The sequence below is a fragment of the Meles meles genome, chromosome 19 (assembly GCF_922984935.1).
Source record: "Meles meles chromosome 19, mMelMel3.1 paternal haplotype, whole genome shotgun sequence".
Lineage (NCBI taxonomy): Eukaryota > Metazoa > Chordata > Mammalia > Carnivora > Mustelidae > Meles > Meles meles.
The window spans coordinates 53378318-53491211 of record NC_060084.1 but is presented as its reverse complement, the minus strand read 5'-3'; the positions used below and the strand labels follow the sequence as shown (position 1 = coordinate 53491211).

General features: G+C 42.3%; 5 protein-coding genes and 2 long non-coding RNA genes across 15 annotated transcripts; 4 read left to right on the top strand and 3 right to left on the bottom strand.

The window, feature by feature from the left end:
• Window positions 1-10849: 10849 nt before the first annotated feature.
• On the bottom strand, window positions 10850-23903 carry ZNF613 (zinc finger protein 613). Of its 2 annotated transcripts, none has more exons than XM_045988233.1 (5): window positions 23847-23903; window positions 19230-19434; window positions 17437-17607; window positions 17062-17154; window positions 10850-13290 (listed from the first exon to the last, which is right to left on the bottom strand). In XM_045988233.1, the coding sequence occupies exons 3-5, from the start codon at window positions 17468-17470 to the stop codon at window positions 11561-11563; spliced, it is 1857 nt and encodes a 618-aa protein (XP_045844189.1). In that variant the 5' UTR covers window positions 17471-17607; window positions 19230-19434; window positions 23847-23903; the 3' UTR covers window positions 10850-11560. The 2 variants fall into 2 exon arrangements, with proteins under 2 accessions (XP_045844189.1, XP_045844188.1); XM_045988232.1 differs by having other exon boundaries at window positions 17437-17563.
• Window positions 23904-23939: 36 nt separating this feature from the next.
• LOC123931375 lies at window positions 23940-26382 on the bottom strand. The gene is made up of 3 exons (XR_006816258.1): window positions 26293-26382; window positions 25578-25684; window positions 23940-23998 (listed from the first exon to the last, which is right to left on the bottom strand). It is a non-coding gene; the product is annotated as an uncharacterized LOC123931375 (long non-coding RNA).
• A 3493-nt stretch (window positions 26383-29875) lies between these two features.
• LOC123931294 (zinc finger protein 84-like) lies at window positions 29876-39781 on the top strand. Its single transcript, XM_045988242.1, has 6 exons — window positions 29876-30073; window positions 31391-31422; window positions 32032-32213; window positions 36647-36773; window positions 37068-37163; window positions 38122-39781. Exons 3-6 carry the CDS (start codon window positions 32199-32201, stop codon window positions 39693-39695), a joined length of 1812 nt encoding a protein of 603 aa, XP_045844198.1. The 5' UTR covers window positions 29876-30073; window positions 31391-31422; window positions 32032-32198; the 3' UTR covers window positions 39696-39781.
• Window positions 39782-40710: 929 nt separating this feature from the next.
• LOC123930559 (zinc finger protein 649-like) lies at window positions 40711-52530 on the top strand. The gene is given in 8 exon segments (XM_045986776.1): window positions 40711-40741; window positions 46503-46581; window positions 46659-46719; window positions 46721-47015; window positions 47092-47397; window positions 47400-47953; window positions 51270-51515; window positions 52525-52530. Coding segments are annotated over 8 exon segments (1578 nt in total).
• Window positions 52531-53100: 570 nt separating this feature from the next.
• On the bottom strand, window positions 53101-55175 carry LOC123931373. The gene is made up of 3 exons (XR_006816255.1): window positions 55084-55175; window positions 54803-54938; window positions 53101-53499 (listed from the first exon to the last, which is right to left on the bottom strand). It is a non-coding gene; the product is annotated as an uncharacterized LOC123931373 (long non-coding RNA).
• A 67-nt stretch (window positions 55176-55242) lies between these two features.
• ZNF577 (zinc finger protein 577) lies at window positions 55243-85752 on the top strand. Of its 8 annotated transcripts, none has more exons than XM_045988258.1 (7): window positions 55243-55395; window positions 61598-61699; window positions 61789-61861; window positions 63465-63548; window positions 65990-66116; window positions 66385-66480; window positions 82797-85752. In XM_045988258.1, the coding sequence occupies exons 3-7, from the start codon at window positions 61853-61855 to the stop codon at window positions 84083-84085; spliced, it is 1605 nt and encodes a 534-aa protein (XP_045844214.1). In that variant the 5' UTR covers window positions 55243-55395; window positions 61598-61699; window positions 61789-61852; the 3' UTR covers window positions 84086-85752. The 8 variants fall into 8 exon arrangements, with proteins under 8 accessions (XP_045844214.1, XP_045844212.1, XP_045844216.1 ...); XM_045988256.1 differs by lacking the exon at window positions 82797-85752 and adding an exon at window positions 72397-76293; XM_045988260.1 differs by lacking the exon at window positions 82797-85752 and adding an exon at window positions 72397-76293 and having other exon boundaries at window positions 63348-63548.
• Window positions 85753-93326: 7574 nt separating this feature from the next.
• Window positions 93327-105538, top strand: LOC123931288 (zinc finger protein 260-like). The gene is made up of 5 exons (XM_045988231.1): window positions 93327-94390; window positions 98977-99102; window positions 101607-101733; window positions 102037-102126; window positions 102810-105538. The coding sequence occupies exons 2-5, from the start codon at window positions 99088-99090 to the stop codon at window positions 104624-104626; spliced, it is 2049 nt and encodes a 682-aa protein (XP_045844187.1). The 5' UTR covers window positions 93327-94390; window positions 98977-99087; the 3' UTR covers window positions 104627-105538.
• The last annotated feature ends 7356 nt before the right edge of the window (window positions 105539-112894 follow it).

Here is a 112894-nt window from a genome sequence, read left to right as displayed (position 1 = left end):
GAAGGAGCAAAGGAGATGAAGAGGGGTGGAGGAAATGAAGATACACTATGGGGTAAGACAAGTCTCAACCTGTGAGTTCAAAATGGGGAGTGGGGGGATAAGGAACGTGAGGAATTAAGGTTTACTCCTAAATATTTTGCTTCAGTCAAGATGTAAATGGAAACTGCCTTCAGGAGGGTGAATATTACTGAGGTTCAGAATGTGGGGGAAATAAGTGGACTTTTAGAAGCACATAAACAGGGGCACCTGGGTGACTCAGTGGGTTAAGCCTCTGCCTTCAGCTCAGGTCATGATCTCGGGGTCCTGGGATCAAGCTCTCTTAATTGGGCTCTCTGCTTGGCAGGGAGACTGCTTCCTCCTCTCTCTCTCTCTCTCTCTGCCTGCTTCTCTGCCCATTTGTGACCTCGTCTGTCAAATGAATAAATAAAATCTTTTAAAAAATAAAAAAAGTACATAAACATTTAGATTTTTATTAGACCATAAAGTGCCAGGATCCAGTTGGATATATAAATGTTGAGTATTGGCTTGTGTGGACAGAGCAGTGTGAAAAACATCAGTATATAAATATTTAAGGATAAAGGATGAGCTGAGGTCATGTTCAGAGAATGCACAGATTGAAAGAAAGCTGAGGACCAAGATGTTAATCACTCAAATATTTAGACTTCTGGTTGGCAAGATCCCACCAAAGGAAACAAACTGATTATGCTGGTCAAGGATAGAAGCAGACGCTTATTATGAACAAATAGCTCAGAAAGACAATTCAGAAGGTTGAATCCTCAGTGTTTGATTTCAGCATATCTATGATACTCCTAGGCAGTTGTCCTGTTTCTAAAATTTACTCTTTTCTTCATTCTGCATAGTACCATCACACTGGTCACATGTTTACAGAGTAACTTTTTTTTTTTTTTAAGATTTTATTCATTCATTTGACAGAGATCACAAGTAGGCAGAGAGGCAGGCAGAGAGAGAAAGAGGGGGAAGCAGGCTCCCCGCCGAGCAGAGAACCCGATGTGGGGCTCTATTCCAGGACCCCAGGATCATGACCCAAGCTGAAGGCAGAGGCTTTAACCCACTGAGCCACCCAGGTGCCCCTAGAAAGTAACTCTTACCTCAATACTCCAATTTTCAGTCTAGCTGAGGTATATTCCCGAATAAAGGGGCAAAGATAAGAGATGATGACCATCCAGGAATTTCCAACAGACTGGATGGACACACAGAGTTCTCCAAATGCAGATGTCCTTGTAAAGATTTATTTTATTTCTTTGAGAAAGAGTGCAAGCTAGAGAGAGCTCAAATGGTGGGGAGGGGCAGAGAAAGAGGGAGAAGCAGACTCGTCCCTGAGCAGGCTTGATCCCAGGATGCTGAGATCATGACCCAAGCCGAAGGCAGACACTTAACCACCTGAGCCACTCAGGTGCCCCGCACATGTGTTCCTAAACGTGATAAGAAAAACACACTCTGCATGCTGTACCTATACAGATGTCACAACTGACCTTCTCCCACTTTGAAATCCCTCATGCACTGATCCCTCATCCTGCAACGGACCGCATCTTCTTCCATAATCCTACATTTATGTCTCCATGCTCATATCAGTTAAGCAGCCGGAAGGACCACTTGCCTCCTTTGGAACCAAGATTCAAGCCAGCTATACATTGTTTTTCCTAACCCCTGGCTATTCCTTATTATTGCTATACAGTTACTACAAGGTAGAAATTAAGACTACCCAGAGCTAGAAAAAAAAACAAAGTAAAAGATGCTACAATCACGGGATCTCAAAGAATTCAATTACTAATACATAAAATCTAAACACTCAATGTGGCAATAAAAGTTAAAATTAACTTGACTACCCCATTTTCCCATTTCCATTCCACTACTTCCCCCACAAATAGCCTCTGACACTGGCCTTCAGATGGCTAGCTTCAGACCAATCTGGCCATGGCTTTGCACATTTCCTACTATTTGTGCCTCCATCCTTTGCCCTTCATTACATGTATTTTAAGATTTTATTTATTTATTTAGAGAAAGAACATGCACAAGCAAAGGAAGGGGCAGAGGGAGGAGAGAGAGAATCTCAATCAGGCTCTGTGCTGAGCATGAAGCCCAATGCAGGGCTCCACTGCACGACCCTGAGATCATGACCTGAGCTGAAATCAAGAGTTGGACGCTTAACTGACCGAGCCACCCAAGTGCCCCACATGATCTTTACTGAAGACCTAGATATGCTCCCACAAATCATGCCATCATTCCCCATGCTCTCTATATAACTACAGGTTCTATTTCCTCTAGATTTCCACAGGATCACATCTTTACTAATCATTTTGACACGTAACCTCAATCTTGAAATCTAGCAGAAATACCTTGTGTTCAAAATCTACATTGCAGGGGCGCCTGGGTGGCTCAGTTGGTTAAGGGTCTGCCTTCGGCTCAGGTCAGGATCTCAGGGTCCTGGGATCGAGCTCCACATCGGGCTCCCTGCTCAGTGGGGAGTCTGCTTCTCCCTTTCCCTCTGCCCCTCCCCCTGCTTGTGCTCTCTCTCTCTCAAATAAATAAATAAAATATTTAAAAGAAATAAGTGTAGGGGGAGCCTGGGTGGTTCAATTGTTAAGCGTCTGCCTTCAGCTGAGGTCATAATCCCAGGGTCCTGGGACGGAGCTCCACGTCAGCAACTCAGTGAGGAGTCTGCTTCTCCCTCTCCCACTGCCTGCCACTCCCCCATGCTTATGCATACATACTCTCTCTCTCTCTCTCAAGTAAATAAATAAAATCTTTTTTTTAAAAAAAAACCTATACTGCACACAGATTTTCATGTATCCATGTCATATATTCACCACAAAAATCTTTGCCTCTACAGAGTATTTTTTGCTTCCGTTGAAATTCAGCATTTCAGCTGTGAGTCACCAAGTAAACTGCCACAACAGCATCCTCTAGAGAACTTTAAATACTGACATCCCCAGACTTGCACCCAAAATCTAACCAACTGGACTGAGAGGAAGAGGCCTGGATACTCGCATTATGCACACAGTCTCCCAACAAGAGCCTAGGCTTTAAGAAATATTTGAAAAATAGATGGATACAGTGTTTTCAAGGCTGCATTTCAACGGTCTGGACACAAAGTACAATAAGAATTCGTAGAAGGAAGACACAAGGGAGTGGTCAAAGACCATATCATGAAAAGAGAATTTAAAGTGAAAAAAGTATACATATACACAACTGTACAAACGGGAAGACAACAGTAAGATCACCTTCCTGTCCCTTAGTTGATCTCTTACTTGATGAATCAGCAATTCCAGATAATGTTTATGGATTACTTCCTTTTTTTTTAAAGACTTTATTTATTTCAAAGAGACAAAACACGAGAGAGAGAGCACAAGCAGCAAGGAGGGGCAGAGGGAGAGGAAGAAGCAAGCCAACTCCCCAAGCCTGACACAGGGCTTGATCCCAGGATGCCAGGATCATGGCCCAAACTGAAGGCAAATGCCCAACCGACTAAGCCACCCAGATGCCCCAGCACTTACTTTCTTGAAAGACATTTTTGTTCTGCTTCTGGAAAATCAGCCTCTCTGAGATCTTCCAACCTCACCACCTCTTTCTTAACTCCCACCATTTTTTCTTTTTTTTTTTCTTTTAAGATTTTATTTATTTATTTGACAGAGAGAGAGATCACAAGTAGGCAGAGAGGCAGGCGGCGGGGTGGGGGGGAAGCAGGCTCCCCACTGAGCAGAGAGCCCGATGTGGGGCTTGATCCCAGGACCCTAAGACCATGACATGAGCCTAAGGCAGAGGTTTTAACCCACTGAGACACCCAGGCACCTCACCCCCCACTATTCTTTCTTAACTACTTTAGTAGATACTTGTTTTTCTAAACTTTTAGAGGACCCTAAACTTAAAAAGAAGATGAAGAAGAAGAAAAAGGTGGAAGAGAAAGTTATTTTAGTTCCCCAAGAAAATTTCTGAATTCACTCAGGAGTTTCTGTGAACTTAGGAGCCTTTATAGAGAATAAGAGCTTAACTCATCAAAATGAAGGCAAGCTTTAATGAAATCAGAACAGAGCAAGAGACAGAATATAGAACCTTTGGTCAATTTCAGAGTTGAGAAAGAGAAGTGTCTTAATTTACTCAGGTTGCTATAACAAAAAACAATAGAAATTTATTTCTCATATTTCTGGAGACTGAGAAGTCCCAGATCAGGGTACCAACAGATGTGGTGTCTGGAAGACCTCCTTTTTCATAGTCAGTGCCTCCCAGCTACAACCTCCTATGGCAGAAGAGGCAGGACCTTCATAACCTAATCACTTCTTAAAGGCCTCACCTCTTAACACCATCCCCTTGGGGAACAGGATTTCAACATCCCATCCTAACCTTGAGAAGACACATTTAGTCTAGAATAAGTTAAGAACCCATGGAAACACACAGATCAGATGACGCTGTGGGCACAGCATCCAAAATGAGGTTGAACGCGAGGAAGGAAAATCACTAGTTTGCAATGGAATGCGAAGATAAACTAGTTGGAAGACTATGTTGAATTCAAAAGTCTATGTTTGGAGTAATGCCTGGAAGGTGAGATTTCATAGTAAGGGAGGCAGGAGGTAGAAGAAGTAGGTGGAGACACTGTTATAATGAATTAAAAAAGGAGATTCGAGTTGGGGTGCTTGGGTGGCATGGTCAATTAAGCATCTGACTCTTGGTTTCAGATCAGGTCATGATCTTGGCGTCTTGAGACCAAGGCTGCACTGGTCTCCTCACTCAGCACAGAGTCTGTTTAAGATTCTCTCTCCCTCTGCCCCTCGCCACCACTCACACACACTCTTTCTCTAAAATAAATAAATCTAAAAAAGCAGGAGATCTTGGAAATGTAGGAAGAAGAGAACCAAACAACAACAACAACAAAAAATCAAGATGTACATAAAACAAACAGGGATATCCTCTCTGAAGAACAAACAGGGCATAGTTTCCTCGACTCCTACAAAGAAGCACTCGTGAGGGAAGAAGGATATGAGAGGCAGCTGTTTAGACATCCTCAGACACTGCAACAGCTCTGGAGCCTTCCCTGACTGATGCGAACGTGACTTCCTCAACCGTCCACCTTGCTATTCTCACCCACTCACCTGAATGGGTTCAACTGTGGACTTCCTCTTTTTTTTTTAAAGATTTTATTTATTTATTTATTATCTATTTATTTATTTATTTGTCAGAGAGAGAGAGCACATGCGCACAAGCAGGCAGAGTGGCAGGCAGAGGCAGAGAGAGAAGCAGGCTCCCTTCCAAGCAAGGAGCCCTATGTGGAACTTGATCCCAAAACCCTGGGATCATGACCCAAGCCAAAGGCAGGAGCTTAACCGACTGAGCCATCCAGGCGTCCCTGTGGACTTCCTCTTCTATGGCCCACAGTTCTTGCCCTCATTCCAGCTTGGAGAGCACATCTGGTTTGCTAGCTTGATAAACTGCTTGTGGGAAAGAGAAAACTTCGAAATGGGCTAGGGGTCTGTCAAGATGGAGGAATGCTACATTTGAAGGACGGAGACAGCTTTCACATCTGCAACCCAGAGGCTTTTCTCTCAGGAGACAAGGCATTATATACTCTTGTCTGAAACGAGAGAAGGATCTGCGAATCTACCACTTGGGAGCACTGCAGATACTCAAAAGCATTAAGAGGCTGACAGAGGAAAGACCACTGATGGGTCCCTCTGAGTGACACAGGGGAGCTGTCCTCACCCACTGACACCAGGTTCCTATAATTCTCCAACATCACGTCCCGGTGCAGGTCCTTCTGGGCGGGGGCCAGGAGCTGCCACTCCTCCCAGGGGAAGTCCACAGCCACGTCCTCCAGTGTCAGCAATTCCTGTAACAATAAATCCTCTTTTTTTAGTATATGTGCTGCCGAAGCGAGCACCAATAAATCCTCTTTAACGTGAGTGTTTCCCTTTTTTTTTAAGATTTTTTTTTTTAATGTAATCTCTACACCCAGTGCAGGCCTTGAACTCACAACCTCGAGATCAAGAGTCGCATGCTCTATACCCTGAACCAGCCAGGGACACCTCCCTTTTACTGATACAGAGGTTATGTAAAGGAAGTTATTCTGCTTATTTTCACCATATATGTTGCATTAATATAAGCAGTTAAAAAAAAAACCACTTTGTAGGGGCATCTGGGTGTCTCAGTTGGTTGAATGCCCAACTCTTGATTTCAGCTCAGGTCATGATCTCAGGTCCAACTGGCCCCATTCTAGGCTCTCTGCTCCCTCTCCCTCTTTTCCTCTCCCCACCCTCCGTCTTCCTCTTTTAAAAAATGTTGTAAGGAATAAAGTATTTTAAAACACCTAAAGAACAGGAACTATAAAGAGACAAGTAGGCAGATTTGAGGAAGAGTATTTCTGAAAACAGAAACACACATATTTTAAAAGCATATTAGAGGCATTGAAGGGGCAGTTAATGGATTAGAAATTACCCAAATTATAGCATGGAGCTACAGAAACTAGGGAGAATATTCTGTAAGGGCATGATAATTTGCTGAGAACTCACTGGAAGCTGTTATACTCACAGTTACCATTTATGATAGTTAAAGGATACAGATTAACATCAGCCGAGAAAAGTGGCACAAAAGGCAGAATACAGGAAAGTTCCAAACAAGGAGCTTCCAGCTGTCCTCCCACAATGGAGTTATGGGCAGTGTCACTTCCTCGGCACAAACTTGTGACCATAGGCAGGGGAAACTGCCAACAGAGAAAGCTCACCTGAGCCTTGATGTCCACTCCCTATCGGGGCTCCATCACGTCAACTGGGCAGGACACACACATAGCTGACTTTAGTCTCCAGCTTCTCCACAGGCCCAGACACTCCCTGACACACAGCCCCACCCCAAATCACACTGTGCCTTTTCCTTTGCTGTCGTAATCTCTAACCTTTCTATAATAAATATAACCTTGAGTATAACAAGTGTTCTGAGTTCTGAGTCTTCTTAGCAAATTATCAAATCTAAAGATGGTCTTGGGGACCCCCAACATAAAAAGGAACTTGTTTGCTAAATATATATATATAATATATGCACAAATATTAACCATTTAAATATATACATATTACCTTTACTTTTTAAAGCAAACTACCTACTTGAATCATGTATGCGTTTTAAAGATAAAAGTTTTAAATGATTATAGATAGATAGGAAGAAATAAAAGTAAGAAAGGAAAAGAAAAGAAGGAAGGAATGAGGGAACAAAGGAAGGAATGACTATTAACCTAATCTCTAAGAACTTCCCTGAAAGTTCCCAGCTTCTAGTCAAGGGTAAACAGTCCCGATCCAGCAGACATCCAGGAGCCCACCAAGAATCACTTTATTAGAACTAAAGATACTTCTATCACCAGAAGTTCCAAGGGATTTAACAGTTCTGTGTAAGATACTCCTATTGCCCCCATAGCTCAGGAAATTACAAGGGTTTTAGAAGCTCTGAGTCAGGAACTAGGAGCAGAGACCAAATATATATTTATTATTATGTCACACTAAGCCTTTGGAATCAAAGATCTCGCTCAGGAGCCACCTTAACCTTAACTACTTTCTACAGATTTCCTCATTTCCTTCAAATTCACAGGGGCCCTTATCCCCCAGCCTGCATCTCAGATATCAAGGCAATTTGGTTCAAGGCCCAGAAACTTCCTGACTCTCTAACATCATCAGAGGAAAAGGTACAAAGACCAAAGGCAGGGATACTGTGGGCAGAAATCAGTGAATGCAACTTCTAGAGACATTCAAGGCACATCCCTCCAAAATCAACTCTCCTTTTCACTTGAACCTCTATGGTCCTCCATGAGGAACAGCTGAAGAGCTTCACTTCATTTCCATCCTAAAGCACTTTCAATACAATGGAAACCGGGGAGCATGGGTGGCTCAGTCGGCTAAGCGTACAACTCTTGATTTTGGCTCAGGTTATGATCTCAGAACAGTGTCGGGCTCTGTGCTCGGCATGGAGTCGGTGGCTTGGGATTCTCCCTCCCCCCACTCACATGCTCTCTCAAATAAATAAAATCTTTTAAAAAATTAAAATGAAAAAAAAAATACAGTGAAATCTCTCCTGTTACCTATAGTGTCTATGTCTACCATTGTCCCCCAGGGACAAACTGCTTTTCCATAAAATGCATGTGTTTGTGTGTATCTGATGCATGTATGTGTGTATATACATATATAACACATATAATATGTGTATATACATATATAACAAAATCCTTGAAGAGGGATTTTGAAGGACTGAGGGGAAAGTAGCATTTGTCGGGTCTATACCACAGCCCAGAGTTCCTGGGATTCCAAAGCTTCAGCCTCTCAACCAGATACACAGGGACCTTACCAGATACTGATGTGTGGTCCTGTATTAATCCTCAAACCTGAAAAAGGCACCATCGTTTACTGATGGCTGCCAGCACCATCATTAGCCCAATATGAATTTCCAAATTTGAATGGCATTCACGGACAAATGCCAGCATCCCTCCCCTCTCCACATCAATCCTTATGTTCAAATAATAATCTCCAATACCTCAGAAAGTGACTGTATTTGGAGACAGGGTCTTTGAAGAGATAATTCAGTGGAAATAAGGTCACACAGGCTGGGCCCTAATCCAGTATAAGTGGTCTCCTTATGAGAAGAAATTCGGACACAGACACACACAAAGGGAAGACTATGTCTTGAAGGTGGTCATCAAGCCAAGGAGAGACTTCTGCAGGAACCAGCCCTGTGTACCTTGATCTCACACTTTAGCCTCCAGAACTGTGAGCAAGAAAAGTCTGCTGTTTCAACCACCCAGTCCGTACTTTGTTATGACAGCCCAAGCAGACTAACGTACCCACCCCCACTGGGCCAGACAAGGCAGAGTGAGCCCAGCAAACCCCGAACCCTGACCTCAGTACTCTCACTCATCATCATGTGCAAGAGTTGAGAACACGGTACTCAGACCCAGGACAAAGTGATGAGGCCTCAAATGTACAAGAGCATTTCCCTAAAATGCACCAAGATGGAAACGGAGGATTTCAGAATTCTAACAAAACAATGTGGTTATCATTTGGCAAACAGCGAGCTTAGTGCTAGTTAGAATTGATTTTTATGAAGGTGAGGGGGTCGAGAAGTAGAGGATGCAAGATGAGACGGCCTTCTTAAAGAGGATAACATGGACTCTATCCCACTAAAATATTTTATTTACCTGCGATGCCAACCTCGGAAAGGTTGAGTTCAGCACCTGGTCCTCAGGTTCGGGGTAGGCCAAGCAGCCCATTCAGGGACCCTAACTGCAGATTTAAGTAGGACGCCGACCACCATGATACCATGTGTAGATCCACAAGACAAGGAGCGGAGAAGACCTGAAGACTGAGTCAAAGAGGAATCCATTTCTGATTAAAGAGCTGCCCGGCATCCGTCTTGTAAGAGGCCATTAGTTTACATGTTTTGTTCACCAGAGTATCCCATGTCTACAACAGTGCCTGGCACAGAGCAGATGCTCAAAAAATGTTATTTGTAGTAGTGAATTGAGTAGTTGACTCGAGTTTGGAACACGCCAAATTTCCACTTTTTTCCCTTGTAAGCAGGACTCATGGTTTTTAAGCTGGATAGATCTTTATTGAACCAAGAGAAAGAACCCTGAGTACAGAAGAGATGACACGGGCCCCATTCTCCCGACGATGAGGTTGATGCCACGTCATGTCTCCATTCATCACGTCACAGAGGAGCTGGGATCCCTGAGATGCTGGCAACTCTTATGTTGCCATGGCAGTGGCAGACCATGGACCAGAGTCAGGGCTCTTCTCCATGACATGTGATGGAATTCTCACCTCCACCCATCTAACACACTATCAATATTTAAAGTGACATCTGTTTCTTCCATTAATTGGGCTTGTTCTGTGGATCCTATTCCTTTGCTGGTCTGCCCCTTCTATATTGCCAGAAGCCTCTATTCAGGATTCTTTTTTTTTTTTTTTAAATGTTCCTTGGATAGCACTGATCTTTGAAATTTCATTCCCATAGCTCCTTTATTTCAGTGACAAAAATATGTTTGATTGATTAGTCTGTTAGGTCATTCATTTAGGTCATGCATTCACTTTCAATCACCTTTCAAAGCTATGTAATTCTTTCCTATTTTTATATGTGCTGGGGAATATACAACTGTCTAAACTATCCAGAGAGGCATTTATAATCCAAGTGAAGAGGTAAGATACGAACCTTTTTAAAAAGTCTCCATATCCCATTTTACATGTGTAAAACTAAGTGAATCCTTTCCTGCTCCCTCTCCAAATAATATGCCCTTGAACAAGAAGTTACCAGGATACTTTGGACCTTCTACAGTATGTCCTTTTCAACTAATGTAGGTGTATACATCCTTTGACTACATTTGTTGGAGGGTCAAATTGCTACACACACATAATCCAGCCTAAAAAAAAAAAAAATGCCAGGTTAGGGGAACCTGAGTGGCTCAGTCGGTTAAGCATCTGCCTTCGGCTCAGGTCATGATCCCAGGGTCCTGGGATCGAGCCCTACATCAGGCTCCCTGCTTCTCCCTCTCCTTCTGCCTTCTACTTCCCGTTTGTGCTCTCAGCTAAATAAATAAAACCTTTTTTAAAAATGCCAGCTTGAAGGCAGCAGGGACTTTTGTTCAGTTCACTGACATCATATGTGGGTTCTAGAACAGCACTAGGTAAAGGAAACAGCTGATCAACGTTTTTCTGAGTGCTGTGTGTACCAGATTTCTAGGGAAAGAACCTGGCTGATAGGTTATTCGTGGATCCCAAGCAGTTGTTCCTTTGGGTGAGATTTACAAAGTTAAACACATCCAAACAGATGACAGTACGCTATTGAATCAAATGTATTCACTTTCCTTTTGAAGGCTGAAGGACGGACTTCAGTAGCCTAAAATAAACTGAATAAATTTAGAACCAGAGAAACACCAGAGCTAACCCTATAATGATGGTGGGTAGGAATGAAAGATTCATGCCCCCCCGAAAAGGAAGGGGGTGCACTGTTAGAGCTTTGATTGATTGATTTGATTTGATTGATGTGCAATATATACCACCTGCTTTGAATTAAAGAGTGACCATTGTAACAATGAGTTTGATTCAATGTATACGGTCCTAAAATATACACCACGTACACTATCTGAAGTAAAATGATGTTAGACTTGTGGCAGAAATCTCTAAAATATTCATCTTCACAGGGCTTATTTGCTTTATGTGTTTTCTGATACTTTGCCAAAGATGTTCTGGATGATTTCCTCTGCCAAGGGATAAGGCAGAATGCTCCACTGACAACCGTGCCACATGCACTGCCTTCAGGGTTCTTCCAACTGTTGTTCTCCTGTGTGAACTCTCTGATGCCTACTGAAGTCTTACTTCTGGGGAAGGCCTTTTCCAGGGTCATTCTATTTCTACCAGCTATGAGCTCACTGATGATACAGGACCTATGAAGCCCCGGTAAGGTCTACCTTTCCACAAAGGCTCTTCCGATCTTTATACTACGTCTTTGCACTATGCCTGGTCTTTATACTGTTTGTCACCGTACACACTTATCAGCCGCATAATGAACAAGGAGGTTTTAGTCAGGGGTTTTCCACCTTGATCGTATCACATTTTATTTCAGTGTGCTTTTCGTGACATAAAATATGACGCAACTGATCAGTGAGGGCACTATCGCATTCACTGCATTCAAAAGGTTTCTCTGTGCAAATTCTGTAATCTGCTGACGGTGCGCATCTGGCACCTGGATGTCCCACAGTGGCCATGTTCCCATCTGTTAGGAGCCCACGGAGATGAAAGGAAGTCTGAGCTGCTACAGGAGGCATTTGCACGGACACTGTGTTAACAGGGTCCTTCTGCCTGCTATCATTTGAAAGCAATGAGCTGTGGCTCTCTGCGAAAGGATTCTCCAATGAGACTGAACGTGTACCTTTCTCCCTCGCATGCAACATTCCCTTATGGTAAACCAGGCAGGACAGGTGAGAGAAAGCCTTCCCACAGTCAGCACATCCATAGGGCCTCTCTCCTGTATGAGTTCTCCGGTGTCGATTAAGGCACGACTTATCTCTAAAAGCCTTCCCACAGTCACTGCAGGTATAGGGTTTCTCTCCCGTGTGAATTCTCTGGTGGTTAATGAGACCAGACTTGTGTGAACAGGATTTTCCACACTCAGTACACACAAAGGGAGTCTTTCCAGTGTGAAACCGCTGATGTGATATGAGGCATGTCTTCTGGCTAAAGCCTTTCCCACATTCGGTGCACACGTAGGGTTTCTCTCCAGTGTGAGTTCGCTGATGTATAAGGAGATTGCCCTTCTGAATGAAACCTTTCCCACATTCACTGCATATATAAGGCTTCTCCCCAGTATGCGTTCGCTGATGCACAATGAGATTGCCCTTCTGAATGAAGCCTTTTCCGCAATCACTGCATATATACGATTTCTCTCCTGTATGAGTCTTCTGATGGGCATTGAGCTGTGACTTCCAGCGGAATGTTTTGTCACATTCAGTGCATTCATAAGGCTTTTCTCCCGTGTGAGTTCTCTGGTGTTCAATGAGCCTAGACTTTCTGGAGAATGCTTTGTCACACAGACTGCATCCGTGAGGCTTCTCTCCTGTGTGAACTCTTTGATGGTTTATGAGCCGAGACTTCTTGACGAAGCCTTTTCCACACTCACTGCACACATAGGGTTTCTCTCCTGTATGAATTTTCTGATGCATGATTAGCCGTGATTTCTTGGGGAAGGCTTTGTCACATTCAGAGCATTCATACCGCTTCTCACCTACGTGAGTCTTCTGATGTTCAGTGAGTCTGGACTTTCTGGAAAAGGCTTTCCCACATATGCTGCACCCATGAGGTTTCTCTCCCGTGTGAACTCTCTGATGATCCATGAGCCGAGACCTCTTGAAGAAGCCTTTTCCACATTCACTGCATACATGGTGTTTCTCTATCTTGTCAGTTCTTTGATGCTTGATGAACTGGGAATTTTTATTCATAGAATTCCCACATTCAGGAAATTTAACTTCAGTACAATACTGGTCATGCTTTGTATGGGAGAAGGATTGTGTATCTCCACTAACCTCAACGAGGTTCTTTACTTCATAGATTCTGTTCTGGTTGACTAAACTTACATTTGATTTCAGTGTTTTTCCATCTAAGTCAATGACATCATGATTTTGCCTTAAGGGAAAATTACTTTTACTCTGATGAATGATGTTTCCGAATGTATTATGTTCATGGCATTGTTTCATTCTCTTTGGACACCTTTGATTTTGCAAGTGCCCCTGTAGATGACCATCATCTTTCTTGATCTCTAAGAAAGAAAAGAAAGAGTAATTCTTTCCATGAGTTTGGTATACAATAAAACTATTTCACAAATGGCTTTTGTGACTTGAGCTGAAGGCAGAAGCTTAACCAACAGAGCCATCCAGGCGCCCCAGGCTTGGGCCTCTGAACTCACCATTTGGTCTACTTGGAGCTCAATTCGCCCAAGGCCTCACATTCCTCATGCAGCTGCTCAAAGGCATCTTACCAGAGTCACTCCCATTCTCCGAAGACCTATGATCAGAGGCCCTAGCCAGACTCCCAGGTGCTATAGCAGCTCCTGGGCTTCACACACTATCCCACTGCTGTCCCACTGATCTTCCCCGCACTTTTCACCGCAAGACATCATATTCGTTTATTTAGATTAGTTTTGTTTCTCCTCGTACAAACTCATCTCTGTAAAGAGTTTTGTTGTTGCTGCTGCTGTTGTTCACAGCTATTGGGCCCCATGTGTAACATGCTACACACACACACACACACACACCCCAATTAAAATAATCAAAAATAGGGGCGCCTGGGTGGCTTAGTGGTTAAAGCCTCTGCCTTCGGCTCAGGTCATGATCTCATGATCGAGCCCCGCATCAGGTTCTCTGCTCAGCGGGGAGCCTGCTTCCTCCTTTCTCTCTGCCTGCCTCTCTGCCTACTTGTGATCTCTGTCTGTCAAATAAATAAATAAAATGTTTAAAAAAAAATCAAAAATATTTAACACAATGAACCAAGGAAAGAGCCTCATGTATAGAACACATTAAAGAGACTCTTTCAAATATAGCTGACCTTGACTTTAGGAAAAGGGAAGCAAACTCTATATAAGCAAGAGCTCTATCATGGAGATTATTGATCAAAGAGACATTTCCTTCCTATTAGCCTGGCAATATGGGGAGCCTAGATGGCTCAGTTGGTTGAGCATCTGCCTTTGGCTCAGGTCATGATCTAGGGTCCTGGGATGGAGCCCCACATTGGGCTCCCTGTTCAGCGGGAAGAAGTCTGCTTCTCCTTCTGCCCCCCCCCCACCACTCATGTTCTCTCAAATAAATGAATAAAATCTTTTAAAAAAGACTGGTAATATGATTAGTTGGGACTTAATGTTACTGATTATCATAAGGAAAAGGAAAGATTCAAGAGAATGCATCCAGCAGTTTCATTTAAGATGGACTAAACTAATGATCAGAATGAATAATTATACAAGGAAATTAAAGCAAAGTAGGCATGGGGTTTAATGATGTGGTCTAGGCTGGGAACAAAGAATGACAAATTCTAAGAAATCAACAGGAATAGCCAAGACTTTACATAAGGGAGCTGAGACGGTAAGGAAGGGTCCAACACTTCATCACCCCTGGTTCCCACAAACAGCCCCTACAACTCTTACCATTTCTTAAGTGATAAAAGCACTCAGAGCAACTTTTGTTCTCATGTTTAGTTTCTGACCTTGGCGTGTTGTATGAAAGGTTAGTTTCTGACCTTGGCTCTTGACCCAGGGCTCATAAATCCCTTGGAATTTCCTGGGGGATAAGAGTGCCTTTTGGGGGCACCTGGGTGGCTCAGTGGGTTGAGCCTCTGCCTTCGGCTTAGGTCATGATCTCAGGGTCTGGGATCGAGCCCTGCATCGGGCTCTCTACTCAGTGAGGAGCCTGCTTCCCCCGGTCTCTCTGCCTGCCTGCCTCTCTGCCTACTTGTGATCTCTGTCTGTCAAATTAAAAAAAAAAAAAAAAAGAGTGCCTTTTGTTCTAATAAGATGACTCTGGGTGGGCTGCTGGATGGGGGCTGGTCAGCAGAAAGACCGAGCCACGATTAGAAGCTTGGAACGTTCAGCCCCACCCTCCATCCTCCAGAAAGGGGAGGGGGTTGGAGACAGAGTTAATGATTGATTTGGCCTACGTGAGGAAGCCTCCAGAAAATTCTAGGAGTATGGGGTTCGGGGAGCTTCCGGGTTACTGAACACATGGAGATGCTAGGAGACTGGGGCCTGGAGAAGGGATGGAAGCTCCCTGCCCTTTCCCACATATCTCACCTATGCGTCTCTTCCTCTGGATGTTCGTCCATGTCCTTTATCATATCCTTTTCTAATAAACTGGTAGACAACAAGTATTTCCCTGAGTTCTCTGAGTTGTTGTGGCAAGTAAGCAAATCTAAGGGGGAGGAGGTCATGAGAACCTCTGATTTATAGCCAAGAGACAAAATTTGAAACTGGGGACCTACTAAGTGTGACTGATATCTTTCCTCAATCAGTAAGTGTGATTATTCTTTCCAGAAAAATAAAAAAATATGGGTGCCTGGGTGGCTCAGTTGGTTGAGCACCTGCCTTCGGCTTGGATCATGATCCCAGGGTCCTGGGATCAAGCCCTGAGTCAGACTCTCTGCTCAGCTGGAAGTCTGCTTCTCCCTCTCCCTCTGCCTACCACTCCCCCTGCTTGTGCTATCTCTCTCTCTCTGATATATATACATATATACCATATATATACATATATATGTATATATATATGATATATATGTGTGTGTGTGTATATATACACACATATGTATATATGTGATATATATGTATATACATATCATACATGATATATATGCATATACATATATATATACATGTGTGTGTATATATATATATAAATTAAATGTGGAAGGAAGGAAGGAGGTGGGGGGCAGTCTCATGTGACAGAGCCCTTAACCTGCGGCATCTGACACTACCTCCAGATAGATAATGTCGGAATGGAGGTAAATTGTAGAAGATCTGGCTGGTGTCACAAAGAACTGCTTGGTGTGAGGAAAACTGCCAACATGTGGTGTGAGAAGTCCTGTGTGTGTGGTAGTGGTGTCAGAGTAAAGAAGTAAAGAAGATACGAGAGGTTTTCCTGCATGACCAGGCATTTAAGACATAAAGAACAGCAGCTACTGCGGAATGTTTATGTCCCCACTTGCCAAAGTCACACTGTTGAAATTCTAACTCCCAAAAATGGAGGCGAATGTTAAGAAGGAAAGCTGACATTGTCCAAAGGGGAGGGAAGTGCAGCAGCCAGCAGCCAATGCTCAAAGCAAACATTTCCCTTTGGAGAGAGGTGTGGAAGGCAGACTTCCGTAGCAAGAGAAGCAGAGGGAGCAGGCAGTGACACAGTCCTGGGAGATGAAGGGTGGTAAGATTTGGGAATTCTAAAAAGAAATCTAGAGAGAAAATTAATGGAGGGGCACCTAGGCGGCTCAATCATTAAGCGTCTGCCTTCAGCTCCGGTCACGATTCCAGGGTCCTGGGATCGAGCCCTGCATCCGGCTTCCTGCTCAGTGGGAAGCCTGCTTCTCCCTCTCCCACTCCCTAGGCCTATGTTCCCTCTCTTGCTGTGTCTCTCTCTGTCAAATAAATGAAATCTCTAAAAAAAAAATTAATGGAGGGGCGCCTGGGTGGCTCAGTGGGTTGGGGCCTCTGCCTTCGGCTCAGGTCATGATCCCAGCATTCTGGGATTGAGACCCGAGTCGGGCTCTCTGCTCGGCAGGGAGCCTGCTTCCTCCTCTCTCTCTCTTTGCCTACTTATGATCTCTGTTAAATAAATAAATAAAATCTTAAAAAAAAAATAATGGGAGACCTGTATGAAACAAATAGGGATTTAACTTAAGAAGTGGTAAGTGCTCTAAGCACCTCGAAGAAAAAGAGCCCTTCTCGGGGAGATTCCTGGAGCTCTGTTCATATGGCCTTAGACACCCTTGCAGCTGAGACAGGTCTGAGTGACTAAATACGACTTCCTCGCCATCTTCCTTGTTGGTTTTCTCTCACCTGGACAGATTCGACTACGGATTTCATCTTCTGTCGTCCACAGTTCCCCTTGTTCCCACCTGGAGAGTGCATTCGGCTTGCTGGCCACATACCCTGTGCGTGGGAAATGACAGAAGAGGTTGGCTCTGTGAACTGGGCTGGGATCTGCCAACACGGAACAAAGTCATTTTTTAGGAGCCACGCAATTTGCAGATTGGCAAAGTTAAAGGTCTTCTCTCAGGATGGGCATATTATACCCTCAAATCTGGGGCCAGAGAATCTGGGGACTGAGAACTTACACTGCTGAGCAGCACGGACACGCCAGAGCTCTCAGAAGCTGCGAGAGGAAAGACCACTGATGGGTTCCTCTGAGTGACACAGGGGAGCTGTCCTCACCTACTGACACCAGGTTCCTATAATTCTCCAACATCACGTCCCGATACAGGTTCTTCTGGGTGGGGGCCAGGAGCTGCCACTCCTCCCAGGTGAAGTCCACGGCCACGTCCTCCAGTGTCAGAGATTCCTGTAACAACACAGTCCTGTGTCATGGGAGTGTCCCTCTAGTTACTGAAATGGAAGGAATATAAAGGAAGTTGCTGTGCACGTGTTCACCACACAGGCTACATCTATACATTTAGGTGTTTTGATTTTTTGTTAAAGATTTATCTATTTATTTTAGAGGGAGAGCAAGCATGCAAGCGGGGGGTGTGGGCAGAGGGAGAGGAAGAGAATCTTGAGGAGACTCCAGGCTGAGTGCGGAGCCCTACAGAGGGCATGGTGCAGGAGGCCAAGATCATGACCTAAGCCAAAATCAAGCATTGGCCACTTAACTGACTGAGGCATCCCAGCGCCCCAGGTGTCTTGATTATTTTAAAAACTACATTGTTGGGACACCTGGGTGGCTCAGTCGGTTAAGCCGCTGCCTTCGGCTCAAGTCATGATCCCAGGATCCTGGGATCAAGTCCCGCATTGGGCTTCTTGCTCGGCAGGGAGCCTGCTTCTTTCTCCTCCTCTGCCTGCCACTCTGCCTGCGTGTTCACTCTCTCTCTGACAAATACATAAATAAATAAAATCTTAAAAAAAAAAAAACTACATTGTTATAGAAGCAAAAAATACATCCACAGTCAATCCTATATATAACAAAATATTCTCTAATCACTCAGTAGCAATCACAAGTTTCTGTAATAAGTAGCCATTAAATTCTCCTGCTAAATTAAAAACATTTCCAATGTATGTATTTGAAGCATTAGCTCTATATACATGAAGAGGAACCTTACTTCTGCTATAGGACTTTGTAATCACTGGAACTTTTTTTAATCTTTAAATATACTCAGGGACTTTTACAGGATTAAATTTTAGAAGGTAATAAAAGAGGAGGCAGTAGAAATTGGCTTTGAACATGAGCAAGGAGCATATACTAACTTACATAAAGGGAAGTTCAAAAGCAAACCCTCTGGATCCCAACAATCTTGCCAGACAATAGTACCTTCAACTCTGTACAGCTATATCTGAACTCAAACACCAACTTAGCCACCTGTTCATATAGGACCTTTGAAAGTCATGCAACTCTCCCATTTTCTTAGGTCACCTAGGTTTTATTTCTAGATTAACCCTGACAGCCACAAGGCTGGGTCCATGGGTCACCTTGTTATGATCCCAGGAAGAAATGCACCCACTGAGTTCTCCTGGTCTAGCCTCAAAGAGCTCTTCGAGAAACCTTCTTTCACATTTAGGAGAAAGCGGAAGCTTAGGACACTGTCTACCATATAATGTCTAGGAAGCACCATTAAACAAAAGTCCGGACACCTGAGTGCCACGAAATATATAGCAACATCCTTATGGAACCAGGCTGCTTTCTCCTCCGTCATTGCATATGCTGTGATCACCGTGATTCTCTAATTGTGCTGGCCGCCAGAGCGAGCAGACATAAGCTGACAGCTAGCGTAGCCTGTAGGACACCCAGTCACCTGTGATGTTCTTAGCACTGGTCCCTCAGTGTGGATCCTATGAATATATTCCTGATCCTATCTGCCTTGATATTGAGAGTTGGAATCTTAATCTATTTCTGCACAATCTGTTTCTGCGCAAGTCCTACTTTACCAATTTAGACTTTTCCATCTAATTCGACTGAGTTTGGAAGTTCTCCGGAAATCAATGATAGAATGAAGGAGGGAATAAAAGAAAGTCACCTGGTCCTTAATCATTTTCTTCTGTTACTGGAAAACAGTCAGTAAAGGGGACTTGTGTGTTTAGTTTCTTCTTGAATTCATTCCCCTCAATTTCTGAAATCCCGGTGTCTGGTCAGTGGTGTCCCCACAAACGACCACACACAGGTTCTGACCCCACCTCCTCGCTTTACTTGTTGGATCTTGCTCTTATAGTAGAACCTGTGGGCTGAAAAGTAAATTCACTTTGAGTACACAGTTCCTCTGGACCATGATGTTATCCCTGCTCCTACCCTTCACGGGATTTCAAGGCCATCTGTCCCTTTGTTTGGAATCCCAGAGTCTACTGCACTCTGGGGCGAGGAAACACCAGACTGTGAGTTTGTGAGGACCTTCTACTATGGACTGAAAGGGAGCCCGGAAAGGAGAACCAGTACACCAGACGCCCCACAGCACAGCGGCTTCTCACACAGGTCAGTTCTGGAAGAACCACAGCTCAAAAGGTGAGGATTTGGACCTCTATTCCTTTAAGACCGAGTGTGCTCATGTACAAAAGTTTTTGTACACACCTCAGTTTGAAGACAAACATGCTCAGCAAAGCACTACCCAACAAACCATTTTAACTAATCATCATGTGAAAGGAAACAAAGGCAAACCAACAGAAAAAAATTAAAGCCTATAGAACAAGACTATTCTTTCCAACTATATACACATTGAGTGAAGTATAGAAACATGTGTTATATAGAACAAGTTCAAAAAAGCCATTATGTCTGGGGAGAGAAGAGAGGGGGGGATCAGAGGTCATCACTGAAGTTGCATTCATAGTCAGCTTATGTCTTTCAAAAGTACCACGACCAAAAAAGACAAAACAAAATTAATCATCATCATGTACATCATGGAGGAAAATCCCACTGAATGAAAATGGCAGAGTGGGAAGTTCCAAGGCCATGTACCTCCACAGAAACACTGAAACGACAAGTAAGAAGTGCCAGAATAAAGAACAAAACAAAACCTTTATCCTAAGTCTTGAAAAACAGTCACAGGTTTATAGCCCCAGAGTGATCACTCAATCGAGAAAGAGGCAACTTAAAAATGATAGGAAAGCTCTGTGCCATTTTTATTTGCCCCTGCTTCACCCCCTCCCCAGTTGGGTAGTCGTCCTAGAGATGGGAGCCAGCATTCCCAGTTGGGGAGTCTGGTTCCTGGTCCTGGAATGAGTAGAGCAAACTGGATTTGCAAAGAATTGTGTTTACCTGTTCCAGCCTGCATGAGGTCTACCTGAAGGACTAATGCGATTCGCCTATCCCTCTAATTTGGACCTCACACAAGACAGAAAAGCTACAGATGTTTCTCAAAAACGACGTAGGGTGGGGGCGCCTGGGTGGGTCAGTTGGTTAAGCGACTGACTCTTGATTTCAGCTCAGGTCATGCATGACCTCAGGGTTGTGGGATCAAGCCTCAAGTCCGGCTCTGCACTTAGCATGCAATCTGCTTGAAATTCTCTCTCCCTCTTGCTCTGCCCCTCCTTTGACGCATGTGCAGTCTCTAAATAAATAAACAAATAAATAAAATCTAAAAAAGAAAAAACCAAACACACACAAAAAAAACAATATAAGGTGTACAAACAATCTATAGCTGCATGGGACAAAAGGTTACAGTCAAAGCACAGCTGAAAGGCTGGGAGAAAAAGCTGGGAAGAGTTTCTTAGGGAACTTAAGCCATTCAAAAGCCCCAATGCATAGTGGGGAGTTTATAAAGCCAAGTACAGGTGCAGGGCATTTTCCTTTCCCAAGCTTTACCTCTGGCTGATCTCTACCCGCAATACAAACAGGAAATGAAGGTTAAGGCAGGGCTATAAATGCAGTGGCCTGGCTAAGCACTGAAGGAACAGCCAGAACACAATACACAACCATGAAACATTATACTAAGTGAAAGAAGCCAGACACAAAACGTCCCGTATTATATGATTCCACTTGTATGAAATATCCAGAATGGGTAAATCCACAGGAACTGAAAGCAGACTGGTAGTTGTCAGGGTTTGGGGGAGGGGACAGTGGGGAGTGACTGCTTAATTGGGGCAGGGATTTCCCTCAAGAAGATAAAAATGTTATGGAACTAGATAGGGGTGATGGCTGCACAATGTTATATATTTACTAAAACCCGAATTGTTAGCTTTAAAATAGTTAATTTTGTTTTGTGAATTTCACCTCAGTAAAAAAATCCAATACATCCTACATATCTTCAGGAAAATAATACAGTATTTTCTCTAAAGTCAAGAATAAGACAAGGATGAACAGTAACACACCATTATCTATAACTATTCTAGAAATGTTACCTAGTTAATTCAACAAAGAATCAAGTAAGAATAATCAATTTCAGAGAAGAGGAAGGAAATTATTAAAAGTTCCCCAAATATTGGGGCACCTGGGTGGCTCAGTGGATTGGGCCTCTGCCTTCGGATCGGGTCATGGTCTCGGGGTCCTGGGATCAAGCCCCACATCGGGTTCTCTGCTCAGTGGAGAACCTGCTTCCCTCTCTCTCTGCCTGCCTCTCTGCCTACTTGTGATTTCTGTGTGTCAAATAAATAAATAAAATCTTCAAAAAAAAAAGTTCCCCCAATATGATTAAATAAGAGTCAGAACTTCAGAGATTTGAGTGAACATACATCAAAAATAAGTTTTACATCATACAGCCTATGTATTAAAAATATTATACTTCTGATATAAAAAAATCAAGTTTTTAGTCAGATGGCTGATTACAGAATTACATCTAAAAGTTGATCTCATTTTGGGGTGCCTGGTGGGCTGAGTGAGAACTTGTGACTCTTGATCTTGGGGTCATGAGTTCAAGCTGCACATTGGGTGTAGAAATTACTTAAATAAATAAGTCCAAAACACACATTTCTTTTTTTTTTTTTTTTTTTTCAAAACACACATTTCTTATAGCAGTGTTACATGACTGGCTATTTTAGGAGAAAGGTTTTAACAATTTGTATTGAATACTTTCAATAGAGATTTTGCTAGAATCCAAGAAATCCACTTCTAGGAATCTTTGCAAAGGGAATAATGGGACAAGCACCCAAAACTGATATACAAGTATTATAAGGTCTGCTAACAGAGAATTTATTGAATGAATACACATATCCAGTGAAATATTATGCAGCTACTAGAAATGCTAACAACCTATATTTAGTGAAAATATATATATCTCAATTTATGCATAGTATAAGCACATGAAAAAGATGCTCGGTATCATTCTTCAGAGAAATACAAATCAAAACCACAACTGAGATACCACTCCCTCTCACTAGGATGGATATAGTTAAAAAAAAAAGGGGGGGGCGCCTGGGTGGCTCAGTATGTTAAGCCTCTGCCTTCGGCTCAGTTCACGATCTCAGGGTCCTGGGATCGAGTCCCACATCGGGCTCTCTGCTCAGCAGGGAGACTACTTCCCCCTCTCTCTCTGCCTGCCTCTCTGCCTACTTGTGATCTCTCTCTGAGAGATCTTAAATAAATAAAATCTTAAAAAAAAAAAGGAAATAACAGTGTTGGTGAGTATCTGGAAGAAATGGAACCCACATAATTGCTAATGGAAATCCAAAATGATGCAGCCACTTTGGAGAATAATCTGGTAGTTCTTCCAACAGTCAAACATATTTACCATGTGACCCAGCAATTCAGCAATTTCACACCAGGTTTATATCCAGCAGAATTAAAAGCATGTCCACCCAAAAGTCTTTACACACAAAACCCAATGAGAAATCATGTCACACCTGTCAGGAAAATAAAAATCAAAAACACAAGAAACAAGTATTGGCGGGAACGTGGAAAAATAGGAACCTTCATGCAATGATGGAGGGAATGCAAATTGGTGTAGCCACCATGGAAAACATTATGGAGATTCCTTAAAAGGCTAAAAATAGAACCTTATGATCTAGTAATTACACTCCGGGGTACTTACCCAAAGAATATGAAAACACTAATTCAAAGGGATATATGCATCCCTAGGTTTACTGCAGCATGATTTACAATAGCCAAATTACAGAAGCAAACTAAATGTCCATTGACAGATGAATGGATAAAGAAAATGTGGTGTTATATATGTGTGTATGTGCATGTGTGTATAAAACACATATATTATAATATATATAATATATACAGATTATATATGTAATATATAATGCATAATGGAATATTATTGGTATGTATGGCAATATATTAGTATTATATGATATATATAACATATAAAATGGAATATTATTCAACCATAAAAAAGAATGAAATCTTGCCGTTTGCAACAATATGGATGGATCCACAGAGTATAATGCTAAGTGAAATAAGCCAGTCAGAGAAAGACAAATACCATATGATTTCATTCATCTGCGGAATTTAAGAAACAAAACAAATGAACAAAAAAACACAAAAGAGAGAGGCAAACAGGAGCACCTGGCTGACTCAGTCGAAAAAACTTGCAACTCTTGATCTTTGGGTCATGAGTTCAAGCCACACGCTGGGTGCAGAGATTACTTAAATAGAGAGAGAGAAACCAAAACTCTTAACCATTGAGAACAAACTGATAGCTACCAGAGGGGAGGTAGGGGGGACTGGTGAAATAGATGAAGGGGACTAAGAGTATACTTACCTTGGGGTGCCTGGGTGGCTCAGTAGATTAAAGCCTCTGCCTTCAGCTCAGGTCATGATCCCAGGGTCCTGTGATCCAGCCCCACATCGGGTTCTCTGCTCAGCAGGGAGCCTGTTTCCACATCTCTCTCTGCCTGCCTACTTGTGATCTGTCTGTCAAACAAATAAATAAGATCTTTTTTAAAAATCTTTTTAAAAAATAAAATCTTTTAAAAAATCTTTTTAAAAAATTTTTTTCAAAAAAAAAAACAAAAAAGAGTATACTTACCTTGATCAGCACTGAGTAATATATGGAACTGCTGATTACCATATTGTACAAATTAATTAACACTATGTTAATTACACTGTAATTTTTTAAAAAGTTTCTAAACAAATGTTTATAGGAGCATTATTTGTAACAGCCAAAATGCAGAAACAACCCAAAACAACCCAAATATTCTTCAGCTGATGAAAGGACAACCAAAATGTGCTATATCCACACAATGGGGTATTATTCAGAGGTTAAAAAAGGAATGAAGTACATATACCTGTTACCACATGGATAACCCTCTTACATTAAGTGAAAGAAACCAATCACAAAAGTGCACATAGCATATGACTGCATTTGCATTGTTTATATGAAATGTCCAGGACAGGCAAATCTATAGAGACAGAAGGATTAGTAGTTGCTACAGGTAGAACTCTTAATTATACACTTGCTGAAACATTCAGGGAGAAATAAATAAATGCCTGCTACTTACTTTGAAATACATGTTAAAAATTGTAAAAAGGTAGATTAATGATTGAGAAGTGATATATGGATATAGAATAAAGAAAACAAAATCATGATGACAATCTAAGTGTTAGGTATAAGAGGTGTTCAAATGTAAAACTCTTTAAACTATGTTTGAACATTCTAATAAAAATGATAGGAAATGGGGGGACGCCTGGGTGGCTCAGTTGGTTAAGCAGCTGCCTTCGGCTCAGGTCATGATCCTAGCGTCCTGGGATCGAGTCCCACATCCGGCTCCTTGCTTGGCAGGGAGCCTGCTTCTCCCTCTGCCTCTGCCTGTCAGTCTGTCTGCCTGTGCTCGCTTGCTCGCTCGCTCTCTCTCTCTCTCTGACAAATAAAAAAAAAAAAAAATGATAGGAAATGGGAAGCTCATAATACTAAGAATTCAGTGAAGTAAGCAGAAACAAAAGAAGTATTTTTGATGTAATTGCTCTTCTAAGAGATAGTAAATTGAAAGAGAACTAAAAGTTAAAAGACACCATTCACAATGGCAAAAAATTAAAGACCAAGATGGGCAGGTGGGACAGGAAACTACATGGATGGGTAAGTGGAGAATCATCATCTGCTTTCAGAGATAATAACTGAATATTGAAGTATTTAAATTCTATCTAGGGGCACCTGGCTGGCTTAGTCGGTGGGGCATGCTACTCTTGATATCAATGTTACGAGTTGAGCCCCACGAGGGGTGTAGAGATTACTTAAACATAAACATCTTTAATTCTACCTAGATGAATGGAGAGATTAAGTGATTCCAATCACAATGGCACAGATTTGCCTCCTGGCAGTATATACTGTAACAAAAGTTTTTAAAAAGGCAATTCTTAAGGAAAAAACTTATTATATCATATTTATGACATAAAATATTAAGGCAAATTATGCCAGCATTTCAACAGGTTATTGGAATTGTGAAACAGGAAAATAAAGACTGAAGGAGACATAAATGAAAAAAGTAAATATTACCCTTGGGGAACAGAACTGGGGTTAACAGCAATGTTAGTTTACTTGTGTTACCATGGCACCGAAAAGAAACATTTCCAAGTGGGTGTGCAAACACGTCCAGAGTAAACCTGCAGAAAGGGAAAAACCCTCATCTTTCGTAGAAACCACATGGGTTATCTTTAATCCTCTATCTCCAACAAAGCTCTCGTAACTGCGGGGTCGAGAGATGTGTAAAGTCAAAAGCAAACTAGGGGCTTGGATTGGAGGGAAAGAAACCTTGGGACCTCAACCCACCCACCAGCCGGCCTCAGCCATCACAAACCTCTCAAGAGCCGACGCACTGGACCTCTCCCACCCCCGGAATAATCCCGACACACCAGGGTTCGCTGACCGTGCGCCCCAGCTCCTCTTTGAGCCGCATGGTAAAACCCGAATCCGAAGTGGACACCACTTTCACTGACAAAACACACCCCTCCCTAGTCTTCAGTCACCGGGCGCTACAGACAGAAACTAAAGCCTGACCACGGACGCGGAAACGGGGATCTCCACACACCTGTAATCACTGACCCCCACAATCCTTCAGCACCGACTCCAAAGCCACCGCACCCACAGACAGCCCCTCACGGGCTCCCACTTGCTTCCTCTCCCCCAACGGACCCCACGCCTCCACCCACCCGGGAAGCCACAGACACCTCGGTCCTCTCATCCCGCTCCACAAACCGAAACATACACAGACCTGATTTTCTAGTGACCCCCCACCGCAACCTCCCACAGGCTGCACTTCCGCGAATACTCCCGCCGCGCCCCTGCCCGGCCTCCACGCCAGCGACGGCGGCTGACGAGGGCCAGAGACGTTTCTGCAGAGCCTGGACTTCCGGCTTTTCCTGGAGTCAGTATGTCTGCGCCCATCTGGCCACCCGACCCCTAGGCGGCCATCCTTCAGTAATCGACGTACACAAGGCGAAGTGGCCGTTTTGGCCGGAAGAGCTAGGTAAGGCTCGGAACAGTAAACACCTACCGAAAATACTCCCATTTCTCGCACCTAAAATCCTGCGAGGCAAACTGCATTGATTTTCAGAACCTCGAACTTACACAAGGTAAACATGACATGGCTAGTCCGCCTCAGCAAGCTGGCGAGAAAAGTAATCCCCTACGCACAGAGTACTTGGGAAAGCACACAGGGCGCAGCCATCTTAGATGTCAGTTATCCGTACAAACATTAAAAAGTCTTTCAGCGGAGGAAAAAGAGCAAACACAAAGACCAAAGGACAAATACTCTGGGAACGCTTCAGACTGGATATGGAGGCCAAGAGGAAGATTTTTTGAGGATAAAATGAGAAGCTCTCACGGTACAGGGAGAGTGATAATGCCATCCAGGGAAGTGAAAAACAAGGACTGGGAGAAACTAAGCTTCCCTTTGGAGAGGTGGCGGGGAGACACACCGTCCAGCAAGGTGAGGAGAGCAGTCCCAAGCCCATGTCCAGGTGGCAAGTTACTCACACGTGGTAGCGGGCTCCCATCTGGAGACAGTGCCAAGGGCAGGGCTTTCTGAGAACCAAGGGCCAGAATTTCTGGGAGGAATAAATAAGACAACTCCAGGAAGAAATAAAAATTGTACAAGAAATGACAATCATAGTACACTACATGGCTGAACTATAAACGGTGTTTACATAGTCGTCATAATGTAAACACCAAATCCAACCGAAATTAACATATAACTCCTGGAAGGTGAGGAAAAATAAATCCCTACATGTAGAGAACTGTATTTGCAGGAAAAGTTGTTCTGAAGTTTCCTTTATGATAAATGTATGGATAAAGCCCCCAAGTTAAAAATCCACTGTTAGTATACCCATGTTAAACTATCAAAATCTTTTAAAAAGTAACTCTTAAGCTTAAGAGAACTGCGAAATAAAACAGCCATGGGGGTGCCTGACTGGGTCAGTCAGAAGAGCGTGTGACTCCTGATCTCTGGGTTGTGTGTTCAATCCCCATGTTGGGTGTACAGATTATGCAAATAAATTAATTGCAACTGAGAACCCTATGGTTTACTCAAAAACACTGAGGGGTACCTGGGTGGCTCAGTTGGGTCCGGTCATGATCACAGGTGGGATCAAGCCCTGCATCAGACTCCTTGCTCAGCAGAGGGCCTGCTTCTAACTCTCCCTCTGCCTGCTTATGCTCTCTGTCAAATTAAGAAATAAAATCTTTAAAACAAAACAAACAAACAAAAAAACCCCCACTGAAATGATATGTCCTTAGGAAGACTAACACAAGAAAATTCATAGCACCTGTATTTAAAATAGCCCCAAACTCGGGTGTCTGTCAATATAGGAGAATGAGGGTAGAATAATAGTTATAAATACCCACAATGTGATTAAGAAAAAGATAACCAGGGGCCCCTGGGTGGCTCAGTGGGTTAAAGCCTCTGTCTTTGGCTCGGGTCCTGGTCCCAGGGTCCTGGGATCAAGCCCCATAACCAGCTCTCTGCTCAGCAGGGAGCCTGCTTCCTTTCTCTCTCTCTGCCTGCCTCTCTGCCTACTTGTGATCTCTCTCTCTCTGTTAAATTAAGTAAATAAATAAAATCTTTTAAAAAAGAAAAAGAAAAAGATAACCAACTTAAAATTGGGAGAGGGGGGAATGGAAGTAAACAAGCAACTTATAAAATTAAAGAAAAAGTGAAATAAGATATTTAGTTAAAGGTTTATTTATTTCAGGGACACCTGGGTGGCTTAGTCCATTGAGCATCCGCCTTCAGCTTGGGTCATGATCCCAGGGTCCTGGGATTGAGTCCCGCACGATTGAGCCTGCTTCTACCTCTCCCTCTGCCTGTTGCTGCCCATGCTTGTGCGTCCTCTCTCTGTCAAATAAATAAATAAAATCTTTTAAAAAACAAGATTTATTTATTTAAGAGGGGGGAGGGCCAGAGGGAGAGGGAGAGAGTGTCTCAAGCAGATCCCTCACTGAGCATGGGGCCTGACAGAGAGTTCAATCTCCCAACCCTGAGATCATGACCTGACCGAAACCAAGAGTTGGACATCCGACCAACTGTGCCACCCAGGTGCACATGAGATAAGATTTCTATTCACCCCTAAGATGGGCAAAGATTAAAATATTGATGAGATAGTGAAGAAATAGGCTTTCTGAAAGACCTGGTCTTTTTTGCCCCATGTGTGAAGTGAAGGTAATATTTAGGTTCATCATCAATTAACTTTTGATGTGGGTCACAAAGGCAAAAGAAAAAAATTTAATTTCCTTAAATCTTACATCCATTGACAAGTCCTTGAGGCAGGCAGAGTGACCTTCCTCTAGGAACTCAACTGCCTCAATGTTAATACGTTGGTAAGGGCAAAAGGCAATCTTAGCTCAACATTATCCCGACCTCCAGGACCCTGTAAGTCTCCTTTCACTTATAAAAACTTCTTTGGAAACTTCCTTTATCTCTACCCTCCAAGATGTGTATTAGCAATCATTTGCCAAGCATATGGCCTTCTGATGTACAACTGAAGGGCCTCACTGAAGCAGGAGAATGAAGTTCTTGTCTCACAGGGTCGAAGAATGAATCTCACAAAGGAGAGTGAGTAAAGTGATGAGTTTTATTAAGCATAGGGAAAGCTCTCAAGAGTGAGAGGGGTCCTGATTTGCCAATGTGGGCCTCCACCAACAATTTTTCTTTAGAATTGACCAGGAGCTTATGGTCTTATCATTCTTGTAATGCCTTGGTTTGAGTAAGAACTGGTGATAACATCTTTAATGGCTTACTTCTTCTTTGGCGTCTAGTTATTCTTTGTTGGTCACAATGTGACTATCATTAAAAAATGTCACCTAACCACCACCACCAAGCCTAGCAAGAAGACTTTTCCTTAAATTAAATTAGTTTACTCTGTGCCTACTGCCTTTGTCATACTACACTGGCTTCTCGAAACCCTATACCGTTCTCTACAAGCACTCCGTAAGGTTGCTCCAATGGTTTCCACTCCTTGAAGGACAACTCCCTTTCTTGTACGGACATGTCCACCTAGTTCAAGATGGCCACGCCCGCCGTAAAGCTTCGTTGCTTGGCACGCACCGCCCGCAAAGCGGAGGCGACGGGCCGTTGGGCTTAGCGCGCCTTCAGCATCCGTAGAAATGGGAGCATGCGCACCGCCCTTTGTGTCGCTCACAACTGACGTAAGCGGACTAGTACTGTTCTCTCGGGCAGAAAAACGAGTTGTACGACCGGTCTTCCAGTATGGCGGCTCCCTTATAAATTGGCCATCTGGGCGCCGCCATAATCTGTTTCTCAGGGTCTTTGTCTAAAAGACCGGAAGCGGAGCGGAATCTTTGTCTGGGGAAGGACGCCCCCCGGGGTGGTGGTTTGGCCGACTGTAGACTGGGATGCCGCAGATGTTAAACTTAACTTTGTGAGGTGCAACAATAGCTGAAGTGTTGGGCCGTGGCTCTTTCCACCCAACTGGTGTACGAAGGCTCTATTAAGAGGTCTCAGTTTCGCCTCTGGCAGCGGAATGAGGTTGAGCGAGGTTTGTGGAGATTTGGAGTTAACGGTAGGGGAGGCTTGGGTTGTCCGTGCGAGAAGCAAGCGGTTATGGGATGGGAGATGCATTCTGTGATTGAGGTAGCGGGGCTGTCGGAAATGGGGTAGGGCTGGGGATGGCCAGGGATTGGAGTGGCCTGGAGAAAGATATTAGGGCTTGGGATATTGCTTTATAGGGGAGTTCAGTGACTGGGACGGTCTTGGACGCTGAAGGCGCGCAAATGAGTTAGTGGCATTACCGAGACAGTGGGTCAGTGATTTGGATGCGCTTGGGAGAGGTCAGTGATAGGGGCATCCTTTAGATAAGGTCACTGATTGAGGACGAATGACGAGAGGTCAATGTTTGGGGTGTTCATGAAGGAACTCAGGAATGTGGGTGTCTTTGAAGGTGTGTCAGTGCCTGGAAAGGAATTATGGGGAAGATTAGTCCTTAGGACGGCCTTGAGGGGCATGTCAACAATTTGAGCATTCTTGGAGGTCAGTGACTGAAGAATCCTTGGAACATGTCACTTATCAGGACGTCCTTGGGAAGGTTTACTAATGCCAGTGTCCATGGTGAGAATATTCATGGTGTTGGGCGGCTGGGGTTCAGTGATTGAGACATCTTTGGTACATAGTTTAGTGTGTGGGTTTTTTTTTTTTTTTAAAGATTTTATTATTTTATTTATTTGACAGAGAGAGAGATCACAAGTAGGCAGAGGCAGGCAGAGAGAGAGGAGGAAGCAGGCTCCCCGCGGAGCAGAGAGCCCGATGCGGGGCTCGATCCCAGGACTCTGGGATCATGACCTGAGCCGAAGGCAGCGGCTTAATCCACTGAGCCACCCAGGCGCCCCTGGGGTTTTTTTTTTTTTAAGATTTTTATTTTATATTTATTTATTCGAGAGAGATTTGAGCACAATTAGAGAGATCACAGAGAGGTAGAAGCAGTTTTTTCGGTTGAGAGCCCAGCTTGGTGCTTGATTCCAGGACCCAGAGATCATGACCGCAGCCAAAAACAGGCACTTAACCCACTGAGCCACCCAGGCGCCCCTAGTTGCCTGCTTTTGATGTCCTTTGCTTAAGTTGGTGTTTGGGATATACTTGGAGTGAAGGATCAGTGATTGATCTTTGGGGGTGGTCAGTGAATGGGGTGGCTTCTAGGGAGTTCAGTGCTTGGGACAGCTTCCTTTCTTGTCTTTGAGGGTCTCCAATAATAGGTTATTTTATTTTCTATTTTCTGGCAGATATAAAAGCTAATTTTAAAAAACTTTTCCTTTCTTTACTGAACTCTTATTTCTAATGAATTACTAATTGATTCTTGTAGGTTTTCCAGGTAAGCAGTTAGAACACCTGCAGGTAAGTTTAACTCAAAGAACATGGACTTTGGATTTGGGCAGACCTACGGTTTTTATTCATATTCTGCCACTTTACCATGTGAACTTGAGCAAGTTTCTCAACCTGAGACTCTTTTCCCATCTGTTAAACAAAAACAAAAAATAAACTGTGCAAACTGCTTATACACTTAAGTATCACACAGTAGATACCCAAGACAGGTTAGCAAGCAGTATCCCAGTATTTATACCTGTTTCTCTGGATTTTTTAGGCTTTTAAGAATTTCTCACTGGACATTTCCCCCCCCCCCCCCATTTCTTTGTAATGGTCTTTCTCTAAGTGCAGATTTAGTTTTGAGTACAGTTTTGGTAAAATTACATAATTTAATGATGATAGCTTTGTTTCTTCATTATAAAATTATGTTTATTGAAAAATAAGTCATCAGGTAATACATATTACTTTTTTCCTTAAACTATCATATTAACCTACCACCTAAGGAAAACATAATTTTAGATATATATATGCATTTATTATATGCATTTTTGTGTATCTAAAATACACATACACATACAAATAAGGACTCAAACAACTCAGAAAAATCTGTTAGACTCACACAGTTTCTGTAATCTCCAGGTCCTGGCTTCCTGGGATAAAATAGTTCTATGAGGAAAAAAGTGAAGGTACGAAGATCAGCACTGCATCCTTATCCAGAGATCTTGAACCAGAACTTCAGAATAGAGCCCAGAATCAAGAACAGAGCAGATATTAGACTTTCTGATCGTATATAAGGACTCCAGAAAATGTCCAAGTCTCAAGTGAGTTTATTTATATTTATTTTCCACTAGGCCTTCACGTGGGTTTGAGAAGGCTTAATAATAAACATATTAAAAGAATATGGGTTATTCAATATTTATGAGGACTACTTTATACCAGATACAGCATGGAGAGATAGATGTCAGAATTAGGGGAAAAAATTGACAAAGGATCAACTTCACAGCCAAATTGCAATGAGAATATGAATATGTAAATTGTATGTTTATACAAATTATTTTAAGTAGAACATAGATTATAACCCAAAGGTTCTTTTTTTTTTTTTTTTTAAGATTTTATTTATTTGACAGAGAGATCACAGATAGGCAGAGAGGCAGGCAGAGAGGGAGGGAGAAGCAGGCTCCCTGCTGAGCAGAGAGCCCGATGTGGGGCTTGATCCCAGGACCCTGAGACCATGACCTGAGCCGAAGGCAGAGGCTTAACCCACAAGGTTCTAAATAGTTCATAAAATTGAGCAACAAACTTGTGTTTACTGTTCCACATCCCACTTACCTATTGCTGCCCATCAGGTCACCCTGAAACTGGTGGTATGCATTTATTTTAATTTTTTTAAAGATTTTATTAATTTTTTTTTTAAGATTTTATTTATTTATTTGACAGAGAGAGATCACAAGTAGGCAGAGAGGCAGGCAGAGAGAGTGAGAGGGAAGCAGGCTCCCTGCCGAGCAGAGAGCCCGATGCGGGACTCGATCCCAGGACCCTGAGATCATGACCTGAGCCGAAGGCAGCGGCTTAAACCACTGAGCCACCGAGGCGCCCCAGATTTTATTAATTTTTTTGACAGACACAGTGAGAGAGAACACAAGCAGGGGGAGTGGGAGAGGGCGAACAGGCTTCTTGCTGACTAGGGAGCCCTATGTGGGGCTCGATCCCAGGACCCTGGGATCACGACCCGAGCAGAAGGCAGACACTTAACAACTGAGCCGCCCAGGTACCCCTGCATTTATTTTTTGTCATTCTCATGGAGATTCAGTAGGTCAGGAAGTAAGACAGGGTCCCTTGGTGGTGTCTTACATGTTCGTGGGTTCCCAAGACCACCCTCAGGTTCAATGATTTGGAAGAAGAACTCAAGAGTACTCAGAAACATTGTTATACTCACAATTACAGTTTATTAAGCAAAAGCCAAAAGGCACATAAGGCCCAATCCAGGAGATACCAGGCAGAAACTTTCACTTGTTCCTTCTGGGTGGAGTCATTGTGAACAGTGTTGGATTTTCCCAGCAGTGACTTGTAACAACACATTTTGAGTATTGCTAATCAGGGAAGCTCACGCAAGTCTTTGTTTATAGGGTTTTTATTTGGGTTGGAGACACAGGCAACACTGACTATATGAATGGCTGACTTAAGTCACCAGCCCTTTCAGAAGTAAAGCTGCCATGGTGCGCCCTAAGTCTCCCACCATAAGCCACACTACAGTATGAATTATCTGGTGTAGCCCAAGGCTCTCAGGTAAAGCTAGTTCTAGGGCTTAGAGGTTAGTTCTATGAACAGGTAAGCACCAAACCTTTCTTTGGCACGTGCAGGGTGTGGACAATGCAGATTGCTGTGTTAATCTTTTCTTGCACAGTTTTTTCTCCTCACCCTGAGGTCTGAAACCTCAGCTGGGAAGACTCAAAGGTTGGGTTCATCTGAAGGCTTCTTTCTTCCTATTTCTGTTTTCCAAGATGACATGACTCAAAAACTAGACAGCTGAGGCCCCTGACGAGTATTTATGCATGGCTTCCCTTTGTGGCTTGGGCTTCTCAGCATGATGCTAGATTCTAAGAGAACCAGACTGAAATTACAGACCTTTTCTGCCTTAGCTTCAGACATTATTCTACCGCATCATTTTTGTTACAAGCAAGTCCCTAAGACATACTAGATTCAAGGGGAGGGGAACAGGCTTTACCTCTTGATGGGAGAGTGGCAAGATCACATTGCAGAAGGTTTTGGAATGGGACATACTATTGTGGTCATCCTTGGGAAATATAATCATCTCCCACCTGGCCATCAATAAAAAACCGTTGGCGATTTGCCTTAAGGAGAAAGCTCCTCAGAAAAATAGATTGTTCCTGTCATATAAGTAGGAAGAAATGTTTCTGGTAGGTTATTAGTGAGACTGTTCAATGCTCAGTTCCTTCTATAGCAAACCACCAATAAAGTGGTATGTTCCCTCTGGTTATTTCTCGGCCATCCTCAGAAAAGCCCATGGTGTTATATCAAAGCCAAACTCAGTGATCAGAGTGCTTCAGGATTTCAAAACAGTGTAGCTCAAGTCCATAGGCTTCTGGTGCTCTGACTTTATCCGGGGATAACACCCGGATTATCAAGAAAAATGGATGGATTCTAAGACCATCATTTGTTCGTCCACCAACAGCCCTCAAAATTTGTTTTTTTTCTTTAAATCAGTGGTTTTCCATTCGGGATGATTTTTATCTGCCCAGGGGACATTCGACAGTGTCCCTAAAAAAAATATTTTTTATTATCATAACTGCTAACAGTATCTAGTAAATAGAGGCCAGGGATGCTGCTAAACATCCCACAACACACAGTACAGGCCTCCACTGAAAAGTTATCCAGCCCAAATTATCAGTAGGGTTGAGGTTGAGAAACCCCAATTTATATTAATTAGTGAACATTTCCAAGTTACATCTATTAGCAACGTCTTAGAATATTTCCTTCATAATCTCAGTTCATAATCCATTTCTTCTATTTTAAAAAAATTCCCCCCCAAATTAAAAAATTTTAAATTCCAATTGCATTAGTAAAGCTTAAAGTATTCTGTGTCAAAATTTCAAGTAGTACAGAAGTTTCTAGAGCTAAGCACTTAAGTTCCCCATTAATCCTTTTTCACCATTCTCAGGATAACCTATACAAAAACTTAGGTGTAGCCTTTTGACTTCCTCTGTCAGCATTTACATATGTGTCTATGAATTTGTATATATTTGAGTTGTGGATCCTTGGGCCACCCTCAGTTTCAATGATTCTCTAAAAGAACTCAAAAAAAGCTTTTACAGTTACAGATGATTATACTGAAAAGATACATATTAAAATCAACAAAGGCAAAAGACACAGAGTAGAGTCAGGAGAGATCAGACACCAGTTTCTAGTTGTCCTCACCCCGCAGAGTGGCTCGAATAGCATTTCATTCTCCCAGAGATGGTGTGTAACAAGGTAGCAACACAGGTGGGAAGTGTTGCCATCCAGGGAAGTTCACGCGCACCTTGGTGTCCAGGGCTTTATTGGGAGTCAGACAACACAGGCATTCAGCATACATGACTGACCTCAGCCATTCAGTCTCCAAGATTCAAACTGGAAGAGCACGCAAGGCCTCGGGAATGTGAAACACCTGTAGCAGGCTGGATATTACAGTGCTTCAGAGGTTATCTCCAGGACCAAGTCAAGGGCCGGTTCTCCTGAAGACAGGCCTGTCCTTGGAGTGTGCAGAGCTTGGGCAACCCAGGCCTGCTGAGTAAACCCTATACCACACAGAACCTAATACTCACGGTCATAATTAAGGTTATAGTTTATGTACTTTTCTGTAACTTACTAAGTACACTTAACCCAGTACCTTGGAAGTCTATCCCTATCAACATTTAAGTAACAAAAATAATAAGTGAAAAAATTTTTGAGTGCTTATTAGTGCACTCTACCTGCTCTAAATTCAGTCATGATTTCACAACTTAGGAAGAAATGTATTTGCAGTGTTTTAAATGCTCATGGCTTTCATTGTGCTGTCATTCATGTTACTTCTTTCTTGAATTCCATTCCCCTCTCTCCTTCCCTCTCTGAAGTTCAGCTGTTGTGATTTTTCTCCTCCCCACTGGTGCTCACATGGTATATGTTTGTTTCCTGCCCTATGTTAATGTATTGTACTCTCATGTACTTACATTCTTCTCTCTGCAAGCTAGTATGCTCCTTCAAGGTAGGAGAGAATCTTATATAAAAAGGAGTATCTAGTCCAGTGTCTGACTATAGGTGCATTCACACAGATTGTAGATGGTTCCTAGATAGAGAAATTTGAGGATGTTCTGTTTCTCTTTTGTGAAAGAGTGAACATGTACAACAATGATTAGAAGCACAAAGGATGGGGCGCCTGGGTGGCTCAGTGGGTTAAAGCCTCTGCCTTCGGCTCAGGTCATGATCCCAGAGTCCTGGGATCAAACCCCACATCAGGCTCTGGGAGCCTGCTTCCTCCTCTCTCTCTGCCTGCCTCTCTGCCTAGTTGTGATTTCTCTCTATTAAATAAATAAAATATTTTAAAAAAAAGAAGCACAAAGGATGTTTTAAATTAAAAAATTAGTTTTTCCTACAAAGTATAATGCAACACTAGTTATACAGAAAGCAGTCAAATGACTGACCACAGGAAAAATTATTATATTTCAAGTATTAACCAATGATAATCCCTTTAGAAATGAATAGGAATGTTCTGTTTCAGGGATCACTGTCCTTCAAGGATTTGGCTGTGGTTTTCACGTGGGAGGAGTGGCAACTACTGGACCCTGTTCAGAAAAACCTGTATCAAGATGTGATGTTGGAAAATTATAGCAACCTAGTATCAGTGGGTAAGCAGAGCTTTCCCAGGGTAATGTAGGCAATCAATTGCCTTTCCTTTCTCAGTGATGAAATGTGTGCAGCCTTTTAATTACCTTACTTTTTTGAACTTGAGTTTCATACATCATAGATTTTAGTGCCTTTTGGCCTCCAACAGAGTGCTTTTCTTTCACTCCTAAAGTTAAAGGTCTTTATTTGGTTAAGATCCAAATTGTTCAGGCCCTTCAATATAACCTTGCCCATTTTTTCAGAGGTATTGTTGTCTAAGTATTTGGGTCCATGGATCCGCTATAATTTTCCTTCAGTAGGGTATCAAGTTACCAAAGCAGATGCATTCTACCAGTTGGAACGTGGAACGCCATGGATAACAGAAGAAGAAATCCAGAGTAAGATTCATCCAGGTGAGTGAAAAACCAACCCTGTGGCATAAATAGAAGTAAATTCCTGTTTGGTCAGAAACAGGGAGGCATCTACTGTTTGGAGAAATCTTGACATTTTTAAGCTCTGAGTGTGACAGCATGGGGGACATAAGTTCCCACATTAATACTGTTTCCACTTTTTTTTTCAATAGTAGGCTCCATGCCCAGGGTAGAACCCAACACAGGGCTTCCATTCACAACCCTGAGATCAAGACCTTGGCTGAGATCAAGAGTCGGACACTTAACCGACTGAGCCACCCAGGCTCTGCTTGACTCCACTTTTTAATCTCTCCATATTAGGATTCTTTTGCTTTGTCTTTAAAAGAACATATTTCTGGAGGTGTGTAGCTGGCTCATTTGGTAGATTGTGTTTAGGGCTGTGAGTTCAAGCCCCATGTTGGGCTTGGAGCCTACTTAAAAAAAAATTTTGGGGGGGCACCTGAGGGGCTCAGTGGGTTGCGGCTCAGGTCATGGGATCAAGCCCCGCATCGGGCTCTCTGCTCGGTGGGAAGCCTGCTTCCCCCTCTCTCTCTGCCTGCTTGTGATCTCTGTCTGTCAAATAAATAAAATTAAAAAAAAAATTTTTTTTTTCAAAAAAATAAAAGAATACTTTTCTTTTTTATGTATTTGGATCTGATCCCACTCTAGTTCATCTTGGAACTTGTTCTTCTAATCTTTCTCCCTGGCATCCTCAGTTTATCTGCCTTCTTCTATCCATCCCCCTAATGCATGGTTATAGATCTCTTTTCTAATATACTCAGCATTCATAAATTGTCCCTTGTCTACACATTCTATAGTTTCTTCCATTTTTTTCCTCCTTCCACTTAGAAATGTCTCAGACTTTGACTGTATCCCCAGCCTCATTTCCTCTTCAGCCTTTCCTATGGAATTCCATTCTTTCTATTTCTTGGTCATTGGGGCTCATTGATCTCCTTTATAGAAGACACCTGGCAAGTTGATTGTCATACAGACGGGCACCAAGAAAATCAAGGCAACCTTAGAACTATGGAGAGTCACCACAAAAATAATGCATTTAGAAAAATACTGTCTCTGAGCCTAAACTTTGATGTCCCTTTAGCACAAAGATCCCGTACATTTGACATACTTGGGAAACATTTGAAACCTAATGTAGAGTACATTATTCAGAATAAAAGCTATGCAAGAAATGAAGTTGAATTTAATGGATATGATGGCTATAATGAAATATTTCTTTATGCTAAGCACGAGGAAATTCATACTGGAGAAAAATACAATGAATATAATAAGCACTTAAGGGTTTTCAGCCATAAGCCACAGCTTATTAAACACTGGAAAACTCAAACAGGAAAGAAACAGTGTAACTGCTGTGACTGCGGGAAAGCCTTTTCCCAGAAGTCAGACCTCATTAAGCATCAGCGAACACACACCGGAGAGAAACCCTATGGTTGCAGCAGGTGTGAGAAAGCCTTCAGTCGGAAATCCCATCTCATTTTACACCAGAGAACCCATACAGGAGAGAAACCTTATGGATGCAATAAATGTGGGAAAGCTTTTACTGATAAGTCTTGCCTTAATAAACATCAGAGAACTCACACAGGAGACAAACGGTTTGAATGTCGTGTATGTCAGAAAAGCTTCAGCGATAAGTCACAACTCACTTCACATCAAGGAACTCATATAGGAGAGAAGCCCTACAGATGTGGTGAGTGTGAGAAAAGCTTCGGCAACAAGTCACAGCTCATTATTCATCAGAGATCTCACACGGGAGAGAAACCCTATGGCTGTGATGAATGTGGGAAAACATTCCCCCTTAAATTTAGCCTCATTTTACATCAAAAAACTCACACAGGGGAAAAACCTTATGGTTGCAATGAATGTGGAAAAGCCTTCATCCAGAGATCTGAGCTCATTAGGCATCAGAGAACTCACACAAGAGAGAAACCTTATTGCAGCGAATGTGGAAAAGGCTTTAGCGTAAAGTCACTCCTCAATACTCACCAGAGAACTCATACGGGAGAAAAACCCTATGGATGCAGTGAATGTGGAAAAACGTTCTCCATCAAGTTTAGCCTCATCCTGCACCAAAGAACACATACGGGTGAGAAACCTTATGAATGCAGTCAGTGTCAGAAAGCTTTCACCCAAAAGTCACACCTCACTATTCATCAGAGGTCTCACACCGGAGAGAAGCCTTATGAATGCAGTGAATGCCACAAAGCCTTCAGCCGGAAATCCTATCTCCTTATTCATCAGAGAATTCACTCGGGAGAGAAACCTTATGAATGCCTCCAGTGTGGGAAAACTTTCTCTCACAAGTTTAGCCTTATTATTCATCAGAGAATCCATACAGGAGAGAAACCCTATGGCTGCAGTGAATGTGGGAAAACATTTCCTATCAAGTTTAGCCTCGTTTTGCATCAGAAGACGCATACAGGAGAGAAACCCCACGAATGCAGTGAATGTCAGAAATCTTTTGCCCAGAAGTCACATCTTACTATACATCAGAGAATTCACACAGGAGAGAAACCTTATTGATGTAGTGAGTGTTGGAAAACTTTCTCCCACAAGTTCAGCCTCATTTTATATCAGAAAACTCACAGGGGAGAGAAATCATGAATGAAGGAAATATCCAGAAGTTGTCATTGAAAGTGAATAAATGATTATACCATAGTTTACATAGGAGTGAAACCGTAAGACTGCGGATGGGGACACACTCCCTCCCCCCCACCCCAGATTCACACCTCATTTTTGCTTATAAGGGAATGGTACTGGGGGGAGCGTGGGTGGCTCAGTCATTAAGTGTCTGCCTTTGGCTCAGGTCATGATCCCAGGGTCCTGGGATTGAGCCCCATATCAGGCAACCTGCTTAGTAGGAGGCCATGCTTCCCCCCTCCCACTTCCCCTGCTTGCATTCCCTCTCTCACTGCCTTTCTGTCAAATAAATTTAAAAAGAGAGAGAGAAAGAATGGTACTGGGTAGAATTCCAAACAGGAGAAAATACCTTCCTCCATACATGTCAACTGAATGTAGCCAGAGGGAATGAATAGGAGAGAACATCTGTGTGTGTCTGTATCGACTGTGAGGATGTTGGCATGAAATCCAACTATACTGGTATCAGAGACTTGACACTGAGGAAAAAATTCTATACTTGAATAAATCTGAGGTATCATCTTTTATGGTTATCATTTTATGAGGGATGTCATTTCCTGTAGTTGTGACATAGTAATCAGCATTATGAAAAAATTTAAGTATGTAAATATATTTGCAGAAAACAAAGCAAATATATCAGAACTATGTGATATTATGTGTTTTACATCTATTTTTATTATTAAAATGATTGTTCATAATTGGGAATTGCATGTGTTAGCATAGCAATTGTGACTCCCTAGTACACATACTTCAGTGTACCCAAAACTTGCCAATAGAATAATCTGCATTGAATCTTTATATCATTACAGTAACTGAACTACAAGGTTCATTATTTTAGCAAGAAATCTTAATAAAATACTGAATATCTCCTCCCCTGTCACCCATTTCCTGGTATTCGGAAATGGGCCTAGAAGATTTTGAACGTTCCTTGAGTAAAATGTTTTTCATCAATTCCAAGGTAGAATTTTCTTTCCCCACAGAATTAACAGTAAGTTAGAATGCAACACACAGTTGATGACTTGACAGGTTTAAGTGGAGAACTCAGTACATAAAGTAATGGTGCAGCACACTCAAAGGTATCTTGGGTTGGATGAAATACAGTAGAACTACCTGTAATAAAGAATTTTGTTTCTTTTAAATCGATCAGATACTTAGGGTTTGAAGAGAAAGAGTATTCACAAGTTTTATACCCTTTTGAATTCTTAACAGTTTGCGAGATTAGCTTTGGTCCTGGTACTGCTTGATTGGACAATGTAACTTGTCCCAATAGTCAAATAAAGTAGGCTTCTATTTCCCCTATACTGTACAAGGTATGCTTCCCTCTCAAAGAGCTTAGGTGAAACTTTAGAGCTGTTTTTATGAATCCCTCTCTAGAATGTGGCTGGAAAGTCTCAGAAATTATTTATCTTAAACAGGAATTAAACTCTAAGATACAATGAGCTTGGTTTTATTTTTGCAAAAGTGGGTTTCCTTTTCAAGCACATTGGTTTACATTAACATGGGGAAATTGCAACTATAGCATGCACCCAGTTTAAGGTGGTTCAATGTATTCATTGTAACATGAGACTCTGGTAAAGACAAAAGCTACAATATAGCCTGAGAAACAATAAACACAGGTAAACATTAAGGTGTTCTGCATCATGCAGGCACAAATTCCAGGGACCTTTTTTAGTCACAGAACACCATCTGTCTCCAAATCATAAGCCACCAACATATATGTGTAAAGTATCTCAGTTTCAGAGAAATCAATGCACGAGATTACTCAGGGGTTTTTTATACTTACTAGTCACATAGCCAAAACCAGGCTTTGTAATGAGGGGCAAATCATCCATCTCCATGTTTTCAATAAGCAATGTAGATTAGCTGGTACAGCCCCACATTAAGCAGTACAGTATAGCATGAGAGGGGAAAAACAAAATAAAACAAGAAGGGCTAAGATTATTCCCAGGGACACTGAGAGACTTCCTATCCCAAACCTAGGAACCAATAGTCTTACACATGGGAGAGTTTTGAAAGTCTTGGGGGTTTGAGGGGTGATAATGAAATGTCACCTACAGTATGATGAAATGGTTAGCAAAATGAATACTACTATTCTACTGTCTGCATTTTCAAAGGATTTGTTCAAGAATGACTGGAAACTCTCCATTGTCCTCAATGTAAAGCTCAGGAAGGTGACGAGAACACTGCTCTTTTGAAGACAAAGATTCTTACATATGAGCAGTAAAAGCATATTTTTGAATGAGGAATTTTCACTGACCTTGTCCCTCATGAGCTCCCACCCCAAACCATTTTCCAACAAGAAAGTCACTGTACCTGTAGGGGTTAAGTACTTCCCCCTCACTTCCCTTGCCATGTTCAAAACATTAAAGGGGATCTCCTTGGGGCACCTGACTGGTTCAGTCAGTGGAGCACGCAACTTGATCTTGGGGTTATAAATTTGAGTCCCATGCTGGGTGTGGAGATTACTTAAATATACAATTAAAAAAAAAAAAAAGGCATCTCCATAGAGGAAGAACCTCTCCACTTCAAAGGCAGGAAACGGGGGGTATAGCTCAGTGGTAGAGCATTTGACTGCAAAGGCAGGAAACGTGACTCATCTTTCCTCATCCTTGCCCACTGTCAGCCAAACCTTATTTGCAAGGAAGTAACTGCTATCCTGTAACAAGGGTTAGTAAAGCCTACTCTCTTCAGGTTAAATTTTAATTCTAAACCCAAACTTTCATTAATATATTAAATGTATCGGGGTGCCTGGGTGGCTCAGTGGGTTAAAGCCTCTGCCTTCGGCTCAGGTCATGATCCCAGGGTCCTAGGATCCAGCCCCGAATTGGGCTCTCTGCTCCGCGGAGAGCCTGCTTCCTCCTCTCTGCCTGCCTCTCTGCCTACTTGTGATCTCTGTCTGTCAAATAAATAAATAAATTCTTTAAAAAAAATATTAAAAGTATCTACATGATCCTGTGAAATTGAAGTTTATACTAACTCTTACTTGACAAACTCACTGGTAATCTGTTATTTGATGTAAGATTTCACTATGATGTAAGATGGTAGCTCGTGATCATGTTGCTGACCCCATCATTTCTCTCCTTACTTACTCTCCATGGCTTGCCTGGGGTGCAAGGGAAGAACAACAATGAGAAAAGACTACTGTGGAATCTTTATCTCTTTTTGCCTTGTGTGGAGTTGGTGCAAAAACGTCAAGACCATGTTAAAAAGAATCAAGTTTTCCATGATTTCTTCTCACTACATGGTACAGGCCCCTTTAAGTTCACTTCCCCATCCTATCATAACAGGTAACAACCCTAAAACTGGCAGTCAGTCTTCAGGAGATCTGGCATACTGAAGAAATACCTGTACAGGGCTTATCTGGTGGTGGTCTTGTGGACCCTTATTGAGTGGGTTCAGGTGCTCTTGGTATTTTGACTTCAAGACTTGTCCTACAATGAGCATCAGATTATATAAACCCAAGGATTACTGGTTTACTTTAAAAACCAGTAATCACAAAAATAATCTTGATGAGACGAAGCCATGTCATGATGCTGGATAGTGGGTACACAGGAATTAAGAATTTTTTAAAAAGATTTATTTATTCATTTTAGAGAGGGGGGAGGGGCAGAGGGAAAGAATCTTCAAGTAGACTTCCTGCTGAGCTTGGAGCCCAATGCAGAGCTTGATCTCAACCTACAAAATAATATGGTCATTTCTTTTTTTTTTTTTAAGATTTTATTTATTTATTTGTCAGAGAGAGAAAGGGAGAGAGAGCGAACAAGCACTGGCAGACAGAGTGGCAGGCAGAGGCAGAGGGAGAAGCAGGCTTCCTGCTGAGCAAGGAGCCTGTTGTGGGACTCCATCCCAGGATGCTGGGATCATGACCTGAGCCGAAGGCAGCAGCTTAACCAACTGAGCCACCCAGGCATCCCAATATAGTTATTTCTGTGCATATTTGTCTGTTTCCAAATCTCCCTTTCCTTGTAAAGATACCAGTCATTGGCCCAGCCTAATCTGGTATGACCTCATCTTAACTTGATTATATCTACAAAGGCTATTTCCAAAAAAGGTCACATTCACAGTTATGGGGGTTAGCAAAATTCATATCCCTAGGAAAAAAATTCAATCCATAACACAGAGTAAGAAAAAGAAATAGATGAATGATGATGCTAAGAGTTTTTGGCACAAGTGGAAATGTCATTCACTGTGACGGAACATAATGTGGAGATTTGGGCTGGAAAGTGAGGAGTTCTATAACGGAGATTCTAAGTTAGATGTGCTTGTTAGTGTCCAAGCAGAGCTCTCTGCTACAGTTTAATGTACCTGGAAAGTTCAGGGAGAGATTAGGTGTGGAGATAGAAATCTGGACCAGATGAGATCTTCTGGGGAATAGATCCAGATAAAGAAAACAAGAGCTTTGGACAATTAGGGATCAACAGATGAGTGTGTAACAAACTTGGTGGGGAGAAAGCACGTGATGAACAAGTGTTTCATTAAAGACAAAGCCATGGGGCACCTGGGTGGCTCAGTGGGTTAAAGCCTCTGCCTTCGGCTCAGGTCATGATCCCAGAGTCCTGGGATTGAGCCCCACATCAGATTCTCTGCTCAGCAGGGAGCCTTCTTCCCCCCTCACCCCTGCCTGCCTCTCTGCCTACTTGTGATCTCTGTCACATAAATAAAATCTTAAAAAAAAAAGACAAAGCCATAAACATTGTCTTGAGAGTTGCTGATACATCAAGTAAGATAAGAACTCAGGGGTAAGGATGTCATTTTTTGTTCTTCCCAAACAATAGATATTCTTTCACTTTTCTTTCCATGAGATGGTCTATGCTACACAAAAATAGAATATTACCTTCTTTCTCTGAATTCCCATTATACTTTGTGTGCTAGTTGCTCCTAAAGATACTCTTTATGATGTGGAGATAACTGGAGTCCCACTCTTGAGTCAAGGGCCTGTTTTTTCATTCCCCCTTGTGCAAGAAAATACAGCTTGGTCATCCATTTATTTCTTCATCAAACAACTGTAGAGCGAGGTTGGGGAGAGACCACACTTTTCCATCTTTATCTGCCAAGCTATTTCTTAAATGCCAGGTTTCTATTGAAGGGATTTTCAATATAATCTTACCAACGTTGCTTCCTTGGAAAGTCTGGTTTTATCAGAATTGGTTGAGGGCCTGGACATGTCTTTATGCAAAGCTCCCCAAGAGTGCTATTGTGACCCTAGCTGATGAACCAATGTCCTAACATACAGTAAAAGAGATTGAAGTTAGTGGGAAACACAGAAATGTTTTTCTACAGCCATTCTTCAAAACACATCCAGATTTCTTTGAATTTTCATTTCCTTTGCTTCCTCAAACCAGGGTTACATTTGCAACTGCCTACTTTATTCTTTTTATTGCATGTTTATTCTGTTTCTCTTTTCACCCCTAGAATATGACTTCAGTGAAAATAAAGAGTATTTTTATGTTTCTCTAACACTAGCACCATGCCTGGTGTACAGTAGTAGCCAGTTAAGAAGGATGTACTGAATGAGTGAATTGTGTCTGTCACCATTTGGAATCCAGGTATCCCTTCAGCCTCTGTGATCTGATGCTGCTAGTGACTTCCTTGTATTTTACTGTCTCCAGCGCCCTACTAATAAAGCAGACACATCTTGATTCATTGTGAATTCACCCTGTTTTACAGATAGCTGTCATCTTTTGATTTTATATTATTGTTTTCAAACATTTCCAACAGATAAGGAATTAGTGTTTAACAAGTACAATGTTTTTCGATTGGGGAAAATGAAAATGTTCTAGAGATGAATAGTGATGGCTGCACCACTGCAACACTGCACCAGTGTGAATGTACTTAATGACACAGAACTGTACACTTGAAAATGGTTAAAATGGTAAATTTTATCTTACATGTATTTAACTACAAATCTTTTTTTAACTATTTCTATTTATTTATTTAGAGAGGGAGAGAGAGGAGAGGTGGGTAAGGGAGAGAATCTTAAGCAGGCTCCATGTCCAGAGCGGATCCCAACATGGAGCTCAGTCTCAGTCTCACAACTCTGAGATCATGACCTGAGCCAAAATCAAGAGTTGGATGCTTAACCAACTGAGCCACCAAGGCATCCCCCAAATTTTTTGAAGAGATAAGGAATATACAGATATAGATACAGATATACTTGGCATTTCTTTTAGGTTGATATCATAGGTTTTCCACTGAAGAGCCAGCTATCCCACAATATTTTTTAAGATTTATTTTAGAGAGCACACAAGAGAGCAAGAGTGGGGGAGCAGGGACAGAAGGAGAGACAGTCTTTTTCTTTTTCAAAAGATTTATTTATTTTAGAGAGAAAGCATGTGTGCACGGGGGGAGGGGAGGAGAGGGACAGAGACACTGACTCTCCACTCAGTGCACAGCCCGATGAAGGGCTTGATCTCACAACCCTGAGATCATGACATGAGCCAAAATCAACAGACTCTTAACCAGCTGAGCCACCCAGGCACCCCAGGGAGAGAGGGTCTTAAACAAACTCCACACTCAGCATGGAGCCCAACATGGGGCTTAATCTCACAGCCCTGCGATCACTACCTGGGCTGAAACTGAGAGCTTGACGCTTAACCAACTGTGCCACCCAGGTGCCCCCCCCCAACATATTTTTGGAGCAGTTTTATTCCATATCATGGTCACAGAAGGATTCACTGTTCTCTTCCTTCCTAGAAATTCAGAAAGCTGGTGATCATCTGCCTCAGCACTTACAAAGCCCAAAAGTGACAAAGAGGATAGAACAGTGGTATGAATGGAACATATGTGGAAATATTGTTTATCATAGCAAAAGTCTTTTCCTTTCAGGCCAAGCCATGATGGGTTTCATTTACATGGAAAAACTCTGAAGCCACACTTAGATTTAATCAAGCAAAGTAGAAGCTGTTCTTATACCAGAGCCTGCTGGGTATAGTGGAGATGGGAGATCCTTTGTCTGTGCTAATCACAAGCAAACTCATACTGAAATTAAAGTCCACGAAAGGAGAAGACCCATCAGCACTAAGTCACAATTCATTAAACATCATCAAACACATAAAATAGAGAAAGCCCATGAATGTACTGAATGTGGGAAAGTCTTCCTCAAGAAGTCTCAGCTCAGAGAACATAAGAAAATTCATACAGAAAAGAAACCCCACATGTGTTGTGTATGTGGGAGAACCTTTTCCAAGAAGTTCAAGCTCACTGAACATCAGCGAACTCACAAAACCCTATGAGCGCTGTGAGTGTGGGAAAACCTTCCTCTGGAAATTTCAGCTTACTGAACATCAGAAGACTCATACAGGAAATAAACCACATGGATGCAGTGTATGTGGGAAGGCATTCTCCAGAAAGTTCAAGCTAACTGAACATCAGAGAACTCATACAGGAGAGAAAACTTATGAATGTACTGAATGTGGCAAAGCCTTCTGCAGGAAGGCAGAGCTCATTATACATCAGATAAATGAAAGAGGAGAAAGGCCCCATCAGTGCAATGAGTGTGGAAAAAGTTTCTCCAGAAAATCACAACTCATTCTACCTCAGAAAACCCACAAAGGAGAGAAATCTTATATATGCAGTGAATGTGGAAAAGGCACAATCTCCTTATACATCAGCAAACTCACACTGGAGAGAAACCCTATGGATGCACTGAATGTGGTGAGGCCTTCATCCAGAAGGCATGTCTCATAGCACATCAGCGATTTCATACAGGAAAGACTCCTTTTGTATGTACTGAATGTGAAAAATCTTGTTCGCTGAAGTCAGGACTCGGTAAACATCAGAGAATTCACACGGGAGAGAAACCCTTTAAATGCAGTGACTGTGGCAAAGCCTTCACTACAAAGACAATGCACACTGTCCATCCAAGAATTCACACAGGAGAGAGACCCTATGCATGCAATGAGTGTGGGAGAACTTTCTCCCGCATGTCATGCCTTGTTAAACATCAGAGGATACACACAAGAGAGAAATATGTAAATTCAGTGAAGTTTAAATATTCTTCCACAGAGGGCCACAGCTTATTAAATACTAGTGAATTCATGCAGGAGAAAAGCCCTGTTAATACAGTGACTGTGCAGATGCCTTCTATGATCCCTCAGACCTCATCAAACATCAGTTGGATCCTCACAGATAGGAATGCAGTCATAGTGGGACAACCAGTTGTCAGATATGCACCCTCAGGAAATAATGGAGAGTCTGGGGGCACCTGGGTGGCTCAGTGGGTTAAAGCCTCTGACTTCAGCTCAGGTCATGATCCCAGGGTCCTGGGATCGAGCCCCACATCGGGCTTTCTGCTCAACAGGGAGCCTGCTTCCTCCTCTCTCTCTCTGCCTGCCTCTCTGCCTACTTGTGATCTCTATCTGTCAAATAAATAAAATCTTAAAAAAGAAAATAATGGAGAGTCTGTACAGGAAAGAAGTCATGAATGCAGTGAAGGTGGTCGTGCCTTCAGTGGTCAATTACATCTTATTTTATGTCCCAAAAGACACACAGGAAAAAACTGGAACATTCTGTTGCATTTCTTTGGCTCTAGGCTTAAGTATTATTTCAGGCAACTGAAGTCCTTCAAAAATGAAATGAATATATTAAACTCATGAATAAAACTTAATGTCCTTGAATGAATTTAAATTGAATTTAAGGGGCACCTGGGTGGCTCAGTGGGTTAAGCCACTGCCTTCAGCTCAGGTCATGATCTCAGGGTCCTGGGATCAAGTCCCACATCAGGCTCTCTGCTCAGCAGGGAGCCTGCTTCCCATCTCTCTCTCTCTGCTACTTGTGATCTCTCCCTGTCAAACAAATAAATAAATAAAATCTTTTAAAAAAATAAACTGAATTTAAAAATAGGACTAAGCATTATACAATATCATAAAAGTGATTTTTTTAAATATTCTAGACTTGAAAAGGTAGAAAAAGCATGCTTGCAAATTGAACTAAAAGCCCAAGGACAATTAGTAATTTAAACCAATACAATAAATAACAAAATACATTCCAATAAGCTCTTGGTAATATTTTTTTAAAACATGAAAAAGGTAAGCAATTTGAATACAAATTAAGATGACTACTACCATCCTAGTTCTCCTCCTTCCTGGATTATTAAAATTATTACTCTCAGAATGCTGGGGATCTGAAGTTCTAAACTCATAGATAACTATCCAGTTGCAGTCTTCCCTTAGAGGTAGTACTCTGTATAGCCCTACCTTTTGTCTCACTGATGGAACCACCCAGACATTCTTCCCGGCATGTATTCTCATTTTCTCCCAAGTCCTGAGTCCTACCACATGAAGAGAAAAATAGGTCTTCTGTGTCCTACCACATGAAGAGAAAAATAGGTATTCACAGAATCCCTGGCCTGGCTCCAAGAAGCCAGACTTTGAACTGGACGTGGAGTAGGCTGAATCCAGTGCTGTACTGGGATATAGAGGCCTGCTGAAAAACTGCAATCTCAAAAAGGGCATTAGATTAGGTGTTAGGGAGGGTGCCTGGATGGCTCAGTTGGTTAAGCAACTACCTTTGACTCAGGTCATGATCCCAGAGTACCGGGATGGAGTCCCTCATTGGGCTCCCAGCTCCGCAGGGAGTCTGCTTCTCCCTTTGACCTTCTCCTCTCTCATGCTCTCTCTCTCAAATAAATAAAATCTTAAAAAAATATATATATTAGGTGTCGGGGGAAACTAAAGTAGAGGCCTCTCAGTAGGTGAGGTATTTTAATGGCAGACAGGTGATTTTTTTTTTAAGATTTTATTTATTTATTTGACAGAGATCACAAGTAGGCAGAGAGGCAGAGAGAGAGGAGGAAACAGTCTCCCTGTTGAGCAGAGAGCCCGATGCAGGGCTCAATCCCAGGACCCTGAGATCACCACCTGAGAGGAAGGCAGAGGCTTAACCCACTGAGCCACCCAGGCGCCCCCAGGTGATTTTTTTTTTTTAAATCAATGACAGAAGTACTGCTAGAATCACTTGGAGAGAACATCTTAATTGTTTTAAAGATTTTGATATGGAATATAAAGACTTTGGGTCATGTATAAACATTACTGTATCAATTTCAAAATAAAGCATATTACAGTATCAACTCTACATGTTTATGCTCAAGTATAAGGTCTTGAATGTAAGTTATATACAGTAAAAGTTAGACTCAACTTCCTGAGGGTAGGGAACTTGTTAACCGCTATATACGAGATGTCTAGAAGAATACGGAATACAGAGTAGGCACTTGATAAATATTAATTGAATCTCATTCAATAAGCTGTCTGGTCTTAACTAAGATTTAAAGCAGGGCCAGGAAAAAATTAACTAACTCAATAATTAAACAGGGCCAGAGAGAACCAAACTGTTTGCAAGTAACCTCTATGTATCCCAAAACAAGCTTTAAGAATACTGAAGGGCAAAAATATCCAAATCTCCCTGGCTCTCCTCACTCCCACATGATAAAGTTGACAGTGTTTGTCATCCAACCAAAACTTATCGGGCAGGAAAAGATGATCAGTGTTGAGAGAAACCAATGAGAAGTGACTAAAACTGGCATATATGCTAGACTGAGCAAACAAGGACATTTTAACTGTACAAATAGTTATAGCTGTATTTGATCATATCAAAAACATAGAGGAATGATTAATATGTTATTAAGAATGTACTGGGTGTATAAGATATGTTTTACTTCATATTTTATAAGCCCTCCCAGAATATTGTTGTTTATTCACTATCTTGATCAGAGAGTGGAGAGCAGTTAGCAGTTTCACTAGGCATTCCTCACAATGATACTTCTTACCCCCCTGGCCAAGAACTCAAGGTTTTTCTCTTTTGTTTAAGTTCGGGTTCTCTAAGAATTTTTTCTCTTTTTAATAAAAGCTTCTGTTCTCTTTGTAGTTGAATTTGTACTCGTTTCTTTTGCCTTGTCATAAAATTCACTGGCCTTTCCTTTTGCATACACAAGTAAGTTAAAATATGGTTCCTAGGTTTTAGACTCCTCACCCACCCCAACCTATTTTTCATTTTGGATTGTTTCTATTGCTGTGTCTTTTAAAGTTCACTGATTTTTTTTCTTATACAACATCTAATCTGCTATTAATCCCATCAAAGTATGTTTTATCTCAGAAGTTGTAGTTTTTTTCTCTAGAAACTTGGATTGGGCCTATCTTTTTATAGCTTTCATATCTCTAATATGGCTTAATTTTTTAAAAGTTTTTAAAGTAATTGTTAGGGTCCGTGATCAAAGGAACGAGACCGACACAAAGCGAAAATCAAGCAAAGCTTTATTTCGTGCCATGCATCAGAAATTAAACTGACCGGTAGATGCCCAAGCCCCGTGCATTAGAAACCAAACTAACCAGTAGGTTCCCGAGCCCGTGCATTAGAAACCAAACTGACAGGTAGGTGCCGGAGCCTTGCTGCGGGCCACTGCCTCCCTGCCCTGGGGTCCCTCCTGGAGGCTCCCTGCCCTGCCCTCACTGTACCACTGTACCACAGGCCGCTCCCCGCGATGTCAAAGCCGCTCCCAGCGAGGCCGCTGCAAATGCTGCTTCTGTCAAAGCCGCTCGCAGTGCTGCTGGTGAAGCTGCTCCCGCTCCCCGCCGCGCCGCTGCAGATGCCGCTCCTGTCAAAGCCGCTCGCTGCGGCACTGCTGGTGCCACTGGTGCTGCTCTCGCTGCCAACCGTGCTGCTGCAGATGCTGCTCCTGTCAAAGCCGCTTGCGGCGGCCACGCGGCCCTGCTGGTGCTGCTGACTCCTCCTGCCATATCCCCCTGCAGCCTCACAGACCAGCTTTTATAGAGGTGGTTGAGCCCGGCCCACACACAGGTGGCCAATGGGATTGCAATACACAGAGAAAACTGCACAGTCATGCTAGGTCTGCCACACACAGAAAAAAAAAAAAAACTGCTAGGTAACATAGATGTGGCCAACTGAATTTCAATTTGCCCTAGTAGATATATGTGCTCCCCACTGATTGGAGGATGTCTTCACCCGGCCTGACCTGCCCTTGTATCTAGGCTTTGCAAGTAAGATCCTCTGGGAGGGGTGGGGTCAATCTAAGTTCACTGCATAAACACAAAATGACTCCCTCTGGCCAACCAGGCCCTTACAGTACTATCTACATTCAAGGTGGAGCTTGAACTCACAACCCCAACTTAGCCAGGCAGGTGCCCCAACATGGTTTACTTTTAACCTAATATTTAACGTGAGTTTCTAGTGGTGCCTGCATGGCTGTCGGTTAAGCATCTGCTTTCTGCTCAAGTCCTGATCCTAGGGTCCTGGGACTAAGGCCCGCATTGGGCTCCTTGCTCAGTGGGGAGCCTACTTTTCCCCCTCCCTCTTCCTCTGTCTGCTGCTCCCACTACTTGTGCTGTCAAATAAAATCTTTTTAATAGTTTCTCGTAGGCAGCATGTAGTTGGACCTATTTTATCTTTTTACTGGGGTATTTAGATCATTCATAATTAATGTGGTGTTATTTATCTCCCTTTTTGTCATTTTCTACCTTCTTTTGGAGTAATTGGGGTTTTTTTTTTGTTTTTTTTGTTTTTTTTAAGATTTATTTATTTCGGGGGCGGGGGAAGAGTGAGACAAACTCCCCACTAAGTGGGGAGCCCAACACAGGGCTTGATCCCAGGATCCTGAAAACATGACTTGAGCTGAAATCGAGAGTCAGACGCTCAACTGACTGAACCACCCAGGTGCCCCTGGAGCAACTATGTTTTATGATTATCTCCATTGTTGGCTTTTTAGGCATAACTTTATTATAAGTGGTTCCTTTAGAGTTTATAGAGCACATCATTCATTTATCCGTGTATCTTCAAATTATTATACCTTCTCATGTATAGTACCTGAATCTTATATACCAATTTCCTATAGCCAAATCAGCTTCTTTGAAGAAATTACCTTCTGGATGCTCCTAGGATATATTTTTAGTGGATGGGTAAACTGGCTTTACATAGTAATTACACATTAACATTCCTAACTCCATATACTTTTGGAATCTTTACAAAATATAAAGAATTTTCTGCCATTTAAACTTCGGTGTAGGTCACCTTTTTTAGTCCATTTTCAGTCAACTGACCCAGCAAACTGTAGAGCCATTCTAACTGAGCTCAAATATTAACACCAGAAGTAATTCATGGATAGCCCATATTGTTAAATTTGCCTGATCCAAATTTTTATTCCTTCCACCATAATTCCACAAATGTTTCCCAAGATTCTTTTTTTTTTTTCTTAAAGGATTTTATTTATTTGACAGACAGAGATCACAAGCAGGCAGAGAGGCAGGCAGAGAGAGGAAGGGAAGCAGGCTCCCTGCTGAGCAGAGAGCCCAATGTTGGGCCCGATCCCAGGACCCTGAGATCATGACCAGAGCCGAAGGCAGAAGCTCCAACCCACTGAGCCACCCAGGCGCAAGATTCTTTTTATATAAAAAATAAATACTTCATGACTATACTGGGTTTACCAAAAGAATGCAAAGTAAGTTAAATTCTGTCCAATTTTTTAAGCAATGTAATTCACCACTGTACTAGACTGCTTTGCCTGTCATAAAAAATACTAGAGTGGGTGTTTGAAACAACAGAAATTCATTTTCTCACAGTTCCAGAGGCTAGAAGTCCACAATCAAGTTTCCAGCAGATTTGGTTTCTGGTCAGTACTATTCCTGGCTTGCAGACATCTGGTTGCCTTCTCACCATGTCCTCGCAAGGCATTTCTGTAGTTTGTCTGCACAAAGAAAGAACTTTCTGGTGTCTCTTCCCATAAGGACACTGAACTTACTGGGATCAGAGCCCCACACTTGGGACCTCATTTAACTTTAATTACTTCCTCCAAGGTCCCACCTCCAAATATAGCAGGGTGTTAAGGTGTTCTACATGTGAATCTGAGGAGACACAAACATTCAGTCCATAATATTCCACCCCTACCCCCCCATTCATGACCTTTTTGCATACAAAATACATTCCATTCCAACAACCCTCAAAGTCTTAACTCATTCCAGCATCAACTCTAAAGTCTATACAGTCCAAGTCTCATCTAAGTCATACATGGTTGAGACTTCAGATGCAATTTACCCTGAGGCAAAATTTCTCTCTAGCTGTGAACATGTAAAATTAGAGAAGTTACTCATTTCGAAAATACAATGGTAGAACAGGTGTATCATAGACACTCCCGTTCCAAGAGAGAAATTAGGAGGAAGAAAGGGGTATGGGTCCCTCAAAAACTCAAAACCTAGTAAAGCAAATTCCATTAGATCTTAAGACTTAAGAATAATTATCTTTGGTTACTTATCTTCGGTTATGTCAGGCTGCCAGGCATTGTAGGTCCTGTTGTAGGTGGGAATCATGACACTCTTGAAACTTTACATTCAAACCTGCAATTTTACATTCTGCATTCAAGCTCCACCAAGGGTATTTTTGCCTGCATTTACAATTTTTGTATCCCTAACATGCAGAACAGCGTTTGCCACATAGTAGGCATCTTATAAACATCCGGATGAAAGAATAAGCCCTTTAATTGGAAGGCGCTCTAAGCCCGGTTGTGTGGCTGTGGGGACGGAGTTCCGCACTGGAAGCTCATCAGTTTAATTCGTTGGGCTGCAATATTGAAGAGAACCACTTCCTTTACTCAGAGGGGTTTGTTTTTTGTTTTGTTTTTTAGGATTTAAAAATTTTAAGTGCAATCTACCCCCAGCCACCCCAAGGTCAAGAGTCAAAGGCTCTATGACTGAGCCAGCCAGGGACCCCTCAGAGCTTTTGATTCAAGGTATTTTTCATCGTTAGAGAGAAAAGCTGCGTCTTTGACTCCCGCCACCGTGGGAAAGGCCCGGGTTCTCTATGAGCTCTGCCCCCTGTCGACCCCCATCAACCCTGTACCCGTTTTCACCCACACGAATCAATCATACCAAGAGCTTTCTAACTCTGCCCACTCTGACGAATGCCCTTTCCCGCGGTTCTCTGAAACCTAGCCCGGCCGCAAATGCCGCTTTCTCCACAAAACCCCCTCCAGCCAGCATTCCCTGGATACTAACCCGTTCCCCTCCAACTGTTGCTCCGGCTCGGCTCGAACTCCCTCCCCTGTGCACTTCTACGCGGGCCGCGCGCACTTAGCTTCTCCCCGTCCTTTAACTGAAAGCGCCTTAAAGCCCGCGACCATCTCGGCGGGTCCTGAGGAGAGACGTGGACAGGCCTGAGTTTCTCAGGAGCTAAGGAGTATATGCACCGCCCCCGGGGAATGTTACAAATTCGGAGCCCAAAGGCTAAAAGTAGTCTGGAAATAAAGTGAAATAAGGCGTTTTCAATAGCTTCTCACCGTCTAGAGCCTTCCCGAGAAAGGTGCAAAGCGAGAACACACCGCCTCGGGGAACTCTGTGGGGAAACCGCAGGCTCTCCGCAAACAGCCTGGAGTCGGCGCTGCAATATGACGTCACAGAGGCCGAGCCTAGGGCCAGATTCAGGATCTTGGGAACAACGCGCGCTGGCCCTCGTCGGCCGCCATCTCGGTGCTTCTGAGGGTCTGTCAGTCGCTGAGGTGGGCCTCCGGGGCGGTAGACACGGAGGGAAAGTGTTTGGAGAAGTGGTACGGTGATTTGTGTCCAGCGGTGAAGATCGAGGTTATCGCCAGGTCAGTGTCGGTTCTGGGAGTGTTTCGGGGCCAGGGAGAGCGCGTCGGGTTTTGGGTTTTTGTTTTGTTTTGTTTGTTTTTGTTCCGGAGCGCGTGGGGGGTAGGTGTTGGGGGAAGCGAGTGGGAATTCTCGCTAGCGGGTTGTGTTGGAGGATCACTTGGGCGTTCCCTGGGGAGGGGGAGCTTGTGAGGTTCTGTGTGGGGACGAGAACTTGGGGAGAGTAGCGGTTTGGGGTGTCTGGTGGGGGGAAGCGGGGGTCGTGTCCGTGTTGGGGACGGCGTTTGGGGAGTTCCGTTGTTGATGCTGAGCACATCCTTACTTTTAAAGAGTGGGTGTCTGGCCTCTTGCGCCCATGTTTACTGTATATTCTTGCAGAAAATGTGTTTCATTTTTGTTTCCGACCAATGTAATGATTCCTAAGTAGTGCTCAAATTCCCAAATAGTTCAGAAAGTAACTCTTGTTAAATTTTAGTGTATTTCAGGGGTTTTTTGTTTTTGTTTTTAAAGATTTTATTTATTTATTTGACACAGAGAGAGAGCACAAGTAGGCAGAGAGGCAGGCAGAGAGAGAGGAGGAAGCAGGCTCCCTGCGGAGCCGAGAGCCGGATGTGGGGCTCGATCCCAGGACCCTGAGATCATGACCTGAGCCGAAGGCAGCAGCTTAATCCACTGAGCCACCCAGGCGCCCCTAGTGTATTTCAGTTTTAATGTTAGGATCAATTGTGTAGGTACTGGTATAATTTTATACATTTTGATTCTGATAGCCTGTCAGCTATTTCCATATTACTAACGCTTTTGTTTGTTTGTTTGTTTAACTATTGCAGTTGTGTTCTATCGCGTGGATGCGTTTATTTTTGGGTAAAACTGATGTGGGTATAGCTCCAACACTTTCAGGAACATGTGATGGATTTCCTTGAACACAAATGTTTTGTTTCCTTGATCAGCTGTGGTGGTGATTTTCCACATGTGTTTTAGACATATCTGTTTATGTTTATTCCTAGATAGTTTATACTGCTGTAAGTGTAAATGGTGTGGTTTTATTTTCCGTATGACCCCACGCCCTCTTTTTTTGTTTCTTCTTATTTTAGATAATGCACAAAAGCAAAAATTTGAAAGATGAACTTATTTTGTCCCTTCAGTCTGCTATGAATGTTACTGCCACTAGCTTATACATTGATTCCTTTATATTTTCTAGTTGAGCATTTTTGTTATAGAAGAATCTGCTTCTGCCTCTGCCTCTGGTTAATATCTGAGTCAGTTATTTTATTTGTGAGAAAAGCTACCATACTTAATAGAGTTGTCATGAAGATTAAACTAGCAAATGTTCTTTAAGTACAAAGTGTAATGCCTGACATCTAGTATAATCTAAATAAATGGTAACTATGATTTATCAAGTTTTCGTTCCTCTTTCTCGGAGATTTTCCCTCCCAGCTTTATTGAGATGTAATTGACATACAACATTATGTAAGTTTAAGGTGTACAGTGTGTTGATATAATACACTTATATATTGCAAAATAATTACTGCCATAGGTTAGGTAACACTTGCATGATGTCATATAGTTACCATTTCTTTTATGTGGTGAAAACATTGAAGATCCACTCTTTTAGCTTTTAGTTATATAAAGCAGTCTTTATAGGAATCACCATGCTGTACAATGCAGCCCCTCAAATAACTTTAAAATTACTTTCATTTATATTTTTTCCTCTCTCTTTATTTAATATTTGATTTATAGATTACTAGATTTCCTGGTGTCTTATATTCCTGGAAGAAACTATACTTGTCCATAGTGATTTGTTCTTTTAATATGTGGCTGTGTTCCATTTGCTGATATTTTATTTAATATTTTTGCATCTAAAAAGAAATTAAAAGCTGTCTTGGATTTCCTTCAGAATAATCAGTGTTGAAGGGAGCTGAGTGGTGGTGTAGATAATACAAAATACAAAATTATTACTATTTTTTAATTTTATTTATTTGACAGAGAGAGAGACAGCGAGAAAGGGAACACCAGCAGAGGGAGGGGGTGAGGGAGAAGTAGGCTTCCTACTGATCAGGGAGCCCCATACAGAACTGGATCCCAGGACCCTGGGATCATGACCTGAACCGAAGGCAGGCACTTAACCAACTGAGCCACCCAGGTGCTCTGATAATACAAAATTAGATTCGAGTTGATAATTATTGAAGGCACATAATGGATATGAGGTGTTTGATTATACTTTTCCTTCCTTCCTTCCTGAAAGTGCACACATGGGCAGGGGCAAAGGGAGAGAGAATCTCAAGCAGGCTCCACACCCAGCAAGGAGCCTGATGCAGGGCTCAATCCAGCCACCCTGACCCTGAGACTGTGACCTGAGGTGAAATCAGGAGTTGGATGCTTAATGGTCTGAGCCACCCACGTGCCCCTCCTCTTTCTTTGTACATAGGGTTTTATTATACTGTTTCTTCTTTGGCTTGAACTTTTTCATAATAAAATTAAAAAAAAAAATTTATTCTACATTTATAAGTGAAACTGATCTGTACTTTTCTTTAAGAGTATTTTTCATGTATAACACTTAAAATTTAAAAAAAGGAAATTGTAGCACCCTATAAGCCCCATTTCATCATAATCTTCTCCCCTTTCTCCAGAGGTAATTATTATCCTAAAAACATCATATCACGTTTGCCTGGCTGTTAACTTTAAACAAATGGAGGGGTGCCTGGGTGGCTTCAGTCGGTTAAGCGTCCAGCTCTTGATTTCATGATCTTGGTCCTGGGATTAAGCCCATTATCGTTGGGCTCCCTGGACAGTGGGGAGCCTGCTTCTCCCCCTCTCTCTCTGCTGCTCCCCCTGCTTGTGCTCACTCTCTGTCTGTCTCTCAAATAAATAAAATTAAAAAAAAAAACCAAACTTGATACAAATGGAATCATAGGGTATATATCCTTTGGTATCTGGCTTCTTTTGCTCAGCATTTTGTTGTGAAATTCATCTAAGTTGTTGCATATAGCAGTAGTTCATTTTTTCTCATTGCTGTATCGTATTCTTTGGTGTGATTATACCCCAGTTTATTTATGCATTCCACTACCTAGTATAGTCTGAATAAACGGTAACTATGATTAGACATTTTGGTTGATACTGGCTTGTGTCTATTATAAACAATGCTGATACAGACATTTTTGTGCATGCATTTTGATGCATGAAAGTTCTGTTGGGTATACTTAGTAGAATTCCTGAAGTGTAGGGTATACTAGATACAAGGAGAAATAACAAATGCCCAGTCATAATGGGAGTTTCATAGCATATCTCACTCAGTAACAGAGAATAAGGAGACAAAAAGCTAAAAGGCTGTAGTTTAACAGTGGTGGGCAAAGTTTCTGTAGAGAGCAATAAGAGAGAAAATATTTTAGGCTCTGCAGGCCAGGTAATCCTGGACCTGCTCAACTCCACCATTGTAAGATGAAAGTAGCCTAGAAAATACATAAACAATTGAGTATGGCTGTGTTCCAGGAAAATGTGTGTTTTTTTTTTTAAATTCCATTTATTTATTTGAGAGAGAGACAGTAAGAGAGAGCATGAGAGAGGAGAAGGTTTAGAGGGAGAAGTAGACTCCCCATGGAGCTGGGAGCCCGATGCAGGACTCAATCCCGGGACTCCAGGATCATGACCTGAGCCAAAGGCAGTTGCCCAACCAACTGAGCCACCCAGGTGCCCCAGGAAAATGTTATTTACAAAAAAGGTCACCAGCCCACTATACTGCCAACCCTGAACAATTAGAATAACATGATTAATAAACTTGACCAGTGTAAAACACTCCCCCCATGAGTTCTCTCAAGTACACATAAAACAGTTATAAAAATTTAGCATATGATGAGCCATAAAGCCAGTCTAAACAAATTTCAAAGGATTGAAATCATACAGAATACTCTCTCTGACTACAGTGGAATTAAGTTTATAATGCAATACCAAAATAATAACTAGAAAGTCTCCCATTTTTTGGTAAGCATACCATACATGTCTAAATAATCCATGATTCAAAAAAAGTTACAGTGGAAATGTTTTGAATTGCATTTTTAAAAAAATTTTTTAATTGTATTTTATAATCCTACATGTCAACTTTTGTTGAATTCAACTAAAGCAATCAATGGAGGGAATTTAGACACATACTAGAAATGCATATATTAGAGGGGTGCCTGAGTGGCTCAGGCATTTACACACACACACACACACACACACACACACACACACACAAACACACACACTCTGTAATTTTATTCAGCCAGAAGGAAAAAGGAAACCTTGCCACTTGCAACATGGATGGACCTTGAGTGCATTATGCTGCATGAGGTAAATCAGAGAAAGATAAATGCTGTATGATCTCACTTATGTATAGGGAATCTTAAAAAATGGAACAAAACGAAAAAAACAAGTTCATAGATAAAGTGAATAGATTGGTGGTTGCTAGAGGCTGGAGTGGGGAGGTGAAATGGATGAAAGGGGTCAAAAGACGTAAACTTCCAGTTACAGAATAAATAAGTCGTAGGGATATTATGCACAGAATGGTGACTATAATTAATAATACATATTGCATATTTGAGATTTTATAACTGTATGGTGACAGATGTTAACTAGACATATTACGGTGACCATTTCATAATGTATACAGATACTGAATTGCTACATTGTACACCTGAAACTAATATTTACCAGTTATACCAAAAGTAATAATACCAACAGATAGTAATTATGTATGGAAAGGAAGAGAGAGAATCTCAAGCAGACTCCCAGCTGAGTGCAGAGGCCAACTTGGGGCTCAATTTCACAACCCTGAGATCATGACCTGAGCCAAAATCAGGAGTCAGATGCCCAACTTACTGAGTCACCCAGGTGCCCCTGAAACCCAGATGCTCAGAAGTACAAGTGGCAACATGGGAATTGTGACTGGTATCTGAAATGTGGTCTTGCGAAACTGAGCCCTAAGCTGTGGGATCTGCATAAATTCCTGGTAGTTAGCATCAAAACTGAGTTGAATTTTAGGACACCCAGTTGGTGTCCAGGAGGTTGGGAGAATTGGCTGGTGTGGGAACGAACTCCCACACATTTGAAGTCAATAGTGTTGGGGGGAAAAGCTTGCTGATAAAACAAGAACAAAATAAAATCCTATAAACCTCTTGTAAAAGGGGGCGCCTGGGTGGCTCAGTGTGTTGGGCCTCTACCTTCGGCTCAGGTCATGATCTCAGGTTCCTGATCAAGCCCCGCATCGGGCTCTCTGCTCAGCGGCGAGCCTGCTTCTCCTTTTCTTCTGCCTACTTGTGATCTCTGTCTGTCAAATAAATAAATAAAATCTTAAAAAAAAAACCTCTTGTAAAAGGATATATCAGGTATAAAACCATTTGCATAAACTTCTTAATTGCACACAGAAATAGAATATATATTGTTACTTTACCCCCCAGTTTATTATAAGAGATACATATGAACAGCCAGATGAAGAGGTACATGGGGTGAGGTCCAGAAGGGTCCTGAGCACAGTAACTTCTGTCTGTATAGAGTTGGGGTGCCCCACCCTTTTGGTACCTCAGAGTGTTCAATTCAGAAGCTCTCCAAACTGTGTAATTTAGGAGATTTTGTTGATTATATTGGCATGATTATATAGCCGACTGATGATTAAACTCAGTCTCCAGCCCCTCTCCACTTTGCAGAGTTCCGGGGGTGAGGCTAAAAGTTCTAACCTTCTCATCATGCCTTGGTCTTTTGGGGGACCACTCCTTATCCTGAAGATGTCCGTGGACCCCCAGCCACCAATAATCTCATTGGCATATCAAAGCTACTCTTGTCACTCCAGAGATTCCAAGGATTTTAGGAGCTGTGTGCCAGAAACCTGGGACAAACACCAAATATCTGTCTCCCATTGTACCATAATCCATAATGAGTCTAAGGAAGTAGCCACTCCATTCCTAGGCTATTATAGGTTTGTAACAAAAGGAATACTGAATTTTATGAGCTACTTTTTCAATATTGCTTTAGGCTTTTCTCTTCTAACCTATTTATTTTGTTGGCTACTGTTGGCTGCCATCCTGACATCCATGCCCCTTTTGTTAAGAAAAATCCCTATTTAGACAGCCCTCCATCTAGGAACTTGACCTTAATCTCAGTTCACTATAAAATGCAGATTAGTCCTACCAATCAGGGTATTTCCATTGCCATTTTTGTTTCATTGCTTTGTTGCAGGCATGAACATTTGATGCAGCTCTGATCTGTTAAGTATGAAAGTCTGCCAAGCAGCTCCTGGGAAATGGTTGAGTCCTTGATCACCAATCCTGGAGATCTCAGGTGTAAATTCATCCATATCTAACCCCCTCTTCTACCTCCCTCCTGCCCCTGTGGAGTTCTGCATTTGAGTTGTATATCGTTCTTTTTAGGCTGGCACTGCAGGGAGACTAGACTGAAGGGCCAAGATGGGACAAAGCATTGTCCGGATGAGACATGGGGGTGGTAGGTATCTTTTTTTTTTTTTTTTTTTTTTGGTGGTAGGTATCTTTGTTCACTGTGTTTAGCAGTTGGCCAGAGAATGGGTCAGATGAGCTCTCTGGGTATGGAGGATTCAGGAGAGCAAGAGAGTCTTTGAGAATAATTTGCTGCCTTCCAGGGTGAAGCAAGATTCAAGTTGATTTCATGGTGTTGGTGTCCTCAGAGTATGAGTTTCTAGCATGGCTCCAGGGCTTGGCCCTTGGGGACACTGATCTCTGACATGCTGCTGCTGAGGCAGGGATGGCTCTGCCTTTGCACTCTGGCTTGTGTGGAAGTTGCTGGCTGGGTGTGCGTAGAAAATATTACAAGAACTGGTTCCAGGGATTCCATTTTTGCAGCTATGACCATATGGCCACGCCATAATATCATGCGCTAGGGAGTAAAGTTCTTTTTCTTTTCTTTTTTAAGATTTTATTTATTTGAGAGAGAGAGAACACAGCAGAGGGAGGAGCAGAGAGAGAGAAGCAGACTCTCCCCTGAGCAGGGAGCCTAGCAATGCTGGGCTCAAGCCCAAGACATTGAGATGACCTGAGCTGTAATCGAGAGTCAGACACTTAACCGACTGAGCCACCCAGGTGCCCCAGGGAGGAAAATTATTGAAGTGCACAAGAAAGAAAAAAAATTGTATTATGAGGCTGTTGGAAAAGGAATATGTCATAACAGAGAGAGGCAGATGGGGATTCAGATTCCCACATTGCTACTTAGGGAGGATGTTAACATGGCCAACACACTTCACCTGATCAAGCCTCAGCTTACTTATGTTTAAAATGGAGATCATGGTTACATTATAGAGTAGTATTGAGGATTAAATAAGATGATGCTCATGATTTTTATACTACCTTGGTCTTCAAATGGGATAATTGCTCCAGTGCAATAAACAGAAATTTTAGGAATGTGTGGGCACAGGGGTTTTGAGGCAGTTTCCGAGCCACCGCTTGTACCCATTATCGTTCCTAAAATTGATCTGTGTGAGAACTTGGCAACAGACAAGATGATCAGCTGGGTTTTTTCCCCATGTCTTTCACATCCATTCTAGTCCAACTTTCCCCCCCAAAAAGGGGCGGGGCATTCCTCTCACCCATCCCATGTCTTCCTATGGAGCATGGCCCCATGACCTAAAAGCTTTCCTGGTGTTAAAAGAGACAGAGGAGGGGCGCCTGGGTGGCTCAGTGGGTTAAGCCTCTGCCTTCAGCTCAGGTCATGATCTGAGGGTCCTGAGATCGGCCCTCATCAGGCTCTCTGCTCAGCGGGGGGCCTGCTACCCGCTGCCCCCCCCACCCCGGCTTGGCTCTCTGCCTACTTGTGATCTCTCTCTGTCAAATAAATAAATAAAATCTTTAAAAAAGAGGAAATGTTGGAGCCTTTTGTTAGAGTAAGTCTGCATGGCAAGAGAAAGCTGGGGTCCTAGGTGCATATCCTCTTACAGTTGAATTTGCTCTTGAATCCACAGATTCTAGTCTACAGGAATAAGATATTTTCAGTATTGAAAGAAGGTGGAGGTCCCAGTCTTGGGAGATCATCATCTCTGGCAGCATCCTGACCTGAGATATCTGACCATAACTTCCAGGCAGGCCCAGAGCAGACAGAAGACAGTGTACCCTGCAGTTGGCTAGCCCTTTCTTCAGAACAGGAGAACATGACCAAGGACCGGGTAAGGCTTATTTTGCCTATTTTTGTCCTATGTTTCCCAGTGGATTTGTGGAAGCTTCTAAAACAGTCTGGGGCACCTGGGTGGTTCAGTTGGTTAAGTGTCTGCCTTTGGCTCGGGTCATGATTCCAGAGCCCTGGGATCCAGCCCTGCATCAAGCTCCTTTCCCAGTGGGCACCCTGCTTCTCCCTCTACCTGCTCCTTCCCTTGCTTGTACTCTCTCTCTGTGGAACAAGTAAATAAAATCTTTTTAGAAATGTTAAAAAAAATAAAACAGTCTGATAAAATGAGACAGTATATGTTGATAAAAATCAGGATCTGTCAGAAAATGAGTTTAGGCTATAATCTTAAAATCTGGGCAAGTTAGGAAGCAAGATATATGGGTCACAGGATTCATACAAAGCCCTTAAGGATGGAACCGAGGTAAAAGTGTAAGATCTTGTGGGCTTCCTTACCTTTGAATTTGTGTCTCGTTCTTGGCAGCTGTAATAACAAGAAAAACATGAAAAGTTACATGATTTGTAGTGACCTTGAGGAGAAAACAAACCAGTTCTTCGGGGAAAATAATTTCATTGCCTTTAGTGCAATGAAAGATTGCACTTGATGGGACAACATTCTTCAAAAGCAGTGCACCTGGACAGTAGAACCTTCTGGCAGTCTACACTTTACTCAGGAATAAAGCCTAAGTTATTTAATAGAATGAATGGGCTGCTTGACCTTTGAGTGATCTTCCATTAAGAAGAATTCTGCCATTTGGGTGCCTGGGTGGCTCAGTGGGTTAAGCCTCTGCCTTCAGCTTAGGTCATGATCTCAGGGTCCTGAGATCGAGGCCTGCATCAGGCTCTCTGCTCAGTGGGGAGCCCGCTTCCCCCCACTTCTCTCTCCGCCTTCCTCTCTGCCTAATTGTGATCTCTCTCTCTCTGTCAAATAAATAAATAAAATCTTAAAAAAAAAAAAGACGAATTCTGTCATTTGGTAGAAGACAGCTGAAAGTTCCACTCTTCGATAATAGCTCAGACTACAGATAGTAGCAATGCTTCCTTTATACCTTCTTAACCATAGGTTTAGAGAATGAAGGCAGAGTCAATTATTCCTGGTCTAGGAATAATTTTGTGTTTTTAATTACTTAGCATGATGCATGGCTACATTTGCATGTAAAAGATTCAAACATAAAGAAGTGTTTATACCAAAAGAGAATATCCACTTTCTCCTCTTCCTGCTCAACCCTGAACCCAAGAGGTAACAGATGTTAATAGTTTGGGTCTGCAGTCAATCTTTTTGTATAATTGACATGTGATAGTATATATTTATACACATTTTTATATGCATAAATATGTGTAATATATAATTATACATGCATAATTATATATATTATTAAGATTTTTTCACACATCTGGGATCATATTATACATATAACTTGGGGACTTGACTGTTTTTCATTTAAGAGAGTGCCTTGAAAATCATTGGCATCAATAGGTTTACATCTACCACATTGTTTTTTTTTAAGATTTTATTTTTATGTAATCTCTATACACAACGTGGGGCTTGAACTTGTAACTGCAAGATCAAGAGTTGCATTCTCTACCCACTGAGCCAGGCAGGCGCCCCTTACCAAATTGATTTTAATGTTTGTGTAGTAATGTTACAGCATGGAGGTACTGCAGTATAGCCTCAACTGCTTTTTTTTTTTTTTTTTTTTTTTACGTTTTTCATTTTATTTTTTAGAGGGAGAGAGCACGCGCACAATGCATGCAGATGGTGGGGAGGGACAGAGGTAAAAGGAGAGAAAATCTTGAGCGGCCTCCATGCCCAGTGCAGAGCTGGACACAGGGCTGTGTCTCACAACCCTGAGATCATGACCTGAGCTGAAATCAAGAGTCAGACACTTAACCAACTAAGTCGCCCAGGCGCCCTCCCATCAGTTTTTGATGGACATGTAGCTATGGATAGTTTTTCCCTGTTACAAATAATGAGCATTCTTCCTTGATTGATTTGTCTCTGCAAATACTTTTTTTTTCAAATATTATTGTAATACTCTTTTAAGCTAAGAAGAACTAATTAATAGAATTCTGTGGTGGTGGTGTCTGAAGGTTTGTGTCCCCACAAAATCCATATGTTGGGATCTTAACCCCCAAAGATGTTGTGTAAGCAAGTGGGGCTTTTGCACCAGGGAGTGGGCCCTCACCAGAATGCGACCATGCTGGCTCCTTGATCGGGGACTTCCCAGCTTCCACAACTATGAGAAACAAATTTCTGTTTTTATAAGCTACATGGTCTCTGGTATTTTGGTACAGGAACCCAAATGAACTAAGACACAAGGTCCTGTGGTATGTGAAGTACTCACAGGCATAACTTATCATGGGAAAATAACTAGAATGTGTTCCTGTCCCTCTTTCCTGCACCATCTGTCCAACCTTAGATTGCGTTGGCATTTGTTGTTACAGGTACCGTTATCATTCGAGGATGTGGCTGTGGGCTTCTCCTGGGAGGAGTGGCAGTTACTGGCTCCGTCTCAGAAGGATCTGTACTGGGACGTGATGTTGGAAAACTATAGGAACCTGGTGTCAGTGGGTGAGGACAGCATTACAATCCTTTGTGCCCTCTCTTCCTCATTCGATAAAATCGGTATTGTCTGTGAAATATCTCCTGGTTTGGGCTAACGCACTGTAGGGAATAGACTTATTCTCCTCTTTGGTGCTAGGGTGTATATGCTCTCCCTTCCCCAGGAGAAGGATTTTGCTTTACTGAAGTATAAATGATATACAGACTTTCTCCAGTTTTCACAGATTCCCAAGCTTAAATACATGGTGCCAAGTTTTTAATGAGTTCCCATTTACAGGTTATCAAGCTAGCAAACCAGATTCACTTTTCAAGTCATTGCAAGGAGAACCACCATGGATGGTAGAGGGAGCAGCTCGGAGTCAAAGCTGTCCAGGTGAGTGAGTGAAAACCAAGAACATGGGGAGAAAGGACAATAAAACTCCAGTTGGCCAGTGAAAGGTCAACACTTTGGAAGTGTGTGGAGAACTTTTCTTATACCAGTTGGTGACACAGAAATCTGAGCAACTCCCTTCTGTATCTTATTTATTGGGCTTTTCTTTGCCTGCTATTAAAGGATGAGGTCTTCCTTTTTTTCCCTCATTTCTAGATCTGATTACAGTTTTGGCTCTTGTAGGATCCAGAGTTCGTACCTGGTTCCCTCCTACCCAGCTTGTGCAGGTCTTCTCCCTTTCCTTTTCTGCAGCGTTCCCGCCTCCTGTTCCTCACCGACTTGCTCCCTCATAGATGGCTTTGCATTTGGCACAGTTCTCATCTTCTGCCCATCCTCACCTCTTTAGAAAGGGCTAAAATCCCTCCCTGACAACCTGCCTCACCTGAGCTCATCTAAAAACTACACGTACCTTGTCCCTTAGGGCACCTGTGTTTACTTAATCAGCCTCTGCTTCCTTAACTTCTAGGCTCTTGGTTTTTGTGGGTTTTTTTTTTTAATGTTTTGCTTGATTCTCATATTAAAAATTTCATTCAGGGGTGCCTGGGTGGCTCAGTGGGTTAAAGCCTCTGCTTTTGGCTCAGGTCATGATTCCAGGGTCCTGGGATCGAGCCCTGCATGGGGCTCTCTGCTCAGCGGAGAGCCTGCTTCCTCTTCTCTCTGCCTGCCTCTCTGCCTACTTGTGATTTCTGTCTGTCAAAAAAAAAAAAAAAAAAAGTTTCATTCATTCTCAAGGCCTAAGCTCTTTGCTCTTTGCTGGAAAGTCCCAAATTGCCCTCTTCTACTAACGTCTATCTGCAGTGTAACCCCCTGTATGTTGCCAGCCACAGCACAGCTGCCCTTTGATGTCCTTCCTGTATGCAAAACAGAGTCCTCCTTCCTCTCAGATAATGTCTTCACTGCCATCGAGTGTATTTGAGTATATTTGAAGAGTTAAGCTCTCTGTATTCTGACAGTTATTCCCAGGTTGACATCTCCCCTTCTGTAGTCTGATCGGACCTCTAATTCTGTATTTTGCTGGCACCAAGGATAATGATCCTGGGAAGTCCTCTTTCCTTCAGTTTTAGTGTTGGAACCGGAGATCATTTCTCCTCCTGGTGAATCCTCTTTCTCCTAGTGCATTTTACTTAGGTTCTGCTGTGCTGCTGTACACGTGAGGTGCTTGGTCACTGAGTTGCCTTCAGTTTTCTGTATTATTTCTGACAGTCTCTGCTATGTTTATTAGATTTTATTGTTTTGAAAAGTCTTTGAGAACTGCATACCCTCAGTTCCCACCTCGGAGGAGGCTGTGATCATTTAGTCTTGCACTGCACCAGTTGCTGCACAGCATTGGCTGTTTTCACTTGTTCAGTTTAGGCCCTTTTAATGGTACGGCTGCATTCCTCGGTGCAGGGGGCATTAAAACAGCGGAATGTGATAAGAAAACAGGATGAATGAGAACTGGTTAAAAAAATAAGAGGTCTGCGTATATTTAGAGGCTGAGGAGTAGAGTGAGAAGTTTTGGGGCTGTGGTAGGAGGAAGGTCAGAAAATGTCCCAGAAACAAGTGACAACCTTATTCCAAAGAGAAGGAAGTGATACATTTTAGTGAATACCACAGGTCATATAATGTCCATTGAGCTGAGGAGTGACATCTGTGCCTTTGATTGTGTTGCATTTTTACAGCCAGATACTGCTGCCTTTCACCTTGAGCTCTTTTTATCTCCACAAGTTCCAGGGTACACTTGGAACTCCTGTCTTTTCTAATTTCTCTGTACTTTGTGTCTACACTACACTGACTCAGTCATGACCACACGTTTTATTGTGTTGTTTTACTGGTGGGTATGAGGCTTCTTTTTCCATATAAAGAAAAGGTCTCTGTCTTACTCTTCCTTCCTGCTTGTAGACTACATAATCATTCACTGACCCCATTGCTTGCATCCGTTCCTCACATTTTGAAAGTAGGTCTTGTTTTGTTTTGTTCTTAAATTTTGTTTTTAAATCAGGGATGTGCGTAAACTACACGGGAACTTTTTCAAACCACTGGCTTTGTCTCTTGAGATTTGGTTTCTAATCTAGTAGATATGGGGAGTGCCCTGAGTATATGAGGTTGGAAATAAGCTTGCTAGACCAGCTATGCTTGGATCCCTGTCATTGAAGAATGGCCACCCTACTGCACTCTGAAAGTTGGATCTAGTGAAGGACAGAAATACCTTCCGAGTTTCAAAGTCCCAGTTGCAAAGGGTTGACATTGGTGCCTAAAATTCTAAAAATTTTTAGCATTTGATTGTGAGGCATAGATAGGGACTATTTTTGCAAAATTAGAGGAAATTGAGCTTTGGTAAAATGTTACAGAGAGAATAAAATACTTTTTGGAAGAATGATAAAATAAGTTCTGTAAGAAAGATAGCTGAGTTTCAAATCAAAATGATGAGTCAGTAAAAAGATTTTGGAGATGGAAATGGGGAAGGCAATGTGGGAGATTCTTAACAGGTTGGCCGGTAGGAGACTATGTGAAAGGAAATGGCTGGTTCTTGTGGATTTTATATTAATAATTGGCTTAGAAAGTGTGAATTTGGGGCGCCTAGGTGGCTCAGTCATTAAGCGGACTGCCTTTGGCTCAGGTCATGGTGCTGGGGTTCTGGGATTGAGCCCCACATTGGGCTCCCTGCCCAGCGGGAAGCCTGCTTCTCCTTCTCCCACTCCCCCTGCTTCTGTTCCCTCTCCCGCTGTGTCTCTTCCTGTCAAATAAATAAATAAATCTTTTTTTAAAAAAGTGTGAATTTCGTTCTGTTTTAACTTTATAGAGCTATTTAGGATAGCCTTGCTTGATAGCTTGCTTGAGTCTTGCTTGGTAGCTGGGTAGTAGCATTGAAACATAGAATGCTACAGCTTAGAGTTCTAGGAAAAATGGTAGATAAGGCAGGTTGATGTTTTGTTCCTGGATGGAGAATGAATCTCTTAATTGGTGGATGACAGAGATGATGTAGGAACAGAATGAGAAAGAATGTGGCATTAGTTGAAAAAGAAAATTTGGGGATGAGTATGTCAAGTAGATTATAATGGCAAATATAGATATGGTTTATATGGATATAAATGACCTATATCTGTGCTATCCATTGTGTTGGCCACTGGCCACGTATGGCTATATAAATTTGACATTAAGTAAAATTAAAAATTCAGTTTCACTGCCACTCTGGTCACCCACATTCAAGTGCTCAATGCCACACATGACTGTTGGGTACCATATTAGAAAACACAGGTACAGAACATTCCCAAGATTGTAGATGTTATTGAACAGCACAGTACACAGTTATAGTATGACCAAACTAAGTAGAGAAGGTCATGTTTCCACCAGTCAGTACAACTGTACTCTTCTGTGGGACAAGGGCAGATGGTCCAAGGACCTTTTTTTTTTTTCTTTTTAGAGAAAGAATGTGCATGTGTATGAGCAGGGCGAGAAGGCAGGGAGGGAGAGAGAATCTTTTTTTTTTTTTTTTTTTATTTATTTCTTTGACAGAGAGAGAGATCACAAGTAGGCAGAGAGGCAGGCAGAGAGAGGGGGAAGCAGGCTCCCCGCCGAGCAGAGAGCCCGATGTGGGACTTGATCCCAGGACCCTGAGATCATGACCTGAGCTGAAGGCAGAGGCTTAACCTACTGAGCCACCCAGGCGTCCCGGGAGAGAGAATCTTAAGCAGCGTCCACATTGAGCATGGAGCCAGTTGCGGGACTCGTTCTTACAACCCTGAGATTATGACCTGAGTCAAAATCGAGAGTGGGATTCCTAACTGACTGAGCCACTCTGGTGCCCTAGAGGACCTATTTTTAAATTCTAGGTGGACATATATGTGTCGATATATTGGACTGAGGTTGTATCATTTTTACATAGGCTATTGAAGTATTCACTACAGTATTACTCTTTTTTTTTTTTTAAGATTTTATTTATTCATTTGACAGCACAAGCAGGGGGAGCAGCAGGCAGAGGGAGAGGGAGAAGCAGGCTCCCCGCTGAGCAGGGAGCCCGATGTAGGGCTTGATCCCAGGACCCCAGGATCACGACCTGAGCTGAAGGCAGACGCTTAACCGACTGAGCCACCCAGGCGCCCTACAGTATTACTCTTAATAGGTGATTGGTGTTTTATGTAAGTTTAGTTTTGGTGTGCAGGTGTAGTGAAAGGGGAAAGGTTTAGTAACAAGGCAGTTGTTGAATATTTTACCTCAGTAGTCTTGGGATGAGATGCTTTAGGTCCTGCATTCTGATTTTCCAATTCCACCCCTGTTTTGAAAATCCACATTGTTTTATGTTTGATTAGTGTTTGTTTGATGTCTCTGGATTTATTTTCAGATGCCTCTCCCAAAACTCTTAAGACTTGGAATCCATGAAATTCTTTCCCTGGGTCTTCCTCTTTCTCTCTCCATTCTTCCTGTAGTATCTCATTTGGTTCTGTGTAGTCCAAATATTTAAGTACTGTTTATGTACTCGTGACTTAAAACTAGTATCTGAAGGGGTGCCTGGGTGGCTCAGTTGGTTAAGTGTCTGGCTCTTGATCTCAGGGCCATGAGTTCAAGCCCTGCATTGAACTCCATGCCCACTTAAAAAAATGGTATCTGAAGTCTAGAACTTTCTCCACACACATAGATCTAACTAGAAACATCATATTTGTTCTTGAATGTGTATATTATCTCAGACCTGATGTGTCCCTCAAAATGGAGCACTTGATTCTTCACAAATGCCAAACCTCTCTCCCTGATCATCTTCAGCTTATTAAATGCCACCAGCAGCTATCCAGATGTGTAAACCACATACTGAGAAGCTATCCTGGATGATTCCCTTTTCTTCCTCTGCATTCATTCTTACAGTGAGGCTTATCTTTCCTCTTATCACTGTCTTTCCCTTCTCTGTACTGTGTCCTTGTTCTTGTACATTTCTCCATCTCTGTGGTGGTCAGTTATGCTGAAGCTGCTGTTACCTCTTGCCTGAACTCTGCAGTAGCCTCCCGTGTATCCTCTCAACAACTTCATACCTCCAGTTTATTCTTCATACAACAGCCATGGGATTATTGGTATTTTGGGAAATACCAATTCAAAGTGGGTTGTGTTCCTTCCAAAAAATATTCAGTAGCTTATGGCCATTGCTCTTAGCATAAAATCTAATTTGTAACAAGGTCTTACTAAATCTTCTATATGTTCTCAATTCTTCCTCCCTTTTCAAACTTAACTATTTCCACTTCACTTAAACTCAGGATAGTCCAGGCACACCAGCCTCTCTTGTATTTCTTGTTCATGCCTAAGTTTTTTGCCTCTGGGTTTTTGCATTGGTTGTTCCTTCTTGGAACAAGTAGGCAGAGAGGCAGGCAGAGAGAGTGCGGGGGGGGGGGGGGGGGGAAGCAGGCTCCCTGCCGAGCAGAGAGCGGGATGCGGGGCTTGATGGATGATGACCTGAGCTGAAGGCAGGCGCTTAACCAGTTGAGCCATGCAGGCGCCCCTTATTCTGATGTTTAAATATCATATGGTAATATATTCCCAAACACCAGCACATTCAATATTTGTCGGGTGAATGGATCCATCCCCTTCGTCTTCTTTTGTTTTATTCCAATCATAGTGTGGTTCTGTTTTTACTTTTGTCTCCATTTTGCAAGGTCCTATTTGGAAAGAAGAATCCCAAGTTATATTTATTCATTGTAGGCTATCCATTGTTGTTTCTAAAGTAGCTGTTCTTCCTTTTGCAGTTTTAAAATGTTGTCTTTTTTCATAGAACATAGGGCATATTTCTCTTAGACAGGGATCTTATAAAGAGCTAGCCCAAACCATGGCGCTTTTTTTTTTTTTTACATTTTCCCCCCTTAAAATTATCATGGATGTTTTCGTTGTTCTTTTTCCTAGAAGAGATATGGGAGATTGACCATATGCACTGGCACCCAGAAAACCAAAATGAGAGTAAAACTTTGGAAAGAGATCAGCAAAGATATGCACTTGGAAATAATTCCAATTTATGTGAAAGTCTTATTCCTTTAACACAAAGACACAATAAGTTTGGCTCACATTGTAAAAGTTTGAAACCACATTTGGGTTTTGTTATTCAGAATAGAAGATATGCAGGAGAGGACTCTGATGAGTTTAGTGGATGTGGGAAATCATCAGTCTACATCCAGCAGGATACAACTCTTAGTGGACTTAAATGCCATGGATGGGTGAAACCCAGTGGCACTAGATCACAGTTCAATGAACATCAAAAAATTTATACAGAAGAGAAACCACATGAATGCAGTAAGTGCGGGAAAGCCTTCTCCAGGAAGGCACAGCTCATTAGGCATCAGAGAACTGAAAGAGGAGAGAAGCCACACGGATGCAATGAATGTGGGAAAACATTCATGAGGAAGATTCAGCTCACTGAACACCAGAGAACTCATACTGGAGAGAAACCCCATGAATGTAATGAATGTGGAAAAGCCTTCTCCAGAAAGTCGCAGCTCATGGTACATCAGAGAACTCATACAGGAGAGAAACCCTATGGGTGCAGTGAATGTGGCAAAGCCTTCAGCCGGAAGTGCCGGCTCAGTAGACATCAGCGATCTCACACTGGAGAGAAACTCTATGGATGCAGTGTGTGTGGGAAAGCCTTCTCCCAGAAGGCATACCTCATTGCACATCAGAGACTTCACACGGGAGAGAAGCCTTATAAATGCAGTGAATGTGGAAGAACTTTCTTTTTCAAGTCGGACCTGACCAAGCATCAGAGAATTCATACGGGAGAGAAACCTTATGGATGCAACGAGTGTGAAAAAGCCTTCAGGAGCAAGTCAAAGCTCATTCAGCATCAGCGAACTCATACTGGAGAGAGACCGTATGAGTGCAGCGAATGTGACAAAGCCTTTGCCCACGTGTCAGTCCTCATTAAACATAAGAAAACTCATACAAGAGAGAAAGCTATAAATTCACTGAAGGCAGAGAAACCTTCCTCAGGAAGTCCTAGCTCTTTGTACATGAGTGAACTTGCACAGGAGCAAAGCAACATGAACACAGTGCCTGTGGAAATACCTTCTTTGGGAACTCAGCCCTCGTTAAATCTCCATGAGTTCCTCGGCGGTAGAAATGTAGTGTTTGTGGAACAGCCTTTTCTAAGAAGTCAGTCCTCAGTAGGTAATTGGGAATTTCCACAGGGAATAAGTCTTGCAAATACAGTGAATGTGACACCTTCTTTGATAAATTATGTCTTATATGTTATAGACATTGTGTAGGAAAGAAAATCGCTGGTACCAGAATATATCTGATATCAGAAAAGCCTGTAGCAAGAATCCTCGGCATATGTTAGAGTTCATTTTGGACATAAATGCTATGGGATGCAGTGGTGGTATAGAGGTATAGAGGTGGTATAGAGGATAAGTCTGTGAGAATTCAGACTTAATTAAATTTCTATGAAATTTCACTGGGCAGCAATGCAGATAATGTGAGAAAACCTTTTCCTGGAGGCGATACCTCCGTTGGTATCAGAGAATTCCCACAGGACCAGAACATTAGGAAAGAATGTAATGATGTTTTCAGTGATAAGTTCTACCTCATCCCATCAGAGAAGTGTAGAAACATACCTCTAGAGACACCGAATATGGACAACGTTTTCAGTAAAATGTGGAAGAACTCATAGGAAGGAGAAACCCCTGACCACAATAAAAGATGGAAATTCTAAGGTGGGGATTCTATTGCCAAACTAACGAATGTGTCACAATTTTGAATCTTGGGAATCTGGGAAGGACTTCTCTAATAAATGAAATCCTGTGTTATGTAGCAAAAACCTGTGAATGTGATGAACATGGAGCTACAACTTTATTAGTCTCTTATGGCTATTGTAACAAATTACCATGCATTTGGTGGCTTAAAACAACACAGTATTATCTTACAGCTCTGGAGGTCTAGAATCTGAAATGCGTCTTGCTGGACAAAAGGTTGACAGGGCTACATTTCTTTTTGGAGGCTCCAGGGAGAACCCGTTTTTCTTTGTCATTCCAGCTGCTAGAATTTGCCTGAATTTGTGGTTTGCAGACCTCTTCCACCTTCAAAGCCAGCAGTGGCTGATCAACTCTTCCATCACTCTGACACTGACTCCTGCCTCCCTCTCCTACATTTAAGGACCTGTGTGACTACACTGGGCCCACCCAAGTAATCTAGGATAACCTCCCTATCTTAAAATCAGCTAATTAGCAATGTAACTCCACCTACTACCTTGATTCCCCTTGCCTTATACTGTGACATACTCACAAGTCCTGGAGGTTAGGATGTAGACATCTTTGGGGGCCATTATTCTGCCTCCTTCAGACCACCCTCTGGCACCCAGTTATTTGTGTCCATTCCACATGAAAAATACATTCAGTCTCTCTCAGCACCTCAGATGTGTCAACCTATTACAGTACCGACTCAAAGTCTAAAATTCCATCTAACTCTTGAGTTTAAACGCTCTAAATCAAGAATTGGTTGAGGCTCTGGATATGATTTGTCCTGAGGTACAATTCCTCTCTGTGAGCCTGTGAAATTCTAGACACAACTCACATGGCCCTAAAATACCTAACTGCATCTTTAACTTTAAATGCCTTTTACCACATAATGTAACATATTTACAGGGTCTGGAGATTAGGACATGAACATCTTTGGGAGTCCATTCTGTCTACCACGAAAACATTAGATGTCAGAGTATTCATACTACAGGATATTCCTACCTAGCCATTAAATAAATCTAGAGAAGCATGTTCACAGAGAAGTAATTATCTTTGATAATTACAGTCCAAATACAGTAACTTTTTTCTACAATCAGGGATTCTTACACGTGTGTCATTAGATGTGACAGCAAGGAATACTATTAAGATATATAAATAAAAGGATCAGTATTGGAAAAGAACTCATAAATGCTCTAAAGGAATTGAGATTTATGTGCTGCAAATGCTGCCAAATGTAATTGTATGTATTCTGAAATTGTATAAATTAACATCTATTCTGAGTGTAGAATGCATATTCATAATGCATCTAAGTAGCAGAATTCATCACAGCCAATTCCAACAACCTTTCTTGTTTAACAGGAAATGTTTCATGTTTATTCACTCATTAAATAACAAAAAGTAATAGGTAAAATATATGAATGGCCTGTCTTCAGACATAGGGTAATAGGGAGATCAGCACAGCTAACTCGAAAGAAAGGAAACAAATGAAGGGAGTCTTAGGACTACCCCAGCCTGGACAGAGTTTCCATTCTGTCTGGGAGGGGGGAATCTCATCAGATCCTGGCAGTCTCTCTGAACTAAGGCAGAGTTTAGAGTTTGGAGAATTCAAGGTGGCTCAAATTTATGGTGCAGATTAAAGGAGAGGAGAGAGCTGCACCCAAAGCGAACCCAGTCCCCCACATGATTTGAAGTTGTAATCAGCACATATGTGTGAGGAAGCTCCCTGGGCTGGAGGAAGAACCACTGGAACGAACAGGCAGAACTGTCCTTGGAACTTACACACGTTGGGAGTAATTTGTTTCCACCAGTTGGAATGGAAACCCCTCCCAATATTTGGAAAGTTACAGTGGAACTTCAGAAAAATAGTGCCTCAGTGAATCACTCAGATTGGCTCTAGAGTAATGGCTGCTCTGAGCCCTCCTGACAAAGGATAGATGCAAGCTGCTACAAAACCAAACTGTATCCAAGCAGTTTAACTGCTTCCCAGACCCACGCCCAGTAGTATTTAAAGAAGAGAAAGCAGGGGCGCCTGGGTGGCTCAGTGGGTTAAGCCACTGCCTTCAGCTCAGGTCATGATATCAGGGTCCTGGGATCGAGCCCCTGCATCGGGCTCTCTGCTCAGCAGGGAGACTGCTTCCCGCCCCTCTCTCTCTCTCTCTGCTTGCCTCTCTGCCTACTTGTGATTTCTCTCTCTGTCCAATAAATAAAATCTTTAAAAAAGAGAGAGAGAGAAAGCAGTCCATCAGCTGAGAAAACCAACAATGTGGAAATCACAATGTCTGGCATCTAGTCAAATCTTACCAAGTTATGCAAAAAAACAAAACAAAATTAGGACCTATAAACATGACAAAAAGTCAGTAGAGACCCAGGATTGACCTGGGTGACAGAATTAACAGAAAATGATGTCAAAACGGCTATTATAAATATTCTGTCTGCTTAAGAATGTTGTAGTAAATGGATTATAAAAATTACTGTGGGGTTTCTTTCCACATGGGCAAAGGGGTAGATGAGGCCAGTCTACTCACTGGAGCCCCAAGCCTAGGTTGTTCAGCCTTCCAGGAAGAGGTCAGAAGGAGATGATTTCCATCAGTGAGGACCAGATCCCATGAGGAGGAGACCCAAGCCCAGCTGAAGTTGGGAAGTATAGTTTGGTCTCTTTCTAGTCCCTCTGGATTTTCTGGGAACTGAGGCACCTGTGCTGAGTCACAGTTTTCTGGAAGGTGCAGTTTGGGATATATTGTCTTCCTAGTTAGTGGCTAGTGCTTCTTGCCACAGGGGTCTGGGACATGCAATCCATCTGCCTTTGTTTTTCTTCACATGCGAATTCTGCCTGGGTTCAAATAGCTATTAAAGAGCGTGTCTGTCAGACCCTATTAAAGATGACTGGAGCTTCTATATGCAGCATGTGACGGAATTGGTTTTCTTTGGGTCGATTCCAAGCTCATCCTGTGGCTCAGCTTGGACAAGGTCATCTTGGTAGGTCTTTCCTGCTGTGTGGCTGCAGCAAGAGATGGCTCTAGAGAGCTCTCGTGTGGGAGGCATTTGCCCTCATTCCTCCTGCTCTGGGGGGTTAGATGGACCCCATATTAGGAGCTTGGGAGGGGAATTTGTGGGTCCTACTGAAACTTACTGTTCCCTTTATCCCATCCCTTCTGCTCCTGGTCCCCAGAAAAAACTTCAGTAGTCTGTGTTCTGTGGAGTGTTTTGTCCTCGCCTCCTCTTAACAGCTCTGTCGCCACGAACAGGAAACTTCTAGAACAATGTCTGCCATGTAGTGCCTTGAAGACTAAGCAAGCAATTTTGAAGTAGTATTGTTATGAATGGGATGATGATTTCAGCGGAAAGAAATTTGATTTACATACTTTAGAACCTCACAACACAGTCTATACAGATTTACAGATTCCACCTACTTTCGTCTTGATTTCCAGTCTAGAACTTGGGTCTCTAGATTTTAGAACCTGCCAGACCTCAGGGAAGAAGTCCAGAATCAGCTGTCCCACAACAAGTTGCCTAATGCTAGTTCTATATAGGGGAACAGTTACTCCAGGTTTAGCTTTCTCTATATTTGTGTTTTAGGGGTGAAGGTAGACTAGAAATTCCTAGCTGGTGTGTGGGCTGATTAGTCTGCTCTCTGAGGGCTCTATTTTCTAACCCCAGCTTTGTACTTTTAAGAATTCATCCTTCGTGGGGCACCTGGGTGGCTCAGTCAGTTGAGCATCCAACTCTTGATTTTGGCTTGGATCATGATATCGGTCATGGGACTGAACCCTGTGTTGGGCTCCACACTGAGTGTTGAGCCTGCTTGGGATTCTCTCTCTCCTCCCCACCCACCACCCCAAACCCCTGCACTCACATGCTCTCTCTAAAAAAAGGAATTCATCCTTCATGAAAAGAAGGGTGTTGAATAATTGTCAAAACTCTAAAAGCTGGGGTGCCTGGGTGGCTCAGTGGGTTAAGCCTCTGCCTTCGGCTCAGGTCATGATCTCAGGGTCTTGGGATTGAGCCCCCGCATCAGGCTCTTTGCTCAACGGGGAGCCAGCTTCCCCCTCTCTCTCTGCCTGCCTTTGTACCTACTTGTGATTTCTCTTTCTGTCAAATAAATAAATAAAATATTTTTTAAAAAAAGAATTACTAAAACTCTAAAAGCTTAGTCTGTCATTGAAATGCATCCTTTATTCTTTTTTTTTTTTTTAGATATTTATTTATTTGACAGAGAAACAGCGAGAGTGGCACAAGCAGGGGGAGTGGGAGAGGGAGAAACATACTTCCTGCTGAGCAGGATGCGATTTGGGGCTCCATGTAGCGTTCCATGTGGGGCTCAATGTGGGTCCTGGGATCTTGACCTGAGCCAAAGGCAGAGGCTTAACAACTGAGCCACCCAGGTGCCCCTTGTCTCCTTTACTCTTAATCAGAGCTTTCTTGTCAGATATTCAGAACCAGAAAAGACAGTAGACTAAAAATGCTGATGATTTCCAAAGAAGGAAAATATGACCAAGGCCCTGGTGGGTTTTTGTTTCTTGCCCTGTCATCATGGATTTGCATGGATTTATTTATAAAAATAACAAGTGGAAACACACAAGTATTCCTAAATTCAGAATTGAAGGAAGAACAAGCCATACAATCAGCATTAGGGAAAAGGTAGAATAATGAAATGTAGACCACTGAATTTGCTAAAGGAATGCAGGTGAATAGATATATAAGAATGTATGGGGGCGCCTGGGTGGCTCAGCGGGTTAAAGCCTCTGCCTTCAGCTCAGGTCGTGATCTCAGCGTCCTGGGATCGAGCCCCGCATCGGGCCCTCTGCTTGGCTGGGAGCCTGCTTCCTCCTCTCTCTCTCTCTGCCTGCCTCTCTGCCTACTTGTGGTTTCTATCTGTCAAATAAATAAATCTTTAAAAAAAAAAAAAAGAATGTATGATGTAGGGGGGCCAGGCTGACTTAATCGGTTAAGCAGCTGCCTTGAGAAGAGTGGCAGCTACTAGGTTCAGCTCAGAAGAATCTATATCTGTCTGGGTATGATGTTGGAGAATTCTAGAAATCTGTGACAAAAGTTAAAGATGATTGCTATGTGTCATGCACATAGTGTCACAGACAATAGCCTTTCCTTTTTCAGTTGCCCTGGCTTCCAAAGAGCTTCAAGATACTGGAGTTCAGGGGCACCTGGGTGGCTCAGCGGGTTAAAGCCTCTGCCTTCAGCTCAGGTCATGATCCCAGGGTCCTGGGGTCGAGCCCCGCGTCAGGCTCTCTGCTTAGCGGAGAGCCTGCTTCCTCCTCTCTCTCTCTCTGCCTGCCTCTCTGCCTACTTGTAATCTCTATCTGTCAAATAAATAAATCTTTAAAAAAAAAAAAAAGATACTGGAGTTCAGTTTATAGGCAATAGATTCTTAGTCTGTCTTCTGTTCCCAGATAGAATTTGTGTGCTCTCACCTTCGGTAGATACTTGATCTGTCAAGGTGAAACTGTGTCAATTCCTGACACTTTCATGCTTTTCCTTAGATAGTTCCCACCAAGTCCAATTATAAGTGTCCCAGTCTTTGTCATTTCCCATGAACAGGCTATCCAGCTACCAAGCCAGATATGGTCCTTAATTTTGAGCACAGAGAAGAGTCATGGAGCATAGAAAATGAAATGCAATGTCAGTACTTTTCAGGTAAGTGAGCAACTGAGAACAAGATGTGAGACTTTGAAAGTAACATAGTTGGCCATGAGGGGATGACCTCTTCCGAACACATTTTAACAAGGGTCAGACTTTAGGGGTCCTTACAGACACATTAATGAGGCTCTCTACCTGGTGTTTCGGGGAGATGTGCACCTCTTTTTCTCTCTTTGGATTGATTTATGTTGGGTAGAATATTTCCTGTACAGCTTCCAAACCTCCTCTTCTATTTCCTCTCTGGCAGTGCCCCTTCCTGTTTTCTCAGCAGCTCTTATTTTCACCCCTTTTACCTGAGCAAGGGATGTAACAATTCTAGTTAACACAGAAGTCTTTTATCCTACATTCAGGTTTTTGACTTCAGTGGGCCTTCTCTGAATGTATCAAAACAAGCTAAGAAGGTGGGAATGTTGACCACAGTGGTGGTGTCTTAATATATTAGAGCTTGTTGTCTGTTGCATAATGAATTAGAAATGAATCTGTAAGAGAGGCGCCTGGGTTGCTCAGTTGATTGGGCATCTGTCTTCGACTTGCGTCCTGATCCCAGCGTCCTGGGATCAAGCCCTGCATTGGGCTCCTTGCTTGGTGGGAGGCCTGCTTCTCCCTCTCCCACTCCCCCTGCTTGTGTTCCCTCTCTCGCTGTATCTCTCTCTGTCAAATAAATAAATCTTAAAAAAAAAAAAAAAGAATCAGTAAGAGGGGTTAACTATGCTTATCTTTAAATGAGAAGTCGAGATTCTTCATTCTAACCTGCCTCTACCAGATATTTGTTCAAGACTTATATTGGCATCTTTCTCTGGTCATTGTCTGCACTTGATGGATGGACCTTGTCCATTCTCTGGGCATCTTCAAAAGTCTCCAGAGTCAGAGATCATGAAGCTTTGTCCTTGCCTATTTCTATCATTTGTTCCTAGTGTGGTTTATTCATTTTCATGGCCTTAAGAATACTATTTATATGCTGATGAGCCCCAAATTTCTCTCTCCAACCTAGACTTCTTTTATTCATACACATTCGCCTATGTGTTTCATTTCTGCACTTGGAGATCTAGTAGCTACTTCAAATGTCATGTCACTCTTGGTTCCCCTTCTCACTCACACCACAAATCCAGTCCATCAGCGCGTGTAGTCTGTACTTCCTCCTCATTGTATCTGGAGGTCCTCTACTCCTTTCTGTAACTATTGTTTCACCCAAGCCCCAACGTCCATTGTCTCTTGCCAAAGTTATTATAGTTTTCTTGAGAATGCTCTCACTTCTTTATTCTTGCTTCTCTCTATTCTCCACGTAATAGCCAGATTTCTTGGTCTTTTTTTATTATTTATTTTTAAAAAGTAATAGAAGTCAATTGTTCCATCCTCTCACCCCCAAAATTCATGAAGACAAAAAGAAACTTTAGAAACATGCAGGCTTATAAAGACCTCAGTTTCTGACAATTATCTGTGTATGGAAGATAATTAAGCCATCATATGGAAATAACAGTCTTCTGAGTTGGAGAAAAGAAGGAAAGATCTAAAGTATAATCCAAAAAAAAAAAAAAAGTGATATGTGCCATAGCAGGTCTTTACCGATTGTCCCAAGCACAGTCCACAATCCTAAAAATAGTATTTATGTCACAATACTTAAGACCTCGTTAGTGTGATAACTGATATATATACACACAGGATGACATTCTTAAAGTGAAAATCAGGACATGTCATCTCTCTCCCACTATTACCTTGAATGGCATCCTGTTACTATTAGGAATATCCAAATTCCTCCCACATGTGAGCATTTCCTGACTCCTGCCTAAATTTTTGCTTGCTTTTTTATGTAAAAATTTTTTGAAGTATAACATACTCAAAAATATATAGCTATAAGGATACAGCTCAGTTAATTTTTATAGTCAGTATACTGTGTAACCAGCACTAGATCGGTGAGAGTACCAGAGTACTGTGCAGGGTGCCATTGTGTGAACATAAAACAAATTCCCTTCCACATTCAGGCTGTTATAAGTAATACTCCTACATATCTTTACATAAAGGTCCTTTATTTTATATTTTTCTCCTATTGAAAATGTTTATTTCTGAGCAATTTAGACTTAGTGAGAAATCCCAAAATTATACACGAATTTCTTACATACTCTTTTTTTAAAAGGTTTTATTCATTCATTTGAGAGAGAGGGAAAGAGAGAGAATGAGTGGGATGAGGGGCAGAGGGAGAAGCAGACTCCCTGTGGAGCAGGGAGCCTGACATGGGGCTCGATCCCAGGATCCTGAGATCATGACCTGAGCCAAAGACAGATGCTTAACTGACTGAATCACCCAGGTGTCCCTTACATATTCTTTTTTGTAGATTTCCCTAAGTGGTAATATTTTACCACATTTGCATTATCACATTCTATCCACCTATTATTCCATTCACACACATATACACATACTGTTTTTCTGAACTCTTTTTTTTTTTTAAAGATTTTATTTATTTATTTGTGTGACAGAGAGATCACAAGTAGGCAGAGAGGCAGGCAGAGAGAGAGGAAGGGAAGCAGGCTCTCTGCTGAGCAGAGAGCCCGATGTGGGGCTCGATCCCAGGACCCTGGGATCATGACCTGAGCTGAAGGCAGAGGCTTTAACCCACTGAGCCACCCAGGCGCCCCTTTCTGAACTCTATACAGAAATACTTGAATGTGTATTTCCTAAAAATAAGTTAATTTTTCCATGTAACCAAAATACTAAAAAAAGAAAAAAATCAGAATATTGGTATGGATATAGAACAATTATCCAATCTACAGAGCTTACTCAGATTTTACTGATTGTCTCATTACTATTTTTTATAGTAAATGGAAAAAATATTTTTCTGGACCTTTCCTTATTATCTTGCTCATTCTATTGTGGGTACATTGGCTTTCACTCAGAAGTCAGAGCTCACTAACTATGACCCAAATCCTTTAGGTAAGAAACCATATGAATGGAATAAATGTGCAGTGAATTCTTATGAACCACTCGTGACCATGCTTCAGAGAACTTGTGCAGGAAAGAAATCTCACGAATGCTGTGATTGTAGGAAAGCCTTTCCCAGTAAGTTAAAGCTAATTACTCATCAACAAACTCACACAGAAGACAGACCATTTGGGTGCAATCAATGTCAAAAAGCCTTCATTACAAAGTCAGCACTCATCTGTCATCAGAAAACTCATCATAGAGAAGGGAAATCCTATGTATGCAGTAAATGCGGGAAAGCTTTTCCTTGGAAGTCAAAACTCACTTTACATCAGAGAACTCATTCAGGAGAGAGACCTTTCAGATGCAGAGTATGTGATAAAGCCTTCATGGTTCGGACACATCTCACTGCACATCAGAGAACTCACACAGGAGAGAAACCATACGAATGCTCAGATTGTGAGAAAGCCTTCTCAAAAAAGGCTCAGCTCGTGATTCATCAACGAATTCACACAGGAGAGAGACCGTATGGATGTAGTCAATGTCAACAAGCCTTCATCCAGAAGTCAGATCTCACTAATCATAAGAAAACTCAGCATGCAGTCAGGAAATCTCATGGATGCAGTGAATGTGGGAAGGTTTTGTCCTCTAAGTCAACTCCTATTATACATCAGAGAACCCATACAGGTGAGAAGCCCTTCAAATGCAGTGTATGTGATAAAGCTTTCACATCGAATGCACATCTTATTGTCCATCAGAGAATTCATACGGGAGAGAAGCCATATGAATGTTCAGATTGTGAGAAAGCCTTCTCCACTAAGGCACATCTTATGATTCATCAGCGAATTCACACAGGAGAAAGACCATATGGCTGCAGTGAATGTCAGCAGGCTTTCTTCCAGAAGTCAGGTCTCACTAACCATCTGCAAAATTGTCATGCAAGAGTGAAATCTCATGGATGCAGTGAATGTGGAAAGGTTTTGTCCTGTAAGTCAACTCTCCTTATACATCAGAGAACCCATACAGGTGAGAAGCCTTTCAAATGTGATGTCTGTAATAAAGCCTTTACAGCTAAATCCTATCTCACTGTACATCAGAGAATTCATACAGGAGAGAAACCATATGAATGCTGTGATTGTAAGAAAGCATTTGCTACTTTGTCAACTCTCATTGGGCATCGGAGAACTCAAACAGGAGAGAGGCCCTATGGGTGCAACAAATGTCCAAAAGCCTTCTTCCGGAAATCAGCTCTTATTAATCATCAGCGAACTCAGCATAGGAGAAAATTCTCTATGCAATGACTATAGGAACGTGAGAAATAGTTTTTGATTAGTCCTGTCTGTTCAGAGAATTCATATAAAATGGAAATGTCATGAACACTTTGATTATAGTAGACCATTCTGGAACTTCTATAGGAAATAAACCTTCTAGATGCAATGAAAGCTGTAAGCCTTTCATCTGAAGACTCCTCTCAGTATACCGCAGGGATGGCACCGAAAGAGAGAAACATTGTAAATGCAGAGATTGTCAAAAATTTCATTTGAAACTCACAGGCTATGTGTTTAGGAGGAAACACCTGTGGATGCAGTGAAAGTGGGAAATCATTCTTTTCAAATCACATTTGTTATACATTAGGATATTCATTCAGGGGAGGGACCCTGCTGTTGTAGTGAGTGCAGAAAAGCCAAGAAAAATCACATCTCATTGTACATCGTATTTGACTTTATTATTTTTTGGGATTACGTGTAGGAACATAATTTTTAGGAGTTAATAAAATTTATTAAATATTATGCTTGTAATATAAATTTTATTAGACATAAAATATTAAGTAATAAAATCTCATGGAAATAGAAATGTTCTATTTCCTCATAAATCAGAATACCTTATAATATATAATTTGACTTAGTAAGAATTCTAAAGCATTAGACTGCATAAATTTGCTGTCCTTATTTTTACTGTCTTTTGAAGTGTTTCTGCCAAGTGTGATGAACTATCACTACTTGAAACCGCCATTGTTCTAGAGCCTTATTTCTTAGATATGCAAAAGTGATAAAAGATTTACATGGAATACTAAAAAATAAGCAACATATGAGACAAAGGGGGAGAAAAGACTTGTGTTCACATGTGTGTTCATGTATATTTATTGCAAGTGCTGTATAATGCAGGAAGTTTGGATTTGTTATGAAAACATGTCCTTGGGCACTAGAAACATTTTCTCTCTTAGCATTTCCTAAAATGCCCAGTATTTAGTAATATTAAGGATAACACTGCAGAAGTTGGAATTCTTGAACATAGCTGGATTGGAAACTGGTTCACTTGCTGTGGAAAACAATTTGGCAATTCCTCTAAAAAGTTAAATATAGAATTACCACATGACCCTGGAGTGCCACCGCAGCTATATATTGAACAAAATTGAAAGCAGGTACTTCAGTACTTCTACGTGAATGTTCACAGCAGCACTGTTCACAATAACCAAAAGGTGGAAGTAATCCAAGTGTCCATCAGTGGATGAATGGATCAGCAAAATGTGGTACGTGTGTGTATATACATGTATTCACATAGATACCCATAATGAGTACTGATTACCTATGCAAGTGAAATGTTGTTGAATGTTATAACATAAGCCTCAAAAACATGATAACTGAAAGAAGCCAGAAACAAAGGACCACATTTGTATTCCTGTTTATATGTAATGTGGAGAATAGGTAAATCTATAGAGACGGCAGATTGGTGGGTTCCAGGGCCTGGGGAGAAGAGAGCATGGAGACTGACTGATTAATGGTTATGGATTTGCTTGTTTCTTTTTTAGAATGATACAAATGGGAACTAGGTAGAGGTGGTAGTTGCATAACATTGTGAATGTAGTAAACATCACTGGATTGTATACTTCGAAATGCTCATTTTGTTTTATGTATATTTTTACATCAATAACGAATATACTTGGAAAAAGTACTATTGCAAAAACTGTTGATTTTTTTTTTTCAAAGATTTTATTTATTTATTTGACGGGGAGAGAGATCACAAGCAGGCAGAGAGGCAGGCAGAGAGAGAGGAGGAAGCAGGCTCCCTGTGGAGCAGAGAGCCTGATGCGGGGCTCGGTCCCAGGACCCTGAGATCATGACCTGAGCCGAAGGCAGCGGCTTAATCCACTGAGCCACCCAGGCGCCCCAAAACTGTTGATTTTTATCTGCATTTTGCGTGCCAGCATTCTTGCGATGATAATGCAAAATTAAATGATAAATATCAATGGTAATTAATGAAAAAAATAACTGCTTAGCAAAGCAGATGCAAATATATCTTCTTCATCTTAATAGATATTAGCTACCAAACTTGACAGCTACCTTTACACTGAATGACAAAACTTGAGAGATGTTCCCTAGTTGTTTGGCAGTGAGGTCTGCTGCAACATCTCTCCTGAGCTGGAGATCATTTTTTTTTAAATATTTTATTTATTTGACAGAGAGAAATCACAACTAGGCAGAGAGGCAGGCAGAGAGAGAGGAGGAAGCAGGCTCCCTGCCGAGCAGAGCTGAGCTGGAGATCTTAACCAGCACAATATGTCAATAATACAAATGAAAAGGCTTACTATTGCAAATGAAGAAAAAAGTTGTCATTATTTGCAGATAACCTGATTGCCTAGATGGAATGACAGGAGAATCCACAGATAGCCATAGAGAATAATAAGAGTCCAGCAGGATTCTCTGGATACTTGATCAATATGCAGCTTCAGTTGAGTACCAATAAAGTGCTAGTATATAAATACATTATCACACTAAGGAAGCATCCTAAACTCCTACATCCTTGAGTGGTTTTTTAAAAATAATGTTGATTTTTGTCAAAAGCTATTTTTAGCATCAATGGTGACAGTCATGTGAATTTTCTTCTTAGATATATTAAGTGAATTTTATAATAATAAAACATATATGGTGAATTTTAGTGTTATTATTTTATTAATAAAATTCCTGCTCTTTCATTCCTGGTGTATGTCTCACATATTTTTTTTTACTGCCATATTTCTAGTATTTTTTTCTTTGGCCCATGTTTTATGAGGAGGAATACTTTAAATTTCTAAATATAAGCAACACATTCAGTCCTACATTTATTACTTATTGCTAAAGCACATACACACACATACATACATTTTTTTAAAAAACAGGAAGAAAACTGCTAGAATGCACACCTGAGATCTGTGGTTATCTCCGGGAAGAGGAGTAAGCCTAGAAATGAGAGAGAGGATGCATATCAACTTTTTTCTGTCATATTTTTACATTATTCTTTTCTTTGTGTATATACATATGAATTATTTTTAATAATTTACTGAATTAATAAAAATATAATTTTATGTATATTATCACAGAATTACTAAGTGTTGGAATTCATGATACATGTTTCCACAAAGCATTTATATCCTTCATTCATGGCATAATTTATATTGTATTTTTTTATTTTATATATGTGTCTCCCACATTAGGCTGTGAGCCCTTAGGTATAATGATCCAGTTCGGTTAATCTTGATATATCTGAGGATCTACCTCTTTTGGCATATGGTAGGTATTGAAGGAAATTTTTGAAATGAAAGATAAGGCTTTACCTTTGAGATTATGTTCTGGACATGCACACTTAAGGATTTGGGAAATCGACTAAATAAAGAACCATCTTGTGTGGCTGTATAAGCATAAACAGAAGCATGCTAAAATGGCTACTCTGAGTGGCAGTTTTGAGTTCACTGGTATGGAGTGCTCGTCCCAGAAATGTAATTTCTGTCCAGGGAGTTGCCAGGGGACTCAGAGCTGGGTATATTGGAACAAGTCTGTGACCTGTGCTGTCATACTGAATTCTAACTTCATGACCTTCAGTCTCTTTGCTGAACTGCTTCTTCCCATGACCCCAAGAGAATGATGTCTGATGACTTTTCTTGGTCCAGACTGGGATTGGGGTCCTGGGGAATACCTTTCTTCTCTCATCCTATGCTTCCACATCATATACAGGCCATGCATGGAGGCCCATACACTTGATTCTCACCAGCATGGCTGTGGCCGCCTTCTTGGTTCTTCTCTACAAGGGGATTCCCCCAGACAATACTTAACCTGGGGACTATCACCCAGCCTGGGCAACACTGGATGTAAACTGGTCTGTTATATCCATAGAATGGCCTCAGGCCTTTCTCTGCACCACTTCCCTCCTAAACAGTTTTCAGGCTGTCACCACCAGCCCCAGAACTTGTGGGTGGATGGGGCTCAAATACAGAGCTTGGAAGAACATCGGTTCTTCCTGCTTCCTATGTTGGATCTCCAACCTGCTGAGAAGTGTCTTTGTTCCTATGCTGTTAGAAGCTCTTCAGCATATTCACAATTCTACCAAGATACAGGATAATCTTCTAAAACTCCTGAAATATCTAGTACCACAAAATACACAATTCTTTTTTTTTTTAAAGATTTTACTTATTTATTTGACAGATCACAAGTAGGCAGAGAGGCAGGCAGAGAGAGAGGAGGAAGCAGGCTCCCTGCGGAGCAGAGAGCCCGATGCGGGGCTTGATCCCAGGACCCTGAGATCATGACCTGAGCCGAAGGCAGCGGCTTAATCCACTGAACCACCCAGGCGCCCCAAAATACACAATTCTAATGACTTTCCCAGATGATGTATTTATGGGAGTCATGATTGGATCCAATGTATATATGGTACTTCTCTTCATGGACACCACCAGAGAGTGAGGCATATTCACATCCTCAGAAATGCCCACAAATTCTCACCAGAGGCAAAAGCCACTCGAACCACCCTGCTCCTAGCGAACATCTTCATTTTTTTCTTTACTTCACCAATTCTATTCTTACAGTTTATAATGTTTTTTTGTTTTTTCAAATCTCACCTTTGGCTGCAGAACACTATCGGCTTTCTGTTGGCATGTTGTCCCACCCTCAGCCCTCTAATATCGTTGCTTCGAGATCCCCAAGCACCAAGATTTTGCTCCTAAATGATGAATGAAAAAAATCTCAAATTGCTAATGATGCACTCACAACAATTTTTTTTCAAAGAATCTATTCATTTAACTTAAACAAAGATATATGGATGTCTAAAACATGACACATACCCAAGATACTGATGATGAGAAGATTTATATGACTTTGACCTAGTCATGTAGAGGCTTTCAGCTTCATATAGAAGGCAAACAAATAAATACAATACTGCATAAGTGTTAATATTATCTTGATGCTTTGTCATTTTTTTTCTTTAAAATGTCTGATGGAGGGGCGCCTGGGTGGCTCAGTGGGTTAAAGCCTCTGCCTTCGGCTCAGGTCATGATCCCAGGGTCCTAGGATCCTGGGTCCTGGGATCGAGCCCCACATCGGGCTCTCTGCTCCGCGGGGAGCCTGCTTCCTTCCCTCTCTCTGCCTGCCTCTCTGCCTAGTTGTGATTTCTCTCTGTCAAATAAAATATTTTTTTAAAATTATAAAAAAAATAAAAATAAAATGTTTGATGGAAGCATGGAAATAAAGTTGGACAGAAATAATTTGGGGACATCAGAATTTTTAATGGTTTATTAGGATGATTATTAAATTGGATGCAGTATTATGTAGTGATAAGCAGTCGTCTTTAAAATAGAAGAACTAGGGGCGCCTGGGTGGCTCAGTGGGTTAAGCCACTGCCTTCGGCTCAGGTCATGATCTCAGGGTCCTGGGATCCAGTCCCACATTGGGCTCTCTGATCAGCAGGGGGCCTGCTTCCCTCTCTCTGCCTGCCTCTCTGCCTACTTGTGATCTCTTTCTGTCAAGTAAATGAATAAAATCTTTTAAAAAAAAAATAGAAGAACTAAGGGGCGCCTGGGTGGCTCAGTGGGTTAAACCTCTGCCTTCAGCTCAGGTCATGATCCCAGGGTTCTGGGATCAAGCCCTGCATCAGGCTCTCTGCTCAGTGGGGAGCCTGCTTCCCCCTCTCTCTGCCTGCCTCTCTGTCTACTTGGGATCTCTGTCAAATAAATAAATAAAATCTTTTTTAAAAATTAAAAAAAATAAATAGAAGAACTAAAAAGCTATTCATTCTATTTGATTTCCAGCTGTGTAAAGTGGAGTATGTGTAATTATTCAAACATTTGTATTGTAAAATATACCATGCAGAAAAGTATATTGAACAGTCACACAGGGCACCTGGGTGGCTCAGTCGTTAAGCGTCTGCCTTTGGCTCAGGTCATGATCCCAGGGTCCTGGGATCAAGCCCTGAATTGGGCTCCCTGCACAGCAGGAGGTCTGCTTCTCCCTCTTGCTTGTGTTCCCTCTCTCGCTGTGTCTGTGTCAAATAAATAACTAGTCTTAAAAAAAAAAAAAAGAGCAGTCACAAAGGCCGGTATCAGTTTAACATAAAATGGCAACAGCTATGTGTGAACAACTACCTTCTATCACTCAGATCAAGCAACAGAACATCCCAGAAGCCTATTTATCCCAGTAAACACCCCTCCCTTCATTTTCTATGGTCTAGATCTGTTCACAGAGACACTCCTGGAGTTCTTTCTTGAGTCAATTTCACTTCTCTAGATTTCTCCTTTGCTAGAGACATCCTTAGAGTCTCTTCTGCAGTTCCCTTTTCCTTGCCCAGGGAATATTTTCTTTGCTGTAAGGACCTCAAAACTCTTCCCAAACAGCCAAGATGTCCCTGAATGCTTTAGGCAATGAGGCTAAGTAAATACATCATGCACTTAGGTCTAGCTGAAGAGTGAGGTCCAGAAGGGTCCCCAGTGGCAGGAGCTCTCTCCCTGTGGAGTTGGAGTGCACCATCCTCCTGGCACATGGATATGTTCACCAACCTGGAAGCTCTCTGTAGTTTATGGATTTTTAAAAAAGATTTTATTTATTCATTTGACAGACAGAGATCACAAGTAGGCAGAGAGGCAGGCAGATATAGAGAGGGAGAGGAAAGCAGTCTCCCCGCCAAGCAGAGAGCCAGATGTGGGGCTTAATCCCAGGACCCCAAGATCATGACCTGAGCCGAAGGCAGAAGCTCAACCCACTGAGCCACCCAGGCGCCCTGGATTATTTTTTTCTTAAGTAAGCTTTACACTCAGTGTGAGGCTTGAACTCACTACCCTGAAATTGCTGCTCTGACTGAGCCAGCTAGGCCCTTGTTTATAGATATATTTTTTATGGACACTTAATCACATAGGCAATATTTAATTTGATAAAGGGATTTTACAAAAATCTTTGGTAAACATCATACTTAAAGAAACTTTGAAATCAGGAAGAAGACAATATTGCATCATCACACCCTTTCAACATCGGACTGGAGGTCTCACCCAGTGTAAAGGGAAAAATAAAGGTTTAAAATGGAAAAGGATGGGGGAAACTCACTATTTAAAGAGAATATGGGAGTGCCTGTGTGGCTCATTTGGTTGGGCATCTGACTTTGGTGCAGGTCTTGATCCCAGGGATCAAGCCAGGTTCACTTCCAGCTCCCTGCTCTGCGGGAAGCCTGCTCCCTGCTCTGCGGGAAGCCTGCTTCTCCCTCTCCCTTTGCCATTCCCCCTCTTGTGTTCTCTGGCTCTCTCTGTCAAGTAAAATAAATAAATAAATAAATAAATAAATAGAATATGTCCTTTTGTAAAAAATCTAGAATAACTGATTTATGTTCCTTTAGGGAATTATCAGCAAGATGCAGCCATGAGAAGGTGACACAGGAGAGGTGCAAGAAAAACGTTTTTTATGTTCACAAGTCCTGAGACACAGAGTCACTGCTTGCTGAGAGGAGGTTGCTCAGGAGAGAGTACCAAGGGATCGGTCTCAACCAGTGAAATGAGGTGAGAGCAAGGATCCTTGAGTAAATGCCCTTATTGAGGGTCAGGGAGTACTTCCTATTGGAAGTGCCCTATTGGGGGGAGTACACACGAAAAGACTGGAGGGTATTTCAGTGGGGTGTTTGAATGGCGCTAGGTCACACAGAAGGATAGGAAGAGGAATTTGTGCAGGGATGAACATTATTACAGGGATACACCTGGTTGCCTAATTGGTGTACTCTGGGTCTGTTTGTGGGGATGTTGAGGCAGTGGGAAAATACGAAGTTTTAAAAATTTATAACACAATAGTCACAAACGATTAGAATAAGATAGTTTATCAGTTTTACTTGGCATAGTATCAATATACAAATCAGCTGTATTTCTATATACCACCAACAGAGAGTTCAGCAATAAAATTGTAAAATATCTTTATAAGAGCATTACAAATTTCAGATATCATGAAATGACTAATAAAAACGTATAAGACTACTATAAGAAACACTTTTCAGAACTTTATTGAGACATTAAAGAAGATTTAACTAAGTGGAGTGATACACAGTGTTCATGGATTTTAAGACTTATTACTGTACAGATGTCACTTAAAGGATTTACAGATTCAATGCAGTACCAGTACAAATCCCGATCATTTTTTTGGGGCGTGGGGGGTGGAAGCTGACAAAGTGAGTTAAACATTTTGAGAATATAAAGGGCCTAAAGAACAAAGAGAGACTTGTAGAAAAAGAATACGGCAGAAGGCCTTTATCAGACTGTAAGACTCAGAAAGCTCCCCTAGCTAAAACAGTAGTGCTGGCGCAGGGATAAACAAGAGAACAGTGGAACAGAACGTCCGAAAACCGAGCCATGCAGATGGGGACACTTGCCTTAGGATAGAGATGGTTCGACCTAGCAGTGGGGAAATCAACTGGACAATGCAGCTGGGATCATTATCTACACAGTATTCACAGAAACAAACGACCGGGCGGGCTGTGACTAAAGAGGATATGCAGGATCGTTCTTTAATGTACCCGGTTTGTCTTGGGACACAAGATACAGGGTGTACTCTCTTGGCGTGGGTCGCGGTTGGTCCACAACCGTTTCCGGTCACGAAGCACACATCCTAATGTCGCCTCCACTCCTTCAGATCCACTTCTAGTCTCCTAATCCCCGTTTTCTCAAGTATGCCGCCAGCATCCTAGCCTCCCCCCCCCGTTCCCCGCCCAGAGGTCGGCTCTTCTCTGTACGGATCCAGACCTTCCCAATATGGCTGCGCCCTACGAGCGGCTTCCAAAGGGCGAGGAGACCGAGCGGACGCAAGCATTTCCGGCTCAGGCCTGGGCTGTGATTGGCTTAGCGCTACGCTCAAGGTCGAAGACCAGGGGAGAGCGATTAAGTCCTACTAGGCATGCGCGAAGGCTCTGACACTAGCTGCCGAGGTGGAAACGGTAAGTCCTGAGAAGAAGAGAAAGGATGGGCTGGATCTGCACCTCTCTGGTCTGGCCGGCCACCTCCGGTAGCCTAGGGTGGCCTCCTCGCTCTCCGTACGGCGCACGACCCAAGATGGCGGCGCACGGTACACAATGGCCGCTACCACCGCAACGCGGCGAAATCGGAGCGGCAATGTTGCCCGGCTGTATAATTCTAACCAGGACCAGAATGAGGGACTGTGCATTGATGGTTCGCTCCAAAGTGCCACTGATTCCGAGACTCCGGCCCGCAGACCAGATGAGCAGAAGCGGAAGAGGCGTACGGAAGCTTGGGTTCTCAGGGCGTAAGGTCATAGATTCGCGGTCTAGGGTCGGTTTAGAGTCCCGCGCTGTGGGACTTCTGCGACTTGAGATGCGGGTCGTGGGGGTACTGATGGAGGGTGGCTGTTTCCGGTGGCTTCGGGGTTGTCAGGGGCGTTGGCGGAAGCTTGGACTGGCATTAAGTGTAGAGGACGAAAGACAGTTCCTACTGAGAGCAACAGGTGGGTTCCGGGTCGCGCCCCAGGCGGTAGACAGAGGCGTTGGGAGAACCACTGATCGAGGGGCCCATCGGGGTCTGTTCGGTGAGGAAAGGATTGGGAGTCATCTGAGGTCCCTACGGTCCGAGTGTGAGCATCGGAGGGATCCGTGATCTGAAAATAGGTGTCTGGGCGCTGTGAATGGGTGCGAGAGCGAAGCGCAGGGTGTTCGTGGGAGAGGTGGGTGGGATTGGAACGCGAGGAGTCGCAGGGAGACATTTGGGTGTGCATATTGGGGTGTCCTACTTCCCAGCTTTTTATGCTGAATTTAAGCGTACAGAAAGTCGAAAGAATAGCAAAGCGGTTCACCCGCCGTGAATAGATCCACGAGTTGTTAAAACCGTGCCATAAACACTTAGAAAGTGTGTGTGCGTCTCAGCCTGTGCGCACGTGCGTTTGCACGCGCATGAAATCAGGTAGTCCTAGCTTTTTCAGTTAACAGTAAACGCTCCTCGGATAAACCTCGTTGGCTACGATGCTGCCACTGCGCAAAGCTAGTCCTAACTTTTTATGTCCTTTCTGCTACATGCTTATGTGATTTGTCATAAGCTGCTAAGTTCTTTAATTCTCAGGTTTTCCATTCAAACACATTGGTATTTATCTCACAGGTACTTCTCAGGGCCCTAACTTCATGACCTCATCCAAACCTGATTACCTCCCAAAGGCCCTATTCCCAAATACACATGAGTTTGGGGGCTGCAATTTTTTTTTTTTTTTTTTTTTAAGTAGGTTCTATGCCCGAGGTGGGGCTTGAACTCACAACTCTGAGATCAAGAGTCACATCCTCTACAAACTGAACGAGCTAGGCACGCCTGGAGGACATAAATATTAACTCCCTAACAGGTAGGTACCTGACAAAAGGTAGCTATTATCATTTAAAGGTATACTTCCTTAATGGGAGTTTTTATGTTGCAAACAATTCTGTTCACTTTTTGAATTATATACACACACACACACACACACACACACACACACACACACCCATATGAACATATACATAAATATGTATTTCTTAACTATGTGTATTCATGTTTCATATTAAATGGAGTTCTTGTCATTTTTTATTACAGTATCATTATATACTTATCAATAAAAGCATATAATCACCTTAAACTATCTGTAATGTTTTGAAATGTATTTTTTAAACTGAATTATATTTAATGGATATTTCTCCTTTTTTAATGGGTAAGAGTAGGCTGGATTAAATGTGTATTTCAGAGGCCTCTGGTTTAATTTTACCACACTCCCCAGTAATGTTCCGTTATCTAATGCATCCACACACTGTGCCAGGTTTTCTGACATCTTAAGCGACAGTGGGTAAATCATCCTTTCATTCTTTTCTAATAGATAGCCCGATTTAGAACAAAGTGATTAGCCTCACCTTTTCTTTATAGTTTTGTTTAATCAAGGTCATTTTTGATTATTTGAAAATGGAAAAGTCTCCATCCTTGTTCCATCTTCCTGGTCTCTCCTCCTAACCCTCCCAAACCTTGGAACTACTACGCACAGATTAGAATGTCTTATTCCCTGGACTTATATAATTTTATCACACGTATATGGATATACTCTTAACGGTAGTTAAGAATACACACTTTAGTTTTTTGAGTTTGTAAGTTTTATAATGAGGATATTATGATGTGGTATTCTTTTTTTTTTTTTTTTAAAGATTTAATTAACAGAGAGAGAGATCACAAGCAGGCAGAGAGGCAGGCAGAGAGGGAGGAGGAAGCAGGCTCCCCGCTGAGCAGAGAGCCCGACATGGGGCTCGATTCCAGGACCCTGAGACCATGACTTGAGCTGAAGGCAGAGGCTTAACCCACTGAGCCACCCAGGCGCCCCTATGATGTGGTATTCTAAGGCCTGCTTTTCTTGATTCAGTACCAGTCTGATTCATCCGTCTTGTGTGTAGGCTTGGTGCATTAATACGGATTTCATTGCATAAGTACAGTGTAGTTCATGCATCCATTCTCCTGCTGTTGGACATTTGTATTGTTTCTGGGTTTTGGCTGTTAAAAGTAGGGAAGTTCTGAAAAATCTTGTATGTCTCTTAGTTGTTGTGAGAATTTGTCTAGTCTAGGCTATATACTTAGAAGTATAATTTCTGGCCCAAAGTAGATGAATTTTTATCTAGAAGGAAAAACCAAATTTCTTTTGTGTCACGGTACAGAACTGTATCATCAGCGGTGTATAAAAGTGCCTGTTGGTGCATAAGCTTTCCAACTTAGTATTTTCATTATTGTTTTTTGACCATTTGGGGGGTATAAACATCGTTTCATTGTGGTCTCCATACGCACTGTTCTCATTACTAACAGGGTTGATCATCTTTTTATATGTTCATTGGCCAATTTTCTTTTTTTATTTATTTTAACTCAGTATAGTTGATACACAATGTTCCATTAGTTTCAGGTGTACAACATAATGATTGGCCATCTTTATATATTAGATGGGCCAACTTTAAAACTGAAAAGTTTGTCTTTACCCCACATATTTGGAATGCGTATCTTTTGCCAGTTATTTTGTAATAAACAGTCTGGCTGGCCTTTGTCCCCCACTCCTGGGAAGTGGCCTCTAAATTGTTGGAATGTCTTGAGTGACAGGAGTCTTTGTTATTCATGGTGGGTCTGTAGATAGTTAGGACAGTGAGGAGACTCAGGATGGGGCTGTTTTATGCAATATGCTAGGAAGACTGACCATGTGATCAGAGGGTTGGGGCTTTGAGCCTGGTGATACTAGCCCAGCCTCTGAGATGGTAAGGGTGCTGGAGGTTGAGTCACATGGCCAGTGATTAGGTCTGTCATGCTTACTTAATAAAAACTATAGACACTGACGCTCAGGTGAACTTCTGTGGTTGGCAGTACCCTACGTATTGTCACTTATAGACATGTTGAATGAGAAATGTGTCCTGGGGTGCCTGGGTGGCTCAGTGGGTTGGGGCCTCTGCCTTCGGCTCGGGTCATGGTCCCAGGTTCCTGGGATCGAGCCCTGCATTGGGCTCTCTGCTCAGCGGGGAGCCTGCTTCCCTTCCTCTTTCTGTGCCTGCCTCTCTGCCTACGTGTGATCTCTGTCTGTCAAATAAATAAAATCTTTAAAAAAAAAAAAAAAAAGAGTAATGTGTCCTGACTCCAAAGGGATAGAATGATGGAAGCTTCTGGTTTGGGAGGATCCCAAACCTCACTTACCCTATTGTCTCTCTCCATTTGGTTATGATTGGATTGACTGGATATCGTTTTGCTATAATAATATGTTTTTAAAATTATTTATTTAAAAAATTTTTATTTATTCACTTGAGCACACGTCAGAGCGCATGAGTTGGGGAAAGGGCAGAGGGAGAAGGAGAGGGAGAAGCAGGCTCACCTCTGATCACAGAACCTTATGAGGGTTTCCATCTCATGACCCTGAGAGCATGGCCAGAGCCGAAATCAAGAGTCGGGCACTTAACCCACTGAGCAACTCAGGTGCTCCTCTTTTTGCTATAATAAGCCTTCTATCTTGCAGTTTCTCCCAGGTACCTTGTAAATACTGGTTTTTCTCCCCTTTTAAGTCTTGTTTGTTTGAATATAAAATTGCAATTAATGTTTATATTGAATTAAAGCAGTTGCATAATGACAGTTTTGTTTTTCTTTTAATTTATTTTTCCCATTTTTGCTCAGGTTTTTATCTGGTACATTTTTGACTTCAGAGAGAGATTATCCCTGTCCCTAAGTTTAAAGAAATGCCATGGATTATTTTTAGATACACAAGTCTTCCTTGTGTATTTTTAGTTTAGTAATATATATATATATTATATATATATTATTATATATATATATATATATTAAATATATATATATATATATTTAAATTGTCAGTGGTGGGGCACCTGGGTGGCTGTCATTTGAGCTGTATACTTTTGATTTTGGCTCAGGTCGTGATCTCAGGATCCTGGGATTGAGCCCCATATTTGGCTCTGCATTTAGCAGGAATTCTGTTCAAGGACTCTCCTCCTCTTCCTCTACCTGCTCCCCACCTCTCAAATAAATAAATCTTTGAATTGTTGGTGGCCATGGTTTTTTCTCACATGTCTTTTCATTATCTGCTGAGCTAACGAAATAGTTCTTACTATACTATCCTTGCATTCTTGGAATGAAGTCCACTGTGCATAGTAGGATTCTTCCTATATTTGGCTTTCTTAGTATTCTTCTTATATATCCCTGCATACGGTTTCTCAGTATTTCCTTTAGGCTTTTTATAGCTGGAGTCCCATTCCCTGGCCTCGGTTCTTGAGTTCTGCCAAGAAAGAATTCAGAGCCAAACTCTTAAGCGAGCAAAGGTTTCATAGCAGTTTAAGCAAAAGTACATTCCCCCACCCCCCTTTTTTTTTTGGCAAAAGTACATTCTTGAGATGAGAGAGTGAGCAGGCCCAGAGGTGGCAGCTGCACCCTGGGTCAGGGTTGTTTTTTAATTTTTGTGTTTGGATAGATTACGGGTCATAGGTAGGGCAGTGTCTGACTGAGGGTGCAGCCAGTCTCATCTAAGGGACTCCACCTACCGGGAGTTTTTGGCCTTACATGGTCCTTGTCAGAACTGTCACAGCAGGCATTCTCTGGGGAGGGGGTTAAAACCACAAGCTCCGTTAGGTGGTGCCAAAAGAGTCTTTTGTCTAGGATTGTTTTGTCCCCATTTCTGAGGTAATATTCTCCTGAGACCTCTGCATAGGGTGAGACCAGGCATATGAGAAGGTCTTTCCACCCAGGCTAGTGGGAATGCCAGCTCTTCCTGATCTTGTGTGAGCACCAGGAACTGTTTCACCTGTTTCTTGCCAGTGGCCTTGGTAGTTCCCTCACAGTTCATTAGTGCCGAGCCAGAGACTCAAAGGAACGAACCCTCATCCTCTGTAGAGTGAGTTTTCCCTCTCTTCTCTGGTATACTGCCTGGCAAGTGTTAGTCATCTTTGCTTCCTCAGATTTTGAATTCTGTATCATTAACTCAGCAACGCTGCTAGACTCTTCAGGTTCCTTCTCCCCATGCTGTGGCCTAGAAAGTCTCCAGGTAGTGAGCTGTGGTGCCCCAGGGTCTCTAACCTTGTTTCCCTTCTTCTCTGACTTCTGGGTGAGAAAACAGTTGTTTTAGACATGTTTCCCCCTTTTTTTTTTAATCGGTTAAGATGAAAAGATAATTCACAATTTGGTAATTTTCCCTGGAATCAGAGGTTCTATCAGTTCTGAGGGTTTGTGTTTTAGTCCTTGGTCCAAGAGTTACTGTGTGGCTTTTAGCTAGGTGCCTGACCTTTCCTTTCTTGGTTTTCTGTAAAATAGAATAATTATAGTCTACCGCCTAGGATTGTGAGGGTTAAGTGAGAAAAGAAGATGCCTGAAACAATTCTTTGCATGTATAGGAACCTGCTTTTATTATAATTTCCACGCAAAAAAAATCTTTCCTTGAATCCATAGATGCTGGCTTCCTAGAATGATGCACTTCCTATAAAGGAAGAAAAGTAGATCTCAAGTCTAGAAACTCATTCTTGCCGAGGATACCTGTGATGAGACACCTGAATACTGAAAATGACCAAGTCCCAGGTTAGCTGTTTATTTCCCAGATTTCTAGAAGTTTATAAAAATGTATACAATCTGATGGTTGCCAGAGTTGGTAAGGTGGTGGGGAGAGGGACAGGCAACATGGGTGAAGGGGAGGGAAGATACAGGCTTCCAATTATGGAATAAATAATTCATGGGAATCAAAAATACAGCATAGGAAACATGATGATATTGTAATAGTGTCTCTGTGACAGATGGTAGCTACACTTGTGGTAAGCATAGCATAACCATAGACTTGTTGAATCACTATTTTGTACACCTGAAACTAATGTAACATCGTGTGACAACTACAGTTAAATGTAAAAAATGTATACAATCAAAGGGAATGATGTATATAGATCTCTTGCAGCTGGCAGAGATTCGCTTAGACTGGGAGACAGAATAATGACCTGGAGTAGCCAATCAGGGAGGGAGTTCTATCTTATCTGTATGTCACGTGTTGCAAGGTGCGAACAATTGTAACATTGCCACAGAAGTGGCAGGATCCAGAGCAGAATTGCAGACATTTTTGTGGTAATACTGGAAACCATCACAGAAGCATAAAAACATGGTATAAGATTTACTTTGTATATAAGCAGGAAGCACATGAACTTTCTGAGTAAATATTTCCCAGAGATTAAAGGTGAAGAAGTGTCTTTGATGGCTCTTCCTCTTCTGTTTTTCTCCAGACTGTGGACCCAGTGAATGGTCATCTTCCTAAGGAAATGTGGGAGATACAAAAGGCATAGCTAGAAAACTTTAAAAATCTCTTCTCATCTACAAAGAGAAGATAAGATTAATTTTTACCCAAGGGTCACGGTGTACATCATTGCGTGAACATATGTAACATGTTCATAACATATTTATAACAATATACAGCACACAGTAAGAGTTCTGTTTTTGCTTTTGTGAGTACCATGATTTAATACACAGCAGAGTTAACTCCAAAAGGCAGTTCTGAGCATAACATACTTTTGTATATGAAAAACACTGCAGGGGTGCCTGGGTAGCTCAGTGGGTTAAGCCTCTGCCTTCGGCTCAGGTCATGATCTCGGGGTCCTGGGATGGAGCCCCAAATGGTACTGTCTGCTCACCAGGGAGCCTGCTTCCCTCCCCGCACCCCACCCCCCCGCCTACCTGTGATCTCTGTCAAATAAATAAAATCTTTAAAAAAAAAAAAGAAAGAAAGAAAGAAAGAAAAAGAAAAACACTGCAGTGTCTACCAAGTGTCTGCAGGAAATATATACACTTGCTCCAGTCTGTTGCTGCTTGTACCCTGGGCATTGGTTCTCTTTGGCTTTTTCTGTCTCATTGAACTTTTTGCAGTTCCTGGAACCCAGCATGGTATTTAACACTTTCAGCACATGCTTCCCCTGGAAGAGCCGGGTCTTCCCCTGGAAGCTCCCGTGTCTTCCCAGTACCATGGAGCACACCAATAAGAATGCACCTCTTCCAGCTCGACCTCTTCCTCAGAACTGTTCATTCGTCACCTACTTGTGCCCACATTTTAACTTGAGCGAACTTCTGTTGTAAGCCTTGTTAAACCAGACTGTCCTGCCGTATATGAACTCTGTAAAGGAGTGTACTTGCCACTCTGCAAGGTGTCGGGATTGTGCTTTATTTCCTTTTTCACTGCACTGTATAGTGGGTAACATTAAATGCTCCTGGAGCACCTGGGTGGCTCAGCTGGTTAAGCGGCTGACTTTGACTTGGGTCATGATCTTGGGGTCTTGGGATTGAGACCCAAGTCGGGGCTCCCTGCTCGGCAGGGAGTCTGCTTCTCCCTCTACCCCTCCCATAGCTCATGCTCTCTCTCTCAAATAAATAAATAAAATTAAAAAAAAAAAAGAAAATAACATTAAATGCTCCAAAGGTGGGTTGTAGATGCTTTTTGGGTAAAGTTTTAACAACATTTTACATTGGGTGAATGAAGGAGTGAAGAAGTGAATGAAGAATGCAGAAAGGAAGGGCACCTGCGTGGCTCAGTCAGTTAAGCATCCAACTCTTGATTTCAGCTCAGGTCATGATCTCAGGGTTGTGAGATCAAGCCTGTTGGGCTCTGCACTAAGTAGAGAGTCTGCTTGAGATCTTCTCTCTCCCTTTGCCCCTGCCCCTGTTCTCTCTCTCAAATAAATAGATAAATCTTTAAAAAAAGAATGCAGAAAGGATTATTTCAATGGATTTATTGGCACACTAAGTGTAAATCAAAACTAGATATAGAGAAATACTTGTTTCTAATTTTTTTTTTTTTAAGATTTTATTTATCCATTTGAGAGTGAGAGCATGAGAGGGAGAAACAGAATCCCTGTGGGGAGTCCGATGCGGGACCCGATCCCGGGACTCTGGGATCATGACCTGAGCCGAAGGCAGTCACCCAACCAACTGAGCCACCCAGGCACCCCTGTTTAAATTTCTATAGTAAAAATAATCAGAATAATATCCTGTATATCTTCTACAATTTATTCCATTATATTAACTCCAGATTAAAGAGGATTATGTTATTACAGGGCTTATTGTCATTCAGTGATGTGGCTGTGGATTTCACCTGGGAAGAATGGCAGCTGCTAGATACTGTTCAGAGGAACCTCTACCGGGATGTGATGTTGGAAAATTATAGCAACCTAATGTCATTGGGTAAAGACAACTTTCCTAAAGACAATTTTCTCACCATGAGTCCATTAATTGCCTGTTTTTTTTCCCCCATTGATAACAATTTTTTTTCCCATTGACACAATTTATGCGTACTCTGATATCCTTATTGATTTTGGAGTTACATAGGTGATGGAACTTATTTTCTTTATGACCAGTGGTGGTACTTACGTTCATTTTCTGAATGAAAGCTTCTGTTTTGCTGAGATTTACTCTCTATTCCTTGAAACAGAATTTTTCATCATAGGCCCTAATATTGCTCAGTTCTCTGGGATTACTTCTTGACAGGTTATCAAGTTACTAGACCAGAAGCAGTGGTCCACTTGGAGAAAGAACAAAGAGTGCTAGAGAGAGAATTCCCAAGTCCGTCTAGTCCCGGTGAGTACACCAGTGCAGTGGGAGTTAGTGGGAGCCAAGTGACAGTTGGTCATTGGTGTGTTGGGACCCTTGTTATTTTAACATTTTTGCTCATAGTCTCTGGATCTTAAGAGTTGACTTAGAGCAAGTGAAAAGAGGTCATCAGTGTGAATGGTGTTCTCTTCTCTCACCATATATGACTCATTGGCTAGCTGTCTAGCAGATGTACCTCCTTTTACTACTTTGGGTCAGATCCTGGCCTATTTCATTTGGTCTTTCCCTTTTGGCTTAGTTGTTCTTTTGCAGCTCATTAGACACAACCTGCCTTCCCCACATCTTACCCATATTTGCATAGCTCTTCTATTATGCTTTCAGATATTCCTAGATTGCCTCCGGAGTTTGAGGACATCACGTCTTCAGTTCATTACTTATTATCTATTTCTTCTATTGAATACCTTTGACTTATATTGTGCACCTGCTGAATCACTTTCTCCATTCTCTTTGAATATTGACTTGAGATTCCATTCCCCTCCATTTCATAATGGTAGGATTACTGATTTGTTTTTTTCCCCTAGAAATAATGTGGCAAGTTTAGGGTTGGTATCAGGAAAACATTGAGAAAGATGAATCTGTGGAGGGAAATAATGAAAATAATGCATTGGGAAAAATATTTTCTCTGAGCAAAAATTTTGTTCCTTTTGTAGAAAGAACACGTCAGTGTTTCTCAAGAGGAATACATTTGGAACAAAAGTCAGATTCGAAATTTCAGAGCAAAAACTATGCAGAAATGAATTCTGATGAATTAAGCAGCCATGGGAAACCATTTTTCCATACTCTGTATGAAACCTGCCATACTCAGGCCCAGTACAGTGAACATAATTTCTTTGTGAAGACGTTCAGCATGGCAAAAAATCTTAAAAGACATCACAGAATTCACATAGAACGGAAACCTTATGAATGTAGTGAGTGTCCAAAATCCTTCAGGTATAAGTCAAAGCTCATAATACACCAGAGAACTCATACAGGAGAGAAGCCGTACAGATGCCCTGAATGTCAGAAAGCTTTCAGTACAAAATGTCATCTCACTCTACACCAGAGAACTCATACAGGAGAGAAACCATACGGCTGTACTGAGTGTCCGAAATCTTTCAGAACAAAGTATCATCTCATTCTCCACCACAGGACTCATACAGGAGAGAAACCCTATGAGTGCAAAGAGTGTGGAAAAGCTTACAGGGAGAAGACAAAGCTCAGATTGCATTACAGAACGCATACAGGAGAGAAACCTTTTGAGTGTACTGATTGCGGGAAAGGTTTTATGCAGAAGTCAAACCTGATTATCCACCAAAGAACTCATACAGGAGATAGACCCTATGTATGTAGAGAATGTGAGAAGACCTTCTGTAGTAAGTCTCAGCTTGCTGTTCATCAGCGAACTCATACAGGAGAAAAATCGTACGAATGCAAGGAATGTGGGAAAGCCTTCAATAAAAACTCGCATCTCCTGACACATCAGAGAATTCATAGAGGAGAGAAGCCTTATGAATGCAGTGAGTGTGGAAAAGCTTTTGTACACACATCGCAGCTTATTGTACATCAGAGAAATCATACAGGAAGAAAACCTTATGAATGCAAGGAATGTGGGAAAGCCTTCAATAAAAAGTCACACTTCATAACACATCAGCGAATCCATACAGGAGAGAAGCCTTATGAATGCAGCGAGTGTGGAAAAGCTTTCATAGACAATTCACAGCTGATTGTTCATCGAAGAACTCACACAGGAGAGAAGCCTTATGAATGCAAGGAATGTGGGAAAGCCTTTAATAAAAAGTCATCCCTCATAACACATCAGAGAATTCATACAGGAGAGAAGCCTTACGAATGCAATGAATGTGGAAAAGCTTTTATAGACAAGTCACATCTCATTGTACATCAGCGAACTCATACGGGAGAGAAACCCTATGAATGCAGTGAATGTGGAAAAGCTTTCATACGAAAGGCAATGCTCATTGTCCATCAGAGAACACACACAGGAGAGAAACCTTTTGTGTGTCCCGAATGCCAAAAAGCCTTTAGCAGTATGGCCATGCTTAGTCGACATCAGTTGATTCATACAGGAGAGAAACCCCATGGATGCAAGGAATGTGGAAAAGCTTTCCGCCAAAAAAGCCATCTTATTATCCATCAGCGGTGCCATACTGGAGAGAAACCCTACGGATGTGTTCCATGTGGTCAGATCTTCAACCAGAAGTCCCAGCTCATTAGGCATCAGAGACGCCACACAGGAGAGAAACCGTATCAGTGCACTCAGTGTGGAAAAGCCTTTTTTGAGAAATCATATCTCAGTGTCCATCAGAGAAGTCACACAGGACAGAAACCTTATCAGTGTAATGAGTGTGGGAAAACGTTCTCTGTCAAGTTCTTTCTCACTTCACATGAGGAAATTCATACCGGAAAGAAATCTCAGGAACACAGTGACCACTGGGAAGACTTTAGTGAGGTGTCAGATCTCAATGAATAGGAGAGAAATCACTCAAGACACACCCTGTGAATGAAAGTTAGTATACTTTTGGTCAGTGTCAGTTTCAGGGAACTTACCCAGGAGAGAGGTCTTTAAATGCAGTGAATATATGAAAATTATCTACCACCAGTATAGCCTCATTTCATTGGGGAAAGGCATATGAATGAGGTGAAAAGTCAAAATCTTTCCTTGACAGGTTTCCACCTGTCATCCCATTATACATAACACAGAAATGAAACCTGAGTGCAACAAATGTTTTTGATGGGTCATCCTCTGATAGTTTTCACCCGGGGTGGGGAGGGGGGGAAGACCTTACAAATGTTCCAGATCCTGGAATACTTTCCAAACAAATGAACTTTCATACCAAAGAAAATAGACGACTGAAGACTTGTGATGGGGAATGCCTCTGGCATGAAGTCTAAACTTAATGTGCAGCAGATTACACTTATTAAGGAGAATTAGTGTGGTGTAATGAAGCTGGGAAAGGTTGCTTACATACAAACTTTAGAACAAAAATTTCATTCCTATCACATTGCCTTTTATTTATAGAAAATACATGAAGCAGTCAGGAAAAGCAAATAACTTTGGTATGCCAAAGGACACTCTGCCTCATGTTTGAATATATTGGATAGTCAAAGCACTAAATTAAGAATGGTCCAAGATGAATGTATTTGCTTTGCTTTGCGTCTATTTTTGCAGTACATGTATATAGCAATTTCACATTTAATAAGATCATGAAAGGAAGTTGTATACCACAAAATTCTTGTTTGTTTCTAATGTGTAGTATCCATCAAGAAATGCCAACGTTGTAAATTTTTTTGTATCATAAATTGCAAGGGAAGTAATTAGACCTAAGATTAAGACTTTTAAAAAAACTCTTTACTGGTATACGTAAGTGGATCTGGTAATCGTTTTAGCCCTTTGGAATAATAAATTCTTTTAAACAAATTACCTTCCGGTTGTCACTCAGAAAAAAATAAATCCATTAAAAATAGTGAGATTTGGGGTACCTGGCTGGCTCAGTCAGTGGAATATGTGACTTTTTTTTTTAAGATTTTATTTATTTATTGACAGATCACAAGTAGGCAGAGAGAGAGGGGGAAGCAGGCTCCCTGCTGAGCAGAGAGCCCCATGAGGGGCTCGATCCCAGGACCCTGAGGTCATGACCTGAGCCAAAGGCAGAGGCTTAACCCACTGAGCCACTCAGGCGCCCCTGGAATATGTGACTTTTTAAAAAGATTTTATTTATTTGAGAGAGCATGAGCAGGGGGGAGGAGCAGAGAGAGAGGAGAAGAGGCTCCCCACTAAGCAGGGAGCCCAATATGGGGGTCGATTCCAGGACTCTTGGATCATGACCTGAGCTGAAGGCAGATGCTTAACCAACTGAGGCACCCAAGCACTGTGAGCATGTGACTCTTGGTCTTGGGGTTGTGAGTGTGAGTCCCACACTGGGTATAGAAATAGAGCTTACTTAAAAACTCTAAAACATACTGAGATTTAAGAGTGATGAGTAATCACAAGTCTTCTGTCCCTGAGTTCTGAGAAACTGGAAGCAGCTCCTATTTTCAAAGAAATGAAAACCTTTGGTGGTGGTATTGCTCAAATGGGGAATGTGGCTTAGACCTATGGTCAGATGTGCTACCCACTGCTTTCTCTCATGTGGCCTAGTTTATCAGCTTCCGACCGCTGCCATAACAAACTAGTATAAACTGAGTGGCTCAATACAACAGAAATTTATTGTCTCTGATCTGGAGGCTAGTCTAAAATCAAGGTGTCATCGGGCCATACTCCCTCTAAAACCTGCTGGGGAGGGGCACCTGGCTGGCTCAGTCGTTAAGCATCTGCATTTGGCTCAGGTCATGATCCCAGGGTCCTGGGATGGAGCCCCGCATCGGGCTGCCTGCCCAGTGGGAAACCTCCTCCTCCCTCTCCCACTCCCCCTGCTTGTGTTCCCTCTCTCACTGTGTCTTTGTCAAATAAATAAATAAAATCTTAAAAAACAAAACAAAAAACCAACCAACCAACCTGTTGGGGAATCCCTCCCTGCCTCTTTCTAGCTTCTGGTGACTTGCTGGCAATTTCTGTCATTCCTTAGCTTGCAGCTGAATACCTCCAGTCTCCGTGACGATGGCTTTCCCCCCACGTGCCTGTGTCTTCACATGCCCCCTCTCTAAGTACACCACTCACTGGAGTACAGGCACACTCTACACCTGTAGGACTTCATCTTAAACTAACTCCATCTGCAAACACTCTGTTTCCAAATACAGCCATACTCTGAGGTACTGGAGGTTAGGTCAATATACACTTTTTGGAGGGAAGGAGAGAGAAAATTCTTAACACCTAGTAAATTTTTTTTTAATATTTTATTTATTTGACAGAGAGAAATCACAACTAGGCAGAGAGGCAGGCAGAGAGAGAGGAGGAAGCAGGCTCCCCGCAGAGCAGAGAGCCTGATGTGGGGCTTGATCCCAGGACCCTGGGATCATAACCTGAGCCAAAGGCAGAGGCTTTAACCCACTGAGCCACCCAGGTGCCCCAACACCTAGTAATTTGGATGTAAACCTCTAGAGATAGGCCCAGTTTCAGGTTCAGTACACTTACTCAGGCAGGTGTTCACACTCATCCAACCTCCACAGTGGAGACGGAGAAGGAACAGTCAGCATTTACGCCTCTCTGAGACACAACCCGCATCCTGTACCAATGACACTTGCCGCTGTGACAGCAGATACATGAGGGAATGTTTTATACTCCCAACAAGCTAACCCAAACAGGAAAAGGAAGCGAGCACATCTATGTTTACGAGGGACCTTAATCTGAAATTGCCAGAGGAGTTTTGCTGTTGTTGTTGTTTTAAAGATTTTACCTATTTACTTGGGATAGAGAGAGCATGAGAGGGGAGAAGGTCGGAGGGAGAAGCAGACTCCCCGCAGAGCTGGGAGCCCGATGTGGGGCTCGATCCCAGGACTCCAGGATCATGACCTGAGCTGAAGGCAGTGTGGCTTAACCCACTGAGCTACCCAGGCACCCCGCCAGAGGAGTTTCAACTGAGTTTTTTTTTTTTTTTAAGATTTTTTTATTTGACAGGCAGAGATCACGAGTAGGCAGAGAGGGGGAAGCAGGCTCCCTGTTGAGCAGAGAGCCCGATGCGGGGCTCGATCCCAGGACCCTGAGATCATGTCCTGAGCCGAAGGCCAAGGCTTAACCCACTGAGCCACCCAGGCACCCCACTAACTGAGTTTTTTGCACTAAAAATGCCTTAGTCTTATCTTTTACGAGATGCAGGTGTGACCTAATGTGTTATCTGCTCACCTGGAAATTCCTGGAATTTCTGGTATTTTTTATTTTCACTCTTACTAGCTGGCTAATTCTTTTCTGAACTCATCTCTCTCTTTTTTTCCCCCCAGAGATTTTATTTATTTGACAGAGAGAGAGAGACACAGCAAGAGAGAGAGAGCACAAGCAGGGGGAGTGGGAGAGGGAGAAGCAGACTCTCCACCAAGCAGGGAGCCCAATGTGGGCTCCCAGGACTCTCGGATCATGACCCGAGCCAAAGGGAGACGCTCAAAGACTGAGCCACCCAGGCACCCCTGAACTCATCTCTTTATGGAAATTCATCACCTGTAGAAAGTGGCAATCAAGGCAAATGACTATTATTTTATTTTCTGCCTTCTTCACTCAAAGCCCCTAGGTTGATTTAGAATCATTTGCCACCCAAGTTGTCAAAGGTGACAGTTTCACACAATGCTGTATCACTACATAAGGTGGGCCTCCATCTTTTCAGCTCCTGGTAACAGTTCACCTCCTTCCTGGCTTCAAACTGCTCAACTAACTGAGCCACCCAGGTGCCCCCAGTGCACTCATTTTATATTTTTGTGGTGGTATCTCACTTTTAGGTACCAGTTCTGTATCAGTCAATATAGGCTTAGTAATGCCTTGCTATCAATGCCCTACCAATTGTGGTGGATTACAGAAGTATAGTATTTTAAGTTCATGCCACACAATGACTACAGGTTGGCTCCACGTCTTCTTCACAGCCCAGACTGAAGGAGCAGTGTTCATCTGAAATCCCGTTTGTCTTAGTGCAAAGGAAAAAGAGAACAGGGCAAACAATTTGCAGGCTCTTAAAGACTGTCAGTGATACATTCTACTTCCCCCCACAATTCATTTCTTGAAAAAGTCACATGGCCAAGCCTTTAAGAAAGGGCTATGTAATCTTTTGGTAAGGCAGCACAGCAACTAATAATGATAATTAATATTAATTAAAATATATATTAATAAAAGTGAATTCACGCTATCTTCATATTAATTTACTGTCACTGCGAGGTAATTAGAGTCAAAGTGTAGTAAACAATGAAATGCTAGGCGAAAATAATCCTATCATGTTTTAAAAATTACATAGACTACTTGACAAGGGCAGCATGTAAACTGCAAGATGTATCCTGTATTAAAGTGTTCTAAAGTGCTATTTTCCTAAAGAAGTATAAAGTTATTAACTTCGAGTGTTGTTAAGAATGCACGCTATGGTTAAGGACGCACACTTAAAGTCATCATTAAGGAAAATATTAAATGAAAAGAAAAGAAAAGAAAAAAAAGAAAGAAATCATTAAAGGAATAGGAACAGGGTGTATATCTTCCAAATTAGTCAAAGACAAAAGTAAAGAGCAAAAATAGAATGATTAAAAACCAAACATTACCACAAACCCAAAAGAAGGCTAAAAAGTAGACTATAAAGAAACAGAATAAGCTGCCCAAATAGAAAGAGGTAGGATCAAACAATAATTTGTTAGTAAGTTAAATGAAAATGAATTAAATGCTCTGGTTTATATACAGTTTGTCAGACTTGGTAAATAAAATTAAGATACTGTGTTTTTTAAAATGAAATAACCCCATAAAACATATGGAATGGATTTTCTTTTATGAAAAAGCATCGCCTGGGTGGCTCAGTGGTTTGGGCCGCTGCCTTCGGCTCGGGTCGTGATCTCAGGATCCTGGGATCGAGTCCCGCATCGGGCTCTCTGCTTGGCGGGGAGCCTGCTTCCTTCTCACTCTCTCTGCCTACTTGTGATTTCTCTCTGTCAAATAAATAAATAAAATCTTTAAAAAAAAAAAAAAGAAAAAGCATCTCATGCAAATACTAAACATGACAAAACTAGTACAACTAAATATCAGAAAAAAATTGGGATGCCTGGGTGGCTCAGTGGGTTAAAGCCTCTGCCTTCGCCTCGGGTCATGATCCTGGGGTCCTGGGCTCGGGCCCCACATTGGGATCTTTGCTCTGTGGGGAGCCTGCTTCTTCCTCTCTCTCTGCCTGCTTCTCTGCCTACTTGTGATCTCTGTCAAATGGATAAATGGAATCATTAAAAATAAAAATCTCTAAGGGGACAGTCACTAATCATGGGAAGAAATGCTAATGCTAAATTCATACATTAGACAGGGACTCAAATTATCTAAAGTAAAAATGTAATATTTACAGTCATAGAGGCAAATTTACAATCATAGAGGGAGATTTTAATCCCTTTCTACCAGCATATTACAGAATAAACTGATAAAATGTTTATAAAAGTTTTGAACATACTTAATAAAAATCAGTATAATGGAGGTATTGTATGCAAGATCCTCAAAATTCACAGAATTTTCAAGTACTTCTTTTCAAAGTTTACCATGTTTGCCATGTCCTGGGCTTTATTATAAAGCAAATTCCAACAAACTTCAAAGGACTAAATATATGTGCAATTGTGTTCTGTTAAGCTCACATACACTTGGAAGTCAATGACAAATATTAGCTAGAAATCTATAATTTTGGAAATTAGGAAAAAATTCTAAATATCCCATGAATCAAAGAAGAAATAATTATTTTTTCAACTTTGCATTCTAATCATTTTTAAGTATAAAAAGGATGAAAATCTAAATAATGGTCCCTATGTACCTACAAAATAGATTCAACAAATTCACCATTTAGTTATCTATTTTCCATTTAGTTATCTGCCTATTTATCTTTTCGGAATCATCTGAAATTAAAGATACCATGACACCTTTCTTCTATATTATCTGCATCCCCTGAATAATGATGATATCAGTACCAAACCTAAGAAATTAAATAGAAAACTTAAAAACTGGGGTTTCCTAAGTGATTAAAAGTGTACACCATGGGCGGCTGGTTGGCTCAGTCCTTAAACGTCTCCCTTTGGCTCAAGTCATGATCTCAGGGTCCTGGGATGGAGCACCCAGTGGGGCTCCCTGCAGGGAGCCTGCGTCATCCTCTCTTCCCCATTCCCACTCGCTCTCACTATCTCTGCCGCTATCTCGGTCTCTGTCAAATAAAATCTTAAAAAAAAAAAAAGTACACTAGGACATTTTGCTGCGGTCTGACAACAGGTCACATTAACAGGACTAGTACCGTTTGAGCCTGGGTCTCCAATTTGTTGTTGGGGTATCACAAAAATCCTCTTCTGCCGTGGGAAGAGGAACTCAAAAGCAAGTCTTTATGTGACATCTCCAAGCACAGATAGTTTGGAGGCGTTCAGGTGAAGCATATATATATATATATATTATATACACACATATATATGATGATAAAAATTTTTCTTATTTCCCAGGATGCGTAACAGATTGGAGTTTGGAATAGGGCTGGTTGGTTTGATCTGCAGAGGCCGCCAGATGCTTCCAGAATTGCAGTAGCTCTCCTCTGAACTTTCTCCTGGTTTAGGATTCTCGATAGTGCCCCACCACTCCTCCTCCCCCAGTCCTGCTGAGGCCCGCCCTCGGCACCTGGCAAGCCCCCAAACCGCTGCTGAGATCCAGCTCCCCTTCTCCCCGTGGCCGCCACCCGTCCCTCTTCCTCACCGTCGGGTACGCACGGTTGGCTTCCCTGTTCTACTGGCCCTGGTGCCTCCCCTTCCACGACCTCTACTTCCAAATACCCTAGAGTTACTTCTCTTCAGTGCACGCGTCTACTGAGCCCCGTGCAGAGCGCGATGCCCGTCATCAGAGGTCTTCCAGGATTCTGAGGTCTGGCGCAAGAGCAACCAGCTCTCCTGTCGGAGGTAACCCTTCGGCCGCCGGGTGCGCTACTGAGCATGCGTACCGGCACCCGAAGACGCAGTGGTCAAACGCGCTACTGAGTATGTGTAGCGGTCCCGGCTTGGGGCAGAAGCGCGGGCCTGAAAGGCTTTCCCGAGGAAGCGAGACCGAGAGCGGGAGAAGCCGGCGGAGGCTCCTGCCCCGCACATCATTTCAAGAAGAGCGCTCCCATTGTGCAGCTGATCAGTGTGGGTGGCCGTATGACTCACCACGTATCCACGGTGCCGAGTTCCAGTCTTTGGAAGGATGCGGCCATTTACCTCCACCTGCCCAGGCATGAGCGAGGGAAGTGGTCAGCGCTGGGGGGAACCGGAAGCGGAAGTGCTGTGCCGTCCTTTTAAACCTCCTGTGGCGCGCTGAGGAGGCTGCAGCTGCCCGCTTAGAGATGCGGCGCCTAGCGAGTGCTGGGGGGGGCGCGTGGCGGTGGGTCCCTCCCTAGCCGATGAAGGCAGCCTGGGGGCGTCTGGCGGTGGGCTGGAGGAGGTGAGGACTGGAGAGGTGGCTCGGGTGTGAGAGCAGGTGTCGCGGGAGTGGATCAGCGAGGGCTAGGGAATCCTCCCTGGTCAGTGCTTGGTTGGCTGTGTGAGTCCGACAGCCTAAATGTGGTGGGTCCCTGAATGGGGTGACTTGCTTCAGGATGAAGTAGTAGCGCGTGGGCAGCCTCGTTTGTGTTTGTGGTTGACTAGCTTGTCGGGGTTGCGCACAGGTCCGAGAAGTGTGGTGAACTGGGGGAGGCCTTGATGGGCAGGGCGTTTTCAGTAATTTGCCTCCACCGCCTTGGAAAATGGGAAGATGCTCTCTGGGGCCATGATTCTCATAGCTGACACACAGTTTGGTCCGTCACACCGACTTACCCACCCAAGGCCTGTTTCAACTCTCCTTTGACTTCAGCTCATACTCTCTTCTTGTTTGAAAAACGAAAATACTTTGAAGTGACTAGATTAAATTAATCTGCAAAATATATGTGTTATGAAAGGTGTGGCTTCTGCCTTTTGTCCTTGGGTTTTTGTAAATCTCACTTGCGTGTTTCTTTTCTGGTTGATCATGAAACGTAATGAGAAACAAGTCACTTTCCCCAAAACATGCTACCTAGAAATAACAGTTGTTAACTTTTCCTTATTTTTTTTTTTATTTTAGGCTTTTAAAAAAGATTTATTTATTTGAGAGAGAGAGGGAGGGAGGGAGACA

Coding starts and splice junctions, on each gene's coding strand:
- ZNF577 (XM_045988257.1), top strand. Junction 63,549..65,989: donor AGAACATGACCAAGGACCGG/GTAAGGCTTATT, acceptor TTGTTGTTACAG/GTACCGTTATCATTCGAGGA. Junction 66,117..66,384: donor TAGGAACCTGGTGTCAGTGG/GTGAGGACAGCA, acceptor TCCCATTTACAG/GTTATCAAGCTAGCAAACCA.
- ZNF613 (XM_045988232.1), bottom strand. Junction 17,155..17,436: donor TAGGAACCTGGTGTCAGTAG/GTGAGGACAGCT, acceptor TCCCACGCACAG/GGTATGTGGCCAGCAAGCCG. Junction 13,291..17,061: donor CCGTAGTCGAATCTGTCCAG/GTGAGAGAAAAC, acceptor TTTCTTTCTTAG/AGATCAAGAAAGATGATGGT.
- LOC123931294 (XM_045988242.1), top strand. Junction 36,774..37,067: donor TAGCAACCTAGTATCAGTGG/GTAAGCAGAGCT, acceptor ATTTTCCTTCAG/TAGGGTATCAAGTTACCAAA. Junction 37,164..38,121: donor CCAGAGTAAGATTCATCCAG/GTGAGTGAAAAA, acceptor TCTCCTTTATAG/AAGACACCTGGCAAGTTGAT.
- LOC123931288 (XM_045988231.1), top strand. Junction 101,734..102,036: donor TAGCAACCTAATGTCATTGG/GTAAAGACAACT, acceptor ACTTCTTGACAG/GTTATCAAGTTACTAGACCA. Junction 102,127..102,809: donor CCCAAGTCCGTCTAGTCCCG/GTGAGTACACCA, acceptor TTCCTTTTGTAG/AAAGAACACGTCAGTGTTTC.